Source organism: Theobroma cacao, chromosome 3 (genome assembly GCF_053813885.1).
Source record: "Theobroma cacao isolate CCN51 chromosome 3, ASM5381388v1, whole genome shotgun sequence".
NCBI lineage: Eukaryota > Viridiplantae > Streptophyta > Magnoliopsida > Malvales > Malvaceae > Theobroma > Theobroma cacao.
This window is the reverse complement of record NC_142641.1, coordinates 35143690-35254315: the sequence shown is the minus strand read 5'-3', so window position 1 is coordinate 35254315 and position 110626 is coordinate 35143690. Positions and strand designations below refer to the sequence as shown.

Here is a 110626-nt window from a genome sequence, read left to right as displayed (position 1 = left end):
AACAATTGACCCAATTAGGACCTTGACTAATCATCGCTTGTCACGGGTGTGGCCAAATTTTAGGCACTCCCCATGCTAGCCTTAAGACTAACAAACAAAAGTATTTTTAGGTTAAAATACAAAAAAGTCTATGATTATATGCCTTTTTACAATTAAACCTTTGCATGTTTATTATACCCAACTAAGCCATTTTTCTTTTAATTGTACCATGTCACAATATGCAAGTATGAGAACTTGATCATCTTGATGTAAACACGAAGTCATCACTAAATTTTTTCCGTCTTAGTATGATTAATAACCTATTTAAGTCTATCCTTTATAATGAAATTTTAAACTTAATTTAGATTCATTAAAAATAATAGATTCTGATCTGCAAAACAAATTCAAATTTGAGAGTACAGTTTTGCTATGGAAATGATATTAGCACTCTAAAGACCAATATCAATTAATAATATTATCTTATTTTAGTTTTAATTAATATTAATCCTTAATTTTATATTTGTTTATATTTCTTTCAATTACTACTTATTTTACCCATAAATACCAATATCATTAGAGATCGAAATTTGTTATCATATATAGTTTACCTAAAAGGTGCCTTCATTTTAACTCTTTCCTTTTTTCCCATTATTAATAAATATTGAAGATTTTTTTTATTTTCCCGACCAAATACTCCTGTGGGATTTAAAAAAATTTTTCTCACATCAAGGTATTCAAGGAAACACACTTATTAGAGCTCTGTCATGGGATTCATTGAATTTTATGAAAAGAGTTTTGATTTTGTCCTTTATTTTTTTTTCATCTTTTAATTTTTTTCGCGTCTTCTATTTTCAATTGATTAATTCAATGAAATCGATTATGTTGGAAACTTTTTTAAATTCTCTTAACACTTTGGCGAAATGTAAAAATATTTCCTTACCTAGATAAGTTTCAAGAAGTTTGTGTTTATAATTTCATTAAAAAATCACATCATCGAGAATTTTTATTTATTAGCCAAATTAACATTTTCGATACACATGATGCAAACATGAGATGGATGATGCCATTTTCACTTTTATTAAATAGAAAATTAAAATTTATGTTGAACACTTCGGTGAAATCTAAATATATTTCCTCACTTACAAAATTTTTTAAAAATTTGTCTTTGTAATTTTTTTGAGAAAATCTTATCGTCGAAAATTTTTATTCATAAGAATCAATATCTCAAATAAATGCAATACAATAAAGAACTAATGACGATGACATAAAAAATTATCTTTTTTATCACTTTTTTGGGGAAACTATATTTTTCTTTTTATTTATTATTATTTTTTAAAATCCTATTTTCTATTATTCTTTTACTAACATGTCTGATCTAACTTTAATCCTTTATTTTATTATTAGTATTAATTTGAATTAATTTAAGTATTGCAATTAATTTTTGGAGAGAGAATGTACCACTAGAGAGAGAAAGAAAGGGGAGAAAATGTGGCCTTTTTGTTGCTAGGATTAGGGTTTACTATTTATAGGGGCAACTAAATGGTTTTTGGTGCCAATTAAAGGAAGGGAAAATAACGAAAGAAGAGAAGAAGCGGGTCGGCTTGACCCAACCAAATCCAGACAAGCCCTTAACCTGCAGTTCAAGAGTGTGCAACAGCCCAAAGGATTTAGGCCCAACTAAGTGGGTCCATTGAGGTATATTTTAGGCTTATCTTTAAATTTACTAGAATTCCAGTTATTGTGTTTGATATTTTATAGTGCTAAATTATTTAATAACAATAAATGATTAATGGAATTGTATTTGAAATATGTAGCGACATAGTTTAAATTAATTTTCTAAATATTTTCCCAAAAAAAAAGTAATAAAAAAATATTTATGTCCTCATCATTCATTCTTTATCGTATTGCATTAATTTGAGATATTAATTGTTAAAAGTAAATGAAAATTTCAGATGATGATATTTTCTTGAGGAAATTGTAGACATAAATTTCTTGAGAAATTCTCTAGTGAAAAAATATTTCTAGATTCCATCAAAGTGTTGGAGAATTTAGAAAAATTCCCAACACAAAGATTTTTTTTTCTATTTAATAAAATTAAAAAATTGCATCATTCGTTCAATGTTTGCATCATATGCATAGAAAATGTTAATTCAGCTAATACGTGAAAATCTCCAATGATGAGATTTTTTAAGAAAATTAGAGATAAATTTCTTGAAAATTCTTGTGAGGAAATAATTCTAAATTTCATCAAAACTTTGGGAGAATTTAGAAGAGTTTCCAATATAATGGATTTCATTTATTTAATAAAATCGATAACTGATTCATAAATAATAAGAACATAAACGAAATTCAAAAAATATAATAAAAATTAAAAATGAAAAAAAGTATCAAGTTTAAAATCAAGATCTCTTTTCATAAAATACCGAATGAATCAGATGATAAATTCTTTTCAATGAAATAAGCATGTTTTCTTAAATACTCTCGAGTTAAGGAAAATTGTTCTAAGTCCCACCAAAGTGTTGGAAATGCTCAAGAAAAACTCTTCTATATTTATTAATAATGGAAAAAAAGAAAAAGAAATATTGAAAGAAAAAGCAAAAAAAATAAATAATAATTATGAAAATATAAAATTAAAAATTAAAAAATTATTAATTAAACTATAAGAGGATAACACATGATTAAATGGTATTATTCTTTGAACGATTGTTGCAAGGTGCTAATATCTTCCCCACGTGTAAACATAATCTCAAACTTTAATTTTTTTTGCAAATTGCAAACTATCCTTTCTAATAAACTTAAGTCAAGTTTAAAATTTCATTAAAAATGATAGATTCAAGTAAATGGTCAATTACACTTAAAAAAAAATGACAACTTTCTTTTTACATCAAGTGGTTGAGTTCTTGAACTTACGCGTTGCAACATACCTAATTGAGCCCATGCTTTACTCAATTAAGCTCTTATCCTGTAATGGAAATGTAATAGATGTTATTTTCAGTGACATCTATCACTAGCGGTTCACATAGAACCTATGTGACATGTTGATTAAATATAAAATTGATATGTGAAATGTCACGTCAATAATTACAATCAAAATTAATGACATGATGTGTCACGTTAGTAATTTTTATTGTGTCTAATTAATATATCTCGTCAGATTTTACATATATAAGAAGTGACCATTGTCATTAAAAATAAAATCGATTATATTTCTATTACGAGATAAAAGTTCAATTGAATAAATTAAAAGCATAAATGTAAATAAAAAAATTTTATTAAATACAATAAAAATATAGAAAATCAATTATAAATCCTTATACAAATGCGACTTATTTATTTTATATCAACTAGACCACCTCACATGGCGGATACCCAGAAATTAATATATTTTAAAAAAAATTAGAGAGGTAATCAATATTAATTTTGATAGCTACTATAGCCTAATGGTAAGTCAATCATTGCAAAAGTTTGCCATCTTATTGTTATGGTTGGTAATAGTTTACAATACTGGTGGATTTATTTAATCTATATGAAGAAAGAAATTTTTTTTTTAAAATAAACTTGGTGTATCAAATATTTGATATTGGTGACAAATTATTTTAGCCTTAACAAATACAATTAATTTAATTGTGAAAATTTGGTTTGTTTAACAAGTGAAAAGTTAATAGTTGTTCACAAAAATTAGTTACATTTAATCATTGTTAAAATGTTATATTTGTTCACCAAGAGTATCCTTATCAAAAACATGTGTTCTCATCAAGCCTAGAAAAAAACTCTTCTATGGTATATTAGCCTTTAAACTCTTCTTGTCTTTTTTTTTTTTTGAAAGGCAAGTCTTCTTGTCTTCTTATTCTCAATTTTCCAGTACTCAGCACAAATCAAACAACAGATATCTGATATATATGCACCAGCAAGGGGCCCCAAATGCTAGCAAGTAGCAAGGTTCCATCCAGTGTGCTTCATTCTCTTTTTGGGTGCTTCATATATTGCTAATTGATGTGCACTAACCAACCCATTGGGATATTGAGTCAAACTTTTGATTCTCACACTCATTTTTCCACGAAAAGTGAGCACCACGAGCGGGGAAAAAGAAAAAGCAAGTGGAAGAGCAAAGACCTAAAGCATAGCCATCGATGGGGAAATTATTCATATTGACTACGAAATTGGAAGGAAGGAACGAGATGGAAATAAAGATGGAGACAAAGTTTTTCAAGTCACGAGGAAGGTAACCAACCCACAACTTGCAAATAGTCTTAGATTTGACAGCGGAAACTCATCTCTCAGCCATCTGCCTCTTTTGGTCAAAACATGGGTCCGATACATGCACTGCCAGGTCGTCCGTTTTCCCAGCCGCCACGTCTCGCTTTGAATTGCTTAGCCTCAGGGTGACGTCATGACTTTGGATTTTATTTTCTCTTTAACTCTTTTTTTTTTGTTGATTTGTATTTAGTGATTAAATTATTGTATTTGATAAAAATTTAATGATTTTACGTAACCATGTTGTAATTTTCATCTGTATAAAAAAATATTAAGAGTGATCATTATCTTAAGGAATGATCTAATTTTCATCTAATACTATGAATATAAATTGGCTTATTTAGAGTGATTAGTCATTGATAATTGATCGTCTAATATTATTATAAAATAAATTTTTTTTAATAAAACAGTGTAACAAATTCATAAATATTAAAAAAATTTCATACATTCATGTTACATAGCACCATATTTCATCTATTATTAGATTTTTTTTATTTTTAAAATTTTAACGTTTTAGTTACTGTTGTTGACAACCTTCTTATTTATTCAGTTATCATTTGTAAAGGAATGAACTTTTTAATAACATATTTTTTATTAATTTATCGTTTGAATTGAAAAAACATTTTAAATAACTCTTTAACTTAAACAATCAAGTTTAAAAATGTATTTTTTTGCCGATTCAACTCTTACGATTCACAAATACTTAACTTATTATGTATATAATAATCATTAATTTGGAATCCTCTAAAAAATTAACCTTATGATCCAAAAAAATATTAATCTTTAAAAAAATTTGTCGATTCATGAATAACTTTGGATTGTTTATAAAAAAAAATAAAAATATAGATACTATTTTGTTTGTCGTCTTCTTGGAAATCAGTTAAAATTAAAATGCAGAAAATAAACAGAGGAAAGAAAGAAGTTGATAAGAGAAGAAAAAGGTGCGGCACCTTTGTGCTGCCCAAGGAAAGAAGAGACAGATCATAAGGAGGGGACCTGCTTTTGTTGTTCCTTTTAATATTTGGCTGGGACAATGAAAGGAAGACGTTTGGGACGGATGGAATGGCCTTGGCCTGATCTGATTCAGTTTCTTATTCCCAAATTAATGGTGAGAGTTGAGTGAATGAAGCAGCTGCCAAACCACATGCGTACTTTATGTTAAATTTGATAATTTTAAACACGACATGAGAAGACACGAATTAAATAAATTTTTAATTTAGTGTTAACGTGTTTCGTGTCTAATCGTTTCGTATCTTAACGTATTTGACACGACAAACACGTTTAAACATATTTACTTAATCGTGTTATCGTATTTAATCATATTATCGTATTTAATCGTGTTTAAACGTGTATACGTAACACATTTATTAACTTATTAAAAATCAATAGTTAAAAACTATTTTAATCTTATATAAATAATTTTAAATAATTATTTTAATAAGTTTTTTTAATTTTATAAAGGATATAATGTAATTATACATGCTCAATCCGAATTTTTATAATTATAGATTTTAAATTTAAATAATAAAATTATATTTAATTGTGAATATTTTTATTTAATCGTGTTAAACGTGTTAATCGTGTTAAACGTGTTATTAATCGTGTTGTGTCGTATATTAATACGTTTAATAAATATGTTAATCGTATCGTGTCGTGTTACACGTGTATTAAATGTGTACGTGTATATGTTTCAAATTTAAGACACGAATGTTAAACGTGTTGTATTCGTGTTTAATCTTAACGTGTTTCGTGTCTAATCGTGTTTGACACGTTTACGACACGTTAACACGAATTGCCAAGTCTACTTCCTGCGAGCTTGACCAGTTTTACAACAGTATATGTGTGCACCAGACCGGTCTCAATGGGAGGCTTCCAACAAGTCAGTTTTTTGTTTAAACAATAACAGATTTAGCAACTTCCAGAGTTTTTTATACAATTTACTTTCTCTTTTTCACTTGCCAACTTGGTAAGATTACATTTAGTATCCCTAAAATGTAAAAATAAGTTGACGAAAGAAAAATCTTTTTTTTGAAAAATATTTTAGAAAAAAGTTTACTATTTTTTATTATTTAAATAAATAATCGAAAACATTTTTCGTAGGTAAATGTCTTATTATTTTGAAGGAAATAAAATGAAATTATTTTGAAGGAAATAAAATGAAATTATTTTGAAATCTTATTATTTTGAAAAAAATAAAAAGTGAATATGCAAATCATGTTGTTTTGAGAGTTTTAGGTCATAGTGTTTTATTATTTTGAAAAAGATAAAAGAATGCGATGACATAATGACTTAAGGCTTTAGGGTAGAATTTTTTTTTAATAAGAGTTTTTTTTAATGAGTGGGATTTGTTTTGCGCCCCTTAAAGGTATAAGAAAATTTTCAAAATAATGGATCTTTTACCCATTAACCTATAAAATTTATTCCTTTAAAATTTTATTTTCAATTATCCAAAATTTATTATGTCTTGAAAATGTCCTCCAACAAAAGGTTTTACTTTTAGAAAAACAAACCTGAGATGGATATAAAACATTTGTCAAGGAATATAAAATGTTTTCATAAAAGATTTTCAATATTTTGTAGGGGAGAATTTTTATGAATATAAAATATTTTACAGATAAGAGTATAAAACATTTTTCATTTATCTTTTTGGATAATCTCAATTAAAAAAATTATTTGTTACAGATTTTATAAAGTAATAAAATGATAAAATATTTTTTTTCTTTTTTAACTCTTTATTTATTATTTGTTTCTCAACAAAATTTTTAATTATTTTTATTCAATTATTTCAATAAAATCATATCATTGTAATTATTTTTACTTAGATACTACAATATTTAATATCACACAAAATAATTAAGGTCAATTAAAGAAAAAACTATATAAAATAGGAAATAAGTTTTTCACCTTTGAAAATCTTTTTTTAATTTTTAATTTATGATTAATTGACTTATTAAATTAACTATTATAATAATATGATGAGAAACAAACAAATAAATAAAAGGTTAAATATTATTCAAATATAATATTTTTAATGTTAAAAAATGTTTTGGATGTAGTACATAATTAATGTATATTAATATTTTTATGGTGTTATGGTAAAAAATTATTGAAGATAAATAAGGATGAAAAATAATTCAACTAATTGAATATACTTTTGCAATTTATAAAAATAACAAAAATCATTAAAATTTTCAATAAAATATTTTTCTTCAACAAATTATTTTGCTGTTACCAAAGCAGAGCCTAAATTTTCAAATGGAAAGCCCAAATATCTGAGCCTAATGTCGTGATTGAAAATTTATTATTGCAAGAATTTATATCCTCTAACCAATTATAGGACTGTCAAAAAAATCCTTGGACCCCACAGATTAGGGCATAATATGAAGTCCTTTTCCAAGAAAGAAGAAGAAAATGGAATTTAGAACTCTCAAGGGGCTGCAAAGGTTTCGTTTCGAAACGGAGGCAGCATTTGCGTGTTAGCTCGGGTTCGTTTCGCGCCTGCTTGCATCCTTTTACAGGTTGTTTTGGTGGTGTTCCTTTGCTCTGCTTCTCTCCATATCTTTTATTTAACAAAGGGCTCTGCATGTCCACCCATTAACACGCTCTTTTTTTTTGTTCTCTCTCTCAGTTTGACCCGCTCGTCAAGGCCTTCTCTCTCTCTCTCTCTCTCTCTCTCTCTCTTATGGAATTCTCTGCTACCATCGCCATGAAAGCTTCTTCTTCGTCTTCATCTTTTTTTTCTATCTCCCAAACCCAGATTTCTAACCCAAAATCACTTCTTTTCAACTTCCATAAAACACCCAGAACCAATCAAAAATCCTTATTTAAGTCTCTCAAATGTATCCAATCTCCACCTCCTGGTTCACCTCCTTCAAAGCCCATTTCTTTTTCCTGCTCTGCTGTCACCCTGTCTCCCTCACAGACCGCTCATCTCCCTCCACGTAAACTCTCCAGCCTTCTCTCCGAATTCCAATCCCTTTTAGAGCCTCTCGACCGTGTCAAGCGTCTCCTTCACTATGCTTCTCTCCTCCCTACTCTCCCAGCTTCTTCTCGCACCGACTCGAACCGGGTCATGGGCTGCACGGCCCGAGTTTGGCTCGAAGTCCAGATGGACTCTGAGGGGAAGATGAGATTTTGGGCCGACAGCGATTCGGAGATCACGAAAGGATTCTGCGCATGTTTGGTTTCGGTTCTTGATGGGGCGGCGCCAGAGGAAGTGCTGGGATTGAAAACAGAGGACTTGGCGGCGCTTAACGTGGGACTGCCTGGTGGGGCAAGGTCTCGTGTGAACACGTGGCATAATGTGTTGGTTAGTATGCAGAAGCGAACCAGGTCCTTGGTTTCTCAAAAGGAAGGGAAGGCCCCTTTTGAACCGTTTCCTTCGTTGGTGATCACGGCTGAGGCTGTTCAGCCAAAAGGAACCTATGCCGAGGCTCAGGTTAGTTCTTTGCTGATTTTCGCACCCCCGTTTTTTTTTTAGTTTGTCATTTGGGTGATACTATTATCTTTTCAGGATTTTATTTTCCTGGTGGTATTAAGATCCTAAGTTTCAATTCTAGTTGAATTGCAGGCAAGATATTTGTTCCCTGATAAGTTAAAGGTGAAAGAACTTGTCAATGTTCTGAAAGAGAAGAAAATTGGTGTCGTTGCTCACTTTTACATGGATCCTGAAGTGCAAGGCATCTTAACTGCTGCTCAGAAGGATTGGCCTCACATCCATATATCTGACTCGTTAGTCATGGCAGATACAGCTGTCAAGATGGCAAAAGCTGGATGTAAATTCATAACCGTTTTGGGTGTAGATTTTATGTCAGAAAATGTGCGTGCGATTCTTGATCAAGCTGGCTTTGGAGAGGTATACTATTTCCTTTACTCTTTCTCTTCTCGTTTACTTTTCATTTTTTTTAAGAATTAAATGCAAAGTACTTATAAGAGAAGATAATACCTTGCAAAACTAGAAGAGCACGAATTAAACACTAGGATGGTCATATGATAGGGAAGTTATGTTGAGAAAGCTTTCTAATGAGAATTAATCTATAGATATTTAAACTTTACAGCTGGGAGTATTCTCTTGTTTGGGACCTAAATAGTACAATTTAAAGCTGTATGATCTAAAATTTTATGATACGCACTAAATGCAAGACAAAAAATTGAAGTATGGTACTGTTGTTTTTCTTTGGCACATGGCATGCTTTATCTGGCATTGAGCTGAATGTATCCTGTTTTCAGCTTAGAAGCACTAATGCTGTTCATGGATTTGTTTCTTTGTATAATGTAATTGCAGGTTGGTGTCTACAGGATGTCAAATGAACGCATAGGTTGTTCTTTGGCTGATGCTGCTGCTACGCCTGATTATATGAACTATCTCAAGGCAGCTTCTAACTCACTTCCTTCTTTGCACGTTATTTACATTAATACTTCACTAGAAACAAAAGCTTATGCTCATGAGCTTGTACCTACAGTCACTTGTACTTCTTCAAATGTTGTGCAAACCATTCTGCAGGTGGGTAGTATTCCGAGCATCATTTTCTTTTCTGCTGCTTCCTCATAGTGCTTTAATTTCAGTCTTAAGGTATTTGTTCTTAGTTCACCGCTCTTGGTTTCCACAGGCTTTTACTCAAATCCCAGACTTAAACATATGGTATGGGCCCGATTCCTATATGGGTGCTAATATAAAAGAGTTGTTCGAGCAGATGACTTTGATGTCTGATGAGGAAATTGCTGAATTATACCCAGAACATAATAGAGACTCAATTAAATCACTGCTACCTCGCCTGCACTATTATGAGGTATATTATTCTTTAGTCTTTTGGGAACTGAGATGAATTAGAGTTTGTTTCTATGGTGAGTCACACAGTGTACTATGTATGTCCGAGTATCAACTTTGGTGATGATGTTATGTCTTTATGCATCTATAGCAGCCCGGTTTTTGCATTTCGGTTGTTGTTAATTTTATTTATCACAATTTAAGATTGCAAGGAACCTGTTTTTTTTTTTAAAAAAAGAAAACTTTTTGGTCATTTTTGTTTTGAAGCATGTGGGGATTCATCTGATTGTTGGCACCATTTATAAATCGTTTATTGCAATATTTTAAGTAGGTAATAAACATAGGAATTACCTGAACAATGAATGAATCGTTTGAATCCATTTATTTCTATGAATTTATCTACAAGCTGAAATATGCTTGGAAATAGTTTATCTTATGACATGGCTACTATTATCAACAAACCTGTCTCAATATTCCTTAACCACATGTGATTTGCATTTCTCTGACACTTTCTGATCAGCAGGCAGAGTGTATACTATAGCAATCATATCAGGATTCAGGAATTATTTTACTTTCCTAATTTTCCCTTCTTTTAGGTTTCGCTCAGACTTCCATCTTGTTTTTTTTTTCATTGCAATCAAACATGAATTTCATGGAATATCTATCTCTCTGCCTTATCAAATATATGGCACTGCATATCAAGTTCAAGCAGTTGCATCATGAAACATGCAAAATGGAAGAAGTATGATTGCCAGAGACATTTTGGTGAAATGCACTGGAAGGGGGAATGTACATCCTTCTGCCTTGGTGTACTTATCTTGAGCTGTGCATTTGGCCCTGAAAACTTATATTGTAGTTTGTTGCTTTGGCTAAAACTGTTTCTCTGTTATTTCTGCGTTTATGTATAATTGCTGCAACACTTCTGCTGAGATCTTTGCATAGCTGTCTCTCCTATCTTTTATTACTGTATTTTCCCTTTATCATATCTTGCATTTGCAGCTTTGGAGGTACAACTACTTAGCTTTTTATTGCTGACTTAGTGACATTTTTCCATCAGGATGGAACATGTATTGTTCATCACCTTTTTGGACATGAGGTTGTAGAGAAGATAAATGAAATGTACTGTGATGCATTTCTAACAGCACATTTTGAGGTTCCTGGAGAAATGTTCTCTTTGGCAATGGAAGCCAAGAGAAGAGGAATGGGTGTTGTAGGCTCCACTCAAAACATATTGGATTTTATAAAACAAAGGGTTCAGGAGGCATTAGATAGAAATGTTGATGACCACCTCCAATTTGTCTTGGGTACAGAATCAGGAATGGTGACTGCAATTGTTGCAGCTGTTCGCAGTTTGTTAGATTCTTCAAAGTCAACTTCTACAGCAAAAATCAATGTTGAAATTGTCTTTCCAGTCTCATCTGATTCAATGACAAAAACATCTACGAGCTCATCCCCTGTTATTGAATCAGTTAAAATGGGTGATGTTATACTCCCTGTTGTACCTGGAGTTGCAAGTGGGGAGGGATGTTCTATTCATGGCGGTTGTGCATCTTGTCCGTACATGAAGGTTAGCATGTTCTTATATATGTTAGCACAGTCCTTTATAAATTTCATTTGCTGATTATTGTCTTCTCAATCAATTTAGGCTGCCTGCTGATGTCTTGAACTGTATGCACACTTTCTGAAGTTGCATAGTAATTATAGGATGTGCAAGTTGTTCAGTAATTGAAAAGAACAGTGTGAAAATGAAATTCAGTGAAGCAGTAGTTTTTTCTCATGTCTAACATTTGGATCAAACAGGAAAAGTTATGAAATAATGTTTCTGAAGTTAAGATTTTGTTATAGCCAGACCAAAATGCATCATGTACTTCAGCTGCTAGCAGCTACTATGAGGTTGTAGAATCATTGAGAAATCCTTAAGTATGCTAATTTTGGGAACATAAATTTGAGAAACTGGATTTTATTTTGTTTGTTACATAAATTGTAAGGATGAATGCGGCTATTATATGTGAACTAGTTAAAATTCGATTCACCTATGTATTTAAGAGAGTATAAGAAGATAAATATCAAATTACCATTTCATTTAGGTATTTGAAATTCACCACTAAATAGAGATTTAGCAAATTTATGAATTTGAAAATATAGTGATGTTTTTATGAGTTCTATCTGTCACAAAATTTATACTAAATATGAAATCCATATCACATCTTCCAAAATCAAGTTCCCAAATACAACTTAAATTAGTAATCTTGATTCTTGCTGTTTAGTGTTGTGTTTGATTTGCTCAGCATTGTTCTATGCTTTTGCCTAACTAAGTTTGATATCATGATCATGTTTTATCACATGCTTGAGTTGTCTAGAATGACCGGTTCATCTGATCTCTTTTTAATTAATTTATCCATGTTCCATAGAGAAGCCACTATTTTGCTATTGGTTATGGTAAAAAGTAGTGAACCTTGATATGTTAATGTGGTAGCATAATTTTTGTTACCTATTCTCTGTCTGAAATGTTTATTACTTTATCAATTGAATTTATTTTTGTAATAACGGATGAGGGTTTTAGATTTTGGTTGCTCTCGTAATGCCTTACCTTGGTGTGACATGGCACCTATGCTGACCACCATTTAATGTCTTCAAATTCTGTTTAATTCCCCCAGGCTTGTGTATTAATGTTTTTGATCCTTTTTTTTAAAAAAATAAAGAAGTTAAGCTTCTCATATTTGATTAACTCTCATCTGCCAGATGAATTCTCTTACCTCACTACTAAAAATTTGCCACCAATTGCCTGATGAAAGAGATATCCTTGAGGCATATGAAGCTGAACGGTTCAAGTTGCAAACCCCTCAAGGAAAAAATATTGCAGATGTTGGATGTGAGCCTATATTGCATATGAGACACTTTCAGGTTAGTATTCTCTTTCTTTTTTTGATTATTGAAGAAGCGGGAATAATTTGTTACATGAAAGAACTGTGCAAATGCAACAGAAGGATGGAACTTCAATTTTCTGGGTTTCCTTTTTGTGAGATTCGGTGATTCTTATTTTGCAGGCCAAGAAAGAATTGCCAGAGAAGCTTGTCTACCAGGTTCTTGGTCCACATGGTAATGGAAAGTCACTGTCTATAAGCTGAGCCGGTCCAGGAATGCAAGCTGGTTTTGGTCTAAACGTGTTTTCCTCCAAGCAGATTTGGTTTGGATAGGGATATTGCTCCATCAGAGAGTCTTCACAGCCCCCTCTCTCGCTGTCCTCCAAGTTGCTAATTATAATAGTCAATGTAGGTCAGTGCTAGTTTTATAGGAAATCAAAGTGGATTCAGTCCTGATTTGTTTTATAGGCATTGTATAGCTATTACTTCTACAGGGAAGAAATCATCTTCAAGAAGACTTGAATTCTTAAGAATAGCGTACACCACGACTTGAATTCCAATTCTATACAAGAAAGTAACCCTCAAGTTTAGTTTTCTCCAACTCACTTTTTGGTTGTAAACGAAAATGTCCGCCGCCATTTCCATCTGAAAAAACTACATAAAATCATTCTTGAACTTGGATGTATCCTTCAAATGGCATACGGGGCCTGTGATTACCCCTTTTTCTCTTCTTTTCCTATGACTGATAACCTCGTCCCTTGGATTGCTTTCCTTTTCTCACTCCAAGCCAATCCAAGCATCTAAAGTTACTGTTATGATTTCAGCTTTGAATTTTCTAGTTGGTTTTCCGCACTTCCAAGTTCCTTCATAAAAGAAACATTGCTTCATCATTATTACAATGACAGCATCAATCTCAATTTTATAATTTTTAATCATAACAAAAACTTGTTACTATATAATAAAGAAAAAAAATTGGTCTGGTCCTAAAAAAAATGTAAAATTTTTTTATTTTCTATTACGTTTAATCAGTATTTTTATTTTCAAGATATTTTTTATGTATTATAGCTATAAAATATTAATATAATGCGATTTACTTATACTACATGCTTCAAATTTTCATTATATTGAAGAAAAATTATTCCTATTTTTGTTAATGATATACATTTTTTACTTTGTGATATTTTTAACTATATACCTTCAAGCTATTGTAAAATTAAAAAATATGTTTTTTTAACTTAAATAGTAGTTTATACAATATCAACTATTTTCTCAATTAAGCTTTTTACTCTTGAATGTGTGCAAATGAGTTCTTAAACTTTGATTTATATCCAAATAAATCCTTAACCTTAAGCAATAATCTTAATGAAAAATTAATTATCATTAAAGTTGAAATTTTATATTTACATGATATATGATTTGATTAACTCGTATGATCGCGTATTTTCTGTATAAATTATGCCAATCAATTAAATTATATGTCATGTGGGTATAAAATTTTTTTTATATTGGATATAATGGTTAATTTTTCATTAAAATTAAAAGCTCATTGAATACAAATCAAAATTTAAAAATTAATTTGAATACAATGAAAGACAAGAGATTTAGTCCAAAAAATAATAGACCTTTTATTATTATTATTATTCTTTTGTAGACTTGCGCTAACTGGATTTTGTTAGCAAGACAAAGAAAAACCACAAGTTCTGCTGTTTCTTTGTGAACGATCTTAGAGAGCTGCCTAAAAGTCTAAGGAAAATCTATGTTCAATTATAGTGGTTGACTGTACGCATAGAAGACTGATGATAAAACTTTTTAAATTATTTTTATTATCTGATACTAATATATATATATATATATATATATATATATCTATATATAGTCAATTACTTTGGCAAATACGTATTAATCCCTTCTTAATACAACAAATATATTTAAAACTGAAGACAGGATTTGGAAAAGGCTAATAAATAAACCTTGGTTAATATATGTCCTGCAGATGATTGAAAGCCTGTAAAATTCATCACCAATATTATTTTTTATTCCGTATTCTGACAGCAATTTGTGTCTTATGTCTTATCCACGTATTTCTTCATTATTGGAAAGCGGAAAAGTACTTCACACCCCACGTCAAAAACCCTCTCCAATCCAAATCCATCACTTCTCAGATTTTCAGTCACAGTCTACGGACATCTGTTGGAGGTTTCGGTTCTCCACAGAATTGTAACGAAAACAAGGTACGTCCTTAAGAACTCCCTGCAGTCTCTCCCTTCTTTCTTTTTGTTGCATATTGTTTGATCTGCTGTTGAATCATAGCTTTGTTTTAGAGTTTTATTTTTACGGTTTGTGGGCTTTTGATACTTAGCTTGATATCTCTTTGGTCCTCTCTTGACATCCGGAATAACGGCTGCACATGTTTCACGTTTCGCTTGTTTTTCTCAGCCGATCTGGGAAACCAATATTTTCTTGTTTAAGAAGCCAGAGAGAGGAGTCTGTTAACTGTTGAATTATTTTCCCAATCTTTGTCTCGTATGTAGGATTTTCTGTTAGTTTTGATCTGGGATTTTGAGGTCTGGTATGAACTCAATCGGGTGGAGTTGTTGACTTGTTTCGATGAATCATAGTACTGTACGATGTTAATTTTTACTCGTAGAATCTGCCCCGCATTAAAATTCCCACCTCCCCTAAACATTCACCCACCAAACTGACACAAAGGTAGAAACTAGTTACTTCTGTGAATGATAAGCTTCCTGCTTGGTTTATTAAACAACCTAGGCACAATGTCGCAAGTCCTTGACTGAAAACCCGCTGGACTTCCACAAAAAAGAAAAATTTACCCAAAAAAACAGACGGTGGAGTGGTGGAAGTGGCAATGGATTCCTCTGAGCATAGGCCATATGTTCTGCTTTAAAAAATCATATGCAAATTAATAATTTAAGATCCTGCAGTGTGCCATCATTTAACACCGAGCTTCTTATCTTAACTGGTGGTTCGTTCACGCTCCTGCCTAGTTATTCTTTCGCTCTCTATATCAATCCACTCTTCATGAATGGTCAAGTTTACTGCTAAATGTGGAAGACACTGGAGATTTTCATTTTTCTAAACAGGGTGAGAATTGTTCATAAATAAGTGGTGGAATGAGTAAGGAACTTGGGACCATGATGCTGATTAGAGTGAAAATTCACAGGATAATTATTTAGAAGATAACCTAGAAGATGATGCAAAGCTATATAGGAACAAATCTTGAGGCAGAGAACCTTAGTGCTTATGTTTTAGGCTTTAGGGTAGCAACATATTTAATTTAGACATGTATGTTAACATAAAGTGTAGCAATGCTGAACATAAGAAAGTATATATTAAAAAAAAGGTGAACCGATTTTTGGTTTTATTCACTTGCCAAAATGGAAGAAACATATATATGGCATCACAATCAGTTAAGGGAAAGTTAGTTGGAGAATTGAGAATGCATGGAGTAAATCTTGAGAAGAATTGGAGGCATACCCTTAGTTCGGGGTGATTTGTTCAGTCTGTGGTATACGAGACTAGGATATAGATCAAGCCTTCTTCAAATGCTCATAGTTATATACTTCTAGTCATGGCTGGCAAATTATGCTTGGAAATAATTTCCAATTTGCATAAGTTAGAATCTAGAAGGTTGAACTTGAGGAAGATTTAGAAATTTTCTCAAGCGTGACATTCTTATGAGTTTTCTTAAGATTGGCCATGTATAGACCATGCTCAATGCCTATAGCTACTTCCTTGTATCTCTACTTGTGGGATTTTGATGTTCATATGCACCTACATAAGCCTTGTTTTGTTGAATGGTTAGATTAATTAGTCTCCAAGACTTTTCCTCCATTTGCCACCAAAAGCATTTATGCTAAATAAATCCACCCTTTTAGTTAGAGCCTTTGTTGTTGCCATTTGTTCTATCGAGAGTCGTATTCTGCTACAATTGACTGAAGAAATCCAAAAGCATATGCCTAATTAGGTGCTTTGGCTGTAGTAAACCATTGTTACAGTGCGGTGTGGTAGGTTATTCTTTTAATTTTGAACATGTGCAATGAAGTTTCTGGGATGGCCAAGTGAGAACCCAAAACTGCTTCACTTAAAAATGGTTGATGAGTTTGTTTCCTATTTACATTGCTTTAGCTTTTGACAGATGGCTGTGGATTGGATAAGAATTCTCTTGTTTACTGGGTCCATTTTTGTATCACTGGTTTAATAACACGCATTACGGCTATCAAGCATAGTTCTTTTCTTTTGACATTTTTTTTCTTTATTTCCTAAAGAATCCATTTCATTACTCAATTTAACTCTGACTGAATTCTTTGGCCTCGGAAAAACTGCATAATTAATCATTGGATTTCTAATTTTATGGGATTAAGGAGTGAATTCCACATGGGTTCTGCAAATAGATTAACAAATGGGCAAGGCAGACATCCTCTATTTTCCTTTGGCGTTATCTCTGATGTCCAGTATGCTGATATCCCTGATGGCTGCTCATTCATTGGGGTTCCTCGCTATTATCGACATAGTATTCTTGTTTTGCAAAGGGCAGTCAAGAGCTGGAACAACCTCAAGAATCTTAATTTTGCTATTAATTTTGGAGATATAGTTGATGGCCGTTGTCCCAAGGATCAATCTGTAAATGCTGTGAATAAAGTAGTCGGTGAGTTTGAAAAATTTAATGGTCCCTTGTATCACATTATTGGAAATCATTGTCTTTACAATCTCCCACGGGATAAGTTACTTCCTTTATTGAAGATCCCAAATCCTCGTGGTGGTGGTCATGGCTACTATGACTTTTCACCAACACCAGAATACAGATTTGTTGTACTGGATGGCTATGATATCAGTGCAATCGGATGGCCTCATGATCATCCTAATACATTGGAGGCCTTGGAATTCCTGAGACGAAAAAACCCGAATTCAAATAAAAACAGTCCAGAGGGACTGGAAGGCCTCGATAGAAGGTTCCTTATGTTCAACGGAGCTGTTGGAAAAGAACAAATGGAATGGCTGGATGGTGTACTTCAGGATGCAACAAACTTGAAACAGAAAGTAATTGTATGTTGTCATCTGCCTCTGGATCCAAGTGCATCAGGCCAAGAAGCGCTTCTATGGAATTACGACCAAGTAATGGATGTGATTCATCGTTACAAATGTGTGAAGGTATGCCTAGCTGGGCATGATCATGAAGGAGGACATTCAATTGATTCTCATGGAATTCACCACAGAGTGCTTGAAGCTGCCTTAGAATGTCCTCCTGGTACTTTTGCATATGGGTATATAGATGTTTATGACAATATGTTATCCCTTGTTGGCACCGACAGAATGAAAAGCACCAATATCAGTTTCCATCCTTGACAAATTTGATAGAATATCAGCTCCTGGAATGCCTTCCTATTCATTCATCAAAGATGTAGTCTATGTTATGTTAAGCACCATTGACAGGAAAATGCTTGGACCTTCAAAGGTTTCAATGTAACAAGTCGGCTTTTCTTGCAAGTAGTTTGGATGAGGAATCATTGATTTTGTATCTCAAATTACACATACTAATCATTCTTTCCTGCTGCTTGTCTAGACCTCTGGTGCGCCTTATAATATAATATTGAACAGTTTTAGTCCTGGTGTTCGCCTTTAGCAATTGAGAGGGTTGGTGTTAAGGGCTAAGAAATAGGGGAAGATCCTCTCTACTAAATTTTCGGGTTTAACATTCGATTCCACACAAAAAAAAAAATAAAAATTCTTACATTAAATATATATATCAATAAAATGCATATCTCCGATTGTTTATTACAATTGATAACTTTTTACTGAAGACATTTTTAAAATTTTTCCATGATTTTAGTAAAATCCAAAAATATCTTCTAACCTAGAGAATTTTTCAAGAAAACTTATTATTACAAGAAATGAAAGAAATGGCAGTTAAGGATGCAATGATGCAATATGGATTTGGCATTTTCCTTTTTTGTTTAGTTATTGTCTTAAACTTCTTTTAAGTTTTCCTTCTATAATTTCTAATTTCTGTTACTTATTATGCAATTTTTATTATTTTAAATATAGTTACGTATTTCTATATTAATGGGGTTTACACAATACATCATCTTAAATTTTACTATTTACATTTATCATGATAATCTTAAATTTATTTAAATAATTTTATAATCTATAATTAAGTAGTAAAATTAAAATTTACTGCTATTTTATATATATTATTTTTATAATTCTTTATTTGAAATTAATTGATTAGATTAAATAATATTAGGACACACAATTAAAACCTTTCCATCCTTCTGGTAGGATTTTAACTAAGTCCTTCATCTAGGAAAGTTAATTTGGAATTACGACTATTAGCATCTTGAGCCAAAATTCCATCTTCAGTCCAATCCAAATAATATATTTTATATTACTATATATTTTATGCAAAGGTGGAGCCTCCTTAAGTGACATGGCCCCCTCAAAATTTTTAAAATTTTTTTCATAACATATGAAATTTTTAAAATTTTTATATATTTTTTAATGGCTCTTGCAAAATAATTTTTTATTTAATAATTAATATAAATAAAGAATAATAAAATGATTTCACATATCTCACTCAACTTTAAATTTTTTTATTTTTTTCAATTTATATTATTATTTTATTTATATTTGTTTATTTTTTTCATTTCTATTCTATTTGTTCATATGTTCTAAGTTCTTATAAATTTTCTTTCCCAAATTTCTACAAACCATTAATTGTATTCTTTTTCTTTCTTTTTTGTTATATCATATGTGGTATCTACCTTCTATTTGCCATGTTCTTCTTTTTATATTACTTAGATTTTATTTTCTATAATTTTAATCTTTAAAAATTAATAAATTATTATATAGTTCTCCAATATAAGTTGTAACGTTACATTGTTACCTAAAATTTTATTAATTTATCATTTTTTATTAATCCTGATTATGTAAGGAGAAATTAATTTAAGTATATTTTTTATATGCTTTACGTTTTATATTTAGTTAAAATGAAATTATCTTGAATATATAGTCTTTAAATAATTCTGATTATATAAGAAGAAATTATTAATCTTATATATCATTTTTAACTATTTATATTTTACACATTATAGTTTTATATTTACTTTCATATTTCTATTATCAATCTTTTTATTGTTGATTAAATTTAATATATTAGTTTTTTTAAAATTTTTAACCCTTATTTTTCTCTGTTTGGCCCCTCAACAAAAATTGACTAGCTCCGCCTCTGATTTTATTTTTCCCTTTTTTAAAAGCATAAATATTTTATTTTCCTATGCGTGAATATTCTATTTTTCTCTAAGCATCATCATTAAGATTCTTTTAGCATTAACTAATATAAAGTATTATTCTTTTACTAAGCTAAACACTTATTTTATTTATCATATAACTATATATATATATATATGTACACATATATATTACCCATATGTTGTCTCATAGAACTAAATATTTTGTTTTGTTTTGTTTTTTTTATAAATTTATTATTACATATATTACAAATTAATTAAATCTAACAACAAAATGAGGAATGTAAACAAATACAATATAAACAAAACATTAAGTTAATCAAACAAAAGTCGAACACACAATATCATGGATAAGAAAACCCTTTACCTAACTTGGGTTTGATTCGACCCAAATTTTGACCAAGCTTCTCCTTTAGCACGAGCTCACTTTGACTTGTTTCAAGTGGCCTAATGTTTAGAAATGCAACGCAATCACGAGCCTGCTTCTAGATCTTCAACAGAGCCCAATGAAAGGCTCAGGCTTGCTTTCAAGTTCCCTTTTGAGCAAAACACACTATTTAATGCTTTTAAAGAAACCCTTGTACAACTCAAAATGGAATCTTTCATGCCGATATCCCTTATCTCTTAAACAGCACCGTTTCACTTTTCCTAAAGGTATAAAAACCTAGTTTTCTAACCAGCTCTTTAATTTTTTCTTCTTCACCGGTGCAATTGCCCTTTTCCCTCAATCAATGGTCCCCCTCTCCAAGGCAATCGTAGCACCTATGCAACTCCCTTACTCTTTCACCTGAACACCATGTCATCTAAGTCTTCCCCCTTAAATCTAGCCTAAACATCCAAACATCGACTTTCAACAACCTAAACAAGCCTTAAACCCAAAACTATTAATAATTTCTCTTTTTTTCTTTTTCTCTCAAACTCGCAGCTTCTCTCTAATACCTCTCAACCAAACAACCAAATCTCTTCAAACATGTTTCCTTTGCTCATCTCATCGTCAACACCATTGAAGTCCTCATTGCCAAGGTCTGGTACTCATATTTTTCACCTTATTTGTCATTCAACCTAATCACTCAAAACTCCTACTCTTTCTTTCGTTTCTCCCAAATCACTCGAGAACCCTCTTGCTGAGATTAGTGCTACTCTTAGAGATATCAATCACACATTGATTGAAAATTTTAAAGTAATAGCAAAAATGTAAAACGAATTCGAGGATGAATATAAATAGTTTTCAATTTAATGTTTAGTAGCTATTGTTTTTAGGAGATGAATATGAATAGTTTTCAATTTGAATGAATATGAATAGTTTTCAATCTGAATACGTTGTCTTATTCTTTTTTCTACCGTTTTAATGCTAATTATGTTTTATAGTGTTGTTATATTTTTGCTTTGTTACTGGAAGTCGATTTCTTTGTTGAATTTAAATACAAGGTGTAAGTTCAAATGGTATGAAAGTTTAATTGGTTTGGTTAGTCTTTTGGAAATTTGGAAATTAGTGGTAGTCGAGTATTGTCATGTGAAATGTAGTGTCTTTGGCAATGGATATTTTGATCCTAGTTGCAACTTGGGTGGGTTTATGTGTCTAGGTTCTGTAAGGCAGGGTAGGAGCCAAAAAGTACCAAGCCTACTTGGTGTAACTTGTCCCGTTACCAACAAGGATGGTTTACTAGTTTTTGTACAATATATTTTTTTTAGTAATGAAACTCGACAAATTGCCTTTAAAAAAAACAATGTGAAATCGAATAAAAATAAAAGAAAAACCAATCGAATAATTTCAATATAGGACCTATAAAACATAAAATTAAATGTGCTTTTACTTTTAAAGGTTTAGTTTAAGAAGCAATCTAATATTTAAGACAAAATTATTAAATTCAAATATTTTGTGTGTATATACGTGGTTGCTTATTTGCATATTTAGAGTTCATACTTTTATAACAACAATAATAATAATAATAGTAATAATAATAGCAGTAAAGGAAGTGTCACAACCTAAGAGTTTGAACTAGTCTAGGTCCAACAAGTAGACCAAATAGCCCAAACAAATCAGTAGACTAGACAGCCCATTAGACTAATCAAAAGGCCCAGCCCACGACATAGGGTAGAAATGTCCACACACCCTTAAGAGTGTCTAATTTGATTTGAACTCTTGGATTTGCTAATGTATATCTAGGTTTAGATGTAAATTTATTAGATTAGATTAAAATTTGGATTTAATTTGAATATCATTTTTTCAAATTAAATATCTTAACTTATCTCTATCTTGTAACTTAACCTTATCTAACCAAGGGGGGCCATCAGCCTACAAATAAACCCCTTCCCCTTATTTGTAACACACATAGAAGAAACAACAAAGCATTCCATTTCTCCAAATAGCTTTCTTTCTTCTTTTTTTTCTTTAGCTTTCATTTTTGTTAATTTTGAAGCTTACTTAAGTTTTTTTTTCAGAGTTTAAAGCTGTACAAGATTGGGCTAAAGCTTTGACACGTGACAGTTAGTATCAAAGTCAAGGTTCAAGGAAGAGAAATGGCATCAGCAAAAGACCAATTTGCATCCACCCAAGAGGTAAGGGAGACTAGAGGTACAATTAAGCGAGGTAAGTCGAAAGACATGAAGTCCAATCTTGAAGGTTGAGTAGCCAGAATGGAGGTGGCTGTGAGAAAGATGAGGGACATACTAGAGGAGTTCGAGGCCAACATGGAGGAGTTAAGGGCCAAAAATGACAAGTTTCATGGAAAGTTGTAGTCAACCCTCAATAAGTTGGTGGATATGTTAAACCATCGAGACACGGCATTGGAAGAGTTGGTTGAGTTGTTACTGTAGAAGGTATAGGAGCTTAGGGACAAACTCGTCACACTAGAGGTAACCACATGAGGTGGTGTGCTAGTCACTCAGTTAGGGACTCGCTGGAAGGTGCCCAAGCCCAAGGAATTTCAAAGTAAGAAAGAAGCCAAGAAGGTGGATAATTTCTTATGAAGCTTGGAACAATACTTCAACGCTATGGGCATTGTAAAGGATGCTTTATGGATTAATTCCATAACCATGTATTTGGTGGATATCGCCTTGCTATGATGGAGACATAAGTGCGATGAGAAGCTTGAAGGAGCGACCATCAGCACTTGGACGGAGTTCCAAAGGGAGTATGTAAATGATTAAGTGCGTGACAAACTCAAAAAACTTACCCAACAAGGTGAGGTAAGAGAATATGTTAAACAATTCTCTGAATTATTGTTACAAATTAACGATATTGATGAAATGAAGCACTCTTTGCTTTTATGGATGAGCTCAAGCCATAGGCCAAGTTAGAACTCCAAAAACGAGGTGTGTAGAACATCACAAATGCCATGAGCGTGGTAAAATTGATGCTTGAGTTACACAAGTTCAACAACAAGCCTCCCACTCCCAAATCTAAGGATAAAGGTAAGAATGGGCAAGACCAAAATTGACACTCTAAAGAAGGTAATGGCAAAGGAAAAAAGGCATTCGAGAGAATGAGGAAACTAACCAAAGATGAGAAGAAAAAGCCACGATCATGCTTTCTATGTGACGATCCACATTAGGTGAAAAATTGTCCAAAAAAGGCCAAGTTAATGGCCATTGCTTAAGAGGAGGATGAACAAGACATAGAGACCATAAAGCTTGGATCCATGGTGTTGAACGCAATCAAAGCCAAACGATTCTCTCAGAAAAAGGGACTTATGTTTGCTAACATAATGGTGAACGGACAAATGTTGGAGGCTCTTGTTAACACAAAGGCTTCAAACTTATTTGTAACAAAGGGTGCTGTTAAAAAGCTAAGCTTGAAGCCCAATAGAAAGGCTAGTTTTATCAAAATGATGAATTCAAAGGAAATTCCAACCATGGGTTCAATAATAGTTAATGTACAATTAGGTGCATGGAAAGGTAAACAACCCATCGGGGTAATCCTTATGGATGGTTATGATTGTGTCATTGGCATTGGATTCCTTGATAAGATTAATGCTTTGCTTGTGCCTTTTGTAAATTACATTTGTGTGTTGGGCACCAAAGGGCAATGTGTAGTACCAGTGAAAAGAAGATGTAACTTAAATGCCAAACTACTATCGGCAATGCAACTAGTCAAGGGTGCACGACGAATTGAGGAGACATTTGTCGCAATTCTCAAGTTGGAGGATACCCTAAGGGCTTTTGTGAAGGCTTCGATTGAGGTGTTAGATGAGTTTAAGGGCGTGATATTGGCAAGTCTACCTAATAGGTTACCCCTTCAAAGGGAAATTGACCATCACATAGAGGTGGAACCAAGAGCATAATCGCCAACACGGGGCCTTTATCGGATGTCCCTCTTAGAGTTAGTTGAGTTGAGGAATTAACTAAAGTAGTTAGTTGATGTCGTATTCACTAGACCTTCCAAATCCCTATATAGTGCACCAGTGTTGTTCCGGAGTAAGCATGATGGGTCCTTGAGGTTAAGGAAGGGCAAATAGTTATTTCGGTTAGTTCGTTTTTAGATATCTAATAATTGAGCTAACCGAACTCATGTTTAAAAATAATTGAAATCAAATTGAATTTCATAAGTAATTGAACTAATCAAAATCGAATTAATTTGGTTAGTTCGGTTCGGTTTTCGAAAACCAAACTTGAGAATATTCTTTTTTTTGTTTGTATATATTTATTTATGTTGCATTTTTCATAAATCAATACTATAAAGTATTAAAAATGATGATAAAAAATTAGAATAAATAGATGGATACTCATCCAAATACTAAACAATTAAAAGTATGGATAAAAACAATAACAAATAGTTTATGATTTATTTCCCATACGAAAACCCCATTATATCCTTCTTTAAGTTCAACTAGTTTAGTTAGAAATTTTTCTAATCGAAATCGAACTGAATTAACTACCTTAACCGAATTACTAGAAAAATCAAACTAACTGAATCGAAAAAACTGAACTCACTTCGGTTCGGTTTGCATTTGCACACCACTACTTGAGGTTGTGCATCGACTACAAAGCTTTAAATAAGCTCACCATGAAAAACAAGTATCCCATACCGTTGATTGAAAACTTATTTGATCAGTTGAGAGAGGCATTATGGCTCACAAAGTTGGACTTAAGCTCAAGGTACTACCAAGTATGCATAGTATGCATAGCCAAGAGGGATGAGCCCAAGACTACATGTGTAACTCACTAGGGTTTGTATAAGTTCCTCATTATGCCATTCAAACTCACTATTTACAGCCATGTTTTGCACCTTCATGAACAAGGTATTACAACCTTTCCTTGATAAATTTATGGTTGTATACTATGATGACATTATCATTTATAGCAAAACACTAAAGGAACATGTGGTACATCTCCAACAAGTGATGGAGGCATTAAGGGAGCATGAATTGTTCGTGAAGAAGGAGAAGTACACCTTTGCCTTTAAAATGTACCTTTCTTAGGACATATTGTTGGTGGTGGACACAATCGGATGGAACCAAACAAAATGAAGGCCATATTTGATTGAGAACCTCCCACTGAGGTAATTAAACTTCGATTATTTTTATGTCATGCTAATTATTACGGGAGATTTGTCAAAAGCTACTTTTATATCATCGCGCCACTAATTGACATGTTAAGGAAGTGAAAAGCATGAGAGTGGAACACAATGAGCCAGTAAACCTTTGAGAAAGTGAAGAACACAATGTGTGAGGAGTTAATGTTAGCATTACCGAACCACACTAAATTATACAAAGTCCACATAGATGCATCAGACTTTGCCATTGGAGGAATGTTGATGCAAAAAGGACATGTAGTGGCTTTTGAGAGTCGCAAGCTCGATGAGACGAAGTAGAGGTACATAGTGCAAGAGAAAGAAATGACTGCAGTAATGCATTACCTTCGCACATAGAGACATTACCTACTCGAGACTCCGTTCATGGTAATGACAAACAATGTGGCTACATTGTACTTTTAAAACAAGAAAAAGCTCAATCCTAAGCAAGCTTGTTGGCAAGACTTTTTGCTAAGATTCGACTATCGGTTGGAGTACAAGCCCGGTAAAACAAATTTGTTGGTGGATGCACTTAGCAGGAAGGCCACATTAGTAGTTGTGATTAAAGCGTAGAGGGCGCTTGTGTCACATATCAATGGACTATCACACGATACTATGACGCAATCATTGATAAAGTACGCTAAGGATGGAAAAACTAGGCGATTTTGGGTCTAAGATGGTCTTTTATACAACAAGGGATTGAAGTTATATGTGCCACAACATGGGGGATCATGCGAAGAAATCTTACATGAGTGTCATGATTCAAGTTGGGTTGGACATCCTAAGATGCACCGCACTTTAGCATTGGTAGAGGAGAGCTATTATTGGCTGCACATGAGAGAGGATGTTAAGAGTTACGTACAAACTTATCTGATATGTTAACAAGATAAGATGGAGTAGAAAAAGATGGCAAGATTACTTGAACCACTACCTATACCTAATCACCCATGGGAAAGCGTGATAATGGACTTTATCATGGGAGTGCCAAAGGTAGATGGATTGAGTTGCATCATGGTCGTGGTAGACCGTTTTTCCAAATATGCCACTTTCATCATTGCTAGTTATAAATGTCTAGTTGTGGAGGCCACGAGATTATTCATGAGGTATGTAATTAAATATTATGGTGTTCCACTAACCTTTGTAAGTGATAATGATGGACAATTCACTAGGGGTTTCTGGATCGAACTCTTCAAAATGATGAGATCCAAGTTGAACTTTTTCACAAGGTTTCACCCTTAAGTAGATGGCTAAATCAAGAAAATGAATGCCCTGTTAAAGATGTACTTATGCCATTTTGTGCATAGCATATAAACTGACTAGTCAATGTGGATAGATGTAGCATTATTCTCTCACAACTTGTAACGGAATGAGGCACTTGGACAAAGCCCTTTCGATTTGGTGACAAGGCAACAACCTCTCATGTCAAGTACTGTAGCAGCAGGCTGCATTGGTCCAATTCCTACAACCTACAAATATGCTCCAGTTTGGCAAAAGTAACTAGACTTAGCTCGAACCTATCTACACAAAACCATCAAGAAAATGAAAAAGTGGGTCGATCAGTCTCGTAAAGAAGTACATTTTGAGGTAGGGGACTCAGTGATGGTAAAACTTCACTTGGTGCTCAAAAATAAAAGTTTTCACAAGGGGCTAGTTCGGCATTACAAGGGACCTTATCAAGTATTAAAAAAGGTCGGAAGGGTGGCATACAATTTGGAGTTGCCACTTGAGTCGAACGTACATCCAGTTTTCCATTTCAGTATGTTAAAGTCTTACCATGCAGATGAACATGATCCTAATAGAGAGGTAATCCACAGAGTGTCGATAGGAAATCAAAGCAACATATGAGCGAGAAGTGGAGCAACTGTTGGCCCATAGAGTGTTAAGGCAAAAGAATTATAGATCGAGGTATTAATATTTAGTGAAATGGAAGGGGTTGCTAGAGAATGAGACAAGTTGCGAGTCAGCGGAGAACTTATAGCAGTTCCAAGACGAGATGGAGCTTTTCCACTAGGTAATGAGGGCGTTGTCGAATTGAGTGAGAGAGAGTGTCACAGCCTAAAAGTTTACACCAACCCAAGTCCAACAGGTAGGCCCAATAGCCCAAACAAACCAGCAGGTCAAGCAGTCCAATAGACTAATCAGATGGCCCAACTTGCGATATAAGGGTAGAAATGTCTATATCCTCCTAAGAATGTCTAATTTGATTTGAATTCTTAGATTTGATAATATATATATCTAGGTTTAAATGTAGATTTACTATATTAAATTAGGATTTGGATTTAATTTGAATATTATCTCTTCAAATTAAATCTCTTATCTTATCATATCTTATCTTTATCTTGTAACTTAATCTTATTTAACTAAGAGGGGCCATCAACCTATAAATAAGCCTTTTCTCTTCATTTATAACACACATTAGAGAAACAACAAAGCATTCCATTTCTCTAAATAGCTTTCTCTTTTCTTCATTTCTTTAGCTTTTGCTTTTGTTAGTTTTGTAGCTTTTGCTTTTTCTTTAGCTCTATTTTTAGATAGGAATGTCAACGAGTACCCTATTATAGGGTACCTGCGGGTATCCGACCCAATTATACCGGGTTAGGATACAAAATATACGGATTCAAATGGGTTCGGATAGTAATTTTACTACCCGAATCGGATTCGAGTAGGATTCGGGTATCACACTTTGGATACCTGTTACCTAAACCCGTTTACAATACCTGAATAAAATAGCTGCATTAGGATTCGAACCCAGGCCATGAAGGAAAGCACTGGACAAGCAGTTTCCTTTGTTATGTAATGACAAAATAATATATTTAAAATATAGTTAGTTAAATAACTAATGTGATGATATAAATATATATAAATAAAAAATTATTAGATTATTAATTATGTTTAAATAATATGAAAATCATATCATATTACAAAGAAATATAATTCTATTTTTGTTTTTATTAATTTAATTAGTAATTAATTTTATGAAATACGTAAAGAAATATTATTGTATATGTACACGAGTTTGAGTAATTAGATATTCATGAAAAAAAATTTGATAATTTTTTAATATAATCGGGTTTTTAAACGGGTTAGGGTAATTATATAGTAGTAAAAATGTAATAGGGTTAGGGTTAGGGTAGTAACTTTTAAAATTATTCGTGTAATTAATAAGATTATGGTAGTTGATTTTTTATAAAGTTAAGGTTCAGGTATCTCAAAATTATAGAGTACCCGACCCGTTGACATCCCTATTTTTAGAGTTTAAGACAATACGAGGTTGGGCTTAAGTTTTAGCACGTAATAAGAAAGATCAAGTTATATACGTATTAATATTTTAACAAATTGACTACTAAATTTAATAGTCTACTCACAAATGTCATGTCAATACGATATCCCTATTATATTTTTATTATATCGATCGAGGATAGTATAGTCTTTTTCAACATATATTTAATGGTGGAATTAAAAAAATAGTTAAATATTTTTAATTAATTTAAAATTTGACATGCATGATCTATTAAATAGAGCAAGAAATCTAACAGTTTAATTAACCAAACATAAATTGTATAAAAAGATAGGAATGGATGTAATTTTACATCAGTATTAGTGGATCGCTCTCACTAATGATAATTGTGTTGTGTTTAATTTACTAGGTGGATTGTCTGTTGATATGAATGTTTTTTATAAAAAAGAAAAAGTTTTGGGCTTATCAAAAAGGTCCAAACGGAATAAGAAACTAAACCAAGCCAAATTATTTCAGTTTGGACCTTAGACTTTTTCACCTCTTTCACAATTGATTTGCTAAAATTGAGATTTGTTTAAAAATCTCAAATATATTATCTTTCTCTTTTCTTTTCTTTTTTTTTTAAAAAAAATAGCAAGAAGTGACCTATGGTTGTTTGCTTTTTTTCAATTCCATGTGATAATTTGTCACTTACATCACCAAGCTAGATAAATTAAAAGCTTGGCGATCATGCAAGCATAGACTATATATCAAGGTCAATGAAGTCGTGACAGCAAATCTTACCATATGGTCCTTACATTAATCTAATTGTCATCATCATCATTCATCACCATCTGCTACATTTTACTTTTTAACAATAAACTCCAATACAAGGGATTTGACACGTGAATATAAATAACTTTCGAATTGCTAATTCTGAGTTTTATATTGTCTTCACATAGATCTACACAATTAGATTTTCATATTTAACTATTAGATACTTTATTTGTTTTGATTATTCCACTCTTGGCTTCATTCCTTAATCCCCATATGGTTTGTTTGCAAATTACCATTTCATTAACGAGTTTTGTACAAAAATGATGTTCTGTGAGATTCATCCTACTAAAAAGATAATTGTTTCTAGCAACAACTTGGAATTACAAATTGATCAAACTCTAATATCACTAGTAACAAAATGCATGTTTCCACTGTCTAACAAGGAGATGATACAAGTCCCAACTCTCTTTACTATTACAAGTTACAACCATCTATGTGTTCTCCATAGTAATTTTTATTTGTCCATTCCTCTACAACTACAACACAACCCTTCCCATCTGGACCATGGAAATCAACGTGATGACCCTGTAAATTTAGGTCCGAATGCCTACAAGTTCAAAGCTTATATAATAACACACACTGTTAAAAGGAGAGTAATAAATCTAAACAATGAAACACACGCAACCCACTATTATCATTTGACGTTGACAGTTTTCCTTTCTCGGGGGGTTCTCATTTCCTTTACATGCTTCACACTACTGCTGAGCCTTCCTCCCCTTTCTCTTCTCAGCGAAGAAGAACCCCATCAAGGCTACGATGGAGAAAGCACTGAAGCAAACGGAAGCAATATCAAGCGACACGTGGCGTCCAGTGATTGCCTGGATTTCAAAGAGGTTGGTAGTTTTTTTGGCGTCAGTGTTCTGACCGTAAGCCACTTCGTGATCCTCAGCGTTGAAAGCGTAGGCGCGTACGAAGTACGTGGCGGTAGGCACGTCGCGCTCGATGGTCCATTGAAAGGTTTGGTTGGTGTTGCTGTAGGGCCTTGACACGATCTTGAACTGGCAAGTCTTGTCCTTGGAGAGATGGTCTACGGTTTTCCTCCAAGCGCGGTCGACCTGGCTAATCGGCGCGTAGCACAGCTTGACCTTGATGGTCGTGTAGGCAGAGTCGGTACCAGCTGGGAAACTCTGGTTCAGCCCCCAGATCACTGTGATTTTGTCTTCATCAGCTTTCAAAACTGTACAATTTAATCAATAACCCCATTAATTCTTAAGCAACAATAAAAAAGCCCAGAAAAAAAATAAATGGCTATTTATCGAAATTTCCAGCCAGAAAAAAATGATGAGGCAGCATGGCGCAGACAAAGTTGAAAAGGCAGACAAAGCTATGTGGAAAAAGCTATGAAAGTGGACAAAATATTATTTGTCCTAAAGCTGGTCAACTCTCGATTCCAGATTCCCAAGCAATATGGTCCATTGATGGATTCTTCTTCATTATAGAAGCAAGTTATGGTTTAGATATATCTGCAACAAAAATCTGCTATTACCATTTATTAACATCTCCTATTGCCTTGGTTCCAACGAAGATTAATATGAATATCAAACAATCTTCTAGTTGTCTTCACAAACACAAAGTAAAATCTATAGCTTGTAAAACTATGCAAACACTCAAAATTTATCCTAAAGAATTAAAAGAGGATCACCCCGTGAAAGAAATGCTCTCAGATTACTATCGAATTAAGTTCGAGAAGAGTTCATGCATGTAGACATAGAGATCTAATCAGATAGAGATATATATATATATTTAATACAAGTGGACCTTCTTGGGAGAAACCAAATCAAATTCCGATCAAGAGACGGGTTTAGATGACATACGTCCTTGTCTGTGCGAGGCAGTAACTACAAGGGTTCTTGGCAGGGAAGAGAAAGAGATCATCCCATAAGTCTCTGCAAAGCAAGAGAAAAGAAGAAATGAAGCCAAGAGAAGACCTCGAGCTGCCATTGATGATACTCCTGAACTCTTGATCAAGCGACCACACAAAAAGCTAGGAGGCTAGGATCTGTTGAAGACTTGAGAGGCTATGATTCCCAATAAAACTCCTTGACGATGAATAAAGTTGAGATTGAGGGCCCTTATGTAGAAGCAACCTCAAATAAAATAATAAGCGGGGATTTCTCTACTAAGCATGTGGCGGAAAAGTCAAAAGGCCCAAAAGTATCTGCTGGTATACCTTCTTAAGAATTTGAAGGGATTCTTATATGATATGACGCCCCTTTAACGTGATAAAGAGGTGGGGTTACAAGGGATTTGATATGCAGAAAGCATAGCTTTTTTGGACTTTTGGTGTGATGTGTTTGTTGTTTAGTTTATTGGTTGACTTTGTTTTGTGGGAATTTGGGACTGATTGGATGCATAGTAAGTACTATTCTATGTTTGGCTTTGTCCCCTAATGTTTACGAAAGTGCAAAGGAGCAAGAAGAGGAGATTTGAGCTTTACCTTATACAATTAAGCAAAAGCCAAAACAGTGTAGACGTGTTCACAAGGTGGCCTAATATAACAACATGTTCAAAATTTTATGATAATTTCCTCTTTTTATTTCTAATTTTTTGAAATTCATTGAAGGTACTCCTATACATGCTTAGCATGACTTGATTTCTTTTTTATTAGTTTTCTAATAAAAAGTATTGATACGTCCTTTAAGTTTTGATATCGTCAATAGTTCCGTACGCTGTACATAAAAAAACGTCATACCTAAATAATTGAAATTTAAAATTAATTAATCAATTTAGGTATCATAGAAGGCTTGCATGTGCTTGGATTCTATGGTTGAATTGCGTTTCCCCAAGTTTCAACAAAGGAAAAATAATGGATAAAATAAAATGATTCTCAGAGAGAGAGAGAGTTGTTAATTATCCTTCAAGAGTATAGAAGTGACCTTATTTTGTGGTAATTGCCTAGTCGGCATATTTCAAATATGTACGAAGCTACCTAGTTGTTAGGTTCATCTGTTACCAACTCAATTTAGAATAAATAAATATATGAATGAGAAGTAGCCTTCTATCTAACTTAGACAGTCAGCGATCCAATTCATGTACACTTCATTCTATCAATATATTGTTCTTTCCTTATCTTCCTTGTAATGTTTTCAAATTCATGCTTCCTTTTTAAATTTGTGATAAGTTATTTACGCTCCCAAGTGTCTTCCTTTCACACCATCACAATAACCAATCTCCATTAAAGTTTTTATTTATATTTATTTTATTTTATTTTTAATATCTCCACTAGATTTTTCTCCTTATAAAACTAATTACTATAATACTATATATATATATATATATTATAATATTATAAAAAAAAATAACAAGCTGCAGTTTTCTTTTTTTAACGTGAGTGAAATTAATATTCACAAGTTAAAGGACATGTGATATGAACATACGAATGGACACAAACTGAGGGCGGAAGATTTCTATTCCTTTGGGCTTCTCAAATCCCAATATATGTGGATCCAATTGATTAACTTTTGGGGCTTGAGAAAGAATAAACATAAGAAAGAAATGAAGGATAAAGCCCATTTCCATGATGGGCTGTCAGATTGGACCATTTAGCAACTCAGTACTTTTTTGAATTCTACATATTGAAGCGGTGCTGAAATCTTTTTATGCTTATTTCCATAATAATGTGGAAAGTCGGAGTGTCCATCATCAGTCAAAAGAGCGAGTTGGCCAGGGCCAGCTATATACAGAGTGAAGCTTCCGACTCCTGTTGACCAGTGAGCCGGTAAGTCATTCATTAGAATAGCAAACGATATTCCTATCACAAGGACTGATCCAAGATTGAACATGAGTCCCCTTTTTGTTCTTAATAAGAAACAATCATCACCTCCCCTTTTTTTGTAAATCAATACAAAAATAAATCACATACGAAATATAATATTTAATATGGTTCGATACTCTACATCCACGGAAAAAAAAATATCTATTATAATCATAGAGATTACAAAAAATATACACACTCAAAAACAAATATTAAACTCGAAAATAAATTTAATTTTCACGTTTATTTAAAATGCATAAAATACATTCTATTACATATAATTTAATATTTCTTGCATTTTAATGTCTCACGTCTTACAAACATTCATAATAAACTCATTCCTTACATCGAGATCATTTAAACATTACATCCCGTAACTTTTACTAATTAAGATTATAAAGCCTATTATTTAATCAATTTCCAACCCAAGAAGAATTTTTATCCATTAAATATATTTACCCACTTAATTATCAAATAATTCTCTACTAATAAAATTTCACCAAAATTCAAACTGATCTCCTATAACAAATCCAGTTAAATAATATTCCTCAATCTAGTAAGACAAAAGGGGAAACGCTGAGAGTCGGATGGCTTTGCCATCGCCATCAACCTCGATACACACAGATAACACAAAAGAAAAGACAACCCTGACATTACAAACACCAACACCAAGAAAATGACATCAACCGAAAAGCCGGCCAACATTCCTTCATCGTCTGCCTCACTCCCTCCCTCGTGCCTTATGATATTAACAACGCTTTTCAACGTACCTTGCACCTTTTGCCTGTTCGTTCTCTACTTCTCTTCATTCATTGCTGTCCAATCCCATCTTCTTTCTCTCACTCTGGCATTGCCATGGATAGGAGACTCAGCGGAGAGTCCTCACTGCAGAAGAAAGCATTGGAGAATCGACGAAGAGCCGAACATGTCCCGGACCTAACTGATTTCATGAACGACATGTTCTTTGGGACTGTCAACGATGACAAGAAGGCTTATTATAACTTAACTGGTACCGGTAAGTTAATGGATGACGATGAAGATTTTGAATCTAGCACAAGGAGCAATAGCAGCAAGTTAACTCAGGAATGGCTAGAAGAAGCTAGGCGCATGGTGGCCTCATCTCCTTCTCGGTGTGACTCTCCTACTCGCCCTGTTGGATCGCCTAGGTTCGCTGCACAACCAGGCAGGTTTTCTGTGTCATCATCACTTGAACGGAGAGACCCTCTCTCTCGGTCTGCTAGAAGGTATTTGACAGCGTTTCCTTTTGCATCTAACATGCATTCATTTCGTTAAATATGATTGTTTCTTGGCCAATAATATATATGAATGAGTATGTCTCAGGCTCAGGCCGATGGAGGGATTCAGTGGAGAAATTCTATCAAAATCAGCAAAACACAGCCGCAACAAATCAGAAACTCTAGACTCACTCGACTCTCCTGTTGATATGTCCCCTGCCGAGGCAGTTCATAAATGGTTCTCCAACATTCTCAAACCGACCAACCACACACCACTATCTAGTGGACCACCCTCCCCCACTAATGATCACACTGCAGCCCCCGCTTTGCCACCTAGACAATCGTCCCTCCGTAAGTCACGCTTTCAAGTAGACGCACCTGCACCTCATGCACAAGGAATCCCAGTCCCCTCCCGCCGAACCTTCAAACCTCAAGCTCCATCGCAAGACACCCAGCTGCTTTCTCCACCGAAAAACCTCATTGAGTCGGCTCAGAGGAGGTCAATATCGTATTCCACGTGTTCTTATCCAGAGAATAAGCCTCTTTCACCGCCAAGGAACTTGGTGGAGTCTGCTCAGAGGAGGTCGATCTCTAAGTCTACATGTTCCTTGGAGAACATTGCACCAAGGAGCAATTCAAATGGTTGGTCCAAGGAAGAGGATGGAACTCGAGAGGTTGGTCTTAATGAATTTCTAAAGGAGCAGAGAACCAAGATTGAGATGATTTTGAACGGAGAGGTTGATTTCAGGGCCAAGATTGTCCTCTCTGGACCTTCAAACAGTTAAGGATTAGTGCCATGTTTTGGAGTTTGTAGACTAATCTAAGAATGGTGATCATATAAATAAATCTAGGAGAAAAGTTACATTGCATCCAATGAAAGCTCAACTGAATCAATTTAATTGTAGATTGTTCACTTTGAAATGTGTGAGATTTTTGGGTTGTAGGTACGAGTTCCATGGTGGCAGCTATATGCTATGCATGCCTACAAGAGAACAGGGCTAGGAAGAACAAAGGAGAAGGTGATGAAGATGGGTGCATTGTTGTGCCAGTGATGAATGTCAGAAGGGAAAGAATGTGGAAGCAAAGGCAGGCGGCTTGGCTCTTTCACCATGTTGGACTCGATGCTACCTCACTGCTCTTTTCGGATGAGGTACTTTAAACCTTTCTGCGTGAATGATAGATCTAAATTTAAAATCAAGTGACCCAACAAAAAAAATTTGATTTACTTGCTCATTTTGACTAAGGGTGATTGTTTTACTCTGTTCCTTACAAAAGTTGTGGACCTTCATGAAATGATGATATTAATTTGTTAACATTCAATTGGAGAAATGAAGTTTCAGCATGATTAATTATCAAAAATAATTTTATTATTGCCTATGGATACTTCAAATTTGAAGGGTTATTTAATTCTTGTTCGATATATCATACAGTGATAATTGAGCTTAGCAAGCAGTGGTTGGTATGGCAACATAAGAGTTTTGCATTGTTCTGTTTTCATGTTTCTTCCCACATTGATTCTTGCAAAATAATTAGTTACAATGTTTTAGCTTTTCCTGCTAATGCTTGGGATCAGGTGGATCTGGAGAGTTTGATGATGGCTGGCCAGTTAAGCATCCTTGTAGTTGGACAAGATATTCTGAGAACAAATGGAGAGGTTAGTACATGTTAGTCGTGGATAGTCAGAAATTACCTAATTTTTATGGAAATACACTGATACAGAGATAAATTAGTTCTAAAATTCAATATGTTTTTGTCTAGGTTGGATCTCCGTGTACAATTCTGACAGATAATTATTGTGAAGATGCATATGATCTACTACAGACCCCAGCGCTGAAAAAGCTTTTGGTAAATTAGGCTCACTATTCTACAGAACAAATATGTCAAAATGGCAATTCTAATCTGGGATTCTCACTGGTTTCTGATGTTACAGCTGGCTGGCATTCTTTTAGACACACAAAATCTGAATGCATATACTAAACTATCCATGGCTAGGGATGCAGAGGCAGTTCAGCTGCTGCTGGTCGGCTCTGCCCCAAATTACAGAAATGCTGTTTTTGATCAATGTAAGATTTTTCATTACTATATAACCTCAGTGACAGTATTTTGTTCATTCATACATCATGAGATTAATTATCCAATTTCTGGCTTTTTTCTTAGTGATGCAAGATCAAAGGGACAATTCCTTCTTTGAAGCATTACGGCACAACTATGGGAAGCCCCCACATGACGGTAAGCAATCCATTTGGTTAAGTCCACTTTAGCTTATAGAGAGTAGATTATACGTGCTTTTGAGCTACTCCCTTCGTCTTTCAGAGATTGCACATTTCATTACATTTGAAGGCCTCATAGACCATTCTTCTAAATCTTCTGGTCACTGCAGGTGGTTATGATAATGGAGTGCAGATGGAGCTCACGGTGCCCGAGAGGAAATCAACCTCTATTTCTAGTCACGAAGCTTCTGTTCGAAATTCAGATAAGAATTCTAATGATGCGAGGAATGCAAAAATTAACAAGGCTCCACCAAAATCAGGTTAATAACTTTATTTGTACGATCTTGAATACAGCAAGCACATACTTTCATTCTACAGAAACGTTTGCATTGGTTAACTTACAAGCTTTCACCTTATCATTATTAAGCGTTGGTAGCTGTTTAAACAACATGTGTATCTGATCTATGTCCTTCAAAAGCTGAAACTATTAACACCATTTCAACCTTGCAGCAACATTACCAGCGAAAGCACCTCCAGCTGCACCTGAAGTCTCTCGTGGAAAGAATAAGTTCTTCCTGGCCAAATGGTTTGGTTTTGGATCAAAATGAATTGAAAATGAAAATGTCTTCACGTATCTGCCTATTGTAAATTGGGTACAGTACTAGACCTAAATTTTCAATGATCCAATACCAAAACTTGGCTGTCAACACTATTTTTGTTAGGTGCATTCCGAGAATTACAAACATATTCTTCCTCTTAGGTATTCTTTGGCTGGTTGCGACGCAGTTTTGAGTGGTAGCAACAGAAATTAAGGATGTATCAAGGAAAAATGCTGAAGCAGTCAAGGTTGCTACTGAATAAATAACATGCCTATTTAATAACTATTAGCATTTTGGTAATGGACGATACTGTCAAATGCTATCAGTTGCCATTGGTAACATCTATTGTATTTGTAGCCATATCGTTGTGGTTGTTGATGCAGACAAATGGACAATCTTGTTCTTGTCAAAAATATTGACTTTGCCTGGCCTGTCTAGTAGAATCAGGAATTGTTTCTTCTGGATGATCTTGTTAAAGCATCACTTTCTCTTGCCTTGCCAGGCTTTTCTCTAGCATCTACACCTTCTTAATCCAGTAACCACTGGATTAATTTTATAGTTTACCTGTTGGTTTGCTGAGAATATGGTTATTTATTGGTGTTGCTACTCTGTCACCATGGATTTGAACTGAAACCAAAACTCCAAATATCCCATGAAACAAATTTGCTTTGTTGACATTTGCATAAGATATTGGGGATACTTTATTTAGAGTTATTGCTGTCGTTGAAGCCCCAAAATAAGGTAAAATAAAAGTGATTCTGTTTAATAATTTGTAGCTAGATTATTCTAATCCTGTTAAGGGTAAGGATTACTCAATTGAATACACTTTCTTCATGATTGTCCCACCTCCACCTTTTTGCAACCATTTCCAAGTAGTTGCAGGAGTTTTTCCTTAACAACCTATCTCCCAATCATTTCTGAAGATGACTAACTGTGCCATTTTTTTTTTCAAGGGTTGAACTTGCTCATCCTATTGCTATTAAAAAACATTGAACCAACTTAATCTGAATTCTACATATATTTTACTTTAAATAAGAGGACATGATAACTTATTAAGTAATACTGCAGATGGCACAGGGACATGGATGGATAAATATGATGTTACAACTACTAGCTAATTCAAACTCATGTTAAATAGCTGTCATATATCTGGTTAAGAAGAGCAAAATTAAGAAGATTCTGCAGAAAACTCTTGATAAATCTTAGTACTACCATAATCTTTAAGATGGCCAAATCAAATCTTTTGCCTTCCACTCATTTTAGATTTTAGGAAAATAATGCAATATCATCTCTGCTCTGCAAAAAATCGACCATTAGAATGATGGGAAAATCTACACCATCAAGTTGCACTGACAATATCATGTCAAATGTGGGGAGAGATTCTGCTCAAAGGCTGCCCCCAATATGAGTAGCATTGTGGTTTAGACTTGTGGTTATTAGGAGCCAGAGTGTCTGAACCTCAAATTGTGTGGTAATTCCTCTTCATTTTTATGTTTAATGACATTTTGCTTAATTTTTTGGTAAAATAAAAAATCATCAAGGACCCTTTATCAGGATTTGAACTTATTAAACTAGCATGAGTTTCCATGACTCTAGAGTCTAGACTTCTTGAAGGAAGCATTGAACTAAAGTTAATCCATTGATATTAGAGCAAAGTAGCAAATTTTCAAGTTATTGGGATAAAAAATTGAAGTAAGTGAACTGAATGGAACTATGTATCCATGTGCAGTGCGCAGACACACAAAAAGACTTGCAGTCAGTGATTTTCTCTGTCATGGTCAACAGCCCCATCCAGCATCTGCAATGTTCTGCTAGACACAGACATTCACTTACCCATGAAAAATACTGTCGACTTTTTCCTCTTGTAGTATATATAAAATTTAGAAATGATACATAATTTTGAAAGGAGCTTGCTCACTTATCTAGACCAGATCAAGAAAGGAAAAAGAAATTAGGATTTCTTAAAAACAGCTGGAGATGGCAGATGCCTCTGGATGTGGGAATTATTGGGCATGTATGTGATACAATCCGCCTTGTCCAATTCTGGCCACTTGTTCAATCCCAGCTGTAACTAACTCCCAATCCCTCTTTGGGGGCCCCCCACACCTTCTCTGCACAATTATCTGTCCCCTTCTCGACCCCGTCTGCATCCTCACCACTCCATGCTGGCCCAGGACATGAAGATTGAAGCCCCATTTCGCTTCACAACCTTATTCTTATGGCATCGATGATGATGATGATGGAACCTTTGGGGCTTCTTAATGTGTTGCTCTCATTCAACCTTCCAGGCATACAGAAACAAGGAAAATTCGGATGAGCGGCCTGGATTAAGCCCTTCCAGTGAACCACTGCTCCCTGTCTGAGATGACAATGGTGTCGATGTTAGGGATGACGATAGTGGTGGGGAGGAAGATGTTGATAGAGATGAAAGAGAGGTGGATGATAGAATAGGCTTGAATATAAACAAGGCATGCCTTAAACCAGGACTAAAAAGCCAGTCGTGGACATCCCAATAAACTTCTACTCTTGTTTTGTTGACATGAATGGATTCGTTACCCCTGAATTTCCATTGAAGATGCTTGACATGAAGGACCAAATGCCCATCAATTCTTATCTCCATTTCAGGCTCAACCCCACCAAAAGAATTGACATTACTCATGCTGCCATTGGTTGCACTTCTGTTCCTGCACTCAATTGAGATCTCATGAAACCTACTTTTCTCATGAAATTTAACTCTTGTAGAGAATTTCTTTTTGCCAAATCTGTGCTCCTTTCTTGAAATCAAAATGGGATCAATAAGAGCAGGCCTGCACCCAGTTTTCCTGTATGCTTCTTTCTTTAGATCCCCAAGAAGTAGCACAACCTCTTCATCACAAACAACAACAACATAGTACTCGGAACTGGGCTCCGTTTCTCCATTGAATTTAGCAGTCTTCAGGTCCCAGAAGATATCAACAGCTTTACCATCCACAATAAAGCGCTTGGAGCCTTGTTTCCTCCAAAAATACCAAGGTTTCAGCTCAACTTTACAGGTATATTGACTCTCTCCCTCGTGGCCTTCAACTGATACTGAGAGGCCATGAAGTAACAGATTCTTGCACCAGGTAACAGTGATCAATCGGCACTGATCAGCAATCTTTGTACGGTAAACAGACATAAAAACACTCTGGCCGGACCTGGTTACTGCTGCTGGATCATCACTCGGCTTCTCACCTGATGAAAAACAAGCAGGAATCCCAATAGGGTCTTGCATGGTTATTTGCAAATTTGAGACAAGCTGAACGAACTTGCTAGATATAGTGGCAGAGCCTGAACTAGAGCAAGAAAAAGTAGCCAACAAGATGAGGAAGAATGAGTTGGAGAACACAGAATTGAGAGAGAGTGAATATTAACATAGGGAGAGTGTGAGAGAGATCTTGGTCACAAGATGTATGAGTCATACAGAAGCTGCCAGAGGCGTCCTTGGCAGAATTAATGGATGTTAAAAAAATAATTCCAAACTGGCAATAGATGGCAGTGAGTGAGAGTGAGTGAAGATCAAACCTTTTTATATTGCAGTGCTCAACTTTCTCTTACCTGGATCTTTATTTTTAATGTTTTGTTTGGTTTCCTTTGTTTTTTACTACTTTATTCTCTTTCTCAATTTTCTTCTCAACAGGACAACTTTATTGAATCCTAGGTGGTTTTTGCTTCTGCTATACTTAAACTAGTTACTCCCATGCATGGTTAATAGTGGAGAAGCCCATTTTTTTTTTCACCAGATTTGGAGTATAGATTTCTACGTTCCCAGATAGAGTTCTCGAGGCCATTGACAGCACATGAAGTGGGATTAATTCAAAAAGATTAAAGAAACAGGTCAAAATTAATATAATTTCAAAGATGAAAAGAAGTTGGTTTTCCAAGGTGGGTCTTTCCCGTTCTTTTATCATTTGTTTAAAAAAAGTTTTCAACACTTTACAATTTGTAATTAGTGGGTTCGTTTAGCTTTTAACTTTTCTTCAAAGGTGTAGAGGAGAGAGGAACCTAGGGAGTGGCATAGTTGCTGAAAAATCTGAGGAATCTACACTGTTGCAGTTTGCAGCAGATCTGGTCCAAACTCTAGTGTTCCTCACCATGGTTTCAGACAACAATCAAGTTAATTTCCACTGTCCTTTTTAGCTATCAGCCCATTTAAGTTGAGATTTCAATATCCCACCATACCTGACTTAAATGTCATGGTTGGAGTGGTTTTTTCACAACTGAAACTTCAGATTTTACATTTTACTTGTTCATATTTAGTTTCAAGAAAAAGGAACTGACTTAAAAGCTGAAAACAGATATAAACCAACAAACCCTGACTTTATTTCCTTGATCAAGGAGCTTATAATTACTGACATCCATGATTTTCTTACATCATGAAATTCAAAATTTACCTTTGTAGGTAACTAGGGTGAGTCTTTGCATGTTATCAAATTGGTTCAACCACAATAATGAGGAAAATGCAGAGTGTAAAATAGAGCAATGGTGGTCCCCTGAACCATGTCATTAGCAGTTGAAGGGTCTAACAGGAATGATTGGATAAAGAACAAAGGATGAGGGAAATTGAAAGAAATGATGGGATTGTGTGTTACTTTGACAGATGCAGCTTGATTTCCCAGGATTATTATTTCCACCTACATACAGGTCATAGTAATGCAGATGCTCTGCACCAGAGCATTTGGACAAATTCTATAATAAAGTTAACATTAATGAAAAGTTACAAATAAGAACCATTAGATTTAAAGGGTTCATTTTCAGCCATTGATCAATAAAAAAAACTGTTTACCTGGCAAACAGGTTAAGAAAAAAACTTAAATAACTCAAAATAAATAAAAATAATAATTGAAAGAAAATAATTAACTAAAAGATATTAATTAAAGTGAAAAAACTAATAAGAGAATAACAGAATTTTTATGAAAATTAATCATTTACAATTATATTCTCGAGAAAAAAATTAATTATTGAGAAATTTTGAAATAAATATTATAATAAAAATTTAGTTTAGTAAATTAATATTTTAACTATAATTATTTTTATTTTTATTATTATTCATTTGTAAATTAAAATTTATAAACCGTTAAATACTTTTAGCTCTATAATAAAAAAAATTAAATGTTTGATTTTAACAAAAGTATTTTTATTTTTATAATTATTCATTTATTTCTATTTGGACACAATTGACTTATTACTTTAAATCTCACGTATTAACATCAATATTTTTACAATGCTTATTCCAACTTTATAATTTTTTATGTTAATTCTTACGATTTTATATTAAAGTTTTTAAAATTTTAATTTTTACTATAATTGTTTTTATCTTTACTATTATTCATGCAAAGATTAAAATTTGTAAGCCGTAAAACACTTTAAATTAGAGAATGACAATTTAAATGTTTAATTTTTTCAAAAATTATATTTATTTGACATAATTGACTTATTACTTTAAATCTCACACATTTACCTCAATATTTTGACAATGCTTGTTCCACCTTTATAAAGTTTTACGTTAATTCTTATGGTTTTACGTTAAGGTTTTTCAACTACTAATTTTCACCATAATTCTTTTTATTCTTACTACTATTTATGCATAGATTAAAATTTATAAACCGTAAAACACTTTAAATTCGTAAATAACAATTTAAATATTTAATTTCTCTAAAAATTATGTTTATTTGACATATGTTTAGCTTGTTACGTTAAATCTCACACATTTACGTCAATATTTTGACAATGCTTATTCCATCTTTATAATATTTTACGTTAATTCTCAAAGGCTTTACATTAAGGCTTTGAATTACTAATTTTCACCATAATTCTTTTTATCTTTACTATTATTCTCACATAGATTAAAATTTGTAAGCAGTAAAACACTTTAAATTGAAGAATAATAATTTAAATGTTTAATTTTTAAAAAAATTATGTTTATTTGACATATAATTGACTTGTTACATTAAATCTCACACATTTATGTGAATATTTTAATAATACTTGTTCCACTTTTATAAAGTTTTATGTTAATTCTCACAGCATTATGTTAAGGTTTTTCAACTACTAATTTTCACCATAATTTAAAAACATTGACCTAAAGTGATAAGAATTAACATAAAACATTATACAGATGCAATAAAGATTATCAAAATATTGATGTAAATGTGTACGATTTAATATAAGAACTTAATTATGTTAAATAAATATAATTTTTTAAAAAATTAAATTTTTAAATTTTTATTCTCAAATTTAAAGTGTTTTGTAGCTTATAAATTTTAACCTATGTATGAATAATAGTAAGGATAAAAAGAATTATGATGAAAATTGGTAGTTGAAAATCTTGAAGTAAAGTTGTAAGAATTAATATAAACTTTATAATGGTAAAACAAGCATTGTTAAAATATTGACGTAAATGTATGAGATTTAACGTAATAAGTTAATCATAAGTCAAATAAACATAATTTTTAAGGAAATTAAACATTTAAATTGTTATTCTAGAATTTAAAGTGCTGTACAGCTTATAAATTTTAATTTATGTGTGAATAATAGTAAGGATAAAAAAAATTATAATGAAAATTAGTAGTTGAAAAGTCTTGACGTAAAGCTGTAACAATTAATGTAAAACATTATAAAGGTAGGACAAACATTTTTAAAATATTGACATAAATGTATAAGATTTAATATAATAAGTTAATTATATTAAATAAACATAATTTTTGAAGTAATTAAACATTTAAATTGTTATTCTCGAGTTTAAAGTGTTTTACGACTTTCTAATTTTAATCTATGTATAAATAATAGCAAGAATATAAAAAATTATGATGAAAATTAGTAGATGAAAAGCATTGATGTAAAACCGTGAAAATTAACGTAAAACAATATAAAGGTGGAACAAACATTATCCAAATATTAATGTAAATATGTGAAATTTAACGTAATAAGTTAATTTTATGTTAAATAAACATAATTCTCAGGGAAATTAAACATTTGAATTGTTATTATCGAGTTTAAAGTGTTTTATGGCTTACATATTTTAATCTATGTATAAATAATAGTAAGGATAAAAAAAATTATAATGAAAATTAGTAGTTGAAAAACCTTAACATAAAACTGTGAGAATTAACGTAAAAGATTATACGGATGTAACAAAAATTATCAAAATGTTAACGTAAATGTGTGAAATTTAACATAACAAGTCAATTATGTCAAATAAACATAATTTTCGAAGAAATTAAGCATCTAAATTTTTATTTTTGAGTTCAAAGTGTTTTGTGGTTTACCAATTTTAATTTATACGTGAATAATAGAAAAAATAAAAAGAATTATAGTGAAAATTAATAGTTGAAAAATCTTGACGTAAAATGATAAGAATTAACGTAATACTTTATAAAGGTGGAACAAGTATTGTCAAAATATTAATGTAAATGTGTGAGATTTAATGTAACAAGTTAATCATATATCAAATAAACAAAATTCTAGGGGAAATTAAACATTTGAATTGTTATTCTCAAGTTTAAAGTGTATTATGGCTGACAAATTTTAATTTATGCGTGAATAATAGTAATGATATAAAGAATTATGATGAAAATTAATAGTTTAAAAGCCTTGATGTAAAATCATAAAAATTAACATAAAATATTATAAAGATGAAATAAATATTATCAAAATATTAATGTAGACGTATGAGATTTAACATAATAAGTCATAATAATAATTTTAATTGAATTAAATTAGTTAGATATAATGTTAGTATTAAAAATAATAGTATTCTTATATTTTAAAGTAAAAATAGAATAAAAATAAAAATTAAATAATATTTAAAATAAAAGAAGTTAGTTTAAAAATTATTTAAATTGTCAATATAAAATGGATAAGTTTAGAAATTATTTATGTTGATGACAAACTTGCTAAGCAGGTTTTTATTATTTTTTTAAAAATTATTTTAATTAGCTTTATAGTAAGGTTATCTTACTGTGAGAATTCATTAAGCATTTGACTTATTAATTAATACATGATCTCACTGTTTAAAAAATAAAATTTAAATCCCTTCCCTCATTTCTAAAAACAAAAAATAATGCAAATACTCAACACTTTCTCTTTCTAACTTATTTATTGTCATTAATTAGTAATTAATCAACTCAATTTACACTCAACTATAGCACGAAATTCGCTAAATATTAATCATGTTTTGTGTTTATCCCTATATACTAAGGATGATGAATTAGCTGCCGTACAGCATTATGTACTCTTCTGTTGACAAACTGTGCAAATTATTATTATTATTATTATTTCTGGTATTGAAATGGAGTCTTTTGTTTTAATAGAATGATTTAGAGATTCTCTGGTACATATTATTTTATATTTTAACTTCTTCATAGTAATCAATTATAAAAGGGTAACTGAAGTTACGTATAGAAATAAATAAATATATATATATAGAAATAAATAAATAAATAAATAAATATATATATATATATATATATATATATATATATATATATATAACTATTACATCTCATATTTCATATAAACCAAACAAACTAACCAATAAAATAAATCAGTATATAGCAGAACAAATTCAACATAAGATTATATTAGGTATAATATTTAAAAATACTCTTAAAATATTAAAACAATCAAATCAATTTTTATTCTTTTAATACATTTAATCAACTTTTTGTATTTTTATTTTAAACTAAATAAACTTTTATGATTAATTATTAACTAATTATTCTCAATCAAAATTTTACTTATCATTTTATATAACGTGAAATGTTAACATGTCATAATGGATAATATCGTGGTATATTGATGTGATATGATAATATAACCATATAATATTTTTCAACATTCACATCAATATCATGTCAACACCATCTAGATATAGAATGACAAGTGTTATTTTGATTAATAAAAATTATTTAAACATTAGACCTATTAATTTAAAATAAATATAAGAATTTTATTAAACATAATAGTAGAATAAAGACTTGACTGAAAATAATAAAAAATAATAATTTGTTTAAATTTTTTAAAATAATTTAAAGAATTTTATAAGCATTATCTTGATATATTAGATCTATTCATCAAAGCTTTGTTAGCAAAAACAATGGGCTTTGATAATCTTGGGACAAAAAAGGCAATGGGTTTGTAATGGACTGGACCGGACATTCTGGTAAAGCTACTTGGACAAACAACAGGTCCACCAAACCCAAAACCAAATAGGGGACATTCCTGCCATAGCACAGTCTACGATGATTAAACCCCAGTTCGCTACGGGAGGGTTTTGAGCACCGGGGCTTATTGATTCGCAGTGCAGAAATTCCTTTCATTTCTCCATCACTCTCTCGCGTTTTCTCAGCAAACAAACGGGAGTGTAGGAGCTGACCCTATTTTTCCTTTAAACGCAGACAATGCAATCGTTTATTGGTGGGAGCATCCGATTGGGTCAAAGACATGGTTTTTACAGCTGGAGCGGTGCACATTTTAAAGCCAACAGAGCTTATTTGGCTACTAATAATAGCAGCAGCTTAATTCATGGATCCAACAATTCAATCAATTCTTCCAGGAATCACCTCCTGCAATCTCTAGGAGTATGGCTTTTAATTTATTTCCTTTAATTTTTTTGGGTTTTGTTTTAAGTATTGTTTTAATTTGTTTTGCATAAGTCATTGTCTTTCCTAAAAAATTTTCCTTTTTTGAGTTCTCGTTAACTATAATTTGACTTTTAATTGCTGTTAGGTCAATATTTTTGAAGTCATGTTGCTTCTTATGTTTTTGTAAGTCAAATTTTGAAGTAAGTTTGTTACTGAGCTTGCAAATTATTTTAGCAGACAAGATTGGGATCCCAAACAAAAGAATTGATGTTGCCTGGTTGTTCTGGCGGATGTTCGATGCCGGGTTTGTCTCAGTTGGCTGCAATGATGTCTACTTGCTCTAGCAGGTCTATGACAACAGCTGCCTCACCTACTCCGGATTCTTCTCAATCTGTCACTGATGTACCTCCTCGAATCAAATTTAAGAGGCTTGATAAAACTGCCAAGCACATAATGCAGGAAAGTATTTTTTTTCTTGTCACTACCTTAATGATTAATGGTATGTTTTCTAATTCCCATTTCGAATTGTATGGATGATGTACCTGCAGATTCTGGATAAGGAAGCAGTGGAAGAGGTGAAGGCGCAGAGGGAGATACCTGACATAAAACCTGGCAACATTGTGCAACTCAGAGTGGTATGACATTTTTTTGCAGAGAAGGTGTTATTACTATGTAACTATGACATGTTATTGAGCTGATTAAATTAATTGGTGTACTATTGGTGAGTGCAGGAAGTACCTGAAAACAAGCGACGTGTTTCAACCATAAAGGGCATTGTTATAGCTAGACGTAATGCTGGCCTAAATACTACATTCCGACTAAGGAGAATGGTAGCAGGAGTTGGGGTTGAGTCCCTCTTCCCACTGTGAGTATCATCCAACTTTTTTTCTTTCTAACAAAATTCAGGCCTGAAAAGCATGTTAAGTAAGATTTAATGTATCAACCTGAAAAAAAAAAGCATGCTACTGTTTTGTTGGATGACCTGCAGGCAAGGTGCAGTGAAGTTGCATCACTAGTGCCTTATAATATTGAGTTTGAGTATCAATGGAATACAAATCATTGAGAAATATGGTCACATATTGAGACACAGAAATGACAAGAATATGTATGCAGAGGATTAGGTTTTATGCTTTCAAAAAAAAAGTTACAAAAAGTTTCCACAAGACTCTTAACATCTTTTAAGGACTAATGAAATTGAAGTTTAGCATATACTATAGAGTATGTTATTAATGATATGCAAAAAGAATGTCTGTCACATAACTCACTATAAAAGTGTTGCTTCATCGTGCTTCCAAGGGCAAACCTCTTGTATGATTTGGTTGCTATTGAAGGTGTTTAATAAATTGCTAATAGTGAAGGGTTTCTTTTAGTTCATGCTGACAATTGATTTGCTCAAGTTTCATTTACATAGTTGTTTTAAGGATGAATTGTCTCTAATCTAATAGCTCTAATAATCTCTTCAGTCAAACTAAGTTTTTGGCATAGGGTTTCTTTTGTTCAATTTTATTAGTTTTAAGAGATTCTATGGTGAATATGAAAATGCACAAAGGGTATCCAAACCAGAAACCAGTGATCAGCACCCCTTATCACGAGTTTAAGTGCATCCTTTCATCCTCCAATTCAGAGATAGTAAGCCAGTGAGTTTGTTTTAGCTACAGGTGTATGAAGTTTCATTCTTTCATATTCAAGAGTCAACAATGACAGAATTTCTGTGATTCTTAGGCCTGTACAGGAGCTTCTAGTTGAAGATAACATTGGAATGACCTAGAATATCACTCCATCAGAGCACCTTTTTATGAAAGGAAATATCGCTGAGAGGAAGAGGGAGAGACTGAGGGTATTCATATTGATAGGGAAAAAGGCTTCTGACATGAAAATGTGTCCTCTTCATGTGTCGGACACAGCTATCTGTTAACACTGAGATATTGTCATCTGAGCAGGATTGTTGTTGAGTTCTTAGTTTATAAGTGTGTGATAAGAATGGTTTTTATAAATAAAAAATTCACATAAAGGATTATCCTTTGGGTGGCAGTCAAACTTAGGCATGCATCATCATGTCATCTCATGTCCTTCGCCAACAATCCAGTATCTATCATCAAGTTTGGGCCCTTTATTTTTATCTGTTAATCAGGTTTTGCCATCTGCTTAGCTCCCTAGCCACATTCCATACGGGCCCAAGCATGTGAATGTTAAAGGTAGATTCATTGGTTGTTGTGTTTAAACATATAGGTACTATTTGACCTACTGCAACCATCATGACTGATGATGGATGAGTTGGACTAGTACCTAGCTTGCCATATGGCTTGGATTGATTGAGCTCTGTTGTGGTTGGGTGCACAAGAGGTTGAAGTTTTTCATTCTACTAGTACTTTTGTTCCTACTACAACTGTTTAATGCATTCACTGCACAGTAATGCCAAAATTGCTTGATTAATTTGTTGGTTGGCCTTCTTTGACTTCTTGTTTTTCAAATTTTCTAATATTCTTTCATTTAATGACTAAAGTTTAACTTACAAAGGATTCAATCCAGAAATCTGGATTCACCTATGAGAGTCATTTCTGGTTTATGGAAAAAGAAAAAGGCCACAATCTCCTTTTGGCTTTCATCCTTTTGTTGTGGCAACTTCACTTTTAATCTTTACTCTTCTTACAAGCGTGTTTGTTTATCATAATTGGTAACCAATAATTTTATATGGTTTTTGTAATTTCCCATATGATACTAAATCCTGTTTCTTTCTTTCTATTTTTAATAATTCACCAGTCTTTTGTTATGGAAAAAGTTGAAAATATCATATAGTTGTTCTCATTGTTTGTTCAATTTGGTTATACTTAAGCTTCTACATATTGGTCAAATAAGAGTGGGTGATGGATGACAGGTATTCCCCTAACATAAAGGAGATTAAGGTGCTGGACAAGAAGACAGTGAGAAGAGCCAAGCTTTACTATCTCAGGGACAAGATGAATGCTCTTAGATAATCTTAAAAATGAACAGCATGCTTTAAGGCCAGTGAGAAGTCACAAATGGCTTCATTATGAAAAATTGTGGGGTCTAATTGTTTTGGCAGAGAATTCCTCTAATTATCTAGTTTTCTTTTCTTTTATTTTTGAATAAGTTATTTTGTTTTCTCTTAATTTTTTGCTTCTACTAAACAAAAAGTACGAATCCATCCGTGTTTTAGAGGAATACATAGCAAGCTGGTAAAGGTATAAATTTATGCCTACTGTTGGATTGTTTGTATTGTTTTTCTAAAGTAGGATTCTATCCTTTTGATGGTGAGGGTGTCGAAATATAAAATCAGCATTTGATGGGGCTGTTGCTTGACCAGTGGAAAAAGTTTACCTGTAGAAAATTTTGCTTTCTACATAGACCATGCATCTGAATAGCATGTGAAATATATGCTTGGGGGCAAGACATTACATGTCCATAGCAGGTGCCCATGTACTTCCTCCATGCTTCCTATGGTTATGCTGTCATCATCGATCCCTTAACAGGAAAGATTATATTGTTATAATTAACATTACAAATCAAAGATTTGAGTCGTGCCATTTATATTTCATTCCAAACCAAGCACCTGCATGTCTACATTAAAGCACTCTGCAATGTGAGATAGAATTTAATAACCTATTCTTTTGTTTTAATTCTGATTAATCAACCTTTTCTATACAGCATACTCTATTTTGAATTTAATATTTGATTTTCAAATAGCATAAAGTTTTAAGAAAAGGGTAGTATTCTATCTCAAAAAAATAACATGTCAATTAACATTTTAATGAAGGGTCGACATTAAAAAAGTTGTTTTCATTTGAGAAAATGGACATTATTTTTAAATATTTTAAAATCATATATGACAATTAATTTAAAATGAAGTGAGTTAAGGTCTCTAATGATTGAGCTATCCACTCGGGGCTATCTCAACTTTGATCGAGTTTGGGAACAGATTTTTCAGTCGAAGCTCATCCCGGATCCAACCCAATTGTATAAACAATAATATTTATTTAAAATTTTTAAAATAAAAATAATATTTTATTATTTTGAAAATAACATAATAATTAAATGGGTAGTTGGAATTGGATCATTTTATTTTTTCCGTGATGTTAGTTATTTTCCATCTATATGGTTGGTTGATTCGCTGGAAGCCTGCCCACCCATCTCTCATGATTGCAACTCCCATTAATATAAACAAACAAACAAACATTCAAATCACTGTATCCTTATATTTCCACTAGGTTTTGTCCCCCAGCAGTGGCAAAAACAATATCCACAATTCCTTGAATTATTGTTAATTGGTTTTGTAGATAAAGGCCCGCATATATAGCTAGAGGTCCTCGAAGTGGGAAAAGAAAAAGGGGATGGAGGCGTCAAGCACACTGTAGAATTAATGGCTGCCCAATGACAACACTTTGGACAATATTACCGGTCAAGCAAACTGTACAATTTTTTGTTTTATCTTTGCAAGCATTAATTAATTCGATAAACTAAAACCGTGAATTGTTAAATTTAAAAGTCAATATTTGTTTTCGTGTGTTTTTGACTGCTCCGTTTTTATGTGATCATTGCAACTGCATGGATGCAGGAGCTGGTTGGCGGCAAAAGGAAACAGATTAGTAAGGTGCCACGTAGCATCTGCGCCACCAAAGAGGAAGGGCCCACCATGAGATGGTACAATCTCTCTGGAAGATGGAACCAAATATGTGGGACCAGCTTCAGCACGTGCTCCCAAATTTGAGCTTTTGCAAAGCGGAGTTCAATCTCCTTAAAGTTGAATTTCCTAGAATTACTAAAATAAGAAGAAGGAAAAGAAAACGCTGGAAATGATTATTAAATTACATTTGCGAGAGTCAGACAGTCATAGCCGGTTTGCTGGTGCCCTGAGCCATTAAACGCTTCACATTGACGAAACACCTCCCTCTACCCCTCCATCCATCACACCTTCTTCCCCCACCCTCTTTTTTTCTTTTAATTTTAATTTTTTTATTTGAAACGACGACTTGGGTTTATTTTATTTTGCAATAAATAGTTTGGATTTTAATTGTAGAAACGGAGAAAGAAATTGGAAATTTCCATAAAATTTGAATTTTTTTTTCCTTTTGGGGTGGTGTTCGAAAATACAAGAATGCCGCAGGATTCAACGTCCGAACAAGAGCAAGATGATTCCGATGCTGAGTTCGTGGAGATTGATCCTACGGGTCGTTATGGTCGGGTTAGTTCTGTCACTGTTTCATTTCATTTCCTTTTTGCTATTTTTTTTGGTTTATGTTTTGAGTTAAATAAAGTTACCCATTTTAGAATAAAGTCTCAATATTTAATATTTGACGCTGATTGGCAGTGAGGCTAATCTTAATTGATATTACCTTTAATGGGTTATTTTGTTTTTGTCTTGTTTTTGCATTGGTTATTGCAGTACAAGGGGGTATTAGGAAGAGGGGCTTTCAAGAAAGTGTATCCTTTTCTATCTTTTCTTAGTTCTCTTAGTCTATATATTAATGCATTTTTAGGCTTAATTCATGAGTAGAGGCTTCTTTGGAATCCTTTATCAAGCTGTGAGAATTTAGATACAGAGCATTTGATGAACTGGAAGGTATAGAAGTAGCATGGAACCAGGTTAAGGTCACAGATCTATTGCATAATTCTGAGGATTTGGAGCGTCTTTACTCAGAAGTTCATTTGCTTAAAACTTTGAAGCACAAAAATATAATTAAATTTTACAATTCGTGGATCGATACCAAAAATGAGAATATCAACTTCATCACTGAGATTTTCACTTCAGGAACATTGCGACAGTAAGTTTTTGATGTCCTGATATGTTTTTCTTAATGTGTTTAAAGTTTTATAGTTCATTTTGGTTTTATTGAAAATTTTATATTTGATTGTGTAGGTACCGAAAGAAGCATAAGCATGTTGATTTGAGGGCATTGAAGAAATGGTCGAGGCAGATCTTGGAGGGTCTTCTGTATCTTCATAGTCACGACCCCCCAGTGATTCACAGGGATCTGAAATGTGATAACATCTTTGTCAATGGCAACCAAGGTGAGGTTAAGATTGGGGATCTAGGGTTGGCCGCTATTCTTTGCCAGGCTCGTTCAGCACATAGTGTTATTGGTAGGGATCATGTCCTTTGTAACTATCAATACTACAAGTTTTGGAACCATCATAGATTTGAGTACAAATAGTAAAGCAATTATTAATGTTCTAGGTACACCAGAGTTTATGGCACCAGAACTCTATGAGGAGGAGTACAATGAGCTTGTAGATATTTATGCTTTCGGCATGTGTTTGCTGGAATTAGTGACCTTTGAGTACCCATATGTTGAATGTGCCAATGCAGCTCAAATATTCAAGAAAGTGACCTCAGTAAGGCATTTGTGATCTTTCCTGTTTTAAATGTTTATGGATTGGCTACTTCTTTACTGTGTGCCTTGCTTATTACCTTATGCTGATTGTTTGTAATCCATGAGTGCAAATTTGTTGGAGAAGTTTAGGCCTAATGCAATAACAGGTGGAAAAGATTGACCCCCTTAGAATACTAGTTTGTGATGTCTAGAAGTAAAGCCTTATATGTTGCTAAGGAAAGGAATTAAAGCCTAGACCCTGCTTTTGCTTATTCACTAAATGAGGCATGCCCTGAGATGGCCTAGGCAGTCAACATTGCAACTTTCTGGACTAGATTGAAATCCTAATTACTTGTTGTGGATCCTTTATATTCTTTATGAACTTCTCTTTCCTAATAATGTGGAGATATTCTCAAGAAATGAGAAATTTGGCTATATTCCATCAAAAAAATAAAAAAAAAATTCGGTTCATTTGTTGAACTGAAGAATGAGTTTGGTAGGAACCATTATGTCAGCCGGAAATTAGATTATTTCCTGAAGCAATTTGAATTTTCTTTCCTCATCAAGTTTAAAGGTTGTTATCCTGCTTGGCCACAGTGATAATATTTGCTTTTCACTTTTCACTGGTCAAGTCAACCTTGGTTTATTCAGCATGCAAGCTATACGAACTAAGTTTCTAAGTCAGAGTTGAGGCACTGTGGGGTGATGGCATTGAATATATTTAGAGGATAATCTGCATCAATAAAAATATGAAATTTGTTCGCTTAAAACTAATCAACATCCATGATCTTTTACTTTTTTGACCTCAACCAGCTGAAGGGTTTTTCCAATACATCTCCATCACTCTTCCATCTCTGGATTTACTTAGTGCATGCTTTACTTCTGATTGCTGCACTCACTTCCGTGGGGAAGACATCGATTTTTGGATAACCTTTTGATCTTCTGCAGAGCATTCCTGTAGTTGGAGCCACTGTAGCCTCAACACCTATTTAACGGAATTGTCTAGCCTATAAAGTCAAACGTTTCAGCATCTTGGCTTTGTTACTGTATGCGAATCCTGAAGTCAGGTGGTAGAGGTTTAACTAAAAGGGATGGGCTTAAGCTTCAGTTAGAAGTGTGCTTTTGAGCCATAGCCTATACCGTGCTTTACTACCTTTCCTTTTGATTAAGTTTATTGACTGGATGATGAGGACTGATGAGCCTGATTGAATAGGAAAGATGCAGACTTGGGGCATCGTTGGACTACAATATATACCCTGCTTCATTATGGCCAACAATTAAAAATTTGATTATAAGCAATCAAATAAATCTCTGACCTGTCAGTCATTTTCAACTTGTATAGTGCAGTTTTCTGCATTGAATTGAATCAAAATTTCTGTGAACATTTTTCCTGTTTTAATTATCCAAACATTGCTATGGTAGAATTAGTGGCATGAAATTGAAATAGTTGCTTGGCCATTGAAATTTTAGGAAATAGAGCTGTTTCTGTGTATTAGACACATTTATTGATAATGGAACAATTTTTCTTTATTCTCGTGGGTTTTTTTTCCTTGGGCAGGGAATAAAGCCAGCGTCATTGGCAAAAGTGACCGACCCTGGAGTCAAGTTATTTATAGAAAAATGTATTGCTAAAGTCTCTGAACGGTTGCCTGCAAAGGAACTTCTAGGGGATCCATTTCTCCAATCAGATGAGGAAAATGGCAGTGTAGGTTGTTCTTTACGACCTAAAGCCCACAGTTCAGGTAGAATTTAGGGGCTTTTTTTGAGCTTGAAGGCTTTTGAGTATTTTGGTCCTCACATTTTCACATGATAAATGCAGATAGTAGTTCTGATCCGACTGATTTCAGGAGAAGTACGAAGGATCTTCAATCTGAGGCCAGTGTAGATGTCAAAGTGCAAGGTCAGAGAAAAGACCTGAACACAATATTCCTGAAACTAAGGATAGCAGATTCCACAGGTCTCTCTCTCTCTCTCACATACACACACACACACACACATGCAAACATGCATACCCTTGTATGCCTTTTCTTCACAGTTCTTTCCCTTTTCATCCCAGGAAAATATTTCATTCATTAGCATATAAAATTGTTTTTCCTATTGAAACTGAAAAGCTTCCTTGTTGTCCTAGGTCATATTCGCAACATCCACTTCCCATTTGATATTGAAGCAGATACACCAACTGCTGTTGCTAGTGAAATGGTTGAGGAGTTGGACCTAACAGATCAAGATGTTGCAACAATTTCTGAAATGATTGGGACTGAAATCCGGTCCCATATTCCTGATTGGACTGTGAGAGAAACTCCAAGAGATAATTTTGTAGAAGTTGCAAATTCTGGTGACTATATCTTTGAAAATAAGGGTGATGGCTCTCCACTGGCTTATGAGCCAACCTCATCTCCAGGCAGTCTTTCTCTGGAGAGATTGCCATCAGGTCGAAGATACTGGTCTGACTCACCCAAGGCGGCTGCTGGTGGAATCTCTCCTGCCGGGACTGCCCTTTCAAACTTGGCTTCTCCAGTGGATTTTGTAAGGTTTGCAGATAGCTTTTCTGAACATGATGAACAATCTCATGATATTTATGAAAGTGAAGTTAACATAAAAAGTGGTACTTCACTTAAACAACTGGAGAATGAGTACACACATCACAATGGAAGAGATGATGGTCAGGGGAAAGATGGAAACAGACCTGCTGACATGCCATTGAGCGCGTCAGGGGGAAATCTGCATGATGGTAGTGCAACATGTTCGTCAAGAGAGAAATGTAAGCTATCAAAGGATACTGAATCAGGAATGAAGGTAATATTCGAGAGACTTGAGCTTCTATTGGTAAAGCAGCAAATGGAGATAGATGAGCTAAAGAAGAAGCATAAATTAGCCATATCAGACCTTCTGAAGGAAATTTCTCCAGAAATCCGTGAAAAGGTTTTGGATATGTGTAAGATGAAGATCTCTGACTATAATATTCAAAATGAGACAATCTGCTAAATTGTGCATCCAACATACGTAGGCTTTTACATGGAATTTGAATTTGCTTCTAGTCTTGCCTATCTTTGCTGTTTGATAGCAGTCCAGCTATGTTCCTTGTTATATATCTTATTCACTGAAAAGATAACATTATACATCTTGGAAGGGATAATGATACTACTAGATACTCCATTATTCTTTAAAGAGATTTCATTTTGTTGGTAAAGTTGGACAGCCTGTTGGTCGCTGATAAATCTGCAGGAGTATCTGATATGGCTATTCAGTGGCTAGACAAGAGACACGATGCTTTGGAACTACAGCCGAAGGCATGCGTGCTAGGTAGATTGATTCATTGAATGGCAAGCCATGTTGGACAGGATTCAACAGAAGCTTTGGTTTCCATAAATAGCATGTTACTGTTGAGGTGAGCCATTGTTCCTGCAAGTCATGTACCTATGTAATATAATTTTGCATATGCCTGAAGAAATCTGCACAACATCCATACACGAGTTTCTTCTTTATTCTTTCTTAATCTGTTTTGTGTTGTTTTAATGTTCAAATACTTTGTATGGTGCATATAATTGTACATACGATTTCTATCATTTTCTCCAACTACTTGAATCTGGCTGCCTCAAATTGCTGTGCATCATTGCTATTGTCTTTGATTGATTTTTCAGAAATGTGGCTTGTGTAATCCAAAAAGTTCTTTGAAGATGTGGCTTAAGAAACTCAGGGCTGTTTGAATGATTTTGATTTAGTATTATGTCTCAGAGTTATTATTTTGTGTTATGAGAGGATCTAATGGACGGGGATAATGACTCTGGTCATATTGGCCTGTAACTAAATTTCATCGTTTTTTACGAAAGTAAGACTCAGTTTTTTTTTTTTTTTTTTTTTGAACAAAAAAAGAATAAGAATTGACAATAAGGGTCTATTCCCTAATCCCCAATCTCTCATTCCTGTATCCTTTGAAGGTCTTGGCTGGTGCTTAACATTGCCGATGGAGGGCCGAGGATTCATTACTACCTTCACCAGGGTTCACTCCACCTATCCATGTGTCCAGAATTTTCTTGCAAAGCTAAATAATCAAAATCCGATCAGCTATAGCTTGACATGCATATTATACTAAAAATAGCGTGCATCCTACTAAAAGTTAGTTACCTTATGCTATTCTTGCCAACCATGCATGCGCCTATCATATGAATAATTCAATGAGACTAAGACTGTTGCCTAAATAATTAGCAAAACGAAAAAGTTGCGGACTAAAATGATAAAGGCATGGTACTATCTCATTCACTAAACAAAGAGAAAAATATAACTTTTTGGAAATTATTAAAGCGCATGAGGGATATATAATAATTATATAGACATGTAGTGTATATATGGCCTTTAAATTCATTTGCAAAGTTTGAAAGTTCATCCTTAACACGTAAGTAATAGGCCATATATATTTTTTATGAATAAGGAAGGGAAACGTGGATGAGAACAACACTTCAACTACCGTTCCACAAATTCTTAATTTTTTATTTTAATTAATCGTTGTTGCTCACTGAATTTTAAAAGAACTATTTCGTTAGAATTAGAGAATTGTTATAATTCTTTTTAAATAGTCTAAATTTTTCGATCGAGTTCGGTCACTTTATTCTGTAGTTATGTTGCTTCGCTTCTTTCTTTGTATTATAAGCTAATTATTGGAAGAGCTATAAATGTTTTTCCCACCAACCATAGAAGTTTTTGGTAGAGCCTGAAGAAAATAGTTAAACAGCTGATCAAAGAATTTTTGAAAAATTTTACTTGTAAAAGTTTAGAGAGCTTTGTTGATCAGAAAAATAGAGAAAAAAATTCAGCTCAAAATATTGGATCCAAAAAGCATATATTCAATTTTTAAATTTGTATTTATACTAAGCAATTATAAACTTCTCTCATAAATCGGATCAAGAGGAAAAACTTCACACCAATCGAAGCACAGCTTCAACAGATAACTAGAAGAAGAAGTATGACCGTTGAGCTTTGAAAACAAAAAATGATAACCAGACAAAACGACATCAAAATGATGTGTACATGACTCAACTTAAACAAAAACGACAACATAACACAACGTATAACAACTGAACAATTAAAACCAAGCTAAATGACACAACAACTGTCGTATTTCTCTCAGCTTATTAAATCTTGAACGGCAACGTTTTGTTCCTTGAACAACTCCCTCAGCCTTCAGTTTATTGCTTCCCGCCAATGACTCTAGTCAGCTAACTTCACAGATTAAGTATCAATCTTCAGAAGAGCAGTTTATATAAACCAAAGAAGCCAAAGGCAGTAGTCCCAGAGAAAGGCAGGCAGGCAATGAATGCATGCATGCATGCTCAAATGGTCCCTCCTACGACTACAGATTAAGCCTATAACTCTAAACTGCAACCCCATCAAATAATTCAAAATCTTTTCAATTATTATAATTAAAGTAACCCCACTTTAACTCTAATCTCGTACACATAGACAGAGATACACCAGTAAAGCGAAGCCCAAATTTATTAAAGGAAAAGGTTAAAGTGTGTGTCTAGACGTTAAACAAAATATATACATTTAAGTTATCTTGAATACAAAGCTTCATTTAGCCACAAAAGCAGATAGAGGCAGATTGACAAAAAGCCTAGCTAGCTTTGCTGTACACATACACAGCAGTAGCCAGCATGGCTATATGGGGGGAGGCAAAGCTAAGGTCATTTAAAGGCCTATCGCCTTTCTAGGTTTCTGTTCACTTCCTTTCTTACTCAAAGGCTGATACTATTGTTGTTATTTCATTTAATTATTTACTTGCTTTTTGGCACCAATAACTGTGTTAATGTACTTTGGCTGCAACTGCTCCTTAAAATTTTGTTGTTCTTGTCTTCGCCTTTACCTACATTTCCGCTTGCTTTTCAGTTGGAAGAGTAATTAATCATATGGGAAATCATTTAACTCTCCAATTTTCAGCAGCATATCTTTTGCTTTCCTTTATATTTTATGAGGTTTCTCTGGAAAACCTGACAATCTAACACTGTAATTCTTTTCGCATTCCTTTTAATTGTTCCTGGTTTCTATAGCTCTTCATATTGTTTGCTCTCTTAGCCTGTTAGTAGAAGCCTATTTTCTCAAACACTAGTTGGCCATGAAGAACCCCATTGTCACAATTAAGAATTTTCTTCTTCTGTTCTCCCTTGTTGGGTTGTTAGTTCTGTGCAAATGTCAAGAGGATCACTTCTTTTCGATGGCACCAATGGAGAAGAGAGAGCAAGAGGCCCTGTATTCTGCTATTCAAGGATTTGTGGGGAAGTGGTGGAATGGCTCGGATCTCTACCCAGACCCTTGCGGATGGTCACCTATTCAGGTAAAAGTACATCACTCCATTAGAGATAAACTATAAGTATATCCTTGTTTTTCCCTGTTTGCTAGCTAGTATATATTGCAATTGCACTCATTTAACATAAAGGTTAGGAACATCCACCTTGACAAGTAGCTACTTTTTCTTCTAATATGAGTATGAAATATAAACTAGCACAAATTAATTGATTAAAAGGAATTGTGTAGTACTCAAGTTTTTCTTGGTAATTAGTAGTCTTGCATGCAAGCAAACAAGCAATCTGATAGTTCTCCTCTACCAGCACTTTGCAACTCCAAACCAAACATTAAATTTCCATGCTAAGAAACAAAATGATCCTATAATATTTCAAGCATCTTCATGTTTATGTGTATAAAATTCTGTCACATTTTTCCTCAACCTTATTTTAATCCAACATTTTTATTTGAACAATCAAGTGCAGGGAGTTTATTGTGATCTCTTTGATGGCTTTTGGCATGTCACCGTTTTAAACATTGGTCTAGTTTTTGACAACTCTCTCCAGTGTAGCCAAGATGCAAAGTTCACACATCACCTCTTTGAGCTTACTCACTTAAGATCTCTCTCATTCTTCAATTGCTTTTTCTCACCTAGACATAACCCCATCCGAATTCCCTCCTCAAACTGGGAAAGACTCTCAAACAGCTTAGAATCCTTGGGGTTCCGATCAAACCGCGGCCTCATTGGTACAATTCCAACCTCTATTGTCAGCCTTAAACAGCTCAAATCACTAGTGCTACTGGAAAACGGCTTAACAGGAGAATTGCCTATAGAACTGGGCAGCTTGGTGAATTTGAGGCAGCTTGTACTCGCTGGAAACCGGTTCACCGGTCAGATTCCAGAAAGTTTTGGAGGGTTAACTCAGCTACTAATAATGGACTTAAGCAGGAATAATCTATCAGGGTCACTGCCGTTGACTTTTGGGGGTAATTTCACCTCGCTCCTAAAGCTGGACCTAAGCAGCAATAAGTTGGAGGGAAAGCTTCCTACAGAAATTGGAAGCCTGAAGAATGCCACCCTATTGGACCTTGGGAGAAATAATTTCTCGGGTGGGTTGATAGAGTCACTTGAAGAAATGGTTTCCTTAAAAGAGGTGGTGCTGTCCAACAATCCTCTTGGGGGTGATCTCATGGGAGTTCAATGGGGAAACTTGCAGGATTTGGAAATTTTGGATCTTTCTAATTTAGGTTTGACAGGAAAAATACCAGAGTCCATGACAGAAATGAAAAGGTTAAGATATTTGGGACTTAATGATAACAATCTGTCAGGAAACCTTACTCCAAAGATTGCAACCCTACCTAGCCTTGGTGCTCTTTACATTAATGGGAACAATCTGACCGGAAAGCTTGAGTTCTCAGGAGGGTTTTATAAGAAAATGGGGAGACGGTTCAGAGCTTGGAACAATTCGAATCTTTGCTATCAGGCTGAAATGATCTCGTCATTAAGCCATGTTCCTAATGGGGTGAAATCTTGTTGACAAGAAAACTAATTCAGAGAAAAACCAAGTACCACATTGAAAGGGAGCAAGAAGCGGTGCTATGAAAAGGAAATGCTTATTCATCTTCAGGGCATTCAAGCTCAAAACGCAGAGGAAATGCTTGTACATCTTCTGATTAAAAGGAGATGGTTGCTGATCTTCTCCTTCCAAAAAACTGTTGTTCTAAATTTTGCCTTTAAAGAAAATTGTTGGCTCAGCAATTTATGTTTGGTTTCTCTTTTATGTAGTTAGTTATTTCAATATTGGCATCGTTTTGAGCTAGTACCAACTGATAGTGATCAACTCCTGCCAACTCTCGAATGGATCCAAACAAACATATTCAACCTGGCATGTAACACTGCGAGACATCTTTGAAACGTTTTCAATGCTGACCATGTTTCCGGATTATCGGAAAATGGGTTATACCAAGTCAAAGATTTTGGCTGACCCTCAACTCCACGGTTACTGCCAACAATCCACTATCTCCACTTCTCTGTCCCCATTTCTCTCCTCTCATGCATAACTAACTTCCATTTTTCACTTCTTTTTAAGCCTACCCAACCCAGGTGAAAAAAAAGTAGCATCATTTCTCATCTTATGCCCGAACTTGCTGCTAAAACAACAATGGCTTCTCATTTCAGAAAGGTTTTCCTTTTCTCTTCCCTCTTCTTTTACATTGCAATTTGTGCTGAATATGAAGTAAATGGCGACGATGGCTGGATTGCACCAAAGCATGACAATCAAATCTACAACAAGTGGGCATCCAGTAACAGGTTCAAGGTTGATGACACCATCCGTAAGCACTACTATACCATTCATGTTTTCTGTCTTTTCCGATCACTTTCTTTTGTTGTTCTAGTGTTGGGTATTTTTCCAATTCCCATTGTTCATGGATATACATATTCAGATTTTAAGTACAAGAAAGACTCGGTTTTGGTGGTGACGCAAGAAGAGTATGACAAGTGCCAGCCCTCTCATCCTCAATTCTTCTCCAACAATGGTGACACTGTCTTCAAATTGGACCGAGCCGGTTTATTCTATTTCATGAGTGGGGTAACCGGGCACTGCCAGAAAGGGCAGAAGATGATCATCAAAGTGTTGGAGCCAGAAACTCCACCGCAATCCCAGAACCAGAACAGCACCACCAATACACCAGAGCATGAGACGAATGGTGCGTTTGAGGTTGCTGCTGTTTCTGCTTCAACTATCATGCTGCTCGTCATGTCAGCTTTTATATAGCAATTCTCTTTTTGCATCTCTCAGCTCTTTGTGACTTTTACCTTTTTTGTTCTTTCAATCACTTGGATAACGTGATTACTAGGATTAATGATTTATGAGACCTTTTGTATTTGCTGCTAGGTGATTATTTTTGTGTTTTACAAATTTGGTTTATGTTCTATTACAATTATTTTCCCTTGGCTCGTTTATGGATGTTTTGCTTTTGAGATTTTCGATTTAATATAATCAATCTCTTGGATACTAAAAACCATTACACCTGAGCTAAAAGCCTGATTAAAGAACAATTGCAGAACCTCCACAACATGTCAAATATGAACCATCAGAATTATATGGTTGAGAGAACGATGGAATTATTAGGCAAGAATAACACATCTTGAATACAATTCAATTTAAAACTAATAATCTATATGTGCATGTTCAACTTCCAAGACTCGCGAAATGCTATTAAAGCTTAATTTTCAAGCAGACTCACCCTCTTTTTCAAGAAAAAATGGTACAGATACAAAATTGTCGCAGACCAATGCAGTGGCTTCACCAACACAGCTTCTGTCAATGCCTTTATAAATGGCCTCTGGATGATGCTTCCACTAATACCTTACAAATTGCCGATTATCATCTTCACTTCTCTGCCTCCCATACGGGTTGCTTGCACTGAAACTATTTCGCACTCCTTCCACTTTACGCGTTGTCTTTCTAAATTTGGATGCGTTGCTGTCTATGTTCAGATTAACCTTAGGAGGGCATGAAAAACAGAAGGAAGCAGCGATGGCCTGCTCAAAAACAACAATTTCCGTTTCTTGTTGGTCAGCTTAATACACCAGGTTATGTACAAAATTTCATGGCTAACAATAGTTTCAGGATCAAGATATTTTACACTAGTTAATAATCCATTTAGATTGCACAACCACATGCAGAGAAGAGATTTACATTTTAAGAATTCAGAAGAAAGATTGTACCTGCATATCAAGGCGATGCACATTAAAGATATCTTTCATTGAGTGAGAATTGTATGCTAAAATGTAGGATCGATAAGCATCTTTAGCTGACTTGTTAAGATAATAGTTGTTTGCCACTAACTTCTCCTGCATCATTCCAAGTAGACACTCTAAGCTCCCCCAAACTTTGTTATATCAACAAATTATAGTAAACAAAGAACCAAGAAGTTACCAGATGAGACTGCACATTCGCCAGCTTCTTCTCATCAAACTCATATTCCTTAACAGGAACTTTTGCTGCCTGTCATTAGAAATTTAGAGCAGAAAGAAACAAATTAGAATAGCAGTTCTTTAACAGACTGAGAAAAAAAAAGTAATTCACCAAAAATAATGCACCTTTAGATAGCGAAGAAATTGCAGTTCCTCTGGGATCAGGAAAAGAAGAGCATTTCCTCTTGCACCTTCCCCACGAGCAGTTCGACCAACCCTATGAATATATTCCTGAAAGCAACATTCCCATGCCACATTTTACTCAACATGGATGAAAAAATAACAATATGCAAGAATAAGCAAAATGATACACACACGACATAAAAGAAAGAGCACGCACCTTGGGTTCATCAGGAGGATCATACTGCACAATCCAATCCTACAAACAGATAATAGAAAACAATAAAATTCAATCAAAATGATTCCATGCCAAATCATTATTGCAACAAAGATTCCAAATATTTCCGTTCTCTCTCTGTTTTATTTTTTTAAGATTTCTATATCAATCCAATTAACCATAGCATTCATGCAGACAGACTTCAAAGCTGAAACCCGGTTTTCCCTTTTACTCCTCCATTTCCCTTTTGGTGCTACTATATGACCCTTCAAAAACTTGCCAAGTTTAAACTGATTGAGATACTCAACATACGCTGACATGCAAATCATGTACAAAATTTTTATTTAAAAGAGGGGGAGGGGAGGAGAAACTAGATGGTAGTCATGTAAGTTTAAACTATAGTTCAACTTCTAAAGAGCAGGTGAGATGACCAAGTAATGTTCAAAATAAAGTTATTGAAAAGATTGTTAAAAACATGGAATTATTCATACCATAACAGAGTCCAACAGACCACACAAATGGTCACTTTGGATGTACATACGTTTCAACAACATATAATTTATGCCAAGGATCCAGTCTACTTGCAAACAACTATGAAATTGAAATCTATTGACCTTTTTATTTAAGAACAATAAAAAACAGTCATGATTAAACCTGGCCAACAGCAGCCTTGGAATGCTATGTAAACAAAATTGCAAAGTAATCCTAACCAGATCACCGAAAAATTTATTAACTTCATGGGAGACTACCATTGTCTTTTAAGAGTAGCATGAATTTCCTGATTTTGCACAAGATGCCAATGCATTGTGCATTTTTATATATAGTTGAGCATACCAATTACAGATAAGAAAAATATATATTAAGAATGTTTGCACTTGGACCACAAATATACTAACATTAAGGTACCACTATTCCAACAATGCGCAGAAAACATTAATGGGAAGATCAACAGAAAATCATAAAATGGCAACTGCCATGACGGGCAACCCATTTAAACAAAGAAACATACCACGGCAGGAATATCAAGTCCACGAGCAGCAACATCAGTGCAAAGCAAAATGCCCTTTTCTGCTTTGCAAAAGTCAAAGAAGGTAGTGGTCCGCTTTTGCTGCTTTTGCTTTCCATGGATATCAAAGCAATCCACATGAATATATCTAAGAAGTTCTGCATGAAACTTGACTGAGTTGCATGAAGAGAAAAAGACCATCACTTTCTTGGACAGGTTCCTCTTCAAAAATGAATACAAAAGGATAAATCTCTTGGAACCATGCACAACACAATAGCCTTGCTGCAGCCCTTCATTGGTGACCTACAATGACAGTGTCTTGTTAAGTCAAAGGATAAGTAAATAGTGCACTTGACTGTATTTATATACTGAATCTTTACTACATGCCTACCTTCTTTCTCCCATCATCTACATCGATATAAATAGGAGTTGTCTGAAACGACAGGCGGGCGAGGTCCTCAACCTGCAGATTTAGGGAAAAGTAACAATAAATGGTCACATAAATAAAACCAAAATTTTGCTCCAAAAAGAAAAGGAAGGAAGAAAGTTTTGACTTTTCCATTCATAGAGAAATAGGCTAGCCAAACAATTTTCTGAAGAAAGCTGGCATAGATGTGATTAAAATAAACCATAAGTCAAGGGAACAATGGTCAATATAAATGAGGGAGAAGGGCAAACCTTCTTAGTCTGGGTAGCTGAAAATAGAGCAGTTTGCCTGTTTTGCTGCACATCAAGTAAGTAAAAAGTAAGCTCTAAATACCTTAGAAGTTACCAAATCTAAGATTGTGTATAACTTCAAACTGCTTTATAAACATAAAGCTTCAAGTGAAAAAGCAAGAGCATGATAGTGCAAATCAAGCAAGAGGCATTGATCTTGATTTAAAGTTATGTCATAACCAGAAATCTCCTAGAGCATCATTTATCATCACTCTGGAGTGGTGGAATGCGCTATTGAGCATACTAACATTTTCAAAACAATTTATTCTCATGTTGCAATTACAACAAAAAATATATACACCACTGAGCTAACTAAAATTTTTATAAAGCAAAGTCTGTTAATCCCGGAAATTCATTCTAAGCTTCAATTTTTAAAGTGTACTAGCATTCCCCTTTCCAATTATTAAAGAAAATTTCACTAATATTTTGATTACCCAACACCTAATTTTCAAGAAAAGCCTTGGGGCGACTACATGAGATCATAAAATCAAAACATACACCAGTAACTTCACAATCAACAATATAAATGGGTAACACGATTTGCCTTTTTCAGAAGCATGATACCTTGCTTCATTTTTTCCAGAAATATAATTATTAGAAAAGAAGTCTATTTCTCTTTTCAAATAAGAAAACATCACAAGTTGACAAAACCTAGTCAATGCAACTGAACCTAGTCCTTCAGAAAGCCAAGCTTTTTAATCAATCATATTTTACTTCAGAAAATATATTCTACACCAATCTAAAGGCATTAGCATAACTTTTTTATGTCAATAAAAAATGTTACTACCACAATTTTTGTTACCATCCATTTCATTCAGAAGTCCTAGAGGCAGATTAAATGATGTAATCCAAAATCATAATTTCCTGACATCGCTCTAATCAACAATATAAATGGCTAAAAAATTCACCTTAGGAAGAAACTTGATAATTTGCTTCATTTCTTCCTCAAAATTTGCTTCCAATATCCTGTCAGCTTCATCAATCATGAGACACTGCAAATTCCACAAATTTTTGGAAAATTAAAATTCATATAATGTACCAAGTTTAACTATAAGTCAGAATAATTATAATGACTGAATTAAATTTTTCAGAGAGTATGGGGCTTCAAGTTATCTGCATGAAGCAAGTATAAACTCGAGGCATTGCAAAACCAGTTTATGAGTTGATAGAAATAATAATTCACTAGAAGCACTCCAACATATGGTATATAATATTGATTCTAAGAGAGCAATGCATAAACATTTTACCAGCTAGTAAGGGTTAATTACACATTTATTACACAAACTATAGTGAAACTGTTGATTTGCTACCTGAAGTTTAAAAATTTACAATTAACTACTTCAACTTTACTTCCCTTAAGCATTTTGCACCTTTGACTGATAATGTTAGTCAAATGAATGACATGGCAAAAAATAGCTAATAAGAATGCACCACGTGTCTTAAATATGCAACATTATTTTACATTTTTATTAGGGTAAAATACCCCCAGCCCCCTAAGTTTTAATCGAAATTCTAAGCGGGTCCATTAGTTTTCGAAATGGACACTCCGCCCAAAGAGTACAAACACCGTTAACAGAAATTATGAAAAGAATAAAATACCCTTTCTTTCTTTATTAATTTAAAAAAATTATTATTATATTTTTAAAAAAATAAAAAAATAAAAAAAATAGGGAGCACCCAACTCCCCAAGAAAGGGGAGTATTCGGAGGGGAGCCCCAAATGGGGAGCTTTTTTTTTAATTAATAAAATTATAAAATAGTAATTTTAAAAATTAATCAAGAGTAAAATCATCTTTTTAACCTTTCCACGTCATCAAACTGACGAAAACACTAACAATTGACTAATGGCTAGACCTACGTGTCCAACAGAAAATATTTTTTTGAGGTAGAGTGTCCATTTTGAAAACTAATGGACCTCCGTGCAATTTCGATCAAAACTTTGGGAGGTGAGGGTATTGATTTTACCCTTTTATTATTGAAATTAAAAATGGAAAATTTCAAAATTAAAAGAACAAAAAAAAAATTCCAACAACATATGCACTGTAAATTCATAATTAAAACAAAGATCATCACTTGCTCATCCGGTTATCCTTTAAAAAAATGCAATACTGTAAATTCTAGTTGCTCATTACAGATTCTAGTCATTGACTTTTTCTTGTCAAATGTGTTGGGTTGATTTCTGATTCGGATTGTTGAATTTTCTGTTCAAATCGAGTTGGGTCAAACTCAAGTTCAGGCAGGTTAACTGGATTTTTTTAAGGTTCAGGTCAGCTTTGACAGTTTTACTTCTGAGCACTGAAAGTGGCCATCCAAAAAATAAAGTACACAGTGTAATTACCTTTAGTTAACTATACAATCTCAAATAGGTATGAACAATTGACCACGCAAGAAAATCTTATAATCAAGGAAATTTAGTTCAAGTAAAATACATTATAAATCAAATGATCATACAAGCTACCATATTAGCCAAACAAAAAATGAATCATTAGATACGAGGTTCAGAAATTTTAATGTTACCTTCAAATTTTTATAAATGAATCCCTTTGTATGTTGAAGATGGTCAAGTAGTCGACCAGGAGTAGCCACTAATAAATTAACTCCCTTTGCAATTCGCTCTGCTTCTCCTCTTCTGGCTGCACCACCAATAACCAATCCAAGAGTCTGAGAGTGGTATTTGAGAAGATCCTTTGCAACTGCATGAGTCTGAAGCATTTGAAGGTTACATTGCTTAGTAATGAACGAATTTGTTGAAATATTAAGGGTACAATATATAACTTCAATTAAACTAATTGCAATCCAATTAGTCAACTTTAAAAGAGAGAGAGAGAAAAAAGGAAAAACAATACTTTATTAAATATTCTTTATTGCCATATCATGAGGTTAGCATTGTAGATAGTATTATGCTATTAAGAAAAGCAGAAGAACCATCAACACCATAAGAAATTACCAATATTTATACCACAATAAAAGCCATTAGAAATACATCATTTTTAACAGTAAATACATGCCAAATAAGAAATTTATCAGCCCATAATCCATTTTTTCATATCTACTCAGAAAAAAAGGTTAGCTGCCTCCTTTTTCTTGAAAGTTGAGAACAGTTTTTTTTCCAAGTGATAAATTGATTCACATTGCAATAAACGTCTTAACTTTGTTAATACATTGATAAAATGAAACAAGCTATAGACAGTTTAAATTAAGGCTAAATCCAAATAGAAACATTATACGTTCATAGACAAAAGCATTTTTAGATTATCAAAGTTGCTGTTCAGGATTGGACAGATTTCATTATTGCACTGATGAGAACTCCATTGAAATCACAGGAAAAGAAAAAAAGAAGTTTTAAGCCTGAAATAAATGTTTACAGTAATGACAGTGAATAAGGGTTTCAAAATTTTTACCTGAATGGCAAGCTCCCTTGTGGGACAAATGACAATAACACCTGTTCCATTGCGAGGAGTGAAGTGAACATTATATAACAACTCAACAGCAGGTACCAAGAACGCAAGGGTTTTCCCTGAACCCGTCCTTGCAGCCCCAAGGACATCTTTGCCAATCATAAGTGGTGGAATCGCTCTGGCTTGAATCTGAATTTTTATTTGGCAGCTCAATTATAAGAAACTTCTAAGTCTTACATAAATTAAACACATGAAAATAAAACTAACACAACATATAGCCTAAAAATCATCAAATTTACGATGAAAAGTATATTATTCCCTGTATAGCAAGAGGTGGACCTTTTCTTTCAAGGAAAAAGTTGTATATAAAAATATTTACAGGGCAAACAGATATTAACAAAATTCAGCATTGCACCCAATGCTAGAAAACATTATTAATAGATGTTTTTTATTTTTCAACTCATTGGAAAGTTCATCTGGCCTTAAATGCTACACAGAACAATAGCAAATGCTCATCTGCCCCCTTTGGAAAGTTCACAATATATTCAATGGCTTTTTTTTTGTATATGCAATGATGTGTCACTGAATTCTGAATTGAACTAAACCAACTATAAAGCACACAGGTAAAACACTAAACAATCTAATTCGAACATAAAATACACAAATAATTCAACCTAAACATAGCAAAAAAAATACCTGAGTCATATACTGAAAACCCATTTCCTTAATAGCCTTAAAAGTAGGCTCAGACAATCCCAAGGACTCAAATGACTCAGTGCTCATTATCCCACTTCCCCCATTCTTCACTTTCTCCTTTATCTCTCCCTTCTCTCCTTCTTCTTCCTCTTCTTCTTCTTCTTCTTCATTATTTACAAGTTCCTGTTTCTCATCATCATCACTCTTCACCTTCTTATTTTTCTTCCTATTTTTCTTCTCTTGAACTTCTCTGTTTTCTGTTTCATCTTCCTCTTGTTTCTCTTGTTCAAATTCTTCTTCTTCTTCTCCTTCTTCTCTATCAGTGTTGTTATCAGGGTTTTGGTGCTCTGATTTCTTAGTTCTGCTTCGCTTTCTCTTCCTTTTCTTCTTACTCTCTTCTAAAGAGGAAGAGATAAAGCTTTTCTCTTCCGCTACCCCCATCCCTGATAAAACCCAATTTTCAGCTTCTAGGTTAATCCTTAAACCCTAACGACTGAATTTATAGTTGCGGACTGACTCGACCGAGAAGAGGTTTTGTTCTGTATCGGTTGGGCTTGAGAGTGGATTCGTCAATTGGGCTTATAAAAGACCCGTTTTTCATACTTCGAATGTATTCTATTTTTGATGGCCTAGAAAAGGCCTTTACATAATGGGCCTGGAGTGCTCATATTTCTACTCAAACTACACTTGAATATTGGCAAGAAATTAGAAAGGGTTAATGCCAAGTACATAAGAAATATGTTTTTTTTTTTTTTTGAAAGGGTTGCAGATATCAAGCAATTAAAATAAATATCTCTTGCACCAAAAGGAATATATGCCATTACTGCATGATGTTTGACTGACATAGAAAAATAAAAATGAAAATATATAGGGAGAGTGGACTACATGCTGGCTACTTGTTTTTATCTATTATTGACTTTAAATTTATTTGGCCAGAAGACCATAAAACAAAAGAAGAAAGAATTAATGGGTGACGGAAAAAGAAGGAGAACTCTTATAAATACAGTACATGGTTATGAGAAGAAGATAATCAATGCAAAAAGGAAAAGAATATAAACATGTGATGATGGCGTTCTCCACTAGAAAAGAAGACATAATTTGGTTGCTCTATTGGCCTTCCCTTACAAGACATTTCACAGTTTCAACATGCTACTCGTGAAACCTTCATAATCATGACCGACGTGGATCATTATTCCCCACTTACTCTATCATCTTTATTAAATCATGTCCTAATCAAATGAATATAAGATTCCATGTCATCAATCCCTCCTTGTTAATTACTTGTTATTTGCTACAGAACTTAATCCGAAATAGGTAACAACTTGTTCTTTTTAATCAGAAAGTGAAAATAAGAATATTGTAAGTTACTACTACAACACAATCCATACATGTATCAACTATGAAATCGAATATTTAATTTTTACCCCAAAAAAATTACTGATTAAAGAAATTATTTTAAATTAAAAGAATCTTTCCTTACAATGTAAGACAAAATAAATGCAGCATTTAAATTGGATGGTTATAGCAATTCAAATCCACATGCCTAACCAAATATAAATATTTGCTTCGGCCTTGAGCAAATCAAACTCATTATTTAACAAGTAATGAGTTTTGGTTAGGTCATTGACCAGAGCTTAATTGAACTTTTTTTTTTCTTTTTTTTATTGCCCTTGTCTTGATCATCATCAGATCAGAGGAAACGCATTAAGCTAAATGCTTCAGCAAACACGGTATAATAATATCTAGGGTTTGACTTTTAAAATTTAAGAAAAAAAGTTCTAAATTAGAAAAATGGAATTACTGCTTTACTTTAACCGTGGTTATTCTTTTGAGGGAAAAATAAAAAACAAAAAAACAAATGCAGCAATCTACGGTGTGGTCAGTGGTGGGATTTCCATGATCAATTTATTAATTAATTATAATGGCAATTATTAATTAGAAAGCAAAACAGCTTAAGAGTGTGTTTTTCCCTGGCATTAGGAAATTTCCAAAGTTGGACCCCACATTTTTCTGAATTACCTAACCGTTGGGCCCCTGACAATATTTTTGACCGTTGTAAGGCCCCCATTCAAATTTTTAAAAACGGGCTAAAACCCCTACTACTACCCCTCCACTTTTTGCTTCTTCCACTCTACCTTTGCTATTGCCGTTTCTCACCGTCAGGTCAGTGCACGATGTAAAATCAAAAACATGGAGTGAGAATAGCTTTTCACTTTCAAAAAGAACGGACCTTCCCGGCTTTACTGCCAACCGTTGATATCATCATCAAACCAACGGTTCATATTCCCCAATCTTTGATCTTTTCCCTCTCTTTCATGTCCGTTCTGTTCTAGTTAGGCTTATAGCTTTCTCTTCTCCAACCCACAATCATTTCCCAAAGTTTTGATTTTTCCAGGAAAAAGAAGTTCCCTTCCTTCTTTCTTGCATTTTCGGAAGTTTTTGCCAATTGGGTATTCAAAAAAGAAGAAAGAAAAATCCATCTTGGGGCATGTTTGGATAGTGTGAAAATCATAGAATGCCAGTTTCAACAAGGTCTCAGATCAGCAGCCAAGAAGAGCAGCGAAGTAGCAGATGCAGCAGATCAAATGAAAAAGAAGAAGGAACCCAGGTGAGTAATATTAATAATAACAACGTTCCACTGAGGAACCCGCATCATGGGTTGAAGGAAAAAATGAGAGCTTTAACTCTTTTATATGAGCAACAAAAGAAAGCTTCTGCAGCTCTTAGAAACAACTCGTCTCCGAAACCTGATCAAGAGAAGCGTTTTTCAACTCACCCAAGTGTTGATCTTCTCACATCTTGCAAAAGACAAGAGAGAAAGGAAGAGAAAGAGCAAAAAGATTCCAAGTTTAACAATGTTATGAGAGAAAACACAATGACTACATTGCCTGCAATGGCTAATTCTACAGTGACTAGAACTTTTGTGTTGCCCCAACCACCTTTGGATGATGCAAAGGAGAATCTTTTGATTGGTCCGGATAAGATTCTTGGGTTTTCTTCCTGTACAAGAAAGGCCACAACGACTACCGTGAAAACTACAGTGGCAAGGAAGTTGTCAATGGGAGGGACTAGGAATGGGCAAGAATTGGAGAAAATAGAGAGTATTTCTTGCACTGAGAAAAATGGGACAATGGGTGGAGATGATAGTAGAATTCTTGTGTTTGTAAGGCTTAGGCCTATGGCTAAGAAGGAGAAGGAAGTTGGTTCAAGGTGTTGTGTCAAGATTGTGAATAAGAGAGATGTTTACTTGACTGAGTTTGCTAATGAGAATGATTATCTTCGACTAAAGAGGCTTAGAGGCAGGCATTTTACTTTTGATGCGTCATTCCCGGATTCCACTAGTCAACATGAAGTTTATACCACCACGTAAGTTATGGCTCAAAAGATGTCATGCATTGATCCATTTTTATATGAATTGCAGTTGTGTTGCCCCTTAACACTGTTTTATTTGGTTGTATTTTTGTGTTAACTGATTGGAAGCTTGTAAAAGTTTCATTTTAAAAATGGATTTAAAAAGAATTTCTTGGTTGTGAATCTGAACGATTAATTGAAAGTATTTGCAGTCCTCAGACCAGCTGTTAGCTTTGTCTTCACTTGATAGCTGACACAGATTTATGTTTGAGGTTCAATTTGGCTTTCTGTCTTTGTTTTGACTTGTTTTAGCAAGAATGTATTTAGTTGTAATGAAAAATCGAGTGTTGCTTTCGTTTCTGGGTTCTTTAGCATTCAAAACAAATAATAACAACCATAACTTTAGAAATCCCAATTATTAGTTGTACCAATTCCAGAAAGGAGAATTATCTACCATTTTCAACATAATTCAGTAACGTTTCTGTTTTCTTCAATGCATTTGCTAAGCAAGCAGAAGGGAAGATAAGATTCTTTTGTGTAGAAAATGCTACTGCTCTTCAACAAGACTTATGTATCAATATGCATTGAATGTATCTAAGTTTCTCTGCTTTTTTTTTTTTCAGTGAATTAACTTCTTCACAACCCATTTGAACTTTCAGTACTGCAGACCTTGTTGAAGCAGTTTTGCAGGGAAGGAATGGCTCAGTGTTCTGCTATGGTGCCACAGGAGCTGGAAAAACTTATACAATGCTGGGCACCGTGGATAATCCAGGCGTGATGGTTTTGGCAATAAAGGATCTTTTCACAAAGATTAGACAGAGGAGCTGTGATGGAAACCATGTGGTTCATCTCTCCTATCTTGAGGTCTACAATGAAACTGTCAGGGATTTACTCTCTCCTGGAAGACCTCTTGTCCTGAGAGAAGATAAGCAGGTTTGCTCTTAACAGCCGTGAAATTTATACCACACTGTAACTGTATTTCCCAGCAATTCTATTTTATGAAAATGACCGTACTATTATAATTGTATGTCGTAGAGAAAGAATTTTTTTCCTTTTAAGTGCTAAGCTTTTGGACCTTGGGATAGTAAAGTAACCTTATTTTTATTCCATTAACATGTCAGATTGTCCATTGTAAAATGAGATTTGCAGAAAATACTTGCTTTTGGAAACTTCATAGTAAATTACTACCACATTATTGTCTGATTTTGGAAACTTAGCATATTGTCCACTATATTGATTAAATTTCTCCTAAAATCATCAGAATTGATCTTTGTGAAGTGTTTTCTTCAGACTAGAAGAGACGCTGGTGGCAAGTAATATAGCTATATCTTGTCATCCAATTCTATATTTCCATGCTATCACCTAACTGATTACAAAGAAATATATTTCCACTGTGTTTTCCTTCATAACAGATTCATAACTGAAGTTTCAAGAAGGAACAGTGGGGTTTTTTTTTTTTTTTATTTGGGGAAGGGGGATTCGAAGTGGGATCATACACCAACCATTTAGCTAAATGCTGAGGTGCAGGGTCATTAAATGCAAGGAAATATTGTTACTTTCGAAAACTATTTAAGCAAACACTAACAATTTTGTAAACCACTTTATAGTCTTCTATATATTGTTTAAATTCCAGATTTTAAATGCCTTCATTTTATCACAGAAAAGTGCTTGCTCAAATGTAATGCAGGGAATTGTAGCGGCAGGTCTTACACAGTACAGGGCTTATTCCACGGATGAAGTAAATCTCCTAATTCCATTTGTCATAGCTTAGAAGGTTAGACAATTGATTGAATAGAAGTAGAATAACTGTTTTACTGGGTTGCGGCAGGTGATGGCACTGCTACAAAGAGGAAACCAAAACCGAACCACTGAACCAACTCGCGCTAATGAAACATCTTCAAGATCCCATGCAATTCTTCAGGTACCCATAATAATGTGTGACTTAGTAACTTTTTTTGTTCTTGTAGTTTTATGATGTTCTTATTTACCTGAGTTGCTTTTCATCCAGGTTGTGATTGAATATAGAGTCAAAGATGCTTCAATGAATGTCATTAACAGAGTTGGGAAGCTCTCACTCATCGATCTTGCTGGTTCTGAAAGAGCCCTTGCAACTGATCAGAGAACACTTAGATCACTGGAGGGTGCCAACATTAATCGGTCACTTCTTGCACTGAGCAGCTGCATCAATGCCCTTGTTGAGGGTAAGAAACACATACCCTACAGAAATTCAAAACTCACTCAACTCCTTAAGGACTCATTAGGTGGAGCTTGTAACACTGTAATGATTGCTAACATCAGTCCAAGCAATCTCTCATTTGGTGAAACACAAAATACTCTACATTGGGCTGATCGAGCTAAGGAGATCCGAACCAAGGTTCGTAATCTTTGCTCATTTTCTTCTCAAATTTAACCTTCTGTGCTTGCATCTATTGCTAAGTTATGTTTATTTTGTTTCATGCTATACTTCTTAAACATTGGTTCTCCCAAGTTTAATCTTTTCACTGTGTTTTAAACAACCCTAAACATTTGTTGTTAAGTATTCATGTTTTTTATTTTTTTTCTTGTAAAGGGTTTTCATAAATTACTAGAAATAATTGTAAAAAATGTTTTCCTTACACTTGCAGGCATGTGAGGCAAATGAGGAGGTACTTGAAGTACCTGAATCTGGAACTGATCAGGCCAAGCTTTTGCTTGAACTGCAGAAGGAAAATCGTGAATTGCGAGTACAACTGGCACGCCAACAGCAGAAGTTGCTAACCCTTCAAGCACAATCCTTGGCTGCAAATGCTTCTCCAACCCCTTCTTCAGTTACATCTCTCATGACTCCTCCATCTACTGCCCAACCAAATGAGAAAAGGAGACCCAGATCCACCTTCTTAACAGGAAACTGTTTCACGCCAGAATCCAAAAAGAGGGGAGCAGAGGAAGCAGTTAAGGAGCTTAGACTGACTGTGAAGGCATTGGAACTGGAAATGGCGAGAATGAAGAAAGATTATGCTTCTCAGTTAAAGCAGAAAGATGATGTTATTCGTGAGCTTTCAAGGAAGAGTGAAAAAACATCAGATGTAGGGGTTAAGAGGGTTGCCACACGGGCTAGCTTGCGGCCAAAGGAACCAAGTGCTGGGGACTTGAAGAGCCCAAGTCATCGTTTTCGATCACCAGTCCCAACAACCAAAAAAAGAAGTTTTTGGGATATAACAACTGCTAACAGCCCATCGGTCACTACACTCAATAGAAGAAAAACTAGAAGCCACGTCATTTCAGAACCTGTTGCAGCTCCCTCCATGCTACTTCAGGTATGGTGATTTTTCGCCCTTCCCCTTTCTTTTATTTTGAGTTGGTTCGTTTTGCTATAAGCTCATAAGCATACACATAAAAGATATATGTACTTTTGTATCTACAATGCCACCACCTGGAATAGGGAATGACTTTGGTCTTTAGAGGGCTGCTACTCGCGTGCCCAAATATAGAGGACTCGTTGTCAAGTTCTCTCTTCCCTATGGCACTTCATCCATTAGTTTTTATTTCTTCTCTAGCTGATGCAGCTTGCCTTAACCATGTTTCTGGTTGGTGTTTATGTTTGGACCACACGTTCGTCGCCAACTACATCATGCAGCCAGGATTTTCTCGCCAAAGACCTCACGCTCTGAAGTAATCAAGAGAAAGAAATGGAATTAGAAAACAAAAAGGAGGTGGTGGTATGACAGTGTCTCTTCCTCCCATGACATTCTCCAACCGAGCAAAAGTTATTGCTTGCCAAAGTGGTGTTCCCCTGTTTTTCTTGTAGTCCACTAGAAAGAGATTCTTTTCTTGTTCTCATTCGATTTCTTGTCATTAAGGTCACCAGCAATTACTCCACTAGAGTTCCGTTCTCGATTTGAAGCTCTTGGAGCATCTGGAGACCCAAAAAATCCATGTATATTTATGTACCTTTTTTAATTCAGAATTCAATAACACTGATGCTTATTTTCATAGGAACCATTCAACACAAGGATCATAGATGATCTCAATCAATAGGCGTTTTAGATGTTCAGGCAGCTCATGTTAAAACAAGCAATATGTGAATTTTCAATTGCTTGGAAACCAAGTTGGGAGGATCTCTGTATCACGGGGTTCAGGCAAACAACCAGGACAAGCCCTTTCATTATCTTCAACCATGATTTGCCTGGCCTGGATGGCCTGGTGCTGCTGTATTTTGAGCGTCATATATTCGTGAACCAAATTTAAAGATTAGTTGTTTTAAGGGTACAAATTACCATCTATTAATAATTACCTTTTAGGGGTGCACATTACCATCTCTTATTTACACTTACGGTTACAGCAGTATTTCTCTGTTAAGTGTTAATAAGTTTCACGTTGCTTAAATTTAGAATCATCTGTAAATTTTTAAGTTTTAATCGAAATTTTAAACAGATCTACTAGTTTTCGAAATAAACACTTTACCCAAAAAAAAATCTTTCATTATACATATAGATCCAGTCATCAGTTAATCGTTAATGTTTGTTTGTTTGATAACGTGACAATATTAAAAAAATAATTTTACTCTTTATTAATTTTAAATATTACTATTATATAATTTTATTTTAAAAAAAATTCAAGGGTGGGAACACCGATCTGATGCTCCCTCCTTTGGGGAGCACCTGTTGTGGGGTGGTCGGCCAGTGAATGAGAGCATAGCATTGCCAGCCAGCCACATTGTTTGAGAAAAAAAATAAAAGAAAAAATAAAAAGATATTTTAATCATTTCATTATTTCTATTAACGATGCTTATATTTTTTAGACAAGAGTGTCCATTTAAAAACTAATAAACCCATCTAGACTTGTAATTAAAAGTTAAAGAGGTGAGGGTATTTTACTTAAAAAAAAATCATCTAAAACCTTTCATCATGTTGCTTATATTTAACATATGCTAGTGCTATGTTTGTTTCTCATCAATATTATGTGCTACTGCAAAATACTTGTAGTAATTTGTGATGTAATTATATCTTGACCAATAGGAATGACAGTGGATAAAGTACCTCTTTATTTTGAAATGTTCAAGATCTAAACCCTTTATTATTGAGATACTTGAAGCTTAAACAAAATCATTTAAAATTTTATTCTAACTATCCATAACCTAATCAAAACATATTAGTGATATCTTTTAATTATTTAAAATCATTTATTTGGAGATACTCGATTAAAAACATAAATTTGATGTAACTCAACCCAAAAATTCAATTTTACAAATTATAATATAAGATTACAAATGTATTAAGAAAAGTAAATAAATTTGTTAATTTTACAAAATAAACCCAACATTGATGACCTCATTCTAAATTCAAACAAAAAAAAAACAATTACATATGAAATGAAATATCAATCTAAAATCATATATACATATATATATATATATATATATATATATATATATATATATATATATATATATATTACTTTATCAAGTTTTATAATTTCAATACTTAAGAAAAATCATGTATATTACTTTGTCCAGTTATAACAAAATTGCAACATACCATGACATTTGCAAGAATTTAAAAATTTTTACCTTAAGGTTTTAAACGATTTTTTTAGATATCCACATCCAAATTAATTAATATATAAACGGTTTTAGATAACAAATATCTTAACGTTCAAACCTAAATCTTATAGAAAATTGTGTTTGATATTAATTTTACTATCCAAAACTTATCTGGATCCATTTATAATTATTTAAAGCCACATTAATTAGACGGATAACTGATTAAAATTTGGTCATTGACATCCAATTGATGAACAAATTAAATGTTGTTTATTTTCATTAATCGCAGTGGCTTCCTCAGTGGTAAATGCACTTGATATTTAGGACATGTGATCGAAGAATGTAGCCTTTTGTGACAAAAACTTTTTGCTTATGCAAGGACTATCCTTACCAGTTTTTGTTATGACCCGTTTGGGAGTAGGAAAGTGAATCATTTTCTTAGAAATTTAAATATTTAATTTGTGGGTTTAGGGTATTCTTGCATTTGATTAGTGAAAGATGACTTTCATTTTCTTATTGTAGACGTCACATTCCCACAAATCTTGAGAATGTCATTCCTCAAAGAAAGGTTGTAAGGTTGGAGACCAATCTTGGATTACCTCCGAATGTTTGTTCTAATCTTATCTCTTCACTCCCGCATGAAGCACACAGCTATGGATTTGTTTTCCCTGTTTTTTGAGAGATAAAAGTTGATAAAAAATAGCTCCAAGTATGTCATGTTTCCATTCCAAAAAGAGATCAACTTGCGGATTTGCTCATAAAACCTCCGCCTGGAGCACGCTTCCTTCTGTTTGCCAAGGTCAAAGATCAGTGTTCTTGACCACATTACCCAGGGACGTATTAAGGACAATGTGACCAAAATCACTGTACCAGAAGATAATCTCAAGCATGCAGGAGTTTCATGAGAAATTATGGCTAAGATGTGGCTTCATTTGTATATATTAGTTGTAGATCATATATATTAATCATACTTAGCAAGTCTAAGTAAGAATACTTGCACTTGCTAATTAATAAGCAAGCTAAATGCATACTCAGACAGGTATAGTTTACTGTCCAAAATTTTACATGAAAACGTCATGACGGGGTTAAAAAGCAAGAAAACATCATGAGGAATAAGAAAATTATGGATGTCACTTGATAAAACTTTTTGTTCCTTATGGTATCATGAAAATGTGGTAGACGTTGGGATATGTAAAAATCCACTAATTAATTAACCTCACCTATTGGCTATGGCTATGGAATTCATTAATTGAGCTCATCATTTTGATGATCTTCCCCACCACTAATCTTGCTTTTGCAACAAACTTCGTTTTTCCAACTAGGCAGCTTGGTGTTGGGGAAGAAGCAGCTAGGGAAATGCCCTTGGGACATTATTGTCGTGCTTTCCCCACAAATATGGACATTTCATCCGCATTTTTCCTCCGGAAAATGACACGAAGTGTCTGCTTTTCCATTGCATACAAGACAACTACTTTTGTCAAAAATATATTGTCTTGGCACCTGAGGAGATCACGCCTGCTCTTCCCCATCTGTCATTTTACTTGTTTTCTTCTGTAAAATTAGTAAACCCTCAGACCCCATTGTATTTTTTTCCTTTATTTACTCCATTATTGCTTCTGGTTATCACTTGTGTAAGTGTAATACTACGGGCGCATGCCTCGCCCATCAAATAAAACTTGTACTAAAAATGGGAGTCTTTCGAATAAAAATGAATAATGCCTTGTGAGGTTGGATAGGGATCTCCACAAGTCGATTGTCCAACCTCCATCCTCTATTTGAGCTTAACTAGCATTGGTACATAGCCTGCAACAATGTAGCACAATTATAGAAAAGCCGCAAAAAGGGAAAAATAATGCAAAGCTGAGGATCAAGTTGGCTTAGTATATAGGCTGCACAAACTGTGCGATGGGGGCAAAACTTTAGGCTATAAGTCTGCATTCAATGGAGTAATAATGGTGTAAAGCAAAGCAAAGAGTGGCCAAACTTAAAGTGCAGCAAGCAACTTTTGAATCTTTTGAAGAATGATGAGTAGATGATCAAAAATAAAAACAACACCACACCCTCGATTTCTGTGCGTGTAATCTTAACGGATTTGTTTTTCTGCTCCTAGCTGTAACCCACATCCCACTGTGGGAAAATGCCCCTATGGGGGGCTGCTACTGGCCTCCTTTTTCTTTTCTTTCTTCCTTTCTTTGCTCGGGTATGAAAGCCATGAAACTAGGAGAAGGGTATAGTGGAACAACATAGCCCTTTTTGGGACTAAAGAAGAGAAAAAAAAAAGTTGGATAATTATCCTGGCCTTCAAATTCAAACTCCTTAACACATATTTGATGATAAAAATGAATACCCATTGTAAAGAATATCTGCTAAGATGGGATTTGAGATGATTTCATGTGAACTGGACTTTGTGGGGGATGTACTTTGAGTGGTGAAACTACAAAAGGTCCACAAACTGTACAACATGTAAGAGTGAAGTTTGTAAAAACCGGCAGGAAATCAAAAAAGTGAAAAGCAGTCAACATATAGGGGAAAAGGCCATTCTTCTGTCAGGAATTGGGTTTTTATTTTTGTTTTGGTTTTTTTTTTTTTGGTGTGTAAAATATTTTGCTTTTGATGACTTCTATGATTAGGCTTTAATAAATATTCTAGGGATCAATCCGCACAGAATTGTGCACCCAAAAGCAATGATTGGGAATTTGGACATCTTGCATCTTTAGACCAAATGCTGGAATTTCAAACAATTTATTTCTATGTATGTATGGCTGCTGCTTGCATACATGTATAAACTCAAAGCAATTGTCAAAGAATCATAACTAAACAGGGAAAGGAAGTGTTAAAGAAGAAAGGGGAAGACATTGAACTTATCATTGATCAACCCTTTTCTTCCCCTTGAGAGAGAGAAGAAATCCCCAAGATAAATCATGAACAATCATTTGCATAATCCACCAGAATAAAGATGGCACCAATCATTTGATCTACATTGATGTTATTAGCTATTCCACAAATTAAACACCAAAGGAAATTAATGAGATAGCCTATTCAAAAACTTTTAGCTCTTTGACCACATGAATTAACCACATGAATAAAAGATGTGCACCCAATCATTTGATCTACATTGATTTTTTTTTTTTTTGCACTTTCCATTTGCTCTAAGTTAAGAATTCCTTGGTAGTGTTTCCATCATGAATTGCATTAGTGCAACTTCAGTAATGGAGTCAAATTTAAGAAGACGCTCTGGGTTTTTCTTCAAATTTTGTCACTCAAATTTTTTTTTTAAAAAAAATAACACTTACATAATTATGTTCTAGACCCATCTGAGGCTGAGGGGTTTCTAGAATGTTGGATTAAGAATTAGATGGTTCAAGTGGGGATGTATACATTCTCAAGTGGGCAAGTGCTACCAGGAGAAAGATAAATTTTGCCAAGAAAGAAAACTAGTGTAGGAAGGAAAGGAAAAAGCTTTTGTTTTAAAACTGAGTATCCCCCTCAGGGTCATTTACTACTATGTCGAAAGAAAATTCCACAGTTAGTCGGCTGTTTTGATACATAGAAAAAAATGAAATGAACTAAAAATGCAAAAGATAATCATTGATTGCACTAGGCTCAATGTCTCATTACTTAATAAAGGTTGAAGAAGAAAACTATACATATACACCTTCAAGACCCCCACCTAGCATCATGTTATAATGTATTGCCCATCCACCTAAGCTAACAGAATACAATAAAAGTAAAAACCCACTTCCTATTTCTCCCAAAAAAAGAACGAAAAAAAAAAGGACGAAAAAACCTGGAAGACACCAGAGTCCATTTCCATGGCTCTAAAGAGTAATAAGACAAATATCACCAGTATACCCCTTAAAAAGTCAAAACGCACAGAAAAGGAAGTTAGCTCGGACATTCCATGGCAACTTCTTCAGACTCTAAGCAAATAGATACTAAGCTCAGGAGTTCCATTGCTATCAGGATTCATCATGTAGAAAGCTTCAGAATCTCTAGACCCAACAATTCTCTCAAACTTAGCCCTCATATACATGAGTTCACCATCAGCACCAGCCTCAGCTCCACTACCTGGCAAAACCCCTGCTCCCATTGAAATTGGCTCCACAGCTTTCAGAATCTTCCATTCTTTAGCACCACATTCCCTCCTTGTTGCAAAACCACATTTCTTTCCATTGCAATACGTCCTCCAGACGGGCTCCTCTAGTAATCTCACTGCCTTTTTCTCTTCTTCTTTCTCTTTATCACACTCCAGAGCAATCCTGACCAACCCGGATGCCATTTCTCGAACCAATCCACTAATTGGTGTGGCAAGTTCAACAAGGAAAGCTGGTGGGGAATTGGGATCTTTCTGAAAAGCAAAGTGAACATGGCCACGCCTATAACCGAAAAGGGTACCTACCACTCGGGGTCCGAGACCAAAGGGCAGGCTTGAACGGTTCTTTCCAAAAGCTGTAAGAACAGATCGAAGCCTGGCAACGGCAACTGCTGGAAGCTTCTTCCTTGGTGTTGGCATAGCAACATGGCTCTTAAGGTTTTCCTTTTTGTCTTCCTCATTGGAGTTTGAAGAGGACTTGAAGGTTGGAGCTTCATCATCATCTTCAGTTCCAACCTTTTTAGTCCAGTGGAAGTGTCTTTTGGAGGAGTCTTGAGAGATTCTTGCCATAACTGGCTAGTTGTGAAGGGAGAAATTACAAAATTAATGGGGGAAAGGGCAGCTCCCCTTAAAGATGGTGTGAAGAGAAGAGAGGAGGAGAGAGAGAGAGATTCTGGTTTCTTATCTTTTACTGATTTGTGGGGCTTTCAATTTAATTCTTTGTTTCTAGTCCTCTGGTGTAATGCAAGAGAATCCTGACAAAAGAAACACAGGCTGCCCCACCAGCTGATTGAGGAAGTGGAAAGAGAAAGAGTATGCAGTGTGAAGTATGCAGTAGTATGAAAAACTAGAAAAGAAAAGAAAAGAAAAGAAAAGAAAGGAAAAGAATCTAAGGGGACAATATGTGTGTTATTTCACTTTCTTGGTGGGGCAGAGAGAGAAGGATTTTCCTTGACTGACTCTTTTGACTAGAATCCAAAAGCAGCAAAGGGATGGCAGTCAGCCAAAGGTAACACAAAGCAGAAACGAAGCCATAAGTTTCGAGGCAGGGTCACAAGCCACGGCACATCGTTGGTTTGTTCTAAAGCCCACTGTCCTGTAGCGCAAAGGAGCACCTGGGACATGTTGGCCTCAGAAAAACAGAGCCCCTTCACCTTGATTATTGAATACTGAATTCTCACCCCCTAGTGTTGGGCGAATAGTCAACATTTCACCAACCCACGAACTGACACCTCATTGTCTGTTGGACATCACATTCCCCCTTTTGTACATGTCGCAACAGGAATTGACACATCACTAGCTTGCTGCACCCTCTCCACCCAAGTGTGGCTTCATTTTGATTATTGCAGTAGAGAATTTGGGAATTGAGACACATAGCGATAGCATTGCAGCCATTCTAAGTCAGATGCTCTGCCTGCTTGCCTTTGTTACGTCAGCACAAACATTTGATTTGATTTGATTTGATTTGATTAATATACAGACACATATGTAATTGAACAAACTCTCACTAATTACATTACATTTTCAGTTACAGACAGCATCCATAGATGAAAAAAGTACAAATATCCACATAGGCAAGTGCTGCACTAACCAATGGCATTTTTGTACATAATATACGAGATTAGAATTTAGAAGCCCTATCGGAAGAGTCAAGGATGCTTGCCTATGATAAATGAAAATAACTCCTAGAAGGCTAGCTCTCTAAACTTGGGTCAGGATCCGGTTGCTTGGGGGCAACCGCCCCACCATTCATTCTCGCTCGTGCCTCAGCAAACATCCTCTGCTGCTCTGCCACTGCTTCTTCCTCAGTCATCTCTGCTCCATTGCTCCATTTGCCACCTTTCAAAGAGTCCTGCTGAAAAGCATTTCAAGAATACTATCAGTGAATTCTGTTGGGATGTGCTTCTGTTACTGAACCTAATTCAAAATGAAGTATTCTATTGTATTGTATTAATTCAATAAACCAGTTGTATGGCAATGAAAACAAAACTCCAACAGAAAAATGGTAGCACAAGATTTTCCAACTTCTTGGTCAATAACCAGGAAAAAAATTTTGCCTCCACTAACGTCCTTTTTGAAAAAAAAAAAGTTAAAAAAAAAAAAAGAAAGAATAAGGGGGGCCGAGATGGAACAAGCTGCACAATCTCATTTTTTAAACAAACCATCACAATCCAGTTTCCCAGTGCAAACAAGGAGCAAGAAGACAAACAATTACCATGGTCTCAATCTTGTGTTGCTCATATGCAGCATATACCTCTTCAATGTACTCTCCAAACCCAAGAACCTGACAAATCACATGCATGCATAAAGTTTTACTACAAACATAGAACATGTAAATCTTTTCTGCGTTCTTTCAATTAAAACATGTTATAATCAAACTAAATGCAAGGCAGTAGAGTGCACAACGGTAACCAATGGCAAATTATGGATCATTGTTGTTAAGAACAGAGATCTCCAGCATGAACTAATTCAATCATCAAAGGAGGGTTACAAAACTTCTTCTTAGAGCTACCTCTATTACTCCACAAAGTGCCAAGGAAAAAGAAATATGTAGAAGAATTTAAGGCCATATCTTTAAAAAGGAGAGAGGGCCAGCAAAGGCATTGCTTGATGTGACAAAAAAAATATATCTTTCTTAGACACTTCATATCTGGATTAAAAATAAATAATATATCCACATGGTGCTTGAGTTCTTATTGTAAAAGCAGTTTTAATATTCTATCTATATTTACTTAAGCTAGGAAGCAGGCTAAGTTCCTACAAGCATAAAGACACTGCTTAACTATAACAGAATATGCAAAGTCTTATACAAGGCATTACTTTCTAAATCCTAATAAAGCAAAGAAGTAGACAATAAAATAACACACTTCAAAAAACCAAATTAAAACTAGAAAGTAAGCGATAGAGAGGAACCTCTAAAGCCTTAAGTACATGCTCAGGTGCTATCGTTCGTTTCTCCTCTCTATTACAAACGTCATTGGACTCTGATGAAATAAGATTAATAAACTCTGCAAAAGGTTTAAAGTTTTCATCAATTACAAGAAACAATTTAATACTATCAATTGAATTCTAGTCAGAGACAGTAAAGTTCAAATGATGTAAAAAATTACAAGAGAATATAGACGGTCGATAAACTTGCCAAACAACACTCTAACAAGCAAAAGTTTTTCCACCTAAATCTTCAATGACACAACAAATACTGGAAGCATGACCATACGAGGCTAATTACCAATTATATGAATCTCAACTCAGGTTCGAAACCACTTTAAAATTTAAAATAAGAGATACCATATTTCTCTTCTACACATATTTGAAAAGCAAATGTTTTGAAATGAAAAACCATCCATCTTCTTTTCATACTTACATTTCATTTAAATAAATTAGAGTAGAGAGTAAATTGCAGCACATCCTTGAAGAGTCATAAAACCAAACTACAAGGTGGATAGCAATCTTTGTTCTTGCAAACAGATAACTTAAAGCACATTTCAAGGTATACCAAAGTAACAAAGGTATTCATGGCATAGAATTGAGAAATAATGGGGAGCTTTAAAACCTCTGGGCTTTAAGTGATAGATAGAAATCAGGCATCAAGCCCTTTAGTTAAAAATTATTCCTGCCATGAAATGATAGCAGGTATCCTGTAAATGCACTTTAGAGGCTTTCTAGCACTAAAAGCTGAGAAATTTCATTAAGCATTTTTCAAATGAATGGAGAGGCCCATATTACAGGAAACTTCCTCAAAGGCTTATCAGTGACCAAGAAACTTTTCACAGGATACAATATTAAGAACCTTGGAATATTTCTCAAAGTGCAGTTCAAGGGACGTAGCATCCTTAGTATGGTTAGATCAAGTACAAGAAAACAGTATTGCAAGATCATTTATAGGAAGCTGATTGGTTCAACTTTCTCAATTACTATTGTAAAAGGGCTAGTTACTCAAATGTCTCCTACCTGGCTTGACTAGCCACAAACACAAAGGGCTAGTTACTCAAATGTCTCCTACCTGGCTTGACTAGCCACAAACACAATAGGCACTGAAAAATAAAAATTACCAGGGAGAAGAACTTTCCCTTTTCCATCACATTCAGACAATATGAAACTTGGCTGATGAAAGTAGAATTTACAACATTAAAATGCATTTGTTTATTTCATTCTTTGGTCTTTATAGGTCAAAAGTGACCTAATAGAGACAACTGGAATTGATAAGGTAAAATTTAGTTCAAAGTTCATATGTTTGGGATAACATAAATCGACACTAACATACAAATACAAAGCTTTGTTCTATCAAAAGAAGTCACAGAAAAAGAATAATGAATAAGTGATTACTAACACACACATCAACAACTCAGCTTTATAAAAAACCTTAGAAAGAAATTTGACATGTTAACAATCAAAAGAATACATGGAGGCCATAAAACCTAGTGTCAGTGTGTGACATTAATTTTTTTTTTTTTTTGAAAGGATGTGTGACATTAATTGATACTGATTAAAAAGAGAAGAAAGATTTAAACTTATTATCTCACCTACGCAACACTCGATTAAAAGATCTTGAGCATCTCTAGCAACACGTACATCTGGGGGTAACATCTCCTTTATAATTTTGGTCATAGTTGCTGCAAAAAGGAATATATATATATATATATATATATGTAATTTGCATCACAAAGCAATGAAACAAATTAAAAGTAAACCACAATAATTAGGTGCAAGGCAATTTCTTGACTATAATGTGCATGTGCATGAGGAAGGGTTTTGGCTAGTTTAAGACACAAGTTTGCAACCCCCTTCTCTTTTTATAACAATAAAAAGCAAAAGAAAAACAAGATCATAAATCCTTGCTGCAAAAGCGAAACATGTAAAGTATTAAAAATATTACAGCCTGATTATTAGCTCATAAACTCCATTGCACTATATAACACAAGTTTACCATGGAAGGCAAAGACATCAACCAGTTTGAGGTACATTTGTCCAAACACTTGCACCCTTTCCCAACTCAATGATGCCCTGTGCAGCATTTAAATCAATTCCTTTCTTCATATTCAAAGCCATCACAATCCTCAACCAGCACTATGCAAACCCTCACATAGAAGCTCTTGCCCTGAACCTCCTTTGAAGTTTGAAAACAAAAACATATAACAACCAACCAACAATTGCTTTTTTCAAAAAATTGGAAAGCGAGTTGACACCTCACACACAAAGCATTCAAATTGACAACTCCTCCCGAAAAGCTCAAAGATCTCACAAAGTCATCCTTCACATAATGAAAGATGTGCTATGCAAGTAACACTTTCTTAAATTCATCTAATCATAGTCGCCTAACCTCATAGAATTGAGGTTACTACAGACTTCCACCCTTTGGTAGCTTACTTCGGAAAAAACCTAACTATCTTTTAATGGCAACTTATTCACTTATTTAGTAAATTCAAAGCATAAGAGTTAATATAGGCAATCCTAAACCCTAAATTAAGTAAGGAAACTGCTAAGATTTATCCATTTTTAGCTAATTTCGATAGAAGCTAATAGAAACCCTAGCAAATTCAAGTGTTACTTAAATTTCATAAATTTAGAACACAGTAAAATCCAAAAATGAAAAGAGGAAAAGATTTCAGAGAAAAAATAAAATATCATCAAAAAATTAACCGAATAATTTAGAATAAATAATACAGATATTTAGAACGAAAAATAGAGGAAAATAAAAATTACCTTTAGGAAGCGAAGCGTCCTCCTTCGACTTCCCTACGATATCCATCGGCTCCATATTTTAATTCTTCAAAACAAAGGAAAAAAATCAAAATTCAACAGCGATTAAACAGATCTGAAACGCCAGAGCGAGGAAATCGGAAGGGGCGACTGACTCACCGAGTTACTGAGTCTAGACAAAGGGGGAATATTTCTACGGACGGAAAAACGCTAAACGAGTTAAGTGATTCGTGATCTGAGTCGAGGGGGAGATCAAGAGGAAGGACATGCTTGATATATTGAGCTACCAGAGAGGGTCACGGCGCTTCACGGTAAGAAAGGTAGCTCCTGATCGTAGTCGATTAGGGCAAGGAAAAAAAACAAACACACACATTCAGGGTGTGCGAAGGGATCTCGACGCGCTTTCTTTAGGCGCCTTTTAAGATTCGCGCAATTAGTGGATCTGGTGGTTGGTGCGTGTTGGAAGCTCCGTTTTTAAGCGCGTTTAGGATTGTGGCTTTAACTCCTCTTCATTTTTGGTTTTTAAGGTTTTACCTTTGTCTTTTTTTTCCATAATTTTTCTTTGATCGATGGGGAAAATAAAGTTTGTTAATAAATGTGTTTGACGAAATGCCAATATGGCAAGAATAAGAGTGGACTGATGACTAACCCGATGAGCCATTTAATCTAAAATCTAATATTTCATATATTAAAGTCATATGATTATATTCATTTGTACAGCTTATACATTTAATACATATTCAAAATAAATTAAGTAAGAATTTGTAATTATTCACTTAATAAATATAAAAATAACTATTTAATGTTGAAAATTCAATTCAAAAAGAATATTATCATCCAAAAATACATTTGCTAGCATAAACTCAAGCACAATAAAAACTTTATAATCATAAAATTTGCATTGCTTCCATTGCTTTCTTTTGGAATTATTTCACACAGCATTTAATTACTATTATCACTATTAATTTGTTTTTTCTAACAATTACTCCTAATTTGATTTTTTTATATTTATTACAATATGATTGTCTGCTAACAATTCATGTGATTACTTTTAACCTTATCCCAAAGGGATGTCTTGAAATATTGTAGATTGTAATTTTTTTTTTCATACCTTTAGTATGTTTTTATTAGAGATTATATTTTTTTAATTTATTTTAATTTTAAAAAATAACACAATGCTCAAATAAACTCTTAAACTATTTAAAAAAATTCAAATAAGCTTTTATTATTGTATTACATTCAATTAAGCTTATATGTTTTTATTTTGGATCAAATAAACACTTACAGTTAATGATTGATTAATTGTTATTAATTAAAATATTACTTGTTATTTTATATCTACTTGATATTGATGTACGATATTGATGTAGAATGTGAAAAATGTCAAATAATTATGTTATTATGCAAAATTAACATGTCATATTAAAATCAGTTGTGATATATAAGCATGTTATATCATAATTGATTATGATATATTAATATGTCATGTCAATGTCATACAATATATAATGACAAATGTCATTTTGACTTACTAAGGGCTTTTTTGGTTTAAAATAAAAATATAAAAGCTTATTTTACTTAAAATAAAAATATAAATATTTAATTGAATATAATAAAAGTATAATGACTTATTTGAATTTTTTTAAATAATTTAGAGACTTTTTAAGATATTATGAAAAAAAAAATCAAAAGAGTTGGTGATGTTGGATCAAATACAATTGTAGTTAGTTTTCACCGAAAATATTGAGAAGCAAGAAACGATTTCAATAATTAAAAAGACTAAAGAAAATAAAAATAAAAATAAATACAAAGTTAAAGTTAAAGTTAATTTTTAAGAATAAAATAAAATAATATATGATTAATTGATATCATTATTAAATAAGCTTCGCGAAGGCGTTAATCTTTGTGTGTAGTTATACTCTCGAACTTGAATTTGTTTAATAAACTAAAATCTATCATTTTTAATGAATATAAGTCAAGTATATGATCTTATTAATAAAAATAGATTCAATCAAGCAGTTAGTCACACTTTTTTCTTTTAACAAGTGGTTAGTAAGTGGTTGATTCAGGATTTTATTTGAAGGGTGGCGAGTAATTATAAAACGTTATAAATCAGGTCCATGATTCGATTCAAAATAAAAAATTAATTTATTTTTTAAATAAAATAAAATTATAATATAAAATTTTATTAACAATTTAAATATAAATTTTTAGATTCACTAATATAAATATATATAAAATAAAATAAAAATTAAGATTAATTTTTCAAATTAGGTATCGTAAGTTATACTTGATGTTTTTTTATGTTTTCAATTTCATCACTAAAGTCCGTGTCAATGATCTTGACAATCTTTTTCTCAATGTAAACTAAAAAGAAAATCATTTTTCATCTTATTACACAAACTTTTTGTAATTGCTATAGAAACTAAAAGAGTTAAAATAAGTCAAATTAATCGAATTAGGAAATGATATACAATTGATTTTTCTGTCTTTAACATTAATTGGCAAATTGAGAGAGTTGAAACACTTTGCAAATATGGATCTTACCTACTATCAAGTTCAAAATACTTCAATTCATATTTTATATGCAATTAAATGATCTAAGAGATAATATGCAACTGATTTTTTTGTCTTTAACATTAATTGGCATAACACTTAGAAAGTTGAAACACTTTGCAAATATAGATCTCGTATGATATCAAGTTCAATGCCATCAATCTTAAATAATTAAATATATAAAGAAAATAGAAAAAAAAAGAAAAATAATTCCAAAACTTAAACCTAGATGAACTAGGGAAAAAAACAAACAAAATTTTCAAAATTTGAGTGACTTATAAAGGATTGAATTAAGCATTCAAAATTTAGATTAAATTTCTTACCACTACTCTAAATCAGCTCTTTTAATTTATTTAGAGATGTCAAAGTTATAATTTTTTATTTATATATATAAATAAAAAAAAATTAAAATAGTCACCCCTCTTCCTCCACCTCAATGGTTAGTCACACTTAAACAATAAAATGTTGATGACCATTTTTCTTTACATCATATATTATAGATTATAAATATAAATAAATAAATAGAGCATAAAGGATTATTATAGCTTGTTTCGAGTTACATGCAAAATTGTACGTCAAGTAAAAGCTGATATTATTAATAGAAGGAAAGCGAGATTTATTATCCAATCAAATTGAAGAATTGAAATGGTTAAGAGAAAAAGGAAAAGAAAATAATTGAGTTTAGTTTTTCTAATTTTCTTAGACGTGTCCAATAATTGAGTTGCCCACCTAGATACGACTCAAGTTTAGCTAGAGCTTCACATTATAAGTCCAAAGCTTAGCTCGAAGATATTATTATTTCATTCATAAATAAAATGTGATTTGTCCAATTTAATTTAATATATTTAAAATATTAAAATAAAATATATTTTAATAAGAAAAATTACGTGAATTACTGGGACGAGACGGGCCTGAGGGCCTGAGAGCCTTAGGGCCTGAGGCCCTGAGCCCACATGTAACAATAGTAAAACAGGTAGCGCTCTCTTCTCCCTTTTCTCTTCTTCCCCCCATCCTACTACGGCAAGGGCTTTCAAGAATTCAGCAAGCCCCCAAAATTCTCACCCAAAACAAACCCCTTTTTAATCAAACAACTGTCATTTTTTGATAGCATTTAATCTCTGTGATTTCAAACAAAATCAGTCACGGTATGGATTCAGACGAGGAGGATTGCGTGTTCTTCGGTACACCGATAGAGCGTGAGGAAGAGATCACCAACCGTCGGAAAAAAGCCGTTGCCGAAGCTTCTGGCAACCTCCGCTCGCTCCCTGCCTGGAAGCAAGAGGTATAACTTTCATCCTCTTTTTCTTTGTCTTTTCTATTATTTTTGGCTGAGATTATGAGTGAGAAATTTGAACTTTTCAAAGAGCTATCCGAGGTTGAGTGCTGTTTAGTTTTTCTTTTTTTAAGCTAGAAATTGTCCCTTTAAACGCTGTTTGGTTGCCTAGAAAGTTAGGGGAAAAGAAGATGAAGAAAACGGGAAATGAAAGCCGACGGAACTTGCATTTTCTTATTTTCTTAGTTTTTTTTTGTCCAAGTTTGGTTTACTATTTTTCTGTTTAGAAAATTGCTATTTGTCAATTGGCGGTGTCTTTGTATAATTTGAATCCTTGAGCTAGTCAAAGCATATTGTTTGTTTTTTTAGGTACTATTTGAATCTAAATCAGTTCCTTGATATGAATGGGAGCCTTTGATAGGCTTCACTTCTCTTGCAGTTCTTTCTAAACAACTTGTCTTGGAATCGCTTTTGAAAAAGAAAAGAAATTTTCCATATCTCTATTCAGGTGGCTCCGATACTAATGATTCTTTGAATATCATAATAGATAAGTAAAATAAATCATGAAAACTTTGGTTCAGTTTTTTTGGGAGGTCCAATCATGCCAAGGTTTATAGTTTCAATAAGTATAGGAGAATTGGGCCAATTGCTATTAGGTTGCGTACTAGCTACAGTGCAAGTACAGCAAAATGAATTATTCTGATCAAAGATATTCTTCATGCTTTGTATGAGCTAATAAAGCAGCTACCATCAATTTGGCCTTTTTTTTTTTTATATTGTGAACCTTACATTTTGGCACATCCACTAACACAGGGTGGTAGAGATGAAAATGGTGAATGGAAGAGAAAAAGAGGTTACCCAACAGTGAAAATGAGTAATTTTCTTTTATGTGCATGTTGAAATAAGTTAAAAAATTTAAAATCAATTTAAAAGTACCGAAGTCCTTATTCATAGGAAAGGTGAAATGACAGATGCATCCTTAGTTTTGTTTATTTTAATTATTTTCTTTAGATTTTGAGTAATTTACCAACTGAGTTGGTGTCTGTTTAACTCATGACACTAACTGAGCCACTTCTATAATATAGATATAATACAGTAGATAAAACATATCATGTGTTTATTTATTATTTGTAGTCGAAACCCGAAAAAACTTTTTTTTTTATCGTATTTGAATTATATTTGTTCAGGTTAGAGATGAAGAAGGACGGAGAAGATTTCATGGTGCGTTTACTGGTGGATTTTCTGCTGGTTACTACAATACGGTTGGCTCTAAAGAGGGTATATCTCTTTATGCATTTTCACTAGACTGCTGTCGTTCACTTGCTAAAGGAATTCAGTATGCCTTATGGTTTGTGAAACATATTTGCAGGTTGGGCCCCACAGTCATTTACATCATCGCGGAAGAACAGAGCTGAAGTCAAACAACAGAGCATTATCAACTTTTTAGATGAAGATGAGAAAGCTGTATGTTCTATTTCATTTTCCCACGTTTTATAATTTTCTTTCACCAAATATGGGAGTGATTAAGTGTGTGTTTGGTTTTGACAAGGAATTTTGCTCTATAGTCAAAACTTAATTTGGTCTTACTTGTTTATTTCCTTTATCTTTTTCCATTCAGTCACTTGCACTTCTAGGATCCTGGTTTAGAATTGAAATTTTCCTGATGCCTTTTTTTGGAACCTGAAATTCCCAACTCCATGTTGATCTTGAAGTTTAGCTATAGAAATATCTTGTCCAATTAATTTGTAGTGCCATGGATATTGAATATATGTATATTCATGATTATTCTTTATTTTTCTATGAAGATATTCTATTCTTATATTGCCTTTATATTTGCATGTCTAAAGCTGTGCAGTTTCTTTATCATCCCATATGTGTGCCGGAGATTTGATGCTTATTTTTCTATACAATAGGCCCACTTATAATAGATCTTTCTTTAAAGTTTCATCTCTTTATATATTTTCACAGCTCTGACATGGTTTCATGTCTGGTGCAATGTCTTTATCATCCGTAGATGTACCAGAGATTTGATGCACATTTTGCTATGCAATAGGCCCACTTATAATAAATCTTTATTTAATGTATCATTTCTTAATATATTTTCATAGCTCTGACATGATCTCATGGTTATTAATATTATCTAATGTCCACTAAAATACTAGTTAAATCTTTTATTTGTTGCGATATGGAAAGAGTTGATGATTATTATACAAGAATTGCTTCATATAAAAGGCTTAGGCATCTTTCTAGTTAAACAGTTATGTTTTGAAATATCCGTTCTGTTCGTTTGTTAACAAAAGTTTCCGGCAGAGATGCCTTTGTTGCAGATCATATTTCATCGCAAGACAATTTGTAAAATCACAACAGAATTTGAAGGATGAAGTGTTGTTTCCTATATTGAAATCTTTTAAAGCAGTCTTGCATTTAGATTACCTACTCAATGTTTTCACCTACTTTTGTTATATGTGGCTATAATGAGAATATTATGTACAGAAACTCAAAATTCTACCTCATAACTTTTTGTCTTTCGAGCAATGGTTGGCATTTGAAAAGGAATTAGTTTCAGTGTATTGTCCTATCGGTTATCACTTATAGGTGGATGATTAGGGATTGTGTAAGGTGATTTGTTAGTTTTTTGTTTCAAATTATAAGAATTTTTATTCACTCTTATGATTTCTCATTTTCTTTGTATTTCAGGAATTGGAAGGTCAGTATTTGGGAACATCTTCACAATTTGACACATTTGGATTTACAGCTGCTGAGTATGCTCGAAAACAAGCGGATAAGGAACAAAAGCAAAGGTCTGTTAAGTGTTTGTGATACATTTCTCCTGATCAGCAATATTTGTAGCATTAGATATGAAGCTTGAACTGCAATTGTCACCTATTTATTTGTTTGAAATCTGGTTCTCAATACAAACCCATATTCTAAAAATTAATTAAGTGATCTTAAAAGGAATGTTGATTTTTGTTGCTAGTGCAACTTGTATTTCATGCATGAAATAAAAGAATTTAATTTGCCATTTTATATAGCCCAATTTTATACTTGTTGATTTTTGCTCCTTGGGGTATTTCACTTGCAGACAGCTGAGTTATGATTTTCTGGCTTTGTTAATTTAGTTCTCTGTGTTTTCTGCAGGCCATCTGCAATTCCTGGACCTGTTCCTGATGAACTTGTTCTTCCAGCTGCTGAGTCTATTGGTTTGTTGTGAATTTATAAATACTTCACTGCCAGGTAGTTTATCTGTTTAGAGATTAATGAACTTAGAGCTTCATCTTGCTTTTGTTGATTAGGTGTAAAATTGCTGCTGAGAATGGGATGGCGACATGGCCGTGCTATTAAGGAATCGAATGCAAGTTCACTATATGGTACTTTGATTTCCCATCCCATGATGAGTCTTTTGCTATTTGTGTATTTCTAGCTCACTGGGCAGCATGGATTTAAGAAAGCTTTACGTTGTACATACAACTAGGAGACACATCTAAGAGACTAAGACCTACCCACTATCTATGAAGCACAGACATGTCGTGTGCCCCTGCGTATTGGTGTCGGACACACCCTGGACACGGCAGGATATGTGTTGGACACATGAGGACACACCAAAAATGAAAATTGGGCGTATTCAAGACACGGCTGGACATGTGGTGGAGGGTTTATTTTTTCTCTGCATTTTCTTTCCCAAATTTGGAATCATTAATCAGAGTAAAATAGCCAGATCAACCCTTCATTAAAATCAAGTTTTTGAAGCCCAAAAAAGATAGCAATATTTTAATATGGTCATGGGCCCGTGGCCTTTCCATTGCATATCTTTACCCTTTTTGGTATACTTTTCACATACATTTTTTTTAATTGAATTTTGAATGACAAGAAAGCTTTGTGAAGAAATTGATTATTTTTTAATGAAAAGTGTCAATATTTACAAAAAAATCTAAAAAATAATTTTTTAATTGTAGTGTCCTGTTGTACCCATGTTAATTTTTTTAGAAATTGTTGTGGTGTGTCTGTATCGTGATGTACCTGTATTGCATGTCTATGTCTGTGCTTCCTAGCCCACCATTCTATGATAATTTAATGTTACTATTTTTCAATCATAAGCAGCTTTTCCTCACACTTCCAGAAACCAAAGGGAAAAGAAAATAGATCCTAATCTATTTATCGATTGAAACCTCTTTATGTAGAACATCCTTTTCACTTTGCGGTTATATACAGATTTACTGGATGGGGGATCTTTATATGCTTTTCCTCTGACGATTTTTAATTTTAAGTGACTAAATTTGGGAATTACTATTCTTATCTTATATTTTTCATTAATAGATGCTCGTAGAGAAGCTAGAAAAGCTTTTCTAGCATTTGCTTCTGATGATACAAAGGCATCACACCCTGATCATGAGCCTGTTGAGGGTCAGCCTGAGAGCTTGGCTGAGCAGCCTGCCACTAACGATGCTAAGTCTTCTCAAAGCTTACCTGTGAGAAATTTCTCCTTGCTACTCAAAATTATTATCTCAGTATTGATATTGTCTTTCTTTTTTATCTTTATGATCCTTAATCAAATCATGAATGACCTTTGTAATTGAGTTGTTGTTTTGTTGTTTCTTTTTATAAAAACCTCAAAAACAGTGGCTTCTGGTTCATCAATACTTGCTTCATTTCTGTGAATGTTGAACAAGTGGCAGGGTATTTTATGTTTTTGTCAAATTGGAATAGAAAATTTGTAGTGTGTTTTAGTATGGTCCATATATGTATTAGCATTTGCAGGTAGGATCTACTTAAGCTTTGGAGGCTAAAATCTGTGTCAATTTGCTTACTTTTGTGGGCTTGAATGGGCAAAGAGAGATAGAGATAGAGAAATCAGTTTTTTGTGATGCATAGAAGGTAATTAAGTTATTGTACCATTATAATTTCCTTGCTGCAGGTTTTTGTGCTCAACCCAAAGCAGGACTTGCATGGTTTAGGATATGATCCTTTTAAGCATGCTCCTGAGTTTAGGGGTATGTAATTTCCTGAAGGACACCTGTTTGCAGCGACTATGTATTGTTGTCAGAAGCATTAATTCTTATTGCCTTTTTTTTTTATTTGTAAATGCTTTCAGAAAAGAAAAGATCACACTTGTCCAATAATAAGCAGCATGGGTACAGAAAAGCTATATCAATAAAAGATAGTCCCTTTGGTTCCAAGTGTAAGATCTATTGTCTTATGAGCTGCCTTTTCAAGTCCTTTGCCAGGGTTTTTTTTTCTGTTTTATCTTTCTCCAGTTTACCTTGCTTGCATGAGTTATTTACATTAATATAGGTTGATTCAACTAATTTGCTTAGATTTACCAGCAGGAAAAGCTGCTCCTGGTTTTGGAATTGGTGCACTTGAAGAATTTGATGCTGAAGATGAAGATATTTATGCTGCTGGTTAGTATTTTACTTTTGTGAACATGCATCTTGGAATTATTCATCAAGGTTTATTGCTTCCTACAAAATAAAATTGATTGCTAGTGTTACCATCAAGAAGAATCAGTCAGATTGGCTAATAGTGGAGTAGAGAACTCTTGTCCTTTTTTTCCTCAGTACATGATATTACCTTCCTTTTCCGTTTTTGCTGTTGGTGATTGATTTGTTTTAGTTTTTGAAAATCCTGATCTTATGGGTTTCTGTTAATAGATGAATGTTTCTTATGTTTACTGTTGTGATGAAATTTGGTATTTTACTCGCAGCTTATGTTTTTGACATAGATGCCAACTGTATTATGATTCATTAGGTATCCTCATTGTTTGGTTTGTTGATATTGTTAAACTAATTTTGGCCCTTAGCTTCTATATTGGAGAGCATGGAGCGCCAAAAGTTTTCAGACAATTAGTTGCTTGTGTCCAAGGGGTGAATAATTTTATCATTAATGTGCCAACTTATCCTGAGTTTATCAGTTTGATTTTAAGTTTCAAGCTGAAGGTTATAGCTGTTATCTAGGTTATGACTTTCAAGAAACTTACGTAGAAGAGGATGAAGAGCCGTCAAGATTGAGCATAGAGAGTAAACAAAAGGTGGTTGCGAAGGACCAGGGTATTCTGCGTGGTTTCAAAGTTGCATCAGTTTCTGACTACCAGTTAGAAAGGTAATTGTAAAGTAGTCGATGGTGCATTGCTTGATGACACATTTGTCTCATTGTTTTGAATCTGTAATTTGATCTTCCCTTTTTTATTTGGAGAAATAATGTTCAATCTGTATTTCTTATAGGACATTAGAAATTGAGGAAATTCTTAATTTAATATATCCTCTCCTGTGGTAGTAAGTTTGGGGATGTGGTGCATGCCAGGGTTTGTAAATTAATACTTAAGAAATTATGGTGGGATAGCTTTAGTTTGTTTGTTGATTGTGGATCAGTAAAGTTAAGGTTTCAAATAAAAGGGTGTTTGGGCTACTATATTTGAAGTGTTTAATTTTTGCTCAGTTTCCTGCAGGACATTTATCAAATTGGCGAGAAGTTTTTGTTTTTTACTTTTTTTTTTTTTGGGGCAGGGTGGTGTTGGTTTATGTGGGTCAGAGTTTTTAATTGAAATTCTCTATGGTGGGATAGCTCTCGGTTTGTTTGTATTTTTAATAGGTGGAATTATGGTTTTTAAAAAAAGTTAATTTTGAGGCTTATATGATAAGTGTGTTGATTTTTCTAAATTAAGAAATCTATTGATAAAGCTGAAGTGCTTAGCAAACAGAAAACAGAGAATGTGAGAGTAATAATTAAACAAGAAAGAAATAGGAGAGTGATGGATTTTTTTAAATAGCGTAATGGTGGAACTTTTGGTTTCTTAAAGCTGCCAATTCTTGATTGATAATCATGCCAGTAAAAGAGAAATTTGCAATCATTAACATAGACCTGGAAGTATAATGATATAAATTTTAGCTTTTAAATCTAACTGATGTCATCATACATTGAAATACCAACAAACCTAAAAGAGATTTAAATATGCACTCTTGTAAAGTGTTAGGAAACATATTTGCGGCACCTAATATATTGTACATTCAACTGCTTGTAGTGCAACTTTCTTTTAGATGAATATTTTGAGTCATTCAGCAGGTACATCGTACCTAGTTCATTTTCTTACATGTTTTGCATACTTGGGAGATCAGAGATAAACAAATTGTTGTAGTTCGCTTTGTTTTCCTTTAATTGTTAATCTCGTTTTTTTTTTTTGAAATTGTTGTTCAGGTTTGATCCTCCTCTAATCCCAAAGGATTTTGTGCCACACCATAAATTTCCTGGCTCTCTCGAGACTCTCAAGAAGCTTGATGTTCCCTCTCCCCCAGTGGTTCCTCCTCCTGATGATAATAATCTGAAACTCTTAATTGAGGGGGTTGCAACATTAGTAGCTCGGTGTGGTAAATTATTCGAGGATCTTTCCAGAAAGAAGAATCAGTCAAATCCATTGTTTAGTTTTCTTTCTGGAGGAAATGGGCATGATTATTATGCAAGGAAGCTCTGGGAGGAGCATCAGAAACGTGGCAATCAAGGCAAGCTGTCATTGGATGGAAAACTCTCACCAAGTGTGCAGAAGATGACGGCAGAGAGCCGTGGCAAATTATTAGGAGAAAAACCTTTGGAAAGAAGCTTGAAAGAGACCCCAAGCTCATCTGTTGCTTCTGGAGAATTTGTTCAGCTCCAATTCAATCTATCAGATACATTTACAAATCCTGCATCATTTGTAAGTACTGCTTATATTCTTTTTCAAAGTCATGCAAGTCAAGCATCTGAAATTTTCTTGTTCTATTAATGCTGTAATATTTCTCAATATTATCCTCAGTTTCCTGTTTTGCACACTTCAACTTGATTGTTTGTACAGAATGTTGAATTCCTCCTTGTATTCTCTGTTTATTGTAGAGTGAGTTGCCAGAAGTTGCAAAACCATTCAAAGATGATCCTGCAAAGCAAGAAAGGTTTGAGCTATTTCTCAAGGAAAAGTACGAAGGAGGACTTCGTTCTACAGGGTCTAGTGCAGCTAGTAATATGTCAGAAGCAGCTCGTGCTCGTGAGAGATTGGATTTTGAGGCAGCTGCTGAGGCAATAGAGAAAGCGAAACGGGGAAAGGAAAGCATGATCTCTACACAGCCATTTGACCTTTTAGCCACTGGAATGCAGTTTACCTCTGGTGGACTAGAGGTAATCATAAGGTGGTGTGTTTTCAGTTTTTGAATCTTTTGTGTTGGATTTTGAGATTTTAAATAAATTTTACAGCAAGTTAAAGACGCTCATGCTGAAGATTTGGTGACAAAGAAAATGTACCCAAGAAGGGCAGAGTTCCAATGGCGACCTTTACCTATTTTATGCAAGCGCTTTGATCTCATTGATCCTCATATGGGGAAGGTAATCCTAAATTCCTGTTTCTGTTCTGATGTTTTCATTTTATAAGCCTAAATTAGTTCAAAAAGGTTTATGAAAGGTTTTATGTGTATTACCATGCTTATACATGGACAAGCATCGTGTTGTCTTCCATTCTACCTAGTCCCCACCCACCAAAAATAAAACCTGTCATGTCTGCTGGTTTTAGTTGTCTTAGAGTTTTGCTTATCTTCTTGCTTACTGCACTCTCTGGAAGGAGGGGATGAGAACTTTCATATCTTTTTCAAAGCATTGCACTGTTCTAAAATACAATATTTCCATTTGCAGCCACCACCACCTCCACGCATGAGAAGTAAGATGGATTCTCTACTTTTCATGCCAGATTCTGTTCAAGGTGCTAAACTAGAAGATGTTATTACAAATAGAGATCTTCCTGTTGCTCAAACTGATGCTCATAAGACAATTGGAGATGTAGCTGAAAAGGAAATTGAAATTGAAGTTGAAAATGTTGAAAGGCCTGTCGATCTCTATAAGGTATTATTTGTTCAGTTAAAATATGTTTGTGAAGTTGATCACATTTCATTTGAAATTGGAACTTACATTTGGTTTCAATTCTTTTGTCAGTTAATTTTCTCTCCTGTTTATAAGCACTTGAACCATAACACAAACTAGAATTGGAATTTGTAATGGTTAGCCTGACAATTTGGAGAGAGCATTCTTTTCTAACTGACCCGATTTTTCTGTGTCCTTTCTCGTTATAATTAATCAGTGAGGCTTTTAACTGTTTATCTTGGACTAAAAAGTTCTTTGTCATCATTTTGTACTGTTGGTTTCACATGCACATGGACGCATGTTCCTCAATTTCTTCATGTTTTAGACATTCTTGTCATCCATAAATAATTTATTTTGGGTTTTCTGTTTGGAGCTCTTCAATTTTCCTGACTTTTGAAATTGAATTTCAATGCAATGAGGATGATTGTTTACTCTGACAGCATCTAGAGTTCAGAAGAGCTAGCAGAATGCTACAAATTGTATCGTACAACTTTGTTTTAGCTTAAGTTCACTAGTTAGAGATGAGCAGGCTCAAAGTGCTGACTTCTGCTATAGGGCATCTTATCGCCCTTTCTGTACCTGCGCTTAATCTTTGAATGCATGTTCTTTGGTAGTTTGGACAGTTAGTGGTGATTGTTATCTCTTACATGCATTTGTTCAGTTCTGCCTCTTTTTAATAATATAATATCCTTAGTATTTGAACTTTCTGATACCAGGATAACTTTTGCTGTTTGTGTTTTGAAAAGAAAATAGTTAGATCAATTTGCTGCTTGCTCATCATTTGATTCATGTTTAGTTTTCTTGTAGATTAGAAAACTTTGTTTTACTTGAATGGGAGTTGATTTTGCACTGCTATTTCTATGGATATACAATATTGTTTGTGCCACTAAAGCATGTGCCTAACCCATATAATACATTTATTTTATCATCACTACATGATATGACTTGGACAGCCTGCCTGCTTCACTGTAATGCTTTTCTTGTATGCATGTGCCAGACTCTTTTTTCGAAAGAGTGTGCATGTGCCGACAAGTGATGGGTGCAGACGGAGGCGATGGTGAAATTTCTGTTGATATGAAATGTTTATTTCTCACTAAGGCATGATGTGACTGGGACATGCTACTCATTCTGTTGCATTGATCTTCATTTCTGCAGGCTATTTTTTCTGATGATTCTGATGATGATGTGGAAGACTCTAATACCAACAAAGTGGGGGATCCAGAGAAGAAGATTGAAACAGCAACTACAACTCTAAATCGTTTGATAGCAGGTGACTTTCTGGAATCCTTAGGAAAAGAACTGGGCTTGGAGGTTCCCCCTGATGCGCCCTATTCGACAAATAAAGCCAGCATTCCTGCCCAGATAGAAACACCTAACGGTGATGCTGAAAATGCTAAAATCATTCTTGTTGAAGGTAGAACTTCTTGTACTTCTAATGCTGTCAGTGGAACTTCTCTAAACCCTGGACAAGAAACTGCTCGGGATAGTGAATCCTCAAAAAATGAATCCATTCCTGGCAGCTCTTTGAGATATAGTAGCAAATATACTGATGGTTTGTCCGAGAACATATCTGATAAGGTCAATGTGGAAAAGTTTGCTCAAGAGGATAGGAGAGCCAAATCACCCTCCAGGCAACAAAGAAACTGGAGCAGCAGTTCCTCATCAGAAGATGAAAGGAGTAGAAAACATTCTAGGCAGCATCGTCATAGAAGCAGTGATTCATGTAGTGATTCATCCACTGATCATCGAGATCGCAACCGTTCTAGGTCAAAAGGGAGATGGAAAAAATCCTCTCGGGAGAAGTCTAGTAGCAGCAGAAAACACTCAAAACATCATAAGCACAGAAATAGGGACTCTGCCGGCAGATCCCGTTATGGTTCTGAGAGGGAACATTCAGAAGCCAGGAAAGAGAAACGAAAACGGAGGGATTGAACATAAGCATCTATTTTCTTCATTCCTATCTTCATACAGAAATTTTTGGTCTGTATCTCTCCATGGAACCAAACCCCAAAATTTGACGGTTGATTAATTTTGTTTGATGTTCTGGCCGCTGAAACGTTGGTGGAGATTATTCACTAGCGTGGGTCTTGTGTCCAGATCTTGTTGGGAGGGAGTTAAAATCCATTGAGGCTTGCATTTGATGAAATGATTCATTTAACTGAAAGCAGGGAAGCATGGGCCTGGTTAGGGAGGAAAAGTGGATGGAGGGGATTTAGAAGGTTGGTGATGCTATTAACATGCAAAAGCCCTGATGGCAGTATCTATGTTGGGCGACGTTTGAACTGAACATGAAATATGTCTAGCGGTATACATACAGACAGCTATACAGCTATACTATAATTTATGAATGCCGTTTGTGCTGTAAGATTATGAATGTAATTTCGGAATAGTGGCCAGGTACCTCTCTGGCCTCCTTGATCAAATTTTGAACTCTTGCTGCATCCTCTCGGTTCTACTTCTGAAATGGAAGTGACCTGCATATTAATTCCACCGAAATTTATCATACCCGACGAGCCAAGTTACTCGTGAGCACTTGAGTTTGCCTTCATAGTTACTCCACAGCTCTCATGGAGACTCAACTTCAACTCACTGTCAAGGGACTTCACCACCACGAGTTGACTCAATAATAATGTGTTTAAAATATTTTTAATATTTTATACATATTTAAATAAAGAATAATATTTATGTACACATTTTTATATCTGCTTTTCAAATGTTAGTCTAACGAAACACCTGAAAGAAGAAGAGGACGCCAACGGTTTTTCAGTGACTTTCTACTATGCTTGAGTCGGTAATGGAGAAGAGTGAGAAGATAGAATATGATCGTATATTTTGGGACGTGCTCCCATTGTCAGACATTAAAAATCAATTTTATTAGTTATTAGATAAATAATTATTACATCAATTATTGATTATATATATATATATATTAACAAGTATTTTATTTATTTATGACATATAGGATATGACTATAAATTATTTGCTAACATTGTAAAAAACTATGCTAATGGTAAGCAGGGGTTATAGTTTTTTAGTTCATTGTTTGTTAAAATTGTTTTAGGCTAACTGTGACAAACTATTAAAGCTTACACTTGTTATGGCTTTATAAAAAAATAAAATGGTTTAATTCTAGCATTTGGGTAGTAATTTTTAAAGCAAATGAGTGAGTGTACTGTATGATACACATACATTGAACAGGATTTAATTAAAAAACTCCATATAAGTCAATCATTGTCAATAATTAAAAAGAATTTTATTACAATTTATTGATTGTTCTTAGACTTGAAAAGTCAATATAATTTATTTTGTATCTATATGACTTTGATGTTACCATTAGGTGATGTTGAATATAAAAGCTTTAGCTTGGTACAGTGGGTTATATACATGCTAAAAAAATTATATTGGATGCTTGATAAATGATTCACCACTTTCTATTGAAAAAGATATTTAAAGATTTTCATAAGATTGTTCAACTTAAGAAATTTGATTGGTGTGTTTTTTTTTTTATATATATAATTAGAAGAGGGGGATTCGAACTCTACTTTTTAAGCAGAGATCATGCACCAACCAATGAGCTAAATACTTGAGTGCCCAATTGGTGTGTTTTTAAAAAGGTATTTTAGAATTATATTATTTAAGAGAAAATACTCAAATATTCTTAAGTTTTGATCAAAATTACATGGAAGTTTATTAGTTTGAAAAATAGACATTTAGAATCAAAAATCTTAACACCATTAACCAAACAGTAAAAAAACTAAAATATCTTTTCCTCTTTTTCTTAAGTTTTTTCTTTTTTTTAGACAATTTGACCGATTAATGCTCGCTTACGTCGATCAGCCACCCTTTGGCCAAATCTCGCACTCCTCGACATCGAAGAGCGCTAGATCTAGAGGAGCTTTGGGGCTCCACTGAGGTAGCAAGACATCTCCCTCAAAAGGGAGCTTCGGTGCTCCCCTGAAGGAGTGCGATTCTCCAGCCATATTTGGCTGGACAAGGTAAGTAGTTTTTTTTTAAGAAAGTAAAAAAATTAAAATGAAAAATAATAAAATGAAGAATAAAGGTTTATCTAGTATTGTAATTTTTGACATATTTAAGGGTAAAATTGTTCAAAAAAATATTGCCACGTTAGTAAATTAACATTAATCTTAACATTTAACTAATAGTTGGACTTATATGTCAAGCGGCAAACTTTCTTTTGAGGCAAAATGTTCATTTCTCAAACTAATAGAGCTCTGTGTATTTTTAGTCAAAACTTAGAAGTGTTTGAGTATTTTACTCTATTATTTATATTAGTATTATATATTAGCATTTTGAGAAAAAAGTATTCTTTAAAATTCAACCGAAATGAAAATCATGAAATAGTATTACATGAATTGGATGTGATAGTGAAAATTATTTATCCATAAATCTCATGAGAAATATGGTATGGTGAAAGGCCTAATTAGTAAAGATTGTAATGAAAGGGATCTCATCGATAATTCTCTTCTCTGCAGAGGTCAATTGCAATGTGTTGATGGATATTATTACAATTAATGGGTAAATAAAGTTTCTTAATTAATTTAAAAAATTAAATGATAATATTAGATTAAATGAAATTACAAGTAAAATATTACTCAAATGATATGGATTTGGGATCGTAGAGAAATCTTAAAGTCTTACACGTATTTTTTATTTTGGGTTTTATATATAAGTTTTATTGGACTATTATCAGAGGTAATGGATTTAAGTCTATTAGTATATATATATAAAAACAAGGATTATTGGACACTAGAATTAATTAGTAACGATTATTAGAAAACAAAGCAATGAGGCTTAGAAATTGTACAACCTACCGAGCATAAGTCTGCGGAGTACATCGAGGACTAAGGTATATGGATAGAAAATTAGCTGCACGTCTCATTTGAGTCATTCATGTTCCAATTCAAAACTAATTCAAGCCATCCATAGTTTTCTTCAACACCAATGGGACGTCCTGATTCGTCATGTGTACAAGGAAGGCAATAAAATTGTTGATTTTATAGCCAATGAGGTTTTTCTATTGATGAGAGTTTTTTAGTTTATAACAACCCACCTGATGAATCTAGGGAATTATTAGTTAATGATTTAGTTGGTGTTTGTTTTTCTCGTTTGAGTAAATAATAAAATTTTTTTATTTCTTTAAAAAAAATTAAAAGAAAAGTAAATCTTTTAGATACGAAATATTTTTTTGAAGACGAGATACAGTTTATAATTTAATTTCTTTTGCAGACAAGTTATATAAATTGTTTTTGAGATACATATATATATATATATTTATCTATAATTTTCTTGTATAGATTCATAAACTAACACCCCCGATCTTATTCATTATAGCACATGACGCATATTGTTGGTCGCAACTGTCACGAATTTTTATTACCTTGATTATGAGTATAGGGAGTTAAAATCCATTGAGGCTTGCATTTGATAAAATGATTCATTTAACTGAAAGCAGGGAAGCATGGGCCTGGTTAGGGAGGAAAAGTGGATGGAGGGGATTTAGAAGGTTGGTGATGCTATTAACATGCAAAAGCCCTGATGGCAGTATCTATGTTGGGCGACGTTTGAACTGAACATGAAATATGTCTAGCGGTATACATACAGACAGCTATACAGCTATACTATAATTTATGAATGCCGTTTGTGCTGTAAGATTATGAATGTAATTTCGGAATAGTGGCAAGGTACCTCTCTGGCCTCCTTGATCAAATTTTGAACTCTTGCTGCATCCTCTCGGTTCTACTTCTGAAATGGAAGTGACCTGCATATTAATTCCACCGAAATTTATCATACCCGACGAGCCAAGTTACTCGTGAGCACTTGAGTTTGCCTTCAAGTTACTCCACAGCTCTCATGGAGACTCAACTTCAACTCACTGCCAAGGGACTTCACCACCACGAGTTGACTCAATAATAATGTGTTTAAAATATTTTTAATATTTTATACATATTTAAATAAAGAATAATATTTATGTACACATTTTTATATCTGCTTTTCAAATGTTAGTCTAACGAAACACCTGAAAGAAGAAGAGGACGCCAACGGTTTTTCAGTGACTTTCTACTATGCTTGAGTCGGTAATGGAGAAGAGTGAGAAGATAGAATATGATCGTATATTTTGGGACGTGCTCCCATTGTCAGACATTAAAAATCAATTTTATTAGTTATTAGATAAATAATTATTACATCAATTATTGATTATATATATATATATATATATATATATTAACAAGTATTTTATTTATTTATGACATATAGGATATGACTATAAATTATTTGCTAACATTGTAAAAAACTATGCTAATGGTAAGCAGGGGGTTATAGTTTTTTAGTTCATTGTTTGTTAAAATTGTTTTAGGCTAACTGTGACAAACTATTAAAGCTTACACTTGTTATGCCTTTATAAAAAAATAAAATGGTTTAATTCTAGCATTTGGGTAGTAACCTTAAAGCAAATGAGTGAGTGTACTGTATGATACACATACATTGAACAGGATTTAATTAAAAAACTCCATATAAGTCAATCATTGTCAATAATTAAAAAGAATTTTATTACAATTTATTGATTGTTCTTACACTTGAAAAGTCAATATAATTTATTTTGTATCTACATGACTTTGATGTTACCATTAGGTGATGTTGAATATAAAAGCTTTAGCTTGGTACGTTGGGTTATATACATGCTAAAAAAATTATGTTGGATGCTTGATAAATGATTCACCACTTTCTATTGAAAAAAATATTTAAAGATTTTCATAAGATTGTTGACTTAAGAAATCCAATTGATGTGTTTTTTTTTTATAATTAAGAGAGGGAGGATCTGAATCTTATTTTTTAAGTAGAGGATCATACACCAACCAATGATCAAAATGTTTAAGTGTCTGATTGGTGTGTTTTTAAAGAAGTATTTTGGAAAATAGATAATCAGAACCAAAAGTCTTAATACCGTTAACCAAAAAGTAAAAAAACTAAAATATCTTTTTCTCTTTTCCTTAATTTTTTTCTGTTTCTTAGACAATTTGACCGATTAATGCTCTCTTACGTCGATGGGCCACCATTTGGCCAAATCTCGCACTCCTCGGCATCGAAGAGCGCTAGATCTAGAGGAGCTTTGGGGCTCCACTAAGGTAGCAAGACATCTCCCTCAAAAGGGCGCTTCGGTGCTCCCCTGAAGGAGTGCGATTCTCCAGCCATATCTGGCTGGACAAGGTAAGTAGTGTTTTTTTTAAGAAAGAAAAAAAATTAAAATGACAAATAATAAAATGAAAAATAAAGGTTTATCTAGTGCTATAATTTTTGACATATTTAAAGGTAAAATTATACAAAAAAATATTACTATGTTAGCAAATTAACAGAAATCTTAACATTTAATTAACGGTTGAACATATATGTCAAGCGGTAAACGTTCTTTTGAGGTGAAATGTTCATTTTTCAAACTAATAGAGCTCTGTGTATTTTTGGTCAAAACTTATAAGTGTTTGAGTATTTTACTCTATTATTTATATTAGTATTATATATTAGCATTTTGAAAAAAAAGTATTCTTCAAAATTCAACCGAAATGAAAATCATGAAATAGTATTACATGAGTTGGATGTGATAGTGAAAATTATTTATCCATAAAGCTCATGAGAAATATGGTATGGTGAAAGGACTGATTAGTAAAGATTGTAATGAAAGGGACCTCATCGATAATTCTCTTCTCTGCAGAGGTCAATTGCAATGTGTTGATGGATATTATTACAATTAATGGGTAAATAAAGTTTCTTAATTAATTTAAAAAATTAAATGATAATATTAGATTAAATGAAATTACAAGTAAAATATTACTCAAATGATATGGATTTGGGGTCGTAGAGAAATCTTAAAGTCTTACACGTATTTTTTATTTTGGGTTTTATATATAAGTTTTATTGGACTATTATCAGAGGTAATGGATTTAAGTCTATTAGTATATATATATAAAAACAAGGATTATTGGACACTAGAATTAATTAGTAACGGTTATTAGAAAACAAAGCAATGAGGCTTAGAAATTGTACAACCTACCGAGCATAAGTCTGCGGAGTACATCGAGGACTAAGGTATATGGATAGAAAATTAGCTGCACGTCTCATTTGAGTCATTCATGTTCCAATTCAAAACTAATTCAAGCCATCCATAGTTTTCTTCAACACCAATGGGACGTCCTGATTCGTCATGTGTATAAGGAAGGCAATAAAATTGTTGATTTTATAGCCAATGAGGTTTTTCTATTGATGAAAGTTTTTTAGTTTATAACAACCCACCTAAGGTGTTTGTTTTTCTCGTTTGCGTAGGTAATAAAAATTTTCATTTCCTTGAAAAAAATTAAAAAAAGAGTAAATCTTTAAGATACGAAATATTTTTTTAAAGACGAGATACTTAAATCACTTTTTAGATATATATATGTATATATATTTGATCTATAATACAGTTTATAATTTAATTTGTTTTGCAGACAAGTTATATAAATTGTTTTTGAGATACATATATGTATATATTTCTATCTATAATTTTCTTGTATAGATTCATAAACTAACACCCCCGATCTTATTCATTATAGCACATGATGCATATTGTTGGTCGCAACGGTCACGATTTTTTATTACCTTGATTATGAGTATAGGTGGTGCTTGCTTTAGATGCCACGTGTACCATTGTTTTGTGGAAGGGTTTCCGGAACCTTTGAAACAAGTGTGTCCAAGCATGCATGCTTTATAAGGCCATCTTTTCTTACATTTCTGGCCATTTTTCTTTTTTCTACAGTAAAAAAAAATGAAAATTGAATGGTTAGGCAGAATGTGAAAGTAGAGGTCCTAATACGGAATTAAATGCCCAAGTACCTAATACGGAATGCTCTTGACCTTGACTTTCAATTAAGGAATTGCAGTGAAGCATTGTCATGCAGTTCTGTGTCCAATTATCATACCTACCAATTAATACCACAAACTGCATTCATGTTTGAATTTGAGATAACAAAACATCCAACATTAATCCCTGCCAAATGTCCTTGAAAAATTTCTAAGATGGAGATGGGCAGTTTAACCAAATGACACTGATCTTTCTTTTTATTTTTTATTTTTGGAGGATTAAAGCCTAATAATTCACACTCCCCTTTGGTCCTGTTCAAAATATGTCAAAAGAAATTGAGATCTTTCTAAAATATGGCCTAAACAATTTATGAGGCTAATTAATTATATGGTACATATCAATTTTTTTTTTCTATTCATTTCAGCATTTTTGTGGGCTTAAATCAAGCTGACCCTCCCCATCCATCCCATGTGCTTTAATGTACCTCATTTCTAACCTCTTTATATCTTGTATGCTTTGAACTAATCCAAATCAAGCCTTTTGGGTTAGTTGTTGGAAGCATTTTCAATATTCAAATA

At 33.8% G+C, this 110626-nt stretch overlaps 14 protein-coding genes and 1 long non-coding RNA gene across 20 annotated transcripts; 9 read left to right on the top strand and 6 right to left on the bottom strand.

Annotated features, from left to right (window-relative positions):
- The first annotated feature begins 7562 nt into the window (after window positions 1-7562).
- On the top strand, window positions 7563-13465 carry QS (quinolinate synthase). Of its 2 annotated transcripts, none has more exons than XM_007037710.3 (8): window positions 7563-7751; window positions 7862-8671; window positions 8804-9088; window positions 9518-9736; window positions 9843-10022; window positions 11058-11567; window positions 12743-12904; window positions 13048-13465. In XM_007037710.3, exons 2-8 carry the CDS (start codon window positions 7916-7918, stop codon window positions 13126-13128), a joined length of 2193 nt encoding a protein of 730 aa, XP_007037772.2. In that variant the 5' UTR covers window positions 7563-7751; window positions 7862-7915; the 3' UTR covers window positions 13129-13465. The 2 variants fall into 2 exon arrangements, with proteins under 2 accessions (XP_007037772.2, XP_088660680.1); XM_088804554.1 differs by having other exon boundaries at window positions 7563-7754.
- A 1443-nt stretch (window positions 13466-14908) lies between these two features.
- LOC18604977 (manganese-dependent ADP-ribose/CDP-alcohol diphosphatase-like protein) lies at window positions 14909-18485 on the top strand. The gene is made up of 2 exons (XM_007037709.3): window positions 14909-15095; window positions 17247-18485. The coding sequence occupies exon 2, from the start codon at window positions 17260-17262 to the stop codon at window positions 18226-18228; it is 969 nt and encodes a 322-aa protein (XP_007037771.3). The 5' UTR covers window positions 14909-15095; window positions 17247-17259; the 3' UTR covers window positions 18229-18485.
- An 11533-nt stretch (window positions 18486-30018) lies between these two features.
- Window positions 30019-31848, bottom strand: LOC18604975 (high-affinity nitrate transporter 3.1). Its single transcript, XM_007037707.3, has 2 exons — window positions 31513-31848; window positions 30019-30875 (listed from the first exon to the last, which is right to left on the bottom strand). Exons 1-2 carry the CDS (start codon window positions 31637-31639, stop codon window positions 30394-30396), a joined length of 609 nt encoding a protein of 202 aa, XP_007037769.3. The 5' UTR covers window positions 31640-31848; the 3' UTR covers window positions 30019-30393.
- A 2459-nt stretch (window positions 31849-34307) lies between these two features.
- Window positions 34308-37843, top strand: LOC18604974 (uncharacterized). The gene is made up of 9 exons (XM_007037706.3): window positions 34308-34696; window positions 34794-35467; window positions 35632-35837; window positions 36261-36341; window positions 36446-36532; window positions 36618-36750; window positions 36845-36916; window positions 37068-37217; window positions 37408-37843. The coding sequence occupies exons 1-9, from the start codon at window positions 34308-34310 to the stop codon at window positions 37503-37505; spliced, it is 1890 nt and encodes a 629-aa protein (XP_007037768.3). The 3' UTR covers window positions 37506-37843.
- A 1391-nt stretch (window positions 37844-39234) lies between these two features.
- LOC18604973 (uncharacterized) lies at window positions 39235-41119 on the bottom strand. The gene has a single exon (XM_007037705.3). The coding sequence runs from the start codon at window positions 40747-40749 to the stop codon at window positions 39769-39771; it is 981 nt and encodes a 326-aa protein (XP_007037767.3). The 5' UTR covers window positions 40750-41119; the 3' UTR covers window positions 39235-39768.
- A 5634-nt stretch (window positions 41120-46753) lies between these two features.
- Window positions 46754-50372, top strand: LOC18604972 (uncharacterized). 2 transcript variants are annotated; one of them, XM_018116738.2, is made up of 5 exons: window positions 46754-47095; window positions 47333-47557; window positions 47647-47733; window positions 47830-47963; window positions 49974-50372. In XM_018116738.2, the coding sequence occupies exons 1-5, from the start codon at window positions 46916-46918 to the stop codon at window positions 50071-50073; spliced, it is 726 nt and encodes a 241-aa protein (XP_017972227.2). In that variant the 5' UTR covers window positions 46754-46915; the 3' UTR covers window positions 50074-50372. The 2 variants fall into 2 exon arrangements, with proteins under 2 accessions (XP_017972227.2, XP_017972228.2); XM_018116739.2 differs by having other exon boundaries at window positions 46757-47095; window positions 47336-47557.
- Window positions 50373-51867: 1495 nt separating this feature from the next.
- Window positions 51868-57003, top strand: WNK3 (WNK family serine/threonine-protein kinase 3). Of its 2 annotated transcripts, XM_018118336.2 has the most exons (8): window positions 51868-52298; window positions 52500-52537; window positions 52651-52878; window positions 52974-53197; window positions 53292-53449; window positions 54986-55169; window positions 55247-55384; window positions 55556-57003. In XM_018118336.2, exons 1-8 carry the CDS (start codon window positions 52212-52214, stop codon window positions 56410-56412), a joined length of 1914 nt encoding a protein of 637 aa, XP_017973825.2. In that variant the 5' UTR covers window positions 51868-52211; the 3' UTR covers window positions 56413-57003. The 2 variants fall into 2 exon arrangements, with proteins under 2 accessions (XP_017973825.2, XP_017973826.2); XM_018118337.2 differs by lacking the exons at window positions 52500-52537; window positions 52651-52878 and having other exon boundaries at window positions 51869-52298.
- Window positions 57004-59238: 2235 nt separating this feature from the next.
- LOC18604969 (piriformospora indica-insensitive protein 2-like) lies at window positions 59239-61462 on the top strand. The gene is made up of 2 exons (XM_007037698.3): window positions 59239-59755; window positions 60189-61462. The coding sequence occupies exons 1-2, from the start codon at window positions 59537-59539 to the stop codon at window positions 61239-61241; spliced, it is 1272 nt and encodes a 423-aa protein (XP_007037760.3). The 5' UTR covers window positions 59239-59536; the 3' UTR covers window positions 61242-61462.
- Window positions 61463-61666: 204 nt separating this feature from the next.
- On the top strand, window positions 61667-62599 carry LOC148763765 (early nodulin-like protein 6). Its single transcript, XM_088804830.1, has 2 exons — window positions 61667-62037; window positions 62149-62599. Exons 1-2 carry the CDS (start codon window positions 61839-61841, stop codon window positions 62478-62480), a joined length of 531 nt encoding a protein of 176 aa, XP_088660956.1. The 5' UTR covers window positions 61667-61838; the 3' UTR covers window positions 62481-62599.
- Window positions 62600-62764: 165 nt separating this feature from the next.
- LOC18604968 (P-loop containing nucleoside triphosphate hydrolases superfamily protein) lies at window positions 62765-70337 on the bottom strand. Its single transcript, XM_018118216.2, has 12 exons — window positions 69839-70337; window positions 69146-69331; window positions 68262-68447; window positions 66654-66737; window positions 65707-65751; window positions 65420-65491; window positions 65032-65331; window positions 64026-64064; window positions 63812-63916; window positions 63648-63716; window positions 63437-63562; window positions 62765-63250 (listed from the first exon to the last, which is right to left on the bottom strand). Exons 1-12 carry the CDS (start codon window positions 70277-70279, stop codon window positions 63068-63070), a joined length of 1836 nt encoding a protein of 611 aa, XP_017973705.2. The 5' UTR covers window positions 70280-70337; the 3' UTR covers window positions 62765-63067.
- A 1724-nt stretch (window positions 70338-72061) lies between these two features.
- Window positions 72062-77161, top strand: LOC18604967 (ATP binding microtubule motor family protein). Its single transcript, XM_007037695.3, has 7 exons — window positions 72062-73204; window positions 73849-74122; window positions 74877-74927; window positions 75018-75110; window positions 75198-75563; window positions 75814-76485; window positions 76806-77161. Exons 1-7 carry the CDS (start codon window positions 72354-72356, stop codon window positions 76842-76844), a joined length of 2346 nt encoding a protein of 781 aa, XP_007037757.2. The 5' UTR covers window positions 72062-72353; the 3' UTR covers window positions 76845-77161.
- On the bottom strand, window positions 74924-75938 carry LOC148763764 (uncharacterized). The gene is made up of 2 exons (XR_016025020.1): window positions 75806-75938; window positions 74924-75406 (listed from the first exon to the last, which is right to left on the bottom strand). It is a non-coding gene; the product is annotated as an uncharacterized LOC148763764 (long non-coding RNA).
- Window positions 77162-82292: 5131 nt separating the features above from the next.
- Window positions 82293-84152, bottom strand: LOC18604966 (MIZU-KUSSEI-like protein (Protein of unknown function, DUF617)). Its single transcript, XM_007037694.3, has one exon. The coding sequence runs from the start codon at window positions 83371-83373 to the stop codon at window positions 82624-82626; it is 750 nt and encodes a 249-aa protein (XP_007037756.1). The 5' UTR covers window positions 83374-84152; the 3' UTR covers window positions 82293-82623.
- Window positions 84153-84292: 140 nt separating this feature from the next.
- On the bottom strand, window positions 84293-88939 carry NF-YB13 (nuclear factor Y, subunit B13). Of its 3 annotated transcripts, none has more exons than XM_018118073.2 (6): window positions 88663-88939; window positions 88507-88570; window positions 87327-87416; window positions 85717-85811; window positions 85019-85087; window positions 84293-84655 (listed from the first exon to the last, which is right to left on the bottom strand). In XM_018118073.2, the coding sequence occupies exons 2-6, from the start codon at window positions 88559-88561 to the stop codon at window positions 84497-84499; spliced, it is 468 nt and encodes a 155-aa protein (XP_017973562.1). In that variant the 5' UTR covers window positions 88562-88570; window positions 88663-88939; the 3' UTR covers window positions 84293-84496. The 3 variants fall into 3 exon arrangements, with proteins under 3 accessions (XP_017973562.1, XP_007037755.2, XP_017973563.1); XM_007037693.3 differs by having other exon boundaries at window positions 84293-84658; window positions 88663-88930; XM_018118074.2 differs by lacking the exon at window positions 87327-87416 and having other exon boundaries at window positions 84293-84658; window positions 88663-88936.
- A 3131-nt stretch (window positions 88940-92070) lies between these two features.
- TGH (SWAP (Suppressor-of-White-APricot)/surp domain-containing protein) lies at window positions 92071-103703 on the top strand. The gene is made up of 16 exons (XM_007037691.3): window positions 92071-92341; window positions 93520-93610; window positions 93702-93796; window positions 95030-95133; window positions 95471-95532; window positions 95626-95700; window positions 96647-96798; window positions 97245-97320; window positions 97422-97508; window positions 97654-97731; window positions 98284-98428; window positions 99521-100013; window positions 100190-100468; window positions 100544-100672; window positions 100976-101182; window positions 102356-103703. Exons 1-16 carry the CDS (start codon window positions 92207-92209, stop codon window positions 103130-103132), a joined length of 2985 nt encoding a protein of 994 aa, XP_007037753.3. The 5' UTR covers window positions 92071-92206; the 3' UTR covers window positions 103133-103703.
- Window positions 103704-110626: the final 6923 nt, after the last annotated feature.

Excerpts from the sequence above, each read along its gene's own strand:
- QS (XM_007037710.3), top strand. The coding sequence starts at position 7,916 with ATGGAATTCTCTGCTACCATCGCCATGAAAGCTTCTTCTTCGTCTTCA. Across the intron at positions 9,089-9,517 it reads ATCAAGCTGGCTTTGGAGAG|GTTGGTGTCTACAGGATGTC; the intron begins GTATACTATTTC and ends ATGTAATTGCAG. Across the intron at positions 11,568-12,742 it reads CATCTTGTCCGTACATGAAG|ATGAATTCTCTTACCTCACT; the intron begins GTTAGCATGTTC and ends CTCATCTGCCAG.
- LOC18604977 (XM_007037709.3), top strand. The coding sequence starts at position 17,260 with ATGGGTTCTGCAAATAGATTAACAAATGGGCAAGGCAGACATCCTCTA.
- LOC18604975 (XM_007037707.3), bottom strand. The coding sequence starts at position 31,639 with ATGGCAGCTCGAGGTCTTCTCTTGGCTTCATTTCTTCTTTTCTCTTGC. Across the intron at positions 30,876-31,512 it reads TGCCTCGCACAGACAAGGAC|TTTTGAAAGCTGATGAAGAC; the intron begins GTATGTCATCTA and ends TAAATTGTACAG.
- LOC18604974 (XM_007037706.3), top strand. The coding sequence starts at position 34,308 with ATGGATAGGAGACTCAGCGGAGAGTCCTCACTGCAGAAGAAAGCATTG. Across the intron at positions 35,468-35,631 it reads CCTCTCTGGACCTTCAAACA|GTACGAGTTCCATGGTGGCA; the intron begins GTTAAGGATTAG and ends TTTGGGTTGTAG. Across the intron at positions 36,917-37,067 it reads TGGGAAGCCCCCACATGACG|GTGGTTATGATAATGGAGTG; the intron begins GTAAGCAATCCA and ends TGGTCACTGCAG.
- LOC18604973 (XM_007037705.3), bottom strand. The coding sequence starts at position 40,749 with ATGCAAGACCCTATTGGGATTCCTGCTTGTTTTTCATCAGGTGAGAAG.
- LOC18604972 (XM_018116738.2), top strand. The coding sequence starts at position 46,916 with ATGCAATCGTTTATTGGTGGGAGCATCCGATTGGGTCAAAGACATGGT. Across the intron at positions 47,096-47,332 it reads ACCTCCTGCAATCTCTAGGA|CAGACAAGATTGGGATCCCA; the intron begins GTATGGCTTTTA and ends AAATTATTTTAG. Across the intron at positions 47,558-47,646 it reads CTGCCAAGCACATAATGCAG|ATTCTGGATAAGGAAGCAGT; the intron begins GAAAGTATTTTT and ends ATGTACCTGCAG.
- WNK3 (XM_018118336.2), top strand. The coding sequence starts at position 52,212 with ATGCCGCAGGATTCAACGTCCGAACAAGAGCAAGATGATTCCGATGCT. Across the intron at positions 53,198-53,291 it reads TTCAGCACATAGTGTTATTG|GTACACCAGAGTTTATGGCA; the intron begins GTAGGGATCATG and ends TTAATGTTCTAG. Across the intron at positions 55,170-55,246 it reads ACCTAAAGCCCACAGTTCAG|ATAGTAGTTCTGATCCGACT; the intron begins GTAGAATTTAGG and ends TGATAAATGCAG.
- LOC18604969 (XM_007037698.3), top strand. The coding sequence starts at position 59,537 with ATGAAGAACCCCATTGTCACAATTAAGAATTTTCTTCTTCTGTTCTCC. Across the intron at positions 59,756-60,188 it reads GCGGATGGTCACCTATTCAG|GGAGTTTATTGTGATCTCTT; the intron begins GTAAAAGTACAT and ends AATCAAGTGCAG.
- LOC148763765 (XM_088804830.1), top strand. The coding sequence starts at position 61,839 with ATGCCCGAACTTGCTGCTAAAACAACAATGGCTTCTCATTTCAGAAAG. Across the intron at positions 62,038-62,148 it reads CAAGGTTGATGACACCATCC|ATTTTAAGTACAAGAAAGAC; the intron begins GTAAGCACTACT and ends ATACATATTCAG.
- LOC18604968 (XM_018118216.2), bottom strand. The coding sequence starts at position 70,279 with ATGGGGGTAGCGGAAGAGAAAAGCTTTATCTCTTCCTCTTTAGAAGAG. Across the intron at positions 69,332-69,838 it reads GTTTTCAGTATATGACTCAG|ATTCAAGCCAGAGCGATTCC; the intron begins GTATTTTTTTTG and ends ATAAAAATTCAG. Across the intron at positions 63,563-63,647 it reads CGAATGTGCAGTCTCATCTG|GAGAAGTTAGTGGCAAACAA; the intron begins GTAACTTCTTGG and ends GGAATGATGCAG.
- LOC18604967 (XM_007037695.3), top strand. The coding sequence starts at position 72,354 with ATGCCAGTTTCAACAAGGTCTCAGATCAGCAGCCAAGAAGAGCAGCGA. Across the intron at positions 73,205-73,848 it reads CATGAAGTTTATACCACCAC|TACTGCAGACCTTGTTGAAG; the intron begins GTAAGTTATGGC and ends TTGAACTTTCAG. Across the intron at positions 74,123-74,876 it reads TCCTGAGAGAAGATAAGCAG|GGAATTGTAGCGGCAGGTCT; the intron begins GTTTGCTCTTAA and ends AATGTAATGCAG.
- LOC18604966 (XM_007037694.3), bottom strand. The coding sequence starts at position 83,373 with ATGGCAAGAATCTCTCAAGACTCCTCCAAAAGACACTTCCACTGGACT.
- NF-YB13 (XM_007037693.3), bottom strand. The coding sequence starts at position 88,561 with ATGGAGCCGATGGATATCGTAGGGAAGTCGAAGGAGGACGCTTCGCTT. Across the intron at positions 87,417-88,506 it reads GGACGCTTCGCTTCCTAAAG|CAACTATGACCAAAATTATA; the intron begins GTAATTTTTATT and ends TCCTTTTTGCAG. Across the intron at positions 84,659-85,018 it reads AACACAAGATTGAGACCATG|CAGGACTCTTTGAAAGGTGG; the intron begins GTAATTGTTTGT and ends AATGCTTTTCAG.
- TGH (XM_007037691.3), top strand. The coding sequence starts at position 92,207 with ATGGATTCAGACGAGGAGGATTGCGTGTTCTTCGGTACACCGATAGAG. Across the intron at positions 95,533-95,625 it reads TCCAGCTGCTGAGTCTATTG|GTGTAAAATTGCTGCTGAGA; the intron begins GTTTGTTGTGAA and ends TTTGTTGATTAG. Across the intron at positions 100,469-100,543 it reads TTACCTCTGGTGGACTAGAG|CAAGTTAAAGACGCTCATGC; the intron begins GTAATCATAAGG and ends TAAATTTTACAG.